Source organism: Cyprinus carpio, chromosome A3 (genome assembly GCF_018340385.1).
Source record: "Cyprinus carpio isolate SPL01 chromosome A3, ASM1834038v1, whole genome shotgun sequence".
NCBI classification, from domain to species: Eukaryota; Metazoa; Chordata; class Actinopteri; order Cypriniformes; family Cyprinidae; genus Cyprinus; species Cyprinus carpio.
In genome coordinates this window covers 656,279-800,457 of record NC_056574.1, presented here as the reverse complement: position 1 = coordinate 800,457, position 144,179 = coordinate 656,279, and the positions used below count along the sequence as shown (strand labels likewise).

The following is a 144,179-nucleotide window of genomic DNA, read 5'->3' as shown; positions in this document are numbered from 1 at the left end:
CTCCAACGTCATCATCAAATTCGCTGACGACACAACGGTGATAGGCCTGATCACCGACAACATCTACACACACTGATGCAGTGCTGAAGAAGGCACATCAACGCCTCTTTTTCCTGAGATGGCTGAGGAAGTTTGGAATGAGCCACAGCATCCTTAGAACATTCTACACCTGCACTATAGAGAGCATCCTGACGGGCTGCATCACTGCCTGGTTTGGAAACAGCACCGCTGGCAACCTCAAAGCTCTGAAAAGGGTCGTGCGAACTGCCAGCAACATTGTTGGAGGTGAGCTTCCCTCCCTCCAGGACATCTACACCAGGCGGTGTATAAGGAAATCCCGGAGGATCATCAGTGACTCCAGCCACCTGTCCCACAGACTGCTCTATCTGCTGCCCTCAGGAAGACGTCTCCGCAGCATCCAATCCCGCACAAGCCGACTGAGGGATAGCTTTTCCCCTCAGGCTATCAGACTAATGAACAGTCAGAACTAATACACCCTACAGCACCCTACAGCATACTCCCACAATATGGTATGCCACACACTGTACTTTACCTTCAACAGTTCAACACTGGACTATACATACACACTGCATTTAATACAATAATCTATCTGCTACCACTGGATACCATCCAATGCACATCCATTTTCTGTATCCAGTTCATGTACAATCTGTTGCACCTTAGCATATTTTTATGCATATATATGTCTACATAATGTAGAATGTGTACATAATGTGTATAGTGTATAATGTGTAGTGCTAACTGTATGTATGTACGTATTGCGTATAATGTGTAGTGCTAACTGTAAGTATGTCTAATAGTACAATGTGTGTACTTACTGTATGTGCATGTTGCACACATTCATCTATACAAGTCTGTATGTTTATAATTAAATTAATCATTCAACAACTCTAGCATGCTCCCAAGAATTTCACTCACCAAGGCACATGCGCTGTGGTGATGTGACAATAAAAGTGACTTGACTGGACTTGAATTTGTGTTTGGACTTGAATCTACTGATTCACGAGCTCAGGAGCTAGGGAGATGAGACGCACCCTAGGTGTGTTCTACTTCAAGCGGGGCTACGCTGCCGATTAGAGTGACATTAGCGGCATTTTAAATGCACCCGAACTGCTCCTGCACCGCAGATGTTACACTCTCAGATCAGTCTGTGCTGTTGGGGGGGGCATATTTTGAGGGGGGCCGGTGCCACCCCATGCCACCCCTCTAGACATGCCCCTATGGGTATGACAAACCTTCCATTTTAAAACGGAAAACACAGAGTTTCTCTCATTTCACAGTAAACTCAGATTTTTCACTTAAAGGGGTCATATGATGCTATTTTAAAGATCATTATTTTGTGTATTTGGTGTAACAGAATATGTTGACACGCTTTAATGTAAAAAAAATAAAAAAGCATTGTGATTGGCCGAACACCACAAGCACATGTCAAAAATGTAACACCCCTTTCCATAATTGTGAGCTTCAGCTTTCAACATAAATGTAACGACAGTAAATAATGTCTTTAATTTTACCATCAATTCGAGCCTGAAAGGGGAACAGAGTTGCATGACAGACACAGTGATGATGCTTGTATGTATTTGCAGTACACAAGTCGTGATTAAGAAAGCTGAATCCATTGTGATGTGACCCTATCTTTCTCTCACGCGCGCACACACACAAACACACACACAACGCGATAATCTACATGCCGCAAAACTCTGCATTTGAACAGTCAATAGCAAATACTTAAACTATTAAGAAAACATACTTACAGTAGCTGATTCAGAATAAGTGCAAGATTGTCACAGCAAAGTTGGAATTGACCCTTTTTTTTTTTTAAATAGCCTTTGCACGGCCAGCCTTGTAGGATACTCACCTAGGTTCATAAAACTGTCGTCCATAAAATGCCTTGCACAAATTCGAACATCTGGGTTGTGCTGTTCTGTTGCAAATAAATCTTAACCAACGATTCTTCATTGCATCTACTTTCGGAAGGCTAAATAAAGTGCTTTTGCTTTCGCACAGAAACACACAGCATCTCCCTGACATGTCTTTCTTTGCATGAACATTTGGGCGGCATTACGCAAATATTTCCACATCGTGACGTAGATATGTGGGGGCTTGTTTGAATCAGGCGTTTTAGCCAGGTCTGGATCAACAGAGTTCTTTTGGCTTGAGGGTCGCGTTTCTGGAACACCGTACCATACTCGAGACACCGCTATTGAAGCAATGTCTTCCCCTAAATTTAGTTTTGTCTGTGTATATAGACCAATTTATTTCTGCAGGGATTTCATTCTGATTAAAAGCAATATCAAAATCACCATATATCTCCTATAATGTTGTTTCAAATGCAATTCACAACATTCATTACTGATGTTAGTTATGTAAAATGGGGAGACAGACTCTATAGTATGTTGCAGCAGGTGCACCAATTTTCATACATGACATCACTGGTGGGAGGGGCCCCATCTCATTCTTTATGGGGGTCTTTATAGACATCTGGTATGCCACTGTGATAAGACACTGAATTCTTGATGGAATGGTGAGATTCATTTTTCATTCAGTCTTTGAGCTTGTTTTCCACAGAGCTGTAAGCAAGATGACAGCATTCAGTGCTGTGGAAGATGAGAATGAAGGACTAGTGACCTTCAACATGGAGCTTATGAACAGTTAGTGTTAAACTCACATTTACATCACTCCTTCTCTTCAGCACTCATTCCCTGATTTATTTTCTTTGTAGACTTTCAATAAAAGTAACAACTTGCTTCATCTCCGAAACTAATTTACAGATACTTTTCACCACAATCCTCATGGGTTAAATTTACATTATAATCAGTGAATATCCTTTTTCACTCAGATGTCACATTGGGTCATTCTGGTATTCAGTGCCTTTTTGTGTCCCGTGTAAAGTTCATGCTCTTACCTTAAAATGTGCCTCACTTACCTCACTGATCTTACTGCCTTAAAATGATGAGGAATATAAATATTAAAGTTGTCTTGCACACATATCCCCCAATTGAATTTTAAGTGTAGTGAAGGTGATAACATTTTACAGCACTCACCAAATATCACCATTTTTCCTATTCTATGATGTCAAAGGTACAGAAAAATACCAGGAATGAACCCATTATGAAAGTAAATAGGGTACAGATACCATTTCATATGGCGATACATTAAATGTATATAGCACTAAAATCAACAGCAGTGTCAATAGGGTGAGACCTAAGCGGCGAGTGCAGGTGCTGCTGAACTGTCACATATGTACACCTGAGTTTATCATGTTCAGGAAAATGATGTCTCCTCTACTGATGGTCTGCAGGTGATTTCAGTGCCCCGGCTCCGTCTATGAGGTTCCAGCTAGGGTCTATTATCCCCTTTAGAGCCACGGTGGAGTCACAGAGCCACAGACCGCTGAAAATCTACATGGAGCGCTGTGTGGCTGCCACAGATGCCAACATCAGCCGCGCCGCTCAGGTGCATCCCATCATTGCCAACATTGGGTAACCACATGTGGTTTTCTTCATTTGCTAACATCCTTCACCTTATTTGGTGTTCACAGCCTTTATAAAAATATTGCTTTTAAATCTGTCTTCTATACTATCACCAAATCTCAGATTCAGTCTTTGTCATCTTGGTTTATTTCAATTAGCACTGGTTCTAGCTGGGTTTCATTTTGGATCTGACTTGTAGCAGGCCTCATTGATCTGAGCTTAAGCACCTCAGTTTTTGAGTGAAAAGTTCTCGCAAGATTATTCACCTAAAAAAAAAAAAACCTGACGTCCAAAAGCTTTGTTCAATGAGGCCTACCATCAGTCAGTTCCAAGAAGCAACACAAAAACGTGTGATAACTGTGCAGACATGCATTCTTTTGCTTTTCTTTCAATGAAACAAATAAATAGTTCACAGATGTTCCAAAAAATAAGCATTTTAAGCATTGGAATAAATTCTTTTGGAGCCTAAGTTCAGTGTGCAGACATTAGTTATTTTGCTTTAATTCATGTTTTATCCTGCTCATGAGCCTAAACACTGGTTTTGGATGTGCAAAACAACTGTATTTAATTTTGACTAATTAAAAGAAAACAAGTTCATAAATAATATTTGTAGGCCAGTCATTTGAGTAAAAAGGTGTAAAATGCATAAATGTAGTCACATTTATTTGGAGAAGTCCGTCAGAATGACCGAATATAACATGGGCTCATGTTTATGTGTGTGTAATGATGCTTGCTTGTCGTTTGTAGGTGTTTGATAGAAAGTAAATCCGCAAATTCCAGCTTTCTGCCGAGGCGTCGTCCTGCTGAAATACGTCTCTATCTCCAAGCCTTCAAGTTTGATCTTGGACAGAATGTGAGGGCTGTGCTTTCAGTGCTTATATCATGATATTATGTGTTTTGTTTGTCATTCTCAGTTGGTCAGTGTTTGTGTGGCAGATTTTCCTGCACTGTGATCTCTAAGCGTGGGATGTCCAGTGTGTGGACAGGAAGGCGTGTCACTACATGCAGCAGCAGCACAGGTCAAACAGATTTCTGTTTCAAACTAAACATGAACAAGTTCTTGAGGTTCTAGATCTCGCATAGACTTGGCTGCTTGTTGTGGTGTTGAATATGTTGTGATGTGTGGTTTGTGGTAGATGGGAGCTCCTGGATGATCCGTCCCAGAGCAACCTGTGTTCCTGCTGCGAGTTCACGTGCTACAGGAGGATGGAGTCCACGAACGGTATGCCATCGAATGTTCTGCCATCAGGAGTGTCTGATCTGTGAGGCGTTACCATAAACAGTTGGCATGATTTTCTCCACTAGGCATGTCGGCTCGTAAAGTTCTGGGGCCGTTTGTGATGGAAGATGAATCTCAGAGCGACACATCTCTGAACACACAGTCTAGCACTGAAGGCGGTCTGTGCTTTTCAACAGGATGTTTATTAAAGGCTGTGTGACTGAATGAGCTTGATGTGTGTTGGTTCTGGATTGTGTAGGTCTGACTGAAGCTCTGCTGTGGCTGCTGGTGGTTTCGGTGACAGCGGTGCTGGTGACCATCATGGGAGTTTTTGCCGTGAGCTACTACCTGTGTTTCTGGAGAGGAGGACGCTTGGGCTACAGGCCCAGCAGAGATTTGCTCACCAAATACTGATGATTAGCTATATTAAAGATAATATTTAATATTTTGCTAAAATGACTGGTTGTAGTGTTTCTCATTCTCTTGTTAGTGCTACTGTTTTGTCCATCAGGGGGCGCTGGATCACCGATTATCCATCGATCTCCTCTATCCTTTCTCTGAGTGACTGAAATCTGCAAAAGTTTGAGCAGATGGACATGTAAAAGAAAAGCAGGGTGCTTGAAACGCTGGATTTAAGATTTAAATTAATTTTCAAAACTCTTTATATTTATTTTTTATTTTTTTGCTTGGTTCATATACAGCTTTTCCAAGACTCTGGGAACACTGGTTCTTCAAACAATTAAAATAAATACAGTAGGCCTATATTGAGTTTAATGAGGTTTTTTTTCTTTTTTCTTTTAAGCTTGTCTTATTTTGAGTCTTAAATAATTTTGATGTCTCATTGTGATGAGTATGCTGAGAACCCTGGATCAGAACCACTAATCCACTTTTTATGTTTGTTTATTTTTTTTTGTCCACCAATCCACTTTTCAACATGTACTGTGATATGTTAAGGTATTATAAACAAATTCATAAAAGCTGAAAAGTGCCTGTACAAACAAAACTGACTTAATAAACAGACCTGTTATGTAAAATGATGCTGTGCAGGTCATAAGGCACTACAATATGAGAGGAGAGTCTCTATGGCATTTGTCTGCTGTCTTAGCTCTGGATTTGGGTTTGACATCACTGTGTCTCATGCTGCTCTCAAACATGAGTGTTTCTTCTCTCGGTGGGCCCAGGGCTGAATCTCTCACTCATTACAATAATTAGAAATCTGCAATTGGCGGGTTGGAGAAGCACAGAGGTACTGTGAGAGTAATGTTTTAATTTGCCTGAGCAAACGCCGGCCCCTGATCACATCCACAAACACTCATTATGAGGAGCCTCCAGCAATATCAGGTCACATTAGGAGGCCCGAGGAGACAAAGGCCTGATGAATTGAATTAATTTGTAGAAGCTTTGTGATGGAGGTTTTGTTCTGAACGGCCACACTGTTCATCTATCACTTACACGGCTCTTTGATTCAGGCAGAAATCGCCCACATCTCTACACGCTTAGTAAAGCTGAATGATGACTGATCTTCTGTGAATATTCAAAGGAAAAAAAAAAGCATTTGTTGCCCTTCATGTCAACAGATATATGATAGTTGATAGTTTCTTGTAGCACATAAACTTTGACAAAGCCTCAATTTAGGTCTACTGTAAGTTGTTCAATAAAAGATCAAGTAAAAATGATCTTAGCTGGGTATAAGGCTTAAATAAATGGCATAGTATTTTGTGATGGGTCACTTGATGTTCTCTACCACATCTCTGAGGACTTATATGTGAACAGTATCAGTAACACACTGGAAGTCTGGTTCAGTTCTGTGGCCTCATTTATGAAACACATGATCGGACTGATCCTAAATATAATGGAGTTTATATACATCAGAAATAAGGAACTAATCAAGATTTATAAGGTCAGAACCATGCACACGCCAACCGCAATACCATGCAGTAATTCAATTAATTAACCATTGTTTATGAAAATCTAAATGTAATTATATACACAAATGAGCACTATTTTAACTGTTTTAATAACTAAAATGTTCACATTTATTGGGGTCAGTTGTGGGCTAACACTGGATTACAACCTAGAATTTATGATGAATTTAACTGTTATTGATCTGAACTTAACCAACACTGAATTGAATAACAACACTGCTGTCTTTTAGATCTGCTTTACAAGAGAATCCTGAGTCTCTCCATAGTTGAGTTTCCATCATTGATTGTTAGTTTCCCGTTTATCTCTATGAAGCTGCTTTGACACAATTGGTAATGTATAAAGTCCTCCCTGCTTACCATGGTGATGAGATACACAGCAGACTGTCATCACTCAGTGGCTGGATGTCAAAGTGGTGCCCGCAGAATAACATAGGTTTCATAGACTATTGGATGAGTTTTTGGGGTAGACCTGACCTGTTGAAAAGAGATGGTCTTCATCCCTCCTGGGGTGGTGCCACTCTTCTCTCTAGAAATATGGCACATAGTCTTAGAGTTTGTACTTGACTAACTGGGGCCCAGGTCAGGAAGCAGACAGACTGGCTAAACCGACCTTCTGTTAGCCACCTCACGTCACAGAAATCAGTTAATTCTCAGCACATAGAGATTCTTTCATCTAGATATCACACTATATAGACGGTGTGTCTGTTCTCCGAACTAGAAAATACAAAAAAACATCCAAACCAATTTAAGAGTAACAATTTAATTGATGTTCAACAAATAAAAAACAGATGTTATACGGATAAACAAATGATAAAGCTTGGCTTATTGAATATCAGGTCCCTTTCTACGAAAGCACTTTTTGTAAATGATATGATCAACAATGATCATAACCTAGATGTGCTCTGTTTGACAGAAACCTGGCTAAACCCTGATGATTACATTATTTTAAATGAGTCAACCCTCCAAGATTACTGTTATACACATGAGCCATGTTCAAAAGGTAAAGGGGGAGGTGTTGTTTCAGTTTATAACAATATTTTCAATATTTCTTAGAGGGCGGGCTACTAGTATAAGTCATTTGAAGAAATGGTGCTTCATTTAACATTATCAAGAGAAACACATGTTAATGATAAATCCCCTGTGATGTTTGTACTGGCTACTGTATACAGGCCACCAGGGCACCATACAGAGTTTATTAAAGAATGTGCTGATTTTACATCCGAGTTAGTGCTGGCTGCAGATAAAGTTTTAATTGTTGGTGATTTTAATATCCATGTTGATAATAAAAAAGATGCTTTGGGATCAGCATTCATAGACATTCTGAACTCTATTGGGGTTAGACAACACGTCCCAGGACCTACTCATTGTCGAAATCATACTCTAGATTTAATACTGTCAAATGGAATTGATGTTGATGGTGTTGAAAATATGCAGCCAAGTGATGATATCTCATATCATTATTTAGTGTTGTGCAAACTTCATATAGCTGAAACTGTAAATTCTACTCCTTGTTACATGGTATGGTAGGACCATCAATTCTTCCGCAAAAGACTGCTTTGTAAGTAATCTTCCTGAATTATCCCAATTCCTTAGCATATCCAAAACCTAAGAATAACTTGATGATGTAACAGAAATTATGGATTCTCTTATTTAGCATTTTAGATACAGTTGCCCCTTAATGCTTAAGGAAGATTAAGGAAAACAATCTGACACCATGGTATAATGAGCACACTCGCACCCTAAAGAGAGCAGCCTAGAAAATGGAGCACAACTGGAGAAAAACAAAACTAGAGGTATTTTGTATTGCTTGGCAGGAAAAAAACCTATCCTACAGAAAAGCATTAAAAATTGCTTGTTCTGATTACTTTTCGTCTCTTTTAGACGAAAACAAACATAACCCCAGGTATTTATTCAATACAGTGGCTAAATTAACAAACAATAAAGCATCAACAAGTGTTGACATTTCCCAACAGCACAGCAGTAATGACTTTATGAACTACTTTACTTCCAAGACTGATACTATTAGAGATAAAATTGTAACCATGCAGCTGTCAGCTTCAGTATCGCATGAGATAGTGTGCTATAGATCGCCTGAGGAACAATTCCACTCATTCTCTACTATAGGAGAGGAAGAATTGTATAAACTTGTTAAATCATCTAAAACCAACAACATGTATGTTAGACCCTATTCCATCTAAGCTCCTAAAAGAGGTGCTTTCAGAAATCATAGTTCATTTTCTGACTATTATTAAATGTCATTGTCATTAGGATATGTGCCAAAAACCTTCAAACTGGCTGTTATTAAGCCTCTCATGAAAAAAAACACAACTTGACCCCAAAGAACTAGTTAATTACAGACCAATCTCGAATCTCCCTTTTCTGTCCAAGATACTATAAAAAAGGTAGTATACTCACAATTATATTCCTTCTTAGAGAAAAAGAGTGTGTAAAACTCTCGGACATATTTTAAAGATTCTATGCTGCAAACTTTATTTCACATACTTTTGAAAATCCAGCATTTAGTTGATCCTGATAAGCACTCATTGTCACAGTTGTAATCACTAGGCTTTCTTCTTTCGTAAGGGGGTTTGGCACCACGGTATCTTTGTTTCCAGGCGGAACGTTAAAGAACGCGACACACATGTCTCGCGGAAATCCTGTAGAATTCAATCAATCTGATGAGGACTTCGACACTCCTGAAGTGTTTCCACTTTTGTGTGCCATATGCATCAGACGTTCAGCCAACGGTCCGTGGGCATGACGTCTGAGGCTGAGACTAATATCATAGTACTGAGACTGCTCTATTTAGAGTTACAAATGACCTGCTCTTATCATCTGATCGTGGTTGTATCTCTTTATTAGTGCTACTGGATCTTAGCGCTGCGTTCGACACTATTGATCACAGTATTCTTTTGAATAGACCAGAAAACTTTGTTGGCATTAATGGAAATGCATTAACATGGTTAAAATTGTACTTATATGACCGCTATCAATTTGTATCAGTGAATAAAGAGGTATCATATTGATCACAAGTGCATTATGGAGTACCTCAAGGCTCAGTACTAGGGATGTTATTCTTCACACGTTACATGTTACCCTTGGGAGATATTATCAGGAAACACAGTGTTAGCTTTCACTGTTATGCTGATGACACTCAGCTCTATATTTCTTCGCGGCCTGGCGAAACAAACCAATTTGAAAAACTAGCAGAATGCATAGTTGATATAAAAAACTGGATGACGAGTAATTTCTTACCACTAAATTCTGAAAAAAGAAAAAAAAAAACCCAGAGGTGTTAATTATAGTCAAGTCAAGTCACCTTTATTTATATAGCGCTTTATACAAAACAGATTGTGTCAAAGCAACTGAACAACATTAATTAGGAAAACAGTGTGTCAATAATGCAAAATGACAGTTAGAGCAGTTCATCATTGAATTCATCATTCAGCTCAGTTCAGTTTAAATAGTATCTGTGCAATCATTTGCAATCAAGTCAACGATATTGCTGTAAATGAAGTGTCCCCAATTAAGCAAGCCATAGGCAACAGCGGCAAAGAACCAAAACTCCATCGGTGACAGAATGGAGAAAAAACCTTGGGAGAAACCAGGCTCAGTCAGTGGGCCAGATCTCTTCTGGCCAGACGAAACCAGCAGTTCAATTCCAGGCTGCAGCAAAGTCAGATTGTGCAGAAGAATCATCTGTTTCCTGTAGTCTTGTCCCGGTGGTCGTCTGAGACAAGGTCTTTACAGGGGATCTGTATCTGGGGCTCATCTAGGTCTCCTTCAAATACTGAGGTGCTAAACCATTCAGGGCTTTATAAGTAATAAGCAAAATTTTGAAATCTATACGATGTTTGATAGGGAGCCAGTGCAGTGTTGACAGAACCGGGCTAATATGGTCATACTTCCTGGTTCTATTAAGAACTCTAGCTGCTGCATTTTGGACCAGCTGGAGTTTGTTTATTAAGCGTGCAGAACAACCACCCAATAAAGCATTACAATAATCTAACCTTGAGGTCATAAACACATGGATTAACATTTCTCCATTTGACATTGAGAGCATAGGCCATAATTTAGGTAAATTTTTGAGATGGAAAAATGCAGTTTTACAAATGCTAGAAACGTGGCTTTCTAAGGAAAGATTGCTATCAAATAGCACACCTAGGTTCCTAACTGATGACGAAGAATTGACAGAGCAGCCATCAAGTCTTAGACAGCGTTCTAGGTTATTACATGCACAGTTTTTAGGTCCTATAATTAACACCTCTGTTTTTTCAGAATTTAGCTGTAAGAAATTACTTGTCATCCAGTTTTTTATATCGACTATGCATTCTGTTAGTTTTTCAAATTGGTATGTTTCGCCGGGCCGTAAAGAAATGTAGAGCTGAGTATCATCAGCATAACAGTGAAAGCTAACACCATGTTTCCTGATGATATCTCCCAAGGGTAACATGTAAAGCGTGAAGAGTAACGGCCCTAGTACTGAGCCTTGAGGTACTCCATACTGCACTTGTGATCGATATGATACCTCTTCATTTACTGCTACGAATTGATGGCGGTCATTTAAGTACGATTTAAACTAGGGATGCACTGATACCGATACTGGTATCAGTATCAGGCCCGATGCTAAGCTCTTGTACTCATACTCGTTAAAATGCCCCGATACCAAACGCCGATACCACACAGCACGTGATAAGTGCCATATTCAGACAAAAAAACACGGACAACCGAACAACAGACAGCAGAATGAAGTTATTACAGATTAAGGTTGTTTACGTAGGATATTTAAACAATGAATATAATGTTAAACATTCAGTATTAACGCCTGTATAGCTGACGTGCGCGAGCTGATAAAGCACACTGAGGGGATTGAGTGCGTAGCGGCGGAGATGCGCGAGCTTGTCGAGTGAATATACACACAGGCTGGTTGTTGGTTTAGATGATTTAACAAGTTTATACAATTTTTCCTCTCCTATAGTAGAGAATGAGTGGAACTGTTCCTCAGGGGATCTATAGTGCACTGTCTGATGTGATACTGTAGCTGATGGCAGCACGGTTACAATTTTATCTCTAATAGTATCGATTTTAGAAGTAAAGTAGTTCATAAAGTCATTACTGCTGTGATGTTGGGAAAAGTCAACACTTGTTGATGCTTTATTTTTCGTTAATTTAGCCACTGTATTGAAAAAATACCTGGGGTTATGTTTGTTTTCTTCTAAAAGAGACGAAAAGTAATCAGATCTAGCAGTTTTTAATGCTTTTCTGTAGGATATGTTACTTTCCCTCCAAGCAATACGAAATACCTCTAGTTTTGTTTTCCTCCAGCTGCGCTCCATTTTCCGGGCTGCTCTCTTTAGAGTGTGAGTGTGCTCATTATACCACGGTGTCAGACTGTTTTCCTTAACCTTCCTTAAGCGTAAAGGAGCAACTGTATTTAAAATGCTAGAAAAGAGAGAGTCCATAGTTTCTGTTACATCATCAAGTTGTTCTGACGTTTTGGATAAGCTAAGGCATTGGGATACATCAGGAAGATTACTTACAAAGCAGTCTTTTGTGGTAGAAGTGATAGTTCTACCATACTTGTAACAAGAAGTAGAATTTACAGTTTTAGATATATGAAGTTTGCACAAAACTAAATAATGATCTGAGATATCATCGCTTGGCTGCATAATTTCAAACACCATCAACATCAATTCCATGTGACAGTATTAAATCTAGAGTATGATTTCGAAAATGAGTAGGTCCTGAGACGTGTTGACTAACCCCAATAGAGTTCAGAATGTCCATAAATGCTGATCCCAATGCATCTTTTTCATTATCAACATGGATATTAAAATCACCAACAATTAAAACTTTATCTGCAGCCAGCACTAACTCGGATGTAAAATCAGCAAACTCTTTAATAAAGTCTGTATGGTGCCCTGGTGGCCTGTCAATTCTTCATCATCAGTTAGGAACCTACAGTAGGTGTGCTATTTGATAGCAATCTTTCCTTAGGAAGCCAGATTTCTAGCATTTGTAAAACTGCATTTTTCCATCTCAAAATATATATCTAAATTATGACCTATGCTCTTAATGTCAAATGCAGAAATGTTTATCCATGCGTTTATGACCTCAAGGTTAGATTATTGTAATGCTTTATTGGGTGGTTGTTCTGCATGCTTAATAAACAAACTCCAGCTGGTCCAAAATGCAGCAGTTAGAGTTCTTAATAGAACCAGGAAGTATGACCATATTAGCCCGGTTCTGTCAACACTGCACTGGCTACCTATTATACCTCCACGTCCGATGCATTCTCAAAACTCTGAAATAACCTACCTAATATTGTTGGGGAGGCAGACGCACTCTGTCAGTTTAAATCTAGATTAAAGACCAATCTCTTTGTCATCTTTGCTAATATTAGTCTGTTTCTCTCTTATTCCGAGGTCACCTTAGCTACCTGATCCAGTCTGTATCCAGATCAGATGGTCACTGCAGTCACCCGGATCCAGTACGTATCCAGCCCAGATGGTGGATAAGAAAATAGAGAGGACGTCTACAGCCCCGAAAGTCAGCGGAGACTAGGACAACTAGATGAGCCCCAGATTCCCTGTAAAGACCTTGTCTCAGACGACCACCGGGACAACACCACAGGAACCAGTTCAGTCTCTGCACAATCTGACTTTGCTGCAGCCTGGAATTGAACTGCTGGTTCACCTGGCCGGAGGAGAACTGGCCCCCAGTACTGAGCCTGGTTTCTCCCAAGGTTTTTTCACCATTCTGTCACCGATGGGGTTTTGGTTCCTTGCCGCTGTCGCCTCTGGCTTGCTTACTTGGGGACACTTCATTTCCAGCGATATCATTAAACTGAACTGAGTTGGATGATGACATCACTGAATTCAATGATGAATTGCCTTTAACTGAAAAATTAGTATTTACTTTTGTCATTTTGCATTATTGACACACCATTTTCCTAATTAATGCTGTACTGTTGCTTTCACACAATCTATATTGTTAAAAGCACTATATAAATAAAGGTGACTTGACTTGAATTGACTATAAAGTGCTATAGAAATAAAAGTGACTTGATTGATTTACAGCCATTTTCCAGTTCAGTGTTGTCAGGTCTAGAATGTTGGTCTTCTTTAGGATTATCTGTTGTTTTGTGGTTCTTGTTATATGGCTACATTCAAAAATCAGCTGTGAATCTCAAAATGTCCTATTCATTAAAACAGCTTACAGGAGGGGCTTGAGTGTCATATAAACAAATAATGCTCAATTCAGTCCTCAGCATCTTTCATGTATGTGTAACAGGGGGATGTATGAGTTCGGGACTACACTTCCCATAAGTCTGTGGGGTAGCTAAGGATTACTTCTGTACAAAATAGACACACAGTAATATAGCATGCTCTCATCTCAGTCATCCATCTGTGTAGTTTGCAAGCATTAAATGATCAGCTGAGAAGTCAGCATCACCACCCAGTGGACATTTTTCAAATCCTTCTGCCCCCAATAATTTTGGATACAATGTCTCTTAACAGGGTGCTGTATGTTCCTAGAGAGAGTTAGTTGCACACCTTTCTATGGACATTCTGATTCATCAACTTTGAGTTTGGAGGAGTGGATTAAGGAAGCCACTATGTGTAACGAGGAGAGAGGTTGGTCATTAATGTCATTAATGGAAGCAGTTTTGAACAGTAATCCAGGAAGTGTTCCTAATGCTGATCAGGTGTTACAAGACCAGTTTGTAGAGCATGTAAGAGATGTCACTCTGCGATGCAAACTTAAAAAACTTGTGAGACAAAAGCATTCTTGTTCCCTCCTAGATGTAAGGGGTGGAGCAATTAGGTGGGTGGAGGAAGAGGAAGGAGACATGGGGACAGTCACATCGGTGTCACAACCATGGTGTAATAAAACTCAAGGTAGGGTAGTCCAGTTTGATGGGAAAATTAACAGGTTTTGAGAATCAACTGAGCTGAATGAAATTAAAGATATGCTTAAAAGTCATCAAAAGCAGATGCTAACTAAGTGTCTTAATGAACTTAAGCCTAGATCTGAAAATATTACCCCCACTATGTTGCGCTATAATAAGCTTGGTCACATTGCCAGATACCGTCAACAGCCTTGGCCATTTGATGCTAGCTCTAGGTCGCCAACAGTTAATGTTGTTGAAATTTCTGCTGAAGAGCCTTTAAACTAGTACCCTCTGCTGTGATGAGACAGACTACAGAAAAGGGTAGTAATGGCTCAAAGGCATCTATCCCAGTGTGTCCTTCTGTTTTACAACGAATGGTGGATCAGTGTCCAAGGGTAACTGTTCAGATGGGGAGAGTCACTGTTCCATGCCTTTTGGATACTGGTTCAATGGTGACTACAATAACAGAATCGTTCTTTCTTAGCCACTTTAAATCACTAGGTGAAGAGGCCCTTAAAGCATGTAGTTGGCTTCAGCTGAAAGCTGCGAATGGTTTAGAAATCCCTCAGATATTTTGAGACTGACATGTTAGTGTTGGGACAAACTATTCCAAGAAGAGGTGTTCTGGTAGGTAAAGATCCAATTGAGGCTGCTTTACATCAAGGGAGGGCACTTACCCCAGGTTTACTGAGTATGAACGATATTGGCCAATGCTATAGTGAGTTGTTTGAACAGTATGGTCCAGCATTTTCAGCATCTTCAGTTAAACAAGCAGAGCCAGGATGGAAAGATGCCCTATTGAAATGCCAGAGAGTTGAGAATACCTTTACAGCTGGGTTTATTGGTCATGTGCAAGTAGAGCTGGGCAATATGTCAAAAATTTCTGAACGATAATCGCCTTTAAAAATATTGCAATATCTAATAATATATTGTCTACCTAAGCCCCACCTACACCACACCCCACCCCCACTGAGACAACACTGCCAATATGCACTATAAACAAAACACCATGTTCAATTTGGTCTTAATTATTGTCACAAAGTTTGGTTTTTACTTTTCTTAGTTTGTGCTTAAACTAACAGAAAACATTAGCTTTGCTGTTAAATTTGTGCTTGAAATGAATTGCATTTTGTGAGGAGAACTGTTGAAAAAAGAAACCAATTTTAAGTTCATCATGGTGAAGTTGGAAATTCTGGCGGCGATTGTAAGAATGATAAATGCATGTTGATGTCATATAGTAATTTCTTGAATAAAATATGCCTATTTTCCGATGTTTCCCTTTCTTTTTATTTATTTATTATGTGAATAAAATCATGCAGGGATTAAAAACGAATTCTGAGCAAAATAATTTTCTTCCTTTCCGGTATACTAGTTTGGAGTAGGGATATTCATTTTGGTTAATTTTCCCGAACATTAAACGTTAACTGATAAGTTAACTGAATAATATAAATAAAATGAATAAAATAAATAGACCTACACTAGCCTAAATATTTTTCTGTTAAATAAATCTAACGAAAATTGAACAAAAACACTGAATCCTTCTGAAGCTATGAAGAAACAGCATAGATTTTTTTTTTTTTTTTTTTTGTCAAATAAAAATAGCAGGCCTGCCTCAATCCACAAATTGTTTAGTTTTACTTAAAAAAAAAAAAAAAAACATTCTACATGTTGAAAGGATAGTCTGGAGCTCATTCAGCCTGTTGGTAGTCTTTTATTTGTTTTCTGTTTGAATTGGTTCATTATTAAAACATTTTGCATTCTATAGATATATATGGTTAATTTTTGATGTAGCTAGTCAGTTTTAAAGGAACCCAGACGGCAGAAATAGCAACCTGTTTGGTTTCATTATTTTAAAGCACACAAAGTTTTGTTGTTATTGTGAGTGTACACAAACAAATGAAGACCCTTAACAGATTCGTACAATGTAATTATTCTTGAGTATTTTAAGTGCAAGCGATCGCACCGGCGCCTCCATGTTAACTGTCATATAAGCAGCAAACTTAGGCAACTTTAACTGATAGTATTAATCGGTCAAAATTCTTATTTGCGGTTAATGGTTAAACAATTAATATGAACATCCCTATTTTGGAGGTCTCTTTTGGCCCCTTTTTAATTAAATAAAAAGAACTGCTCTATTTATTTAGAAACAGGTGTAATTTAAATTTAATTTTTGTCATTTTTATTTTATTAATAAAAATACAACGCCCACAATATAATATTGAGTGTTGGGCTGCCGAAACTCCAAGGGCGAGTTATATATAGTGCTATATCTCAGCTTAATTAAACATTATTATACTGTATGCACTGTTTAAAGAAATCTGTAAAAATGTGTGCTGAAGGAATTTGAGTATTTTAATTAAAACTGTCATGTTTGTGGTTTTTCATCATTATACAGTCTGTTTAAAAATAATTATTCAGAAACATGCAGTGCTAATATTTGTCTTGTTTTTATTTGTTTAACTTTTATTAAAATAGAATAGGCCTATACGCTAAATAAGGATAGGCTAAATTATGTTGGAAGTCATCTCCAAAATAATGGCATACACAGATGCACGTTGCCATTAGCGCTGTTCAGTCAGCGCTGAACAACAGGCAAATAAAATATAAAGTGAGGTTACAAAAATTATCCAGTCAAGATCAGTGAGGGATTTTCTTTTCTTTTGTTCTTTGATTAACAGTAATGACTGGCAGCAGCAGCTGATGCACAGATCTACTACATCCTTGTTTTCTTTCTCAACTCTTTAGATAGAATGTGTAAGACTGCGAGAAAGTGAGTGCAGTCCAGTGATGACGTATATAAGAGGTGGCATTTCTGCATGTGCTTTGTGTATATGCGCGTGTGCACGCAACGTGGGAGTGCAGAAGTGAGTTATTTCTTCTTCTTGCAGTTTAATCTTTTGAAATCACAATATATGCGCATACAGAAAACGTGAAGCAGAATCGAAAATTCATTTTATAGCGAGTAATTTGATTCCTGATCTTACGCATCTGATCTGATTTCCGAATGTGGAATAGCTTTTAGATTACCAACCTTTCTACTAAATTATTGAATTCTTGCATGCAAAAATATACCATTATGCTGACTATGGGGCTATGTAAAATATTTTTTGCAAGGTAGGTTTATCATTTGTATTTTTTTTCTGATAATGCTGATAATCGTCTGTTACCTGACAGTTTACATCGACATCGCGATACTTACGAGTCATCGTTGATAAGCGATAATATCGTCATATAGCCCAGCTCTATGTGCGAGTGCAGTCTGACTATCCATTACTGATACCAGCAGGCAATTTAATGTTAGTACAAGCCCTTTGTCCAAAATGTTTTGGTTATTATATTATGGTTGCAGTACTGGAACCACAGGAATCAGGAAATAATGGGTTTTGATTTCTCCTGCTTTGCTCCAGTTAGCTCAAGGTCTGGTCCTGGTCCCTGTGGTGAATGTTAGTACTATTTCTGTAAGTTTGCCATCAAGAGCTAGACTGGGAACACTGGTTAGGGCTGAAGTGATTCCATCACAATACTAGGGTCTTTGTTTTGAAAGAGTGGATAACATGCATACTATTGTAGTTCAGTCTCAGGCGTGTACTTTTACATCATAATCTGACAATGAACTGTTTCTGAATCTGAACAGGGATTAGTTAAGGATCTTTTAGCCCAATATGGTGATGTTTTTTGCAAAAAATGATGATGATCTAGGACAGGGGTTTTCCCCCTAGGGGGGTGCCAGCACCTGTCAAGGGGGCGCGAGCATCAGTTAATTCAGAAACATTCCCATGAGGATTTATAAATATGAGTTAGCAAATCTTTAGCCATCTGCTAGGGGGCAATCTGACTCCCACTGCTAGTCAACAGTTAGAGCAGAGTTGGCTGGAGTATCAGTAATACTTATTGACCTGTAAGATGATTTAGGGTTAGCCGTGTCGGAAATCCAACCACGGACTGGCATGTTGTTATCTCAGAAACACGCCATGGTTATATATTTATGTTTCAGTAGAATTACGCACACTATACCAGGGGCGGTTCTAAACACTTTTTAGGTGGGTTTCAGGCCCCATCTGTCACCTTAGACCCCCAAAACCATCTTAACGATCAGGCGAGTGCTGCTTCCTCAAGAAAGTTTTTCATTCTCACATGTTTAAAGTCTTGTCAGTTTGAACACTAAAGTAATTTTAAGCCATTTAAGGCCAAGACATCTCAAAGCGGTACTCACGCGCTGTGATAAATTGTTTCTATGCACACCGCGCACAAGTGCACAAACAGATAGCCTTCTCAGACAGCAGGTCTTGACAAGTATCCTTGTAAGCACAGTCGGTTGTTTTAAGTGAATGGAAACAGTAAAGAAAATATAAAATGTACATCAGTATAACAGATCCGTGCATTTCTTATGTAAATAATGTAAATCAAAAAGAGCAAAAGAAAAATCGTTCGCAGCTTTAATAGCTTTAATGGATATTTGCTTTTATGTGAATGGTAATTCGGCGAGAATATGGGAGGAGGGGGGCGTGAGAGAAATTAGACAAACTCGGGGGTCCGTAAAGGTTAAAAACCCCTGATCTAGGATGTACTTCATTGATTGAACATTATATCCCTCTTCTAGATGATACTCTAGTGTGTCAACGCTACCGTAGACTTCCCCCAAGTCAGTTCGAGGCTGTTAAAGCTCATATTAAGCAGCTATAGGATGGCCAAGTCATTAGGGAGAGTTGCAGTCCTTATGCTTCCCCTATAGTACTGGTTACAAAAAACGGATGGCTCTCTGCAAATGTGACTTGGCCAGCGGCTATAATCAAGTTCCGGTGACAGAAGACAATAAGTATCAAACTGCCTTTTGTTTAACTGTCCATTATTTGGGTCATGCTGTATCTGCTGCAGGTGTGGGAACTGATCTTGATAAGGTGTCAACTGTGACAAATTGGAGGCGACCAGACAATGTTCAAGAGCTTCTGTCATTTTTAGGATTCGCCAGCTATTACAGGTGTTTTATTAAGGGGTTTTCCGGTGTTGCAGGCCCCTTGAATTGGCTGGTAGCAGAAGTCACCTGTAATCAAAAAGGCAAGCCATCAAAGGTGTGTGTTGTCACGGTTGGTAAACCGTGATCTCTGGGTTTTGCACTTTGTGGTGAAGTCGGTGTGTTTCGCGTCTGCACTGATTAGTTTGTGGGCGTCTCCGTTAATTGTCATAAGCAACAGCTGTCACTCATTACTCACTCTCTATATAATGGCTTGTCTTACGTCTTGTGTTTGTGAGATCGTTGTTTAATGTCGTTTCCCCTGTCTGTTGGCTTCAGTGTTGTCTGCGTTTGGATGTTCGTGTTTTACCGGAACCTCATCCACTCTCCGCACTATCACTCTGCCACAAAGACTTACCTTCGGCTCTATTCCCTGCAGTTCCTGTGCCATCCTCTCCTGCTCCCTTCTCAGCGTCATCATCCGGATTCCTCACTACCTCACCACCATCTTGGATTGTCGTCTTCCCAGCATCATTGTCTCATTCCTGTTTGTTTGTTTATTTTCATTAAATTGTATAACTCGCTATTGTTTCCAGTCCTTCATTCACCCCGCCGTCACAGAACGATCTCACCAATATGGAAGCAGCGAGCACCAACACCCTCACGGACTTTATGCACCACAGCGTGAAACGAATGGATCAGCAGCAGGAGAGCATCTCGAACACCGGACGCGCTGTCCAAGCGCTGGTGGCACAGGTGTCCGAGCTCACCCAGCAGATCCATCAGCTCACCTCTCCCACTGCGCCCATCGCACCGCCTGCGCCGCCCGTCCCCCGGGAGACCCCCCAGGATCACTTCCGGCCAGAGCCGCGACTTCCGGCGCCTGAAAGCTACTCCGGTGAGCCAGCCTTTTGCAGAACTTTCCTGAATAAATGTGCTATGCATTTTGCTTTGCAGCCCCGCACTTTCGCCACCGAGGAGTCCAAAGTGGCATTTACGCTCACATTACTGTCGGGCAAGGCCGCCCTATGGGGGACGGCGGTGTGGGAAAATCAACATCCGTGTTGTGCCTCGTTCCATGCCCTCTCGGAGGAGATGAGGAGGGTATTCGATCGAGCTGCGGCTGGCAGGGAGGCCGCTCACCAACTCTCAGACCTTCATCAAGGCACGTCATCTGTCACGGATTACTCCATCAAATTCCGTACCCTGGCAGCCGCGTGGCAGTGGGACGAGGCGGCGCAGTGGGATTGATTCCTGCATGGGTTATCCGACCGTGTTCAAAAGGAGATCTACCTCCTCGAGCTGCCCCCCACACTCAATGGACTAATCGACTTGGCCTTACGAGTTGATGCACGGATTAATCGCCTGGGTCGCCAGTCCAGTCCTACACGTCATACCATCTCTCCTGTTAGGGGGCGCTCGAGTCGAGAGAACGCGGTCGGTCCCATCAATGACCACGAGCCCATGCAGGTGGGTAGAGCTCGGCTGTCCCGGAGGGAGATGGAACGGCGGAGGTCCCAAGGACTATGCTTATACTGTGGAGGCTCGGAACACAACATCTTCTCATGCCCGGTAAAAGAGCCAGCCCGGTAGTAAACCTGAGGCTACTATCGGGTGGGATCTCCACTGGGAAGTCCTCAACACCATCATCGACCCTCCTTCCAGTGAAACTGCGGTGGAAGAATCACTTTCACGAATGTCACGCCCTTCTGGACTCCAGAGCCGAAGGTAATTTCATCGATTCTTCCCTGGCACATCACCTGAACATTCCTGTCCTGCCTGTGTCTCTCCCCATCCACGTCACCGCACTCAACGGCCAGGAACTGCCTCACGTCACACACCACACAGAACCCATCACACTACTCACTTCTGGCAATCATCGCGAGACCATATCCTTTTTTCTCATGGACTCCTCTGTTGCTCCCATTGTGTTAGGTCACCCCTGGTTAACTAAACCTAATCCACGAGTGGAGTGGGGTTCCAACACAGTCACATTGTGGAGTGAAAGTTGTCATGAGTCTTGTCTGGTTTCTGCTTGTCCTGTTGTGCTCACATGCTGTTTTTCAGAAAGAGAACATGGTATTGCCAAACGTGCCCGCAGAGTATCTGGACCTGAAGGAAGTGTTCAGTAAGCCCCGTGCTGCTTCTCTTCCTCTGCATCGTCCCTACGACTGTGCCATAGATTTAGTGCCAGATAAGTCTCCGCCTAAGGGCAAGTTATACTCTCTTTCTATTCCTGAGAAGGAGGCCATGGAGAAATACATTTCTGATTCCTTAGCATCTGGGTTCATCCGTCCTTCCTCTTCTCCAGCGGGGGCGGGATTCTTTTTTGTGGGTAAGAAGGATGGTTCTCTGCGACCTTGCATTGATTACCGAGAGCTGAACAACATCACGATAAAGAACACCTATCCATTACCACTCATGTCTTCAGCTTTCGAGAGGTTGCATGGAGCATCTGTATTCACAAAATTGGATTTACGTAATGCTTATCATTTGGTCCGCATCGGGAAGGGGGATGAATGGAAAACCGCCTTTAATACCCCCAGAGGGCACTTTGAATACTTGGTGATGCCGTTTGGGCTCTCCAACTCGCCCAGGGTTTTCCAAGCACTCGTTAATGATGTGTTGAGAGATATGGTAGATCAGTTTATATATGTTTACCTGGATGACATACTGATTTTTTCTTCATCTCTCCAGGAGCACGTTCAACACGTCAGACGAGTGCTCCAGAGGTTACTTTAGAATGGGTTTTTTTGTCAAGGCGGAGAAATGCGTATTCCATGCACAGTCTGTTCCCTTCCTAGGGTATATCGTCTCGTCCGAGGGAATACGTATGGACCCTGACAAGATTAAGGCTGTGATAGATTGGCCATCTCCAGATTCCCGTAAGGCCCTACAGCGGTTTCTGGGGTTCGCCAATTTCTATCGGCGGTTCATTCGCAATTTCAGCCAACTAGCCTCACCTCTGACAGCCTTGACCTCTCCCAGTACTCCGTTCAGGTGGTCGGACGCAGCTGAGGCTGCGTTCACTAACCTCAAAAGCCGCTTCGTTTCGGCTCCCATTCTTGTGGCCCCTGATCCCACACGACAGTTCGTGGTGGAGGTCAACGCATCAGAGGTGGGGGTAGGAGCAGTGTTGTACCAACGTGCTGTTTCGGACGATAAGGTACATCCTTGCGCGTTCTTTTCTCATCATTTATCTCCTGCCGAACGCAATTATGACATTGGCAATAGAGAGTTGTTGGCTGTCAAATTGGTGTTGGAGGAGTGGCATCACTGGCTGGAAGGCTCAGGGGTACCTTTCATTGTGTGGACCGATCATAAGAATTTAGAGTACATTAGAACTGCCAAGAGACTCAATTCCAGGCAGGCTCGGTGGGCACTTTTTTTTCGGTCGCTTTGAATTTACTTTATCGTACCGCCTGGGTTCCAAGAATGTCAAACCCGATTCTTTGTCACGTCTTTTTGATCCCTCCGCCTGCCCGGTGACTCCCGAGTGTATTTTGCCTGAGAAATTAGTGGTCTCAGCACTCGTATGGGAGGTCGAGTCGAAGGTCAAGATGGCCTTACAAGGGGTAACGCCTCCGTCCCGTTGTCCACCGAACCGTTTATTTGTGCCGGAGGAGTTAAGGTCCGAAGTCGTCCAGTGGGGTCATTGTTCTAATGTAGCTTGTCACCCAGGGATAAGTCGAACTAATGGGTTGGTGAAACAACGATTCTGGTGGCCACGTATGGCTCGTGACGTCTGCGATTTTGTTTTGGCTTGCTCAGTTTGCGCCAGTGGTAAGTCATCTAACCGGCCTCCTGATGGGCTTCTTCAACCGCTGTCTGTCCCTTCGAGACCCTGGTCCCACATCGCTCTAGATTATGTTACCGCCCTCCAGCCCTCTAATGGCACGACGGTCGTTTTGACCGTAGTGGACCGATTCTCGAAGGCGGCACATTTTATTCCCTTGCCCAAATTACCGACAGCCAAGGAGACAGCGGTCACTGTCCTAGATCACGTCTTTCGGCTTCATGGCCTCCCGGTAGACGTGGTTTCTGACAGGGGATCTCAATTTATATACAAATTTTGGAAGGAGTTTTGCAAATTGCTAGGAGCGTCAGTTAGCTTGTCTTCGGGTTATCATCCCCAAAGTAACGGACAATCTGAGCGAGCCAACCAAGATTTAGAGAGGACGTTGTGATGTTTGGTCTCCAAGAATCCTTCTTCCTGGAGTCAACAACTCTCTATGGTGGAGTACGCCCACAATTCATTGCCAGTGTCAGCTACGGGCCTTTCTCCGTTTCAGTGTAGTGTAGGGTACCAGCCACCAGTCTTTCCCAGTCTGGAATCTGAAGTCGCGGTCCCCTCCACTCACGCGTTTGTCCAGAGGTGCCACCGCACCTGGACCAGAGCCCGCGAGACTCTGCTCCGGATGAGGGAGCGCACTAAGGCTAAGGCCGATCGCCACCGGTCAAAGCCTCCCGTTAACGTTGTGGGTCAAAAGCTGTGGCTTTCTACCAGTAACATTCCTCTGCGTTCCGTTTCTAATAAATTACCTCCCAAATTTATTGGCCCGTTTACTATCACCAAGATCATTAGTCCGGTGACAGTCCACCTCAAACTACCTCCTGCGTACAAGAGGATACACCCCGCCTTTCATGTGTCCAAAATTAAACCCGTGTTTTATGCACATATTAATCCACCTACTCCTGTTTCCCCGCCACTGCGTCTCGTAGATGGGGAACCGACTTATTCGGTAAATCGTATTCTGGACTCGAGACGGAGGGGACGAGGATTCCAGTACCTGGTGGACTGGGAAGGTTACGGTCCGGAGGAGAGGAGTTGGGTACCAGCTAGGGACATATTGGATCACTCCCTTATTGATGACTACAATCAGCAGGTAGGCCCTTCTGGGAACTCCAAGAGGAGTTCTTAGAGGGGGGGTACTGTCACGGTTGGTAAACCATGATCTCTGGGTTTTGCACTTTGTGGTGAAGTCGGTGTGTTTCGCGTCTGCACTGATTAGTTTGTGGGCGTCTCCGTTAATTGTCATCAGCAACAGCTGTCACTCATTACTCACTCTCTATATAATGGCTTGTCTTACGTCTTGTGTTTGTGAGATTGTTGTTTAATGTCGTTTCCCCTGTCTGTTGGCTTCAGTGTTGTCTGCGTTTGGATGTTCGTGTTTTCCCGGAACCTCATCCATTCTCCGCACTATCACTCTGCCACAAAGACTTACCTTCGGCTCTATTCCCCGCAGTTCCTGTGCCATCCTCTCTTGCTCCCTTCTCACCGTCATCATCCGGATTCCTCACCACCTCACCACCATCTTGGATTGTCGTCTTCCCAGCATCATTGTCTCATTCCTGTTTGTTTGTTTATTTTCATTAAATTGTATAACTCGCTATTGTTTCCAGTCCTTCATTCACCCCGCCGTCACATGTGTGAAGAAGAGCTGGACCGAAGATTGCGAGCATGCATTCCAAACATTGAAAGAGTTGTTGACAAGTGCCCCCGTCCTGGCTTTTGCAGACTTTAGTAGATCTTTTGTTTTGGAAGTGAATGCAAGCCATCAAGGATTGGAAGCAGTTCTGTTACAAGAACATCAGGGTAAACTTAGGCCTATTGCCTTTGCAAGTCGAGGTCTACGGCCATCGTAGCAAACTACAGTTCAATGAAATTGGAATTTCTGGCCTTAAAATGGGCTGTTGCTGACAAGTTTCGAGACTATTTGTTGGGACATAAGTGCATTGTTTACACTGACAATAATCCTTTAAGTCACTATCAGACGGCTAACTTTGGAGCACTGAAGCAATGCTGGGTAGGACAGCTTGCAGACTTTGATTGGGAAGTAAGGTATAAGCCAGGTCGACCCAATGGTAATGCAGATGCACTGTCCAGACAATATACAGCTTCAATGAACTGTTGAAACTATTTCTGTTCCTCCCCTTCAGACTAAAACCAGCCAGTAATTGGTCGGTTTCTCATGTACTGGGATCATCAGAAATCCACGACACCAAAGGAGAGGAGTCTCGAGTCTCCCACAGTGATTGAGCTAGTTCGTCAGTGGCAAAGGCTAATGAAGATGGACGGCATCTTGTATCGACGGTTTCAAGCCCAAAATGGATTTAAAGAGTTTCGTCAAGTGGTATTACCTCAGTCCTTACAGGAAGAAGTCCTGACTAGTCTGCACAATGATCATGGCCATCAGGGGGTGGACCGGACTGCTAGCATGGTCAGAACACGCTGTTACTGACCTGGGATGTACAAGTTTATTGAAGACTGGTGCAAGCAGTGTGAGCATAGTACTCTATCAAAGGAAGCTCGACCAAAAGTTTGAAGTTTTATGGGTTATCTCAGAGCAGAAAGGCCTTTGGACATTTTGGCCATTGACTTTACATTATTAAAACCATCATCTAACGGAACTGAAAATGTTTTGGTCATGACTGATGTCTTTTCAAAGTTAACCTAAGCAATACCAACAAAAGACCAGACAGCACAGACTGTGGCACGAGTATTAGTTGAGCGTTGGTTTTATTTGTTTGGGCTGCCAAGGCAAATTCATTCTGACCAAGGTCAATGCTTTGAGAGCAGAATTATCAAGGAATTGTGTCAAATATATGGCATTGTTAAAACTCGCACAACACCATATAGGCCCCAAGGAAATGGTCAATGCAAAAGATTTAAAAGGACAATGCACAACTTACTGCGAACGCTTACTGCTGAAAATAAGTATCATTGCCCAGATTTTCTGTCACAAGTCTGTTTGCTTATAACACTACAGAATATAAGTCTACTGGTTACTCTCCATATGTTCTTATGTTTGGAGAGGAACCACAGGGTGATTGTATGATGTATGTTGTAACAGGGTGATGTATGAGCTTGGGACTCTACATCCCATAAGTCCGTAGTCCGTAAATAGGTGCACAGAAGTATAGCATGCTCTCATCTCATTCATCCATTGATGTTACAAACAAGCGTGCACTAAGATGAGGTAATTTGTGCTAAACTGTGTTTTAATAGTGATTTATTTTTAATAATTTATTGTTGTCACAAGAGCTGTTTCTGTTTAAGCAAAGACATTGATGTCAAGTTGTTTTATGCTGCACATGTTTAGAGTAATTTGTGTGTTGTTAGGTCATCTTCATTTAATTAAAGGGTTAGTTCACCAAAAAATGACAATTATGTCATTAATGACTCACCCTCATGTCGTTCCAAACCCGTAAGACCTCCATTCATCTTCGGAACACAGTTTAAGATATTTTAGATTTAGGCCGAGAGCTTTCTGACCCTCCATTGAAAATGTATGTACGGTATACTGTCCATGTCCAGAAAGGTAATAAAAACATCATCAAAGTAGTCCATGTGACATCAGAGGGTCAGTTAGAATTTATTGAAGCATCGAAAATACATTTTGGTCCAAAAATAACAATAAGCTATCACTGCAGTGTTGTGAACGCACTCACAACAGACCTGGAAGAGAAGACAATGCTGAATAAAGTAGTAATTTTTGTTATTTTTGGACCTGTTGGTGTAATTGTCATGTGTTTCAATATACCTTTGTCCATATTGTGTACATTTGACACGTGACAACCAGGTGTAAATGATCCATCTCAGCTGACCACTTGTGATAAAATCAGTTTTAAACAGGAGCTAGGAAAGGCTGATAGATCTTTTTGTTGTATTAGCATAATCTTCTATTCAAAGATAATTTTCCAGGTGCTGGATTTACAGTGGGTTTGTTGAGATGATCATTTATTCCCTTATTCTCCAAGACAGAAACCTGGTCAAAATAATGTGTGCAGTATTGCTCTCTCTACAATGAGAATTCTCCTTGCCAGCCCCAAAGTCAAGTCACCTTTATTTATATAGCACTTTATATAATAGACATTGTTTCAGTGTGATAATTTCATAGTTTTACAATAAACAGTATCTGTGGTGTTGACTCAAGCAAATATAAAATGAATTCAATTCAAGTTTTTAATTAAAGTTTATTTGTATAAAATTTGCTTTTTATGATACAGATTGTTGCAAGTTTCTACAATATTTAGTAGTAGCTTATCAGTGGTGACGGTCAGTTTATGTACATATGGCAGAAATGTAGTGAAAAATCAATTAAAGACGTATTCAAACAGGCGATGAACACTATTAACAGCAATTATTATATGAAGCAAACAAACTTATAGCACAATTTGGTAGTTCTGTATGTTGTTTCAGGGTTGGCATTGTATTGTTCCTCTATAACTTTGTATTCAAGGACACAACTATCAGGATGTAAACAGGTAACTCTTTATTCCTCTTCCTCCTCGTAATCCTCTACCTTCCAACATCTTCAGTGCCCCACTGTGGCCATAACATGCCAATACATCTCCCCTTTTTAGATGAAAGTTTAACTGTTTTAACAGAACCTTTAAATAACGCAATACCTTCAACAGTATAGCTACTTAGTTATTTCACTCACTTAACTTATGATTTTACGAGTTTCTCCAAATCTTCTTTTCCAAACTTAAAAACGTTCAAAGAGAAATGAACAGAAGATATTTTACTTCACAGTAGCCCTTTTTGTAGACTTTATCCTAAATTAACTGGAAAATTCAATAAATCAGAACATGACTTTTCTAATGAACATTTCACTTTTCAAACAGAAAATTACTTTTTTTTTCTGTGGGTGTATGCATGTTTCATGTTCAAAGGTCCAGTCTCTCAGGAGCCTTAGACAGTCTCCCTGACCTAGTCACCGTCATATCACCTGATGCTGGAGGCACTGGAATTTCTCCTATAGAGTGAGCCCAGCCTCTCTGAATTTCTGTAGCACCCTGTGCAGTCTGTCGTCGTGCTCTGCCCGGTCTTTCCCTATGACCAGGACATCATCAGCGTGACATAGGACTCTGTCAACTGCAGCGAGCTCAGAATATCGTCAGCCTTATCCCCCATTGTATAGATGAGAGAATTCACCTGGTATGCGCCGTCTTTTTCTTTCAGTCCAGACGCCATTCTGAAGCAGTCAAACCTTTTGATCCATGCAGGCCACGAGCTTGGCTCAAAGTCGAATGATCCCGGTGGTGTGATAGTGAATACGTGGTCCATCCTGTGTGCGTTTAGCTTGCCGCTGGCTGTTATTGCTCTCGCCGACCCGCTCTTTTTCTTGCTCTACAGGTCCCGCGTTTTCACTCTTCACCCCATTAAACTTCTCCGACTTCTTGTCTGTCGTGGGTTATCCGTCTCTGACACCATGTATTGTTCCTCTATAACTTTGTATTCAAAGACACAACTATCAGGATGTAAACAGGTAACTCTTTTCACTCTACCTTACAACTCTTCAGTGCCCCACTGTGGCCATAACATGCCAATACAGGCATCATCTGAGGTCCTCTGAGGGGTTGGCATCATCTCTTCTCAGGTGTTCTGGATCCAATAAATTCCAAAAGCAGAGGCAGTGTTGGTCCAGACTGACATCAGTCTTCACCAGCGTTGCCAGGTTGAACTCATCATGTTGCTGACAAGGTGGTGTTTCTGAAACACATGCATAGCTGAAGTTCAGACATGGGTTGGATTTGAGATGGACCTTAAAACTGACACTGACCATGTCTGTGATGCAGAGGTGTGTCTGGGCTTTGGCCACAGGACAGAGAGCAGGAATGATGTGTACCCAGTCCTCATACAAAGATCTGCTTCATCTCAGTCCAGTCCATCCTCCCTCCACAAAGCCATGATCTCAGGGACTCACTATGTCCTCATGGAATAACTTTTCTTTTCTTTTCTTTTCTTTTCTTTTCTTTTCTTTTCTTTTCTTTTCTTTTCTTTTCTTTTCTTTTCTTTTCTTTTCTTTTCTTTTCTTTTCTTTTCTACCATGTTTAAAATTGGTATCATCTTTGTTGGTTTATATATTTGCTTTCAACAAATTCAATTCAATTCAAGTTTATTTGTATAACGCTTTTTATGATACAAATCATTGCAAAGCAACTTTCAAATGTGCATTTGGCAGAAATGTTTGGAAAAATCAATAAAAGACATAAACAAACAGACGATTAACACTATTAACAGCAATTATGCAATCAAACTTAGAGCAAAATGCGGTAGTTCTGTATGTTGTCTCTGGGTTAGCATCATCTGAGGTACTCTTAGGGGTTGGCATCATCTCTTTTCAGGTGTTCTGGATCCAGACTGAGGCTTGTGTAAATCCTAGTTACCACGGGATGTAAATCCCATGGCAAAACAGAGAAACAAATAGAGACATAATTAGCGTAGCTGCTGTTCCAGCCAAGTAAAATTAATACGTTTAACCCAAGCTAAAGAATAATAATGCGCATTTGATCAGATATAACTGCAGTCCAAATTATGAGATGCATTATTTGAATGCTTGGCCAAAGAGGTGTGATTTTTTTTAAACAGAAAAAGTGCGTCTGAACCCCGAACATCATCAGGAAGGCTATTCCAGAGTTTGGGAGCCAAATGCGAAAAAGCTCTACCTCCTTCATGGACTTTGCTATCCTAGGTACTACCAAAAGTCTAGCGTTTTGTGACCTTAGGGAGCGTGATGGGTTGTAGTGTGGTAGAAGACTAGTTAGGTACGCAGGAGCTAAACCATTAAGGGCCTTATAAGTACAGTAAGTAATAATATTTTGTAACTGATACGGAACTTAATAGGTAGCCAGTGCAGAGACTGTAAAATTGGGGTAATATGATGATATTTTCTTGACCTGGTAAGGACTCTAGCCGCTGCATTTTGGACTACCTGTAGCTTGTTTATTGGAGGATGCAGGACAACCTAGCAGTGCATTACAATAGTCCAGTCTAGAGGTCATGAATGCCTGAACTAGCTTTTCTGCATCAGAAACAGATAACATGTTTTGTAGCTTAGCAATGTTTCTAAAATGGAAGAATGCTGTTTTTGTAACATGGGAAATATGATTTTCAAAAGACAAGTTACTGTCTAATATAACACCCAGATTTTTGACAGTAGAGGAAGTAACAGTACATCCGTCTAGTTGCAAATTGTAATCTACGAGATTCTGTGTAATGTTTTTTGGTCCAATAAGTAACATCTCTCTCTTATCTGAATTTAATAAGAGAAAATGATTGGTCATCCAATCTTTTACATTTTTAACACACTCTGTTAGCTTAGATAATTTAGAAGTTTCATTTGGTCTCGTTGAGATATATAGTTGAGTATCATCAGCATAACAGTGGAAACTAATCCCGTATTTTCTAATGATATTAATTGAAAAATGTCTCTTTATTTTTTAATAGTTCACTATTTAATTGGAAACGTGAATGAACAGGAAATATTTATACAATTACAGTGTTGCTAAATGTTATGCATGTTATTTCACAATAATGATTCATAATTAAATTAATTTTTTCCCCAAAATGCAAGTTAAAGTTATTACATTTGACTAAAACTTAATGGTATAACAACTTTACAAATAAATGTGATACACTTGTGGTGTTTCTGGTCAGGAATTATTTTTTTGCGGCCTAAAATGACTGATTTTGCTGTGGCTTTTCTCAAAATTTGTGGTGATATTTGCGGCATTTTTTATTGTTTTGCAGTGAAAATATACCACAGACAACATTCTTCTAACAGTGTTATGACTTTTCTGACTTCGAGGAACATTGTAGGGCTCCAGACTAACATTTGAGGACACCAGCACCAGTGCCATTATGTTCTACAGACGGTGACACCAGCACCTGACAGTAAAGCACTCACCCTAATTGCACATGTACATCTCGGAGATGTCTATCTGATGTCTGCATTTACATATGCAAGATGTATTTTTAAGAGTGCTTGCTCATCTGCAATACGTCTCTAAGATGTTTCCTGTCAGATGTCAAATAGACATTTATTAGAATGCATGAAAAACTGCTTCTGAGACGTTTTTCAGAGTACATAGCAGATGTTTCCCAGATCTTTAGCAGACATTTTACAGATGTACTTGTGCTGCCTAGGTAGTTGAGATGCAGATAAAATTAACTTTTATTACTGTACTTCACAATGTCTAAATATAATTGAATAAATACTATATATATATATAATATATATATATATATATATATATATATATATATTAGGGAGTGGAAATGGACTATAAGTACATCTCTGCAGCCATCTACTAGTGGTAATTTAATATCTTTTTTATTTTTAAATAAGTGTTTGCTTTCCTACATAATGGAACTTTTAGTTTTATATATGGGGGAAACCTATGAAAGATGAACAAATATCGTCACATTAAAAATAACTTTCAAATTCGGTAATCCTGGAGGGACTGGATAATATAGCATAATGAGAGATTTACAAGCATTTTTTAAAAGGTGATAATTTTTGACCAGGAAAAAAAAAAAAACATAAAAAATGATGTCTTATCAGAAGTAGCTTCATTCAGGAGAAGGCACGGTTGGACTCCATGTTGTTTGAGCAGTGCTGTGTCTTTGTAAAGTGGTTGTGAGAGGTTCTTGCGCGACCACCATGCTATAATTTTCCCTGGCTGGATGATCGATGAGCTTGTGTCAGACTCTGTTCATTATAATGCGCGCCATCTATTCTTCTGCCAGACAGCCACTTTTCCAGGAAATGCCATTGAGGTGTTTGGAGTCCGTTTGAGTGTGTGTGAGTTTGTGTGTGTGCAATGAATGTTTGGGATTTTCTCTGTTGATTTGTCGCCACACTAAACGGTTCTGATGGATTATACATATATTGAGGACAAACTTTTTGTCTGTAGATAAACTTAGAATGAAACTTGCAAGATTGCAGGCATCTCTAATATCACAAATGCGATGAGATAATTATCCACTAGTGTAAGAGATCTTTTTTTCTTTTGAAGTTTGTATTCAGGCCTCCAGTGTCAAATGCATTATTGAAGTCATAAATGTTATAAAACCGCATTAGACAAAATCATTAGCATGTTATGTCTCCCTCAACTCAGACTCATTCTGTGGCATTAAGTACATGAGAAGACCTTTGATTTACCAGAGAACATATTAGCTCTGAAACTCCCCACAACATGACTGGACTGCTGCTTAGCAGAGACCTTTCAAGACCTGCTGGGCATATTAAACAAGATGAAGAAACTACAAATGAATTCTGCCATGTTCTTGAAGCAGTGAGATCGATATGTGCTGTGCTCAGCTCTAATATGCCTGACACATTGCGCTCTCTCTCTCTCTCTCTCTCTCTCTCTCTCTCTCTCGTTTAGCAATAAGAAGAGGCATGATGCCAGAATCCACTTTTCACCAGCAGAGCAGGTTATCAGATACAGCTGGGCTTTACAATGCATTACGGAAATAACCATAATTTGGCAAATGGGATACGGGCTTTGTTCTTATCACAACACTGATTGCGCCGCTGAAGTTTATAGCATTTGGGTCAGGCCTCGCAGGATTTCAGTGCATTGTTCTTGAACAGCCCTTATATAAAACCAGCCTTATAACTGCATGATCCATTTAGGCATAAGACTGTTGTTAGTGATTTATCAGAAACTGAGTTTAATATACTACAGTATGAGCAAACTGATACCTTACAGTACTTAAATATTCAACACAAAATTATGATACAGATTTCAAGAACTGACCAACTAACAATATGTTAGACTTGAACCAAGATTTTGGTTTGATATACTTATTTGATCTTTTATTCCGGATACTGAAAGAAGATTTCTTTGTTTGCCATGTCCACATGGGTTTGTGTATTACTGTGATCAACAGCTCCATGTAGATCACAGGTTTAATTTGTACTACAGGCAATTATCAAAGACGTGGACGGACTCTTGATATAATGGAACATTATTTTACATTGTGTGGAAAAATTATCATGGTGGATTGAATATGATTATTAATCATCCATGTCAGCAGCACATGAACAAGAAAATTAACCTTAATTTTAAGACATACAGACGCCAACGTCAAGATCTTATTTGCAAACAATACAAAATAATCACATCTTATAACAGTATAACTGAAATTTTTAGTGTCAAAACGTGTAAAAAAAGATTATAAAAGACAAGACGCTGTTGATCAGCAGCGCTTCTAGCGGCCGAACCGCGTCATCACAGCAGATTCTCCAGCGCTGCCGTAATCCCTGATCACATGACCACACACACACACACACACACACACACACACACACACACACACACTCGCACGCGGGCGCGCGCTCAGCGTTGCTGTATGAGCCATGCGTGAACAATACGCGCTCAAACTGGAGTCATTTCAACACCGCTGCGTGTTTGTGTGGATGATTATTGGCGAATGGACGGTCTTTATAATGTGTGACTGGCGTCGTTGTTTCGTCATGGCCTCTCAGAGAAAAGAGGAAGATGTGCTCACTGCTCACTTTAGTCTGTGAGGAGGAAATCTGAAGGATTTTAATGCTCTGTTTCAGTGTGTGTGTGTGATTAAAGTGAAAGCTGCGTGTGATCATGTGCGTGTGTGTGACATCTGACCGATTCTTCATTTCACTGTCAACCGGATGATCCGAAACTTCACGAGCGTCAGTCTGTCGTGTTGTGGATTAACGTTATATGATTTATGGACGCTTCGTCTGTCATGGATTAAAAAAAAACCACTCCAGACTGAAAATGATTCGGTTCGGACCGATTACGGATTTAATCCAGTGAGAAATTATAAAGCAGAAGATTCACATACGCACATGTTTATTGCTTTGGTTCATCTGATCTTCTGATGTTCGGCGTGGATTCTGCGGACAACTGCGATTAATTGTGATGTTCGGCTCTGATCGGCTTTAATCGGGATGTTCGGCTCCGGATGATTATGACTACAGCAGCGAACTGGGTGGCGAACGGGGCGAGTTTAGAAGACTGTCATTCCAACCTCTTCTCTCTGGTACAGACCCCGATCTCATTTATGTCTCATGTGTGTCTATACTGCATTTATCTGCTCCTGAGGTCATGGGTCAGTTGCCCATAGTTTAGAGGTCACGCTCTGTCAATCTTTAGCAGTGTTAAGGCCCCGATATACTTCAAGCAAAATCGAAGAGTGAACTCATATGACATCATTTCGAACAAAACCGGGGCAAAACGAAGTTGGTTTTGTGTTCGTTTTGGCAAAGAGTATAGAAGACCAATAGGCGAAACGCTGATGCTTTTTGGGTAACAGCCACTAGGTGGCAGTTCGGTAGCGCGGGCGCCATTTTGGGGTGAAAATTTCAACTGAATAACAGCACATAAACAAAAATTATGGAGCCCCGCACATGGCATGCAGGAAAAAAAATAGTAGGCTAAATCGTGTGTAAGATAGACTATTTCATTACCTCGTTTTATAGATTGTGTGCACGATTTAATTTGTTCCCTTGATTTATAAATTGTGTGCATGATGTAAATCCTTTTAGGAACTGCAGGTCATAGCCATAGAAACCATAATAATGATTTATATGGATATGACACTAAGAAATGAGCTTATGCAACTTTACACATTTACAATTACTTACTATATTATTATTTACTATTACTCCACTAGGTCTGAAATATATATATTGTATGTTTTAATCCCCTGGAACACACTACAAACTTGATAAAATAGATTAGAACAGGATGCATTGGATGCATGCTGTGTCTGATAATTAAATAATTAAACAGTTTTACATAAACTTTTTTTGTTTGTTTTGTTTACAATCATTAATACAACAGACATTAATATAAGACAATACTGCAAAAACAGTTTACGGTCAAGATGTTATATTCCTGTTATATATTTATTGTTCAACATTCCGAATTTTTCTGTCATTAGTTTAATTTCGTATGTTGGTATTAATTCAGTGTTTATAATGCTAACACTTGAACTTAAAATATTTTCAACCGAAACTGACATGATTTTAGAGAGCAAAAGGTTTTGTGAAAAAAGGGAGGACTTTAAAATAAAGTTTGTAAAATAAACTGTTAAAAGGATTTGATGATCACTAGTCTAGTGATTGTACATTATTGTTGTCACCGTTCAGGCTGTATTTCAGCTTTAATGTACTTTTTTTTTTTAACAAAACAGCTGATATTTGCCATAGCAACAGCTAGAATCTAGTGGACTGCCGAGTTGCTTTCACCCCAAAATGGTGGAAGCATGGAAGCAATGGAACGTTCTACAGAGTTTCACCTCTTGGTCTTCTATACTCTTTGGTTTTGGGAGTTCGAAACGGCTTGCCAGAGCGAACTTCCCGGAAAAGTTTGTTCCAGCTGAAAACACCTTTGCACTACCATTGATCCGTGATGATTACGTCATAAGAGGTGTGCGCTGATGCTCTGCCTTCTTTCACATGAAACTCTTCGGTTAAAGGTGCTATATGTAGGATTGACACTGAGTGGCTGAACTAGGTATTGCAGTCCAAATTCAAAATATTGTATAGGGTTTATTTCACCCGGCCCCTCCTCCTTAGACTTGATGCACAAACAGGTTGCCAGATTGATGGCACAAACAGGAACGAGCGCACTTGACGATGAATGAAATGAAATAGCTGTGTTTTCCGCCAACTGGCAACCTGGGGTGCCGAAATACAATTGGGTAAACTGGTAGTGCGCGGGTTTCACAAACCAAAACAGAGACTAACATTCCAGCCCGGAACGCACATTTTCAAAGGAGAATAACTGACTGTAGCATTGTTTTTCAGATAAACAAATATGTTAACTTAGCATGTTTCTTAAATATCTGCAAACATATTATGGTATTTTTATGCTTTAGAAGAGTCAAAAACTTACAGCAACTTTAAAAGTCTGAAATCAAAAATTGAAAATTCTTATTTTTTAATGGAATACTGTAGTGTTTATTATAAATAATTTATCTGTGGACTTCATTATTTTTAAAAATTCTTGTGCCCTCTTAATCTTTATTCAAAAACATTAACCTCCCTTCCCCCTCAAAACGACTCCTCTTCCGGTCATGAGCTATGGCGCAAGGGCAGAGCTAGTGACGCGAGGGACAAAATGACAGGGGGAAAAGTTGAAGCTGATGCTTCACTTTATAGAAATCAACTACCAGTGCTGACGTGAGCCATGGGGTAGTAAACTACCCTTAAAATCCCCCTGTAGTCAAATATTTTATCCCTTAAAACTTATCTTTGATAATCAAAATTACATATTTAAATGTTTTATCTTGTGATAATAATTTTCTCATGCCTTAAAATAGCTTGAATGTAACTCTACACCCTTGCCTGATTTACTATACACGGATCTGTGAATATGCAAATTAGTCCCGCCTCCACTCAGTCACAACAGCCAGCGCCTCCTGATCCACCGAACTGTAGTAAACGCAAAACAATGGTATACACAGATAATGACTGATAAAACTATGTTTTTACTAGAGGACAACTACAGTGAATACTGTAACATTCATTAAAGTTACTTACTTGACGATGTTGTGTCCTAAAATGCCTTGAAGACTTGAATGCCAGCGGCAACCTCCCGATCTCTCGTGAAGCCAACACGGAAGTGACTAAAACTGCAATTCATTGACTGGCCACTAGAGGCTGGCTGCAAAAGGCAGTCAGTCTTATAGACTCCCCATGTTAAAATGCCCAACTTTACAGCAGAAAAAAAAAAAAATTCAGCCTGGTTCAAAAAATGATTTTGGTCTATGTAGCTAATTTTGCCCTTCATGACAACTGTGAGGGGGATGACGTGCTACCAAGATGGCGAAGGCCCGTTCCGCCCACTTCAAATGCGCTCTTCAGAAATCTGCATGTTTTTATACAGTCTATGCTCAAATGTAGCTGTTTGTGATTCTTTATTTGCGCCCGCGAGCATACACCTGTGAAGTGAAGACGCTGATGCGGCAGAGGTTGGTCTGACTCCAGGATATTTTTACACTTTTGCCATTGCCACGGGTTATAATGCAAGTTAGTGGTTCTAAATTCACATTAAACCATAGCTTCATGGGTTTTTTGCTCTAATTGTATTGGTATATTTAGCATGCTAGGGATAGGAATCGATCCCTTGACATGATTGGTTATTGGATTATGACATAGCAAACCGAGGGCTGTTTCAAACTGCATTTCTGGGACTGCCATTGGGAAACTACAGTTTTAAGGAGAAAATACTCAGATAATAGACTGGCACATGGTTTGTCTAAAAGCATATTAAAAACACCATGTAGCAAGGTTCTTGTGTGGGAAGGAAGAGGACAGGGTCGGCTTGACTGCTGACGGTGGTTTTTATTCTCATATACTCATATACATATACAGATCGCAGTGCCCACAGCACATAAACTAAACACAGTCCTGTAATCACTTTCACTTTGTCGAGGTTTCTATCTCGGTCACGATCCCACCAGTCAGCAGTCCTTCTCTCTCTCACACACTCCTGTTTCTCCTGGCGTTATGTACTCTCTCCACGCCAATAACTGAAACAAGACACAGGTGTTGGTTATTTGCGTTTAACCCCCTCACTCACTGTTCGTCTCTCGACTCTCTCTCCCGCTGCAGACTTCGCTGAACCACGCCCCCCTTGCCACATACCCCCACCGCCCGACTCAGGCCAGGGAGTCCCCTGGCCTGCAGCCCCCCCCCATTTCTGGAGAGGAAATAGGCCACAGCCATCTGAGCAACCGGCCTGTGGACCACCTTGACCTTAAACGGCTGTAAAGCTAGATACCAATGAGTGATTCGCGCGTTGGTATCCTTCATACGGGGGAGCCACTGCAGAGGGGCGTGGTCCGAACAGAGGGTGAATTCCCATCCCAGGAGATAATAGCAGAGGGTGAGGACGGCCCACCCTCTTTTTCAATGGTACTGTACTTAGTCTCTCTCTTAGAGAGCTTACGACTAATGTACAGCACCGGCCGTTCCTCCCCCTCTATCTCCTGGGACAGGACTGCACCCAACCCCCTGTCCGTTGCGTCTGTCTGCAACACAAAAGGGAGAGAAAAATCAGGCGAGTGTAACAACAGCCCGCCACATAGAGCATCCTTCACCTGGGTAAAAGCCTGCTGACATGGCTCCGTCCACTGGACCGTATCTGGCACCTCCTTTTTAGTAAGATCAGTCAAGGGGCTGGTGAGGTCCAAATAATTAGGTACAAACCTTCTGTAATATCCCGCCAGCCCCAGGAACTGTCTCACCTCCTTTTTGGTCTTGGGGCGCGGACAGGTCACAACAGCTGCTGTCTTGTCAATTTGGGGACGCACATGTCCATGCCCCGAGTGGAAGCCCAGATACATTACTTCCACACGCCCAATCGCACACTTCTTCGGGTTGATCGTGAGTCCGACCCCCTCGGCGATCTCAAGTCATTACTAAATATAATGATATCATTTAAATAGGCAGCAGCATATGCAGCATGGGGCCGTAGAATCTTATCCATGAGATGTTGGAAGGTGGCCGGTGCCCCGAACAGCCCGAATGGAAGGGTAACAAATTGGAGTAATCCGAACGGCGTTGTGAAAGCTGTCTTTTCTTTGGACAATGGAGACAAGGGGATCTGCCAATATCCCTTTGTTAAGTCCAGTGTCGAATAAAAACGAGCCGTACTGAGCCGATCAAGCAGTTCGTCAACCCGCGGCATTGGATATGCATTGAACAGCATTCAGCTTGCGATAATCCACACAGAAACTAACTGAGCCGTCCGTTTTCGGAACTAAAACTATTGGGCTCACCCAGTTACTGTTGGATTCTTCTATCACTCCCATTTCAAGCATCGTGCCTAATTCGGCCTGAACTACTTTTTTCTTGTGTTCAGGCAAGCGATACGGCCGACTGCGAACCACCACGCCTGGCTCTGTGTCGATATGGTGCTGAATAAGGTTAGTACGGCCAGGTAGGGGTGAAAACACGTCTGCAAACTCGGCTTGCAACTTAGCTAAATCAGTGAGTTGGGAGGGCGAGAGGTGATCTCCACCTGGGGCCAGAGTGAGAGATTGTGTTTTGACATTCGCCTCTGGCCCAAGATCCTCCTCTCCACTAATCACCATCACCAGCATCACTGATTCTGCCTCATTTCATTTTTTAAGGAGATTGAGGTGGTAAATTTGACGTGCTCCGCTCCTATCAGACCGTACTACCTCATAATCGAGTTCCCCAACTTGCCATGTGACCTCAAACGGTCCCTGCCACTTTGCAAGTAATTTAGAACTTGACGTTGTGGGTAGTACAAGCACTTTATCTCCTAGTGAAAATCTGCGCAACTTAGTCCCCTTGTTATATAGCCGGCTCTGTCTGTTCTGGGCTTGCAACAAATTCTCCATCTCCTTTGGAATCCCCACTCGGGAGATTAAACGAAACAGCACGTCAGCAACACTCTAAGCGCCACTGCTTCAGGATATTGTGTTGCATAATCCACTATGACTAATGCAAAACGATGTCCCCTTGCTGATCGCTCTAATGGCCTGATGAGGTCCATACCAAATCTCTCGAAGGGGACCTGCAATAATGGGAGGACGCGCAAAGGTGCTTTTGGGGCGGCCGGTGGGTTTACCAACTGACATTCAGGACAAGATGCGCACCATCTGCGCACAGTCTCGTGAATGCCAGGCCAAAAGAATCTGGTCATGAGGCGATTTAGTGTCGTTGCCTGTCCTAAGTGCCCCTCCATTGGATTAGAATGAGCCGCTTGGAAAAGCATGTCCCTACGGCTCCTTGGAACTAATAACTGGGTTGTATCTTCTTTTGTCTGAGCGTCTTGGGTCACTCGATACAACCAATCTTTTATAATAGCAAAATACGGAGAGGTAAGCATGTGGGCAGGCTGGAAAGGCTGACCATCAAAGGTATGGACCTGTTCAAAAGCATGTTTTAACGTCTCATCCTGAGACTACTCCAGGGGAAAGTCATTGCGCTCCAAGTGAACGAGTCTCTCGATTTCGCTCTGTTCCCCTGAAGCCGAACTCAGTGGTCCCCGTTCAGTCTCTCCCACCTGCACTTGCGTGCCTCCTTCCGGTGCATTTCCCCCCCAAGAGGCATCCGTGCACAAACAACCCAATAATTCAGTAAACGCTGGCCAATTCGTTCCCAAAATTATCGGATGCTGGAGGTGCGGATTAATTGCCACCTCAACACTATGATTTTGTCCCCGGAATTGGATAATGACAGGCACTATGGGATATTCCACCACATCCCCGTGCACCGCACCCTAACCAAGTGGCTTGTATCCAGTGTCTCAGGTTGAATCAGGCTTTGTTGGATCGAGGTTTGGTTACATCCTGAATCTACCAAGGCCTGATAGGTACCCCCTTGATACTCACAAGTATTTGGTACCAGCCAGCTTGACCGGGGGCGGCCTGTGGTACATCTGGGACCCGGATCATCATCCCCACCTCCATTACTGGACACCTATCCACAAAGTGCTTCGGGTCCCCGCAACGCCAACAGGCCAGCCCAGACCTCCCCGCCGCTCTAGTGGCAGAGAGTGGGGTAAACGATTGGATGGGACCTAGGTAGAGGGATAGGTCAAGAGAGAGAAGGAGTGGGAGAGAGAGAGACAGATGGCAGAGGTTTGCCGACCCCTGGGCACGCCACCATGTGGTCCTCTGCCAGATGGATGGCCGAGTCCAGCGACATTGGACGATGGCACTGGACCAACTCGGCGGTCTTCTTAGGGAGCCGAGTCATAAACTGCTCCGGCACCACGCGGTCACTGACCTGGTCCATGTCGCTTCCCTCAGCCAGTAGCCATTTGTGGCAGGAGTCCCGGAGCTGTTGGGCCATCACGAAGGGCTGACCGGACTCACCCAGCTCCAGGGAGCGGAAGCGCTGGCGATGCTGCTCTGGGCTCCAGCTGACCCGCTAGATTATGGCCCTCTTGAGTTCGTCGAAGACCAGGAGGTTCTGTGCCAGCAGCTGCTGTGCCGCCACCTGAGATTCACCAGAAAGTAAAGGGATTAATCGCATCGGCCATTGGTCCCTGGGGTAACCGCATGCTTCTGCAGACTTTTCGAACAGATCGAGAAACGCTTCAGGGTCATCCTGCAGTCCCATCTTATTTAAGGGCAGGTGGGCGGGCACTACGGGCTGTCCGGTGGCTTCCGTACGAACCTCCCGGTCTTTCCAGCTCCGGAACCTCTCGCGGTCCTCCTGCTGGGCCTCTCTTGATCGTTCCTCAAGTCCAGCAGGGCCTGATTTTGCTCTTGATGCAAGACCGCGAGGGATGAGATGACATCCGCAAATGGTTTGGAGGATGGTGTTTGCTTGGTGTCGGCTCACCTTCTTCCTTCCCAGCTTTTGGCACCAGTGTAGTAAGATTATTGTGTGGGAAGGAAGAGGACAGGGTCGGCTTGACTGCTGACGGTGGTTTTTATTCTCATATACTCAGTTCAAACAGATCGCAGTGCACACAGCACATAAACATAAACACAGTTGTGTAATCACTTTCAATTTCGTCAAGGTTTCTAGCTCAGTCACGATCCCACCAGTCAGCAGTCCTTCTCTCTCTCACAAACTCCTGTTTCTCCTGGCGTTATGTACTCTCTCCACACCAATTACTGAAACAAGACACAGGTGTTGGTTATTTGCGTTTAACCCACTCACTCACCGTCCGTCTCCCGACTCTCTCTCCCGCTGCAGACTTCGCTGAACCACGCCCCCCTTGCCACACACCACAAAGACAAAAAAAACTTGATTTTCACTACAGGGGGACTTTAAAAATTTAAAGGATATTAGGATATTACCACAACATTACTCTTAGGAAATCGCAAACTATTTTTTTAGTGAATATGGCTTAACCTGATGGAGGATGCCCTCAGTCTTTCAGGCAGTCTCTCTCACACGGGCATATTTTGTGCCGTTGACTGCCTTCATCATCCTCAATAAATGAAAAATTTCTTCATGCTAGAGTGTCGGCGGTGAATCCAGTGGAGAGAAATCCCCCTAAAACTAACTGCAAACTGGCATTCAGATCTGCCTCCATTTTGTTAGCAACGCCCTAACTTCCAATGATAGACCTCACAGAAGAGATAAAAAAGACAATCGTAAACTTTAAAGGGTTAGTTCACCCAAAAATGACAATTAGCCTGTTGTTTTACTTACCCTCAATGCATCCTAGGAGTATGTGACTTTCTTCTTTCAGACAAATCCAGTCTGAGTTATTTTAAAGTGCCCCTATTATGCTTTTTCAAATATTACCTTTCATGCAGTGTGTCATGTATCTGTATGTGAACATAAACTATCTGCAAAGTTATGAAGCCAACAGTGCACGATAAATAAAGTTATTGTCTATCAAAAAAAGAGTCGGCTTGCAATCGCCTAAACGAGTCGTCAGGAATTCGAATCTTATTCTGTTACGGCTCTATGTCATAAAGTAACACATTTGCATAATGTCTGCCCAGATTCTACATTGCCAACTTGCCCACCCACAAACAGTAAAATTACCGTGTGGTTAACATCATGTCGAGAAGATACTGTATCCTACGCGGTGATCGTAATTTTTTTTATCACATCTTTCAATTACCACAATCTTGTTAACACTTGACACTTGATCACTGAGAAAAGTCCTGCTCCAGTCGTGCTTGCGAATCAGTCTCTTGTCCATCAGCCAGTTCAACTGTTTCATCATCAGACTCTGACTCGAATTGGTAAGGTACAATCGATACCATCTTTTCTATGTATTGACAAGTTTCCAGGGCTGTCATTCCATCATGGCAATGGGCATTTAGTTCTGACATGCGCTGTACACGGTAGACTAATCCAGAGCCAATCTCTCTACGGCTCTGGACCAATCACAAAGGACTGCACCATCTGAACAATCACAGCAGTGAGGGCTCACAGAAAGGAGGGGTTTAGAGAGACTGATTCTTTGAACTGCTTTGCATGAGTCGTTTACGAATAATTTAGAAATGAGGTATAATTAAATCTATTTTTTGAGAAAACTAACATGTTTTTGACCTTGCATGCATGTAAACCTGTTTTAGGAGACTCATAAAACAATATAAGCAACCTTAAAAATGGCATAATAGGGGCATAATCTTGGCCCCTCCAAGCCTTTCAATGGGGGTAAGCGGGTGTTGGTTATCAACAGTTCAGAACATGTGAAATTAGGGCTGGGCAATATGGCTAAAAAATTACCACAATTTTTTTTGTCATATCAGTCGATATCGATAATTATCACAATAAATGTAAAAATTTTATTTATTTTAATTTTATAGGCAGATTTTTGCTCCAATGTGAAAGTTGTAAAAACCAGATGGTTAATTGTGGTTTTAAACTACTTTTTTTATGGTCAAAACATGACAAACACTTTGTTTTTGAATTCTTTACACTTTCCCAGTCATTTTTCCTTAACAAAATAAATATCTTAATAGAAAAAAAAAAATTCTTAGTTCTGCATGGTCTAGTAATGAGTAATATTATTTCAAATCAAGAAACAAGTTTGTGTTGCCTGATAATATTAATAATAGGCCTATAACATTTTTGTCTATTAGAAATACACATTTGATAGTAGCTTGAGTTAGGATGCAGATGAAGTTTGTTCATTATCAAAATCAGTAATACCTGTAAATATGGTAGCAATCTAATTTTTATATATTGGAATTTAATTATTGTTACTGTGTGAGAGTTTTTTTTCTTCCATAGTAGCATGCATTTAGAGCATGATAATCACAGTTAAAACCACAAATATAGCACCTCAATACCATGGTAAAAATTTAATATGGCTTATAGGTATTTATGAAAAACAGTAGTCTAAATACATTTATAAATGCATTAACGCTATAGCGTAATCAAAAAACAAAAAAACAAAAACTGTAATTATATTCCATTACTTGTCCTTCAATTCATTTAATATATGTCTACATCAATAATATAATACAATTTGACAGGAATACCCACATTTCTGACACAATACCATGGTGCAGTTAATGCTACTACAGTAAATCCATGTTAAATAATGGCGATTTGTAGATTAAAAAGTCTTCTGACTTTATCGTTGCGCACAGTGTTTCTGCTGTTTGTCAGTGCTGTTTCATCTGGCTGTAAACAAAGTTATTTGTGTTCTTTGCTGAACTCAAGCGCTTCACACTGGATCTCACAGCGCTGTCCAGTGTCACGTGAGCTAGACTCATCAGCAAATATGATGCATTAGCTCTAGTGAAGCTCATGCCACTGTTATGAACTTTGATCTTTGAGTAGCGCACTTCTGATGACTAGCGCTCTTTCCGCCTTTGCCTCATAAACATTATATTGAACATTTATCTAACTCTTGTAATCGTTTATCGAGGACATTTATATCACACAATAATTATTGTTATTGATTTATTGCCCAGCCCTAAGTGAAATTAAGTGTTTATTACATTTGAAATATTGATATTTATCCCACAAAAACACATGGATTCACTACAGGAGGCCTTTATTCACCCCCCGAAGCCATGTGAGGGACATTTTATTACAGATGTGTGCACTTTATTTCATGTCTTTTGGACTAGTGACAACCAACACCCCCTTACTCCCAATGAAAGGCTTGGAGGGCCCAGGACAATTTTTTAATATAACTCTGATTGGATACGTCTGAAAGAAGAAAGTCACATACACCAAGGATGCTTTGAGGGTGAGTAAAACACAGGCTAATTTTCACTTTTGGGTGAACTAACCCTTTAAGGCTAGATGGCATACTGTAGAGCAAAAACTACTGGACATGCACACATCAGTATAGCATAATTTTACTCACTGTACAACAATAATTACTATTGTTGCATTATTGTAAGGGGTAGGTTTAGACGGGTCAAATTGGGATTTGTTATGTGGGTGGCTCTTTGGTATCGAGTTTATATATATATATGTATGTGTGTGTGTGTGTGTTTTGCAAATATGATTTATACTGAAGCAAATATGATTTATAATATTTATAATATTATTCCTATCAGCTGTGACATATACTGTACATCTGCGTGTTTTTTTTTATATTTTATCCAAGGGCTTTTTTTTTACCTTTATAGAGGGTACTTTCCCATATTAATACTTTCATTGCAAATTCTTACATTTGATCTATAAATTCAATTATAATTGTTGAGTTGTGCTACACTCATAGTTTCAGTTAGCGTTGCATTCGGAGGAAAAAGTGGACGATAGAGATGGATCATCTTTAGCCGTTCTTGGCATATTTATTTTTCTAGCTGCCGACACATCAGTCTCACGATCAGACAGCCTTCAGTAAGAGAGAACCGCAAATCAACTGGGACAAACATAATAACGCAAATGCATCTTCTGTAGCTTGCTTTTTGAATTTTTACCTTTAAGTAAAGATTCTTAGTTTCTTAGTGTTGTGCATTTTGATTTCTCCTGGAGAGGTTGCGCGAGCCTAGCCTTATACTGTCAATAGATGCATTATATGCAGTAGCTTTATCCACTTTCGCCACTTACTCTAAATGTAATAAAATCAGAATAATACTTGAGTTTTGGTGTTTGCATTATTTTAATGTTATTTTTGGTTACTGATGTTTTAATCGTGTTACTGTCTGGCGTTAATAAAGTGTTAATGTCGAGCCCTGGAGTCTATGTGCCAACAGAGGCAAACCAAGATGAAGTGGGGGCCCCTGGCAAAATTAATAAAGTAATTAATAGATTTATAAATCTTCTAGAAGATTATTTTGTTAATATATCTTCATTACCTAGATATACCGTATATTTATACAACATACAAAAAGTAGTTAAAACACATAATAGAACATAAATTGCTTATTTTTGAATAAGTGCTTATTCTTTAACAAAAAAAAAATCAATTTTCATTTTTATGGCAGAAGATAAAATACTGTACAATACAGTCTTGAAGATACAGTACAATCTTCATATTTGCAGTAATGGAATGCTGTCACAATGTCACTATGTCCTCCATATCCAAAGACCTTTGTATGTTCCATTGAACTGAAATTAGTGCCAGTGCTGACAGCCTTTCTTGGTTCATTGTTGACCTGAGGAATGTTTTTATCATCTTTACTAGTTTTATTAGTTGACAACTAATTATATTAACTCAACTAATTTAATGTAAAAGAGCTAAATAAATAATGTCAACTAAGTAAATGTAATGATATTTATTTATATTGATTTGTAGGCTGCACACTGGCAGCAAGACACAAGACAACTAATCGTGGGTGACAAGGAGGAGCACCCCTCCAAAATAAAACCCTACGTTTTTTAAAGACTTAGAATAATTTAAAGCCTTTATTATTATTATTTTATTTATTTATTTATTTTTTTTGCCAGAATTTACTTTAAATATTCATTTTCATTCATGAAGACAACGGGGAAAAAATTATCTCCTGGTGGAAGGCAAAGAATCAGTTAACCCCATGTCGTTCCAAACCTCCGTTCGTCTTCAGAACACAATTTAATGTATTTTTAGATGAAAACCTGGAGGCTTGAGACTGTCCCATAGACTGCCAAGTAAATAACATAGTCAAGGTCCATAAAAGGTATGAAAGTCGTCATTAAAATACTCCATCTGCCATCAGACGTGCAATCTAGGTTATATGAAGCGACGGGAACACTTTTTGTAAGCGAAGAAAACGACTTTATTCAATAATTCCTTTGTCAGTGGTCTCCTCTGTGTCTCTCCACAAGGATGCGCTGTTTTATTTCAAATCAAAGCTAAATACTCATAGAAACAGCGCATCCTTGTGGCACAGATGACACAGAAGAGCATACACAGCATACGGTGATAGCGGATAAATTTGGAGGAGTCACTTGCGTAATTTTTTACACTCGCGTTTGTAAACACTGAAACAGTATATATGGTCCTCTTAAACTTTTCTTTAAACTGTGAAGGCCGCTTCTATTATGGTGCAAATGTCCAGACTTACTCACATGAAAAGTCCTGATGTAATCAATAACTAACTACACATCGTGTATGCTTTATTTTTGTCTTGTTATAATAGGAAGATATGTGAGCGTGTAGAACTACATAAACTTCTGAAAAAAAAAATTAGATCAGAGCGGATTCTGACTACTGTAATGTAAACACCTCTGATTGGCCACAACCCCCCCGCCCCCCCCACCCAAACAATTTAAAAAACTCTACTGTACACAAATCACACAAATGACCCATTTTGAATTCAAATGGCAAATTTCACAGAAAGGTGACAAGTTTGCATCCCTGGTACTGAAACTTGTCAAGCAGTGACACTGGTGATGTGCGCGTCTTTCCTGGTACCACCTATTCTATTGCAGCTTATATTAATACCTGCTAAACACTACATAATATGCTGCTGCTAAGTGCAACCCTAGCTAACCTGTTTCCCAGTAACCCTATTAGTAATTAGACTATTACCAGTAATTCATCTAGCAAATATTTAAACGATAATAAGCTTGAAATTAACAATGATAGCAATAACAATTTGTTTGTTACATAATTATCCTTAAGTCAATCTTATCTCCATCATTTACCGCTGTCATGTTTCCTCTTTTCCTCCTCTTCTTGCATTTTTCCGCTTCTGGCTGCCAGACAGATAAGTCCTCTTCATGTTTAAATTAGCAAATGCACGAGTAAGCGCTGTGCCAGTTTGAAAACAGTGGCTGATGCATCAAGAAGAAAAAGCAAGCACATCCAGAGGGGGCACCCTAGGGGGTATGCAAATATATTGCTCCATGTTATATTAATAATGACATTTCTGATTGTTCAAATAGTCAGGTGTCTGGGGGCCCACTCAAATTGCGGGGCTCCAAGCAATTGCCTGCCCTATTGCTACGCCTCTGTGTGCCGGGGCTCAGCCCCGGATGGCCGTGGCCCAATTTAAACCCTGGGTGTAGATGTTAATAAAACACAATCTAATAGGTAGAAAATTCAGTTTATTGTTAGCTTCCGGTTTTTGCTGTATCCCTTCTAGTCACAACCAAACTCTTCTCTGTGTTCATTTTGTCCTTGGAGGTAAGATGTCCGTGAGTAAAAATATGAACACAGTAAAGAGCTGCTTTATAGTAGGAAATTAAGTTTTGCTTTTTTGACACTGGCACTGCTTTTCATGTTTAATACTGCTGCTTGCTTTTAAGGAATATATTGAATAAAGTGCCATGTAAATACATGTGACGTGACTTCATGGGGTGCTAATTTGCAGAGCTCTTGCAAACATACCCATGTTGCTATGAACAGATGCTTTATATAGAAAAAAAAAAAAATGTTGTTCTCTCCATTTTTTGTTGTGTTTATTTTGTTACTGAGAGGAAAGCGGGCAGCACATATTTACATATCAGGGGTGTGCAAGGTGTTCTGAAATGAGGAGGCAAAGTCCTTTTTTAAAAATCAATTCCTTTCCTTTCCCAGTCACGTTTTTGGTTAAATAAACATCACTTACACTACCAGAGAGGAAAAAACTATCTATTTTATATTTTTACATTAACAATTTAATCGATATTCTGTTTATCAAAGCCAAGTATGAATATCAAGTTAGTGTTTTTAAGTACTTTAGATTTATACCAAAATAATAACTCAAGGCAGAAACAATTTAAACAAAATATTTCATTTTTGAACTTATTTTCAGCTATCACTGAGGTATATAAACTGTTCATTCAGACTGATTCACTAACGCGCGAATGCAGCAGAGAGCAAACACAATAGCACCCCGAGCGTGATTTACACAAACCAATCACAATGGTTCCGCCCAGAAGAACGTACCGTAATGTACTGAGGTGGTGGCTGTTTTGTACTCACCCATAACTAAGACACTCAGAGTATACCTCACATAAGCTTGCGGAGAAGTTTTTGTTTCGGGGTAGAGTGAGACTTTATAAGCATCCACCTAAAAGGCGGGGGAATGTTCCGCCCGCGCGACCCCGTCATATTGCACGCAAGCAATCAAATAAATACACTCAGGCATTCACATTTGACGAGCTGTTCATCAGAAGTGGGCATGTGTTCTCGGGGATGTTCGCTAACAGTATATAGACAGAACCACCACACTTCACAACCCTAAAAAAACACCCACAATCTGTGGGAAGCTGCCTCCTTGTCATGAAGCAGCAGCAGAATACTTGCGTGGGAAGCTGCCTTTACTCTGAGAATAAAGCTGCTATGTGACAAGGTGTACAGTAAACAAGCTAAGAAACCCAGAACAATGTTTTCATAAGCTGTCGGACACAAAAGAATTATATCACAAATCTTCATAACACAAAGAGAAGACTGTAGTTTCAGTGCACTGTTTGCCATACTTGTCATATTTAAAGAACTCCAGCACTCCAGAGAACTGCACCCACTGGAGGGGAAAAAGCGTAATTGGGCGACAAGACCATTCATTCATAAGCAGTCACCACATTATTTTAAACCCATGTCAAATAGATGAGGTCCATAAGCAGGAAAGAGCCACAAGTCCCCACCTAGATCATTGTCGTGGTCCCCCAACCCTAACATTACTCTATGTGAATCTGAGAGGAGGAGATATATTAAGAAACTACATTTTATTGGTCTATATCAGTGCCCCTTTTCCTAAGAAATGATCTGAATGGCCCAACATGAAATACCCTGACATCTTCAACTATTTGTGTCCTAAACGTTTGTTTTTTGGGTGGGTATGTTTTGAGTCACTTGAGGGGATGGTGGGTCGACAGCTGTATGTGGGGAAATGTAGAGGAGCATGATTCTGGGCATTGGAAAAGCTGTTTCACCCTGTACACATTTTGTCCCAGAGCATAGCAGCTTTTAGGCATTGTTCTGTTTTTGCAACCAGACCCAGCCATAAGTAAGAAATGACAAGGTAGGAAGCTTCCAACCAGCTGGTAATAGAAAAAGTCAATGGAGATCTCCTGCATTGGATTGGTCTGCTTATTTTTAATTGTCATCTGCTCCAGTTGCTGGCTTGAAACACACTCACAGTTGCGCATCATGCTTCATTTTTGAGGAAACATCACTTTTTTTATGCACCACGATATGGAACCCGATCACAATACCACTGTTGATCGTTTCCGTTGTGATTCATACAAGATTTCTCATGTTCCTGGAAAGAGCTTATGGACTGCCGACACTTTGCTTAAATGGTTATTTTTCAGTCTTTTCTGGGACAGAACACCTCTTCAGTACAGGTGTTTGCTCAAATTTGATGAAAAATCTGTGCAGGATGGATGGCCTGAGTTGGTACAGGGACTGAGAGGCTTTACTGGTCCGAGAATGGTCTTTCCCTCTATTGCGAGATGATTTTCAGAAGGGCATAATCAAGTGTAGTTAAGTGCAGACCACGTGGCTAAAGTGGTGTGGTGGCCGGGACTTAGACTCACAGTTGAATGTTTCCTGGACAACCTGAAAAAAACCTCAAAAGGTAACTGTCACGTCTACCCACGTTGTCTTCCCTCGCAGTGCGACCACGGGCATGAGGTGTAGTTAATTGCAGAGCATCCAAACATCAGCACCCTGCTTGCATCTATTTCTTTTGTCACATCGCACCACTCGCGTCTGGTGTAGACATGTTGTTTTGATATGTGAATGAATGTGAAAACTTATACTTAATCTTATGGTGTAGACATGTTGTTTTGATATGTGAATGAATGTGAAAACTTATACTTAATCTTATAACTTACATGCTTGGAGCAGAACCATATCGCCCATTTATATTTCTACATGGCTCCCTGCAATACAACTCTGATTCTTCAATCGCGCCATCTAGTGGTCTCTTATTGATACATCCACAACTGCTACAACTGATAACGGAGCGCTCAAGCAGGTACTGCGAGTCATGTTGAGGTAATTAAAATGTATATATTTATATATAATATACAGTTATTTACTTACAGTAGTCTTTATCACCCTCAAAAATTTTTTTTTGCAAAATAATCTGCTGACTGTACACTATCCCTCAGTTTTGCCTCATCCCCCCAGTTTAGGAACCACTGCCTAAAACGATGAATGAAAAATAATTTTGTTTTGAGTATATCGGGGCCTTTACTCGTGACACAATTCAAGACTGACAGGTAATCATATATACACTTAATAGGATAATATCATAACAGATAGAGCAGCTTTCATGTTTGCATATAGTAATTTAACTAATGACAGATTATTGTTTGTGTCTTTGTATAAACATTATCAAAATTAATAATTTTCATTCTTATTGATTAATTCAGTAAACTTTAAAATAAATGTAAATGTTTAAAGATAATTATAATTAACACAGCCTTAGTTTCCTTACAGACATTTCATCTTGTGTTAGTTTCTAGTTTGATTATTAATTACTTTCAAATGAAGGCAGGAACTGTTATTTGAACGTCACAAAAAGTTAGATATGTTTTGGATGAAAATACAAGTGTTTTCATTGGCTCATGACCGTGAATGAAGGGTATGTACTGTAATGATGGTGAGACTGTGATTCACAGAGTGACAGCTGTGCATTTGTGTAGTTATCAGTAAGAAACTCTCTCTTCAATCAATATTGAAACTAGTGCACACGTTCCCACAAACACACTTTCACAGAATACTGACATAAAACAGTGCGCATGGAAACTCTTGCCACCAATAGGAAAACAAGACAGCAATGTCTAAAAAAGTGTTTGAGTTCCAAAAACATGTCCAGCTGCAGAGAGAGAGAGAGAGAGGAGTGTGGGAGCAGAGGAATCTGTTTTCGTTTTAGGAAAGTATTGTGTGTGTGCGCATTTCCTGAGTTCAAGCTTCAGCCCAGTTTCTGCCTTGCTCACTGCAGTCACCACTGAAAGTTTAAGTAAGAGGAACAGACACACCTCCTTCAGCTCATACAGACACAGACACAGTGCTTTGTGAGGTCATGACGTGATGATACACAATGAACTAGCGCAACCACCTAGTTATTGCTCTGTTACAGGACATGTGTGAGAGAGATATTACTACTGTTAAACTGTGTAGATGTTGGTTTGCATGAATCATATTTGCAGTGAAGCTGAATGATAACATGCTTTACAGCGCATATAAGCTATTAAACTATACAAATATTAAAAGAATAGTTCATCCAAAAATGAATATTTGCTGTTAATTAACTTATTCTATGATTGCCATCCTTGATGAAGGGGAGTTTTTTTCTCTCTTCAGTAAAACAGTAAAGAAGATTTATAGCTGAAACTGAGGTACATGGTGATTCATACACTTTAAGTCAGTGAGTACTGGCTCTTTGAGAGTCAGAAAAGCAACACAAAATTAATACCCATGGCTCCTGATGATATATTTGTCACACTCTGTGTAGAGCGGAATGAGGAGACGCAGAATACACAAAACAACCTTTAATGGAGTCCAGGATCAGAGTATAGCCAATACAGGAAACACACGTAGCAACAAGTAGACCCTACAAACAATAACTGAATGGACCAGGGCTTTTAAAGACAGGATAATTGGGGAAGAATGAGACACACCTGGGATCAAATTAACACAATCAATAGGAGACAAAAAACTGGGTCACAGGGAGCAAAAACACACACAGACAGGTCCATAACCCTAACAATATTGAGGTCTTATAATGTGAAATGGTCAGTCTGTGCAAGAAACTGAACATTATTTACAACATTTTTACCTGTAATCCAGAGCCTCAGGCAAATGTCCAAAGTAATGAAAAGTTTGCAAACAAATCATTATTTAGAACAACAGATTTTTATTTTTGAGTGAACGGTCCATTTAAATGTGTTTAAAAAGGTCAGTATGTTTCTTTATGAAGTCCTGGCTGGTGGAGATATATTAAACTTTCAGCCAGAGTTCACGTTTGATCAGGTCCACACTAGCTCCTTTGCTCAGTTTATACAGTAATCATCAAGGAGGGATTATTATTGGTGATTATTGGTTATTTTTCCCTCTCCAGCTAGGACAAGATGCACAAATTGATTTTAAACACCAATCATAGTTGTTTTTTAATCATTTTATTGTGGCATTATCATTTCAGGGAAAGAAAAAAGAATACAGGCAAAATTGAATTAGGGGATACTGCTCATGACTTGCAGGACAACAGACAGAGCTCAGGACTGTCCTGCACGGTCGCCCTATAGAGAACAGAAAGATGGAGCTGACAGTGACACCCGTGAGACCAGTGTCTGGCAGTGGGAATGTGGGATACTAGGAGACTTTGCTGCAGTGTTTGAGGAGTGTCTGTAGATGCGTGTTGTGTTCCTTCTTCACAGCGGTGTAGTGGTGCCTGAAGAAGTGGGTATACGCTTAATTTATGCCCCCAATTTTTTTAAAGCAAGCATAGTATTTCAGTCAAAGATTAGTTTATTTTAAACAAACATTAAATTATCATCATCATTCAAATAATGCAACAATATATTCAAAACAATGTTAAACAAATAACAATATTTAGTTAAATAAAATGAACAAAAATGTAAACATTTTTACAACATATCCATTAAAACCACAGTGATATACACTCTCAACTTATTTTTTTTTCTTTACAAAGATCAGTTGCACTTTAAAAAATAGACTGCACATACTACAAGACTATAATTTTTTATTTTTTTTTTATTGTATTGCACTTATGTAGAATGCCAGAGCCTCAACCTAAGCATTTTAATCTGCAGTTGTTACTGACATTGTACACATGATAAATAAACTTGAAACTTGAATTTGCAGAATTTCTTAATAAGTGCTCATATTTTTGACTCAAGGTTAGGTAAGTAATGCAACACTTGAAATAATATGAAATAACAAATAACTGATTTTGAACACAAGATTTATTGTCAGTGCAGGTTTTTAGACCTGTCAGCAGCCTGTCTTCCCCTGTACTACAGAATATTCCAGACAGACTTGCTCTCTGCAGGGGTTTTCACACTGCATTGTCTAGAATGCACAGAAGAGGCAGCATGGTGGCTCTTCAACCAGGTCTTTGTATACTTTCTGGGTTTAAACTTGCAAGTAGGGGGGTCCATTGATGTTAATCATCAAGTTTGATATCTTTGAAGACCAGAAGGCCAGCCCTTTTGTCTGTGCTTACATTGTTCATAAGGCTGAAGTTCCTCTTACACTCTGCTATGCTGATAGGGAATGTTGTCATACAGTTAATGAGTGGTTTTAGGTCACTGGGCTAACTGTTGGGCTCTTCCAGTAGGTCCCACATCCCATTCAGTGCTTGGTCTGTGCACAAGTTAAATTGCTTGCACAGTCGCTTAACTTGTTCTTCACCATGGTAGATGCTGGGGTTTGATGGCCATTTACTCTGATCAAGGATGCTGAGGTCCTTGATGGCCTCTTCTTCTAAATATAAGCAGTGCTCAAGATTCTTCACAAAACTTTGTAAGAACTGGCCTGGATTGATAGACTTGAGCTTTCTATTTCTTTTCAAGGCTATAGATCGATACACCCCACTTTCTTTTGCTTCTAAAGCCTCACCATATTTCTCACCTGGACTCTCTATAAATGTATGTTTCACTATGATTTCTCTGCTCTGAGAAGAGTTAAAGAACGAGGCTAAAGCTCATTTGACAGGACACTTAGTTCATGGAGTGTTTCATACATGAGCCCAAGGTCACAAAGAAATTCAGGACTTTGAACACAGCCAAATAAACCTCTGTACATTTGCTTCTCTTTGTTGGACCTCCTCTCATCTGAACAAGCATTATTAAAGTGCTGCACAAGAGCTCCCAGTGATGTCCAAACTGCATGAACAGTCCGAAAGCTACTGGCCACCCAGCGTACATCCAAGACTTTGCCAATCTGAAGAAGTTGTGATCCTACTGTAGCTGCAGCATCTTTAAGTTTTAAGTTTAAGTTTTGGGAATCTCGTGGTCAACCTGGTTGCTACTCCTGACTTTTTTCCTAACATGACATTGGCACCATCAGTCACAAATGTTACCCAGTTTTCAAGAAGCCATTCTTTTGTAAAGCCAGCATTCGATAAATAAGTGAGTAAACCCTCTACTATGCCATCTGCTCTCTGATTTTTAATTGAGGGCTTTCTCCTTCTTGATCTGATGCTTTAACTGAAATTGTCATGACATATTTGTGACTTAAGGAAGAGGCCTCCTCAATTAGGACTGCTAACTTACTCTATGATGCTATTATGCTATTGATGATTTTTTTTCTGCATTTCACTGGCAACATGTTTGAAAATTTGTGTTGCACTTTAACATGAATGAAGTAATGAGGCCATCTTTATACCATTCAATTCTTGCAGCTCAATGAGGCTCTCATGGTCAGAAAAGGGTCTGTTATTTTTGGCCAAATGGGAAGCTGTTTGAAACACAGCTTCGGTTTCCTTCATGTAGGACTCAGTCAGCCTCCACCACATTCTCAATGACAGCTTCTTTCTGTTGTTCTATCATCTTCACAGATAGAGTATGTGCCTTAGACAAAGCATGTTTCCTCACCTTTGTCAAGGCTGACAAACTTGTCTCTCTATTTCCCTGGCTAGACGCTTGAATTTCAAAGTTCATCCTGTCTCTCTCTGGAGAGATACAACTTGATGCTCCTTGATGATTCCAGTGGCTTTCACACTGCTACAGACCAGACAACCGGTGGAGCATAAACAAAAAATGTAACTACTATATTCATATTTGTATGAGTGTAGTGTCCATTTCTCCCACATACATACAAGCACACAAACACACGCTGTAAATTTCTTCTTGTCCACTTTTTTAGAAGCTGCCAAAACTACCAATCTACCTTAATTTACCAAACTTTTGGATTTTGTATTCTAACAAGGGGTTCTGGGATTTAAAATCTCCTTTTTTTAGCTGTCCACAGGTCTGGCCAGTCATTACTGGTGTCTTTAAAAAAAAAAGAAACACGAGTGATTGAATTATGGACTATAAATGTAACAATGGAAACCAAATCACCATAGCCTGAATATTACTGAATTTATTTAATTGACACAAGAATTTCAAACAGCCACATTATGTAACTGGAACCAACAGGTAGCTGTCGATGGAAGAATTCAGTTCATTGAGATGCATATTATATTTGAAAGCAAGCTCTTTTGTGGTGTGGGATGCATTTTCTTCAGGCACACATAAAAAAAAAAAAAAGAAATAATAATAAAACATAAAAATAAACACTTAACTTAAGTGTTCAGCTTCATCTTTCTCTTTTAATGATTAAATCATTCATTAAAACCAATTTGTTTTTTAAAATAATTCAAACTAAAAAAATAAATAAATAGATTGCTTCTATTTACAATTTTTCAGAACCTCTAGTAAATTATATGCCATTTTGTTTAGTTGTCTGTCCAGAATCGTGGTAGAATCGTGATCTATATTTGAAACAAAGAAATTGTGATTCTCAATAGAGCAAAAAAAAATCCTTCCTTTTTGCACCGTGGTGGTGCATCACCCCATCACCCTAATGAAGAAACTGCCCCTGGTTTGAGTTACTAATAATCACTTTTAAATGCATTATTTGCAGAAAATATGTGGAGAGTTTCTTTTTTATTTTTTTTTATTTTTTTTATATACAGTATGAGGAGAGTTCTATGCATAAAGACCCACTAGTCGCAGATCAACGTGCTACTTCTTTTCTCTCCGAAATGGTAGGAAGTTAAATGAAATGAAACGTGGAGGATATTAACTGTGACAAGATGATTGACAGACCAGTTTACAGTGACAGGGTGCGTGCAACTATGCGACAGAGTGGTCCATTAAAGATGCAATTGTATGACATAATTCTAGTATGTCCCAAAGCTTGCCTCATATACTACACAATCAAAGTGTGTACTTGTTCTTCACTAAATAAGTACATACTTTAAGAGCATAATATGTAGGCACATTGGGACACAGCAGGGCACTTGCTTCTTTGTCCCTGTCCCAAATGGAACACATCATTTGCACTTTCGGTCTTGCGGACTTACAATGGACACCGCGAGACCATAGGGTGTCCCATTCATCCTTTTAGCTCTTAGAAGGGTGCTCATGAGCTCTCCCTTTGTGGCCACTTTGCGCCTTCGATGCACACTTCTGCTGAGCCCGCACTGTGGTGAGCTGTTGTATGCTTTATGCTGTTGTAATTTTTCAGTGGCATTCATGCTACATTTCAGCTTCATTAAACTGTAAGATGTAAATACATGTAAACACCACTTCAGCTGCTTCTGTTTCTTCTGCAGTGGAAAGATACTGATTTCATTTGATTGTTAACAGCCCTATAGTGTCTTTTTATTATATCAAGTGAAATTATTAATGAAGTGTAAGAATTTGATATGAAAGATGACATATTCATTTAATAAGGTTGGGGGAAATGTCCTTTTAAATAGGCAAAAAAAAAAAACCCTTTTTAAATCAATTTATATAATTTTTAGTATACAGTAACTTTAGTCATATAACACGTAATTTCCCAACAACAAAATTGTGGCCCAGTAAAAAATGGTGGAAAAATTTCGGAAAACCACTAGCCACAGTTGCTGGTGAGCAAAAAAGTTAATGTCATGCCCTGTATACAATGAATATTTGTATTATTGCAGTTAAAAATGTGGTGTTTAACTGGAGTAGTGTGGTGGGGGTGCTAGAAACCAGAAAGTTTGGGAACCACTGATTTAGACTAATGCAGAACACTACTGAATGATGCACATCAGAGGGCATAAGCAATGCTGATTGGTAAAGAAGTGGGTACACGCCATATAGAGTACCTGCGTATACCCTGCCTGCACTACACCGCTGCTTCTTCAATGTGAATTTTTTTTATCTGTTTTCTGATCCAGCATGTGAAAATTGACTGATCACTCAGTGAAGTACCGGGACACACTTCTCAGCAACACATGTGATCTGAGGATCATTCATGACTGAAGCATAAACATGCACTCAACCATCTGATAGAGGATTCAGCACATCACTGTCATCACTAGTGAACCATTGACTTCTAACAACACTAATTAAGTGAATGACCTCTAATGTGAGAAGCAGCTCTGGATTTTATGAGTGTTTTAATGGCTGAAGCACTGCAGATGATCAGCTTCATCGAGCTTCATCAGTGCTACGTCTGCAGGCTGATATTCGTGAGCGCTGGTGGTTTGAGTGTGAAATATGTAAGCCCTGCAGTGCCAGCTGTGTGCTATTCTTAGCCTCTGGTGTTCCTGCGTGCGGAGACACACCAGGGAATAGCAAAGAAGAATTGGCAGAAATGCAGGCCGACTGGCAGCCCGTGCTGCCCCCGCTGCCACGCATGCTGGACTTAAAGGATGGTGACGGTCCTACAGCCGTCTGCTCCGCCCCAAGGTTATATTGATGTTTCCAGCAGTGCTGCTGAATGCAGCCGTCTGTTACGTCCGGACTGCAGTACAGTCACAGCATCTAGTGTTTATTTATAGGTGTTACAAAGTTCAAGCAGTTAGGGATGAGGACTTGATATGAAGATAAGCGTTGAAGAAGAAGAAGCCACTGTGTGAGGCTTGTTGCATTAACTGAAACTGCAAATTCAACAGTGCAACTGTTGTCCTGCGTTCTTATTTTGGATGTGCAATTAAATCAGGTTGTACTTTATGAATCAATCCCACACCCATTTGGCAAGCAAATAAGTGCGTGGTAGAATATAAAAGGTTGTGACCTGTTCAGGGTGCAGTGCTCAGTTCCATGATCGCTGCTGTTAGCTTTGACTGAGGAACTTTGTGAGTTTGTTGGTGTCACTATCCAGCAAATTTGTCAAAGTGTTATTAATTAATTACATTAGACACAATTTTATGATACATTTGTATTGAATCATAAAACAAAGAATCCAGGAAAAAATCTAATGGAAAACAGAATTTAGAGAAAAATAAAAAAGATTCCATGAGGACCTAAATTAAAGGGTAATCTGCGGAGTTTAATTGTGAACAAAAACAATTATCTTTACATTCATTCTCAAGGTCTAACAAACTTGTGAAAAGCATTTCCTTCCTCATTCATTGTAAATGCATGTTGTGATAAATATCGGTATCATATGATTTGGAAAAAAAATATTGTGATTACATGTTTGGCCATGTTGAGCAGCCCTGATGTTGACTGCTGATATTTTCTTCAGCTGCTGCTCATTTTGCATGCAGGGATGTTACATGTATGGTGATCCTCACAACAGTGCTGTAATGATATGCATTCTGCTGTGGATTATTACACTACTGTGACCTAAGAATCATGTAACTGGTCTGTTTTCCCAAACTTAGATTTCAGCTCAACAACTCGACAGAGTATGGCTTTATCAACTGCAAGGTCACGGGTTCGTTTCCAAAGGAATGCATGACTGTGGAGCTCTGGATGACTGTGCCGGTGAAGCTCAGTATTTATGTGCAGTTTCTGCCCTTTTCATTGATGTTGTTTGTCATCCAGTGTGAATCTGTGTGAATGACTTACTCATTGACTTACGTCTTGTACTACAATTTAGATTTAAGTCTTGCTCTTAACACTAATGTCATCCTAACTCATTCAGCTTGAATAATCAGCTGCGTCTGTTTGGGCAGACAGATAGTTATGAGTAGATAAACAGGAGTGCTGAAGATCTGAGCGGGTGATCTTTGAACCCTTTGCTCTTGAAGGGCAGGCTGATCCGGCGATATGATCCTGTCTGACAGAACCGTGCCGTCAGCTGTGTGGCGACAAATCAAGACTCTGTTCACGTTTTCCAGTGAAGATATGCTTGTGGAGGATGTGAAACCTTGAGCTGGTGCGAATTACATCCCTTTTGTCATGTGCAGTCAATAGAAAAGCCCCGTGAATGGCTGGCAACAGCATTGCTCTGCTGTAACCCTGGAGACAGAATCCTGAAAATGGAATAAGTTGCTGAAGTCCTACAGATGTTGTATGTTGCCTAGCAACTGTTTCGACTTCCCTCTCTTTCTCGCTCCCGTCTCTCCGTGCCTGTCAGAGTTAATTAAGTCACACAGGAGACGAGCTGGTAAAGGAGGCTTTGGTTTATTTATCTGCCTGTTAATAATTTAGCGTAAACAGGGACAGCGGTTTAGGTTGCGCTGCCGTGTTGAAGTGAATCTGCCTCGTGGCCTTTGTTTGCCAGCGAAGCGGCTTCAGTCAGCTTTGTTCATTGTTCATAACTACAGTCAGGCATGTTTGCCTGCTGCGACGGCCCTTGACAGGAGAGATGTCGCTGCTCGACGCGTCGTTCTGTAGCGAGAGGCTCCTGGCTGATTGGCAGGTCCATCCGTCACTCCGCCCCACGGGACGACGCCTGCTTTAATTAGGTCGCTTTTCTTCTCCGCACTCCTGGGGCTGATGTCTGTGACGGAACGGGTGCAGCGGCACCTTCTGCTGTTGTGTGGCCTGGTAAAGGTGGCAGCAGAATGAAAGCGCCTGTTTAGAGGTCTGAGGCCATCCTGTGCTCCTCTCAAACTCGAGCGAGTCCAAAACAAGAAACGACACAGTGATTGGCTTCATCTAATTCCAGTGGGTTAATTGAAGGGGTCGGACTGTTGGCTCATTATCAGTTCTACGGTTCTCCTACTGGATCTGGTGTCTCTGTGAGTTCTGTTATTGATGTCCTTTGTGGAAGGCATGGAGATGCTTTTATTACTGTGATCATTTAAGAGGAGCAATAAAAACGCCTCAGATGATGCTGTTGAGTCTCCAGTGCCGATCAGAACACGTCTAATGTTTCATGAACACTATATTTTGTGTCGACAGACCCTACAGGCCTCCTTTTGTCATTGATCCCCTCTTTCTGATGTCAGAGAACAAACACTGAATAAGTATGGAGCCCGCATATGACATGGAAGAAAAATAGATTTAAGTAAAACAAGTTTGTATGACTAAATCGTGGGGATCAATTCTGATTCATGGCCATGATATCTTTTTTTTTTTTTTTTTTTTTTTTTTTTTTTTTTTAATGCCTGTACAGGCTTATTAGCATTGTTATATGTACAAAGTCAAGCCAAATCTCCTTTATTTCTATAGCGCTTTATACAATACAGATAGTTTTAAAGCAGTTTCACAGTAATAAACAGGAAAATAACACTGTTAATGTTGTAAAATTCATTATTTAGGAAATTAATTTGGTTTCAGCTGTAAAGCAGCCCTACAGCAGACAGTAGAGTAATTATTAAGATCAGTTCAGTTTATTTCTTATAGTGTCAGTGCTGTCAAACGTTAATATGACTGAATATTAAGTGTCTTTTGAACCCTAACTAATCAAGCCAAAGGCGACAGTGGCAAAGAACCCAAATTCCACCAGGTGACTCTACTTATAATGCTAAGAAAACACTGTAATATCTTGCATATGTTCATCAGTAGCTTCCTTTGTTTCTGTCCCTGAAAAAAATTAATCTGGAGACCTGTCACAGGACGGTGACCCTTGAGGTCCAGACCCTGGTCTACAGTCTCAGATTCAGACTCTCTGTTGGAGTGCTTGTAGAGTTTATGGAAGTGTTTGCTGACCAGATGTGGTAGTAGAAGAAGCTCTGGATGACTGTGCCGGTGAAGCTCAGTGTTTATGTGCAGTTTCTGCCCTTTTCATTGATGTTTCTGCAGTAGGTTTGTCATCCAGTGTGAATCTGTGTGAATGACTTACTCATTGACTTACGTCTTGTACTACAATTTAGATTTAAGTCTTGCTCTTAACACTAATGTCATCCTAACTCATTCAGCTTGAATAATCAGCTGCTTTATAGTATGTTTATAGCATGTTTGTGGATGTTTAAGGAGTTAAGAGCTTCACATGGTACATTAGCAAATACTTGCAGGAACGCTTTTGCAGGAGAATAGACTGACATCAGCATTATTTCCTGATTCTGTGAACACTTCAAACCATGGACATGAGTGGAGATGACAGCAGATCTGCAACTGTGACCCAGGATGGCCTGAGGTCACTGTGTGTGCGCGCGTGTGTGTGTGTGAGAGAGAGAGAGATTGTGTGTGTGTGTGTGTGTGTGTGTGTGTGTGTGTGTGTTTCAGGAGTCCAGTGGATCAGAGCTGCTGTCATCAGGAACTCTTTCTCGTTTCAGATGATGTTTGTTTTGACACTCGTCTAGTTTTTTGCTTAAGGTCTGTCGATGCAACAGCATTTCTGGGTCATTCTCAGGAAACAATTCTACAATTGCAATTCTGCAATCTGTGCAGCAACATCTCAGTAATGTTTAACCTTTGTATCATTTCATGTGGAGAGGTTACAGCTGAACTGTTCAGTTTATTGTGATCAGTATAATTTGAGTAAACACCGGCAGAGTCACCATGTTTTATTGCATAGCCAGAGCTTTGATTAAACAGCCGATGATCACACCGCTGCTTGTTCTGATGACCTGACCAACATCTATAGCAACTAACAAGATTTTTACCTGCTGCTTAGAGGCACTGTTATCTGAAATAGTTATTACCACAACAATAGACCAGAGTGAAAAAGAAATCATTTAAATAATGACACAGCAGGAAATTTGTACAACAACACTGGAAAACAGCACACATGTATTAACAAATAGTGTGATCTGTCCGTTAAAATATGTAAAAAAGTTCGTAAGTGTTGCTTCTCAATATGTTTCAAAATAGATTTTTTAAAAACATGTATTTTTAATTCAAGTTTTAGTAGCAGATTTATTTTGTTGTTTATTTTTATAAGTTATCATTTTTTTAAATGTCTATATAGTTTTTATTTTAACAACACTTTTTATAAGTTATCATTTTTTTAAATGTCTATATAGTTTTTATTTTAGTTTTAGATATTTTAGTACATCGAATTAAACTAAATGAAAGTGATTATTTTGAAGTTGTTGTTTTTTTTGATTTAGTAAACTATAACAACCCTGGTGCACATATCTCAGAAAACAGTGCAGAACAATTCTTCTTGTGGTAATCTACTTTACTTGTTAGTAAACTCAGGCACTAGTTCTCCTCAGAAGCTCTTGCTGTATCAACCCAGTACCTTGTAAATTCATCTTTGTTTCCAGGTGAACTGATAAAATCCTTATATTGCATTTTGGAAGTTACACTTAGAAGTTTCATAAAACCAGCCAAACAGATTAGACTGATTTACATAGAGAAAGTTTTATGTGACGTGAGTGACATACAGCCAAGTATGGAGACCCATACTCAGAATTCGTGTTCTGCATTTAACCCATCCAAAGTGCACACACACACACACCGTGAACACACACCCGGAGCAGTGGGCAGCCATTTATGCTGCGGCGCCCGGGGAGCAGTTGGGGGTTCAGTATCTTGCTCAAGGGCACCTCAGTCGTGGTATTGCCGGCCCGAGACTCAAACCCACAACCTTAGGGTTAGGAGTCAAACTCTCTAACCATTAGGCCTTGACTTCCCCTGTGCAGTTTGTCTCAGATGCTGAGAGAAGGGACTGTGGAGCATCTGAGATGAATAAATCACACATCATCATCTAAAAAATATTAACCCATGGGCCAGTCCCTTTCTAGAGAGGTTTTGAGTCAATCCTGTAACATTGCAGGGCGTTTGAGTGCCAAAAATGACCTCAGCTAGCAGATATCATCAAACTCCACCACATTACTTACAGTCAGTATTCTCATGCTTAATGAGGCCAGTGAAATACTGTAGCATGTGATAAAAAATGTTACTGAATATGTCACCATCATAAATACTGTGAATATCAAACCATTATTTTTAAAGGGTAAATGCCGAAGCATAACAAGATTGTATAGAAAGTGCAGGACAGGACAAATTCTTTTGTGACAGAGTGATACTTTAATTTGAATCTAAGTAAAAAGAGGTGACTGTGCTGGTAATGAATGCACACACGTGTATTTGCTTTCTGGAGAATTTCATGTTCATGTTCTTCAGATATCAGCTGTGAGATCTGCTGAATCAGTGATGCGGATGATTGTTTCGGCTACTCATAAAGCTTCTCACTTCTCTTAATTAAGAAAGAATTCTAGCTCAGTTCCTCTGTGTGCAGATCCATGTGTTTCCAGCCTGTCCGATCAGCTGAAGCTCGTCAGGTCTGATGTGATGCAGGAGCAGTTTCACACGCTTCTCTCAGATCTGATCCTTCACTCAAACCACACGCTGAAGATGTCAAACACTGATTGAGAGGATTTCTCTCACCGCTGTCTCTCTCAACTCAACACGCTGATCATTGTAGTTAAAGTGAACAGAACGACACAGCTGATAGAGTTAACATTTGTCTACAACAATTTAGTGAGAGTGACATGACATACAACCAAGTATGGTGACCCATACTCAGAATTGATGCTTGCATTTAACCCATCCAAAGTGCACACACACACAGCAGTGAACACACACCCGGAGCAGTGGGCTGCCATTTATGCTGCGGCGCCCAGGGAGCATTTGGGGGTTTAGTGCCTTGCTCAAGGGCAACTCAGTCGTGGTATTGCCGCCCCGAGACTCGAACCCACAACCTTAGGGATAGGAGTCAAACTCTCTAACCACAAGGCCACAACTCCCCCAATATTTGAACCCAGGATCTCCTGTTTACGAGACAGGCGCTTTAACCAACTAAGCCACAGCTCCAACCTGCTTTACCTGTTTATTTGAATATTTGTTATCCATTCTCATTAAAATTTGTCTTTGGCCCCCAAAGGTGGAATATCACACACTTTCAGCTTATTCATAACACATAATACGCATAATACACACATCATAAAGAAAAACATTGATCAGCAATTGTTTATTAAACCAGTTGATAGTGTAAGAAAAGGGGGAATATTTTTTTTTTCAATGAATTAACAGATTATAATGCAGCATTCATTATTAAGACTATTTCACTGATGTTCCTCACTAAATGTCTGTACACATGTGCTGTTTCAGACAGTGATGTTTGCAGTGACCCAGTGACTATTAATCTCCAGAGATAATGGCCATATAAACAGGATAATTACACACAGATAATGCAGCATTGTCAGATACATATAGAGCTGCTCTTTATCGTGTATCATTTACTTATCAAACGCTGTTCATTACAGTGATATCACATTATAAATGGCACGTACAGATCCAGGTGTTGTGAATGAAAGATTACATGATAATCATATTTCTAGATGACTCTGGGTTCATTGTTTAATTAGATAAACTGACTACATTCACGTGTCTCAGCGTGTAGGTGATTGGTCATTGTTTGATGTGTTAATTGTTCTCCTGTGCAGGCAGAGCTGACGGGCATTAAATGGCGCTGCTACAGTGCTGGCGGTCTGGGGTACGGGCCAGGCATTTCGGCTCCAGCACAGGACGACCCTGTCCTGCGCAGCTTCATGCAGTGCGTTCGTGCAAACCTGCTGTGTGTGTGGCGACGCAAGATCAAACCGGATGCCAAAGAGCTCTGGATCTTCTGGTGGGGTGAAGAACCAAACCTGACTGACATCATCCACCGTGAGCTGGAGGGTAAGACTGACTAACTGATGCTAAACAGCAACCACAAATAATTTCATAATTACTTTTATTGTCTTTGAAATATGGTTAAAGTACTGCTGAATGTACTAATGGCATTTATAGTAAACTAAAAAAACTTAATTGTTTTTTTTTTTTTTTTTAGTTTTTTACCTTCATTTATATAGCACTTTATACAATACAGATTGTGTCAAAGCAGCTTCACAGTGTTAAACAGGAAAACAGTAATTCAAGGATGCAAATAGAATTCATTTATGCTGTAAAGCCTTTCTAAAAATAGGACAATAGTCAATTTATCAGTTGAAGTCAGTTCATTTTTGATTCATTTCGTTCAATAACTGTGTCTTAGTACATTTAAAATATATTAACTTTACACTACATGTGCTTTATGTAGTACAGTATGTTAGTCAACACATCAAAATAAGTGTGTTTCTTTAAAAAAATGATCAAAACAATGATTTAAAGTTATTATGTGTTAATAACTATTATGTGTACTTTCAAGTAAACTTTTAGTTTGACAGTATTACAAAGTGCATGTTTTAAAAGTGTGAACAGTCATGTAAATGTTGATCTTTAATGACCTTTTATTTTATTAAAGGGGTCATCGGATGCTACATGCACTTTTACAAGTTGTTTGAACTGAAATGTGTGTTGGCAGTGTGTGTACACAACCACACTAAAATGATAAAAATCCACCCGGTGTTTTTTTTTATTTAATCGCTCAGCCGATTTCAAATCGAGCCGGTCTGTGTGATGCCATAAAAACAGGCCCCTCCCATGATAGTTTGATTGACAGTGGCATTACAGCACAGACAGGACTGGCATCTTACCTTAGACCCGTCCTGAGTGAGCTTACATAAATACACAATTGTCTGAACAAGAAAGAAAATACAAACAATAAAAACAACTAAGCGACTGAAGTGTTCTGTTGTTGGATGTAATAATGAACAAAGCAGTCATCATGACATTTACTCCCAGCATCTGAGCCGCTGAAAACACAGTGGATTACGTTTGTTTTTGAAGAGAATGCGCAAATCATTTGTGATCCAGCTTCACCTACAGAAGAATTGTGTAAGGTTTTTTTTTAATGAATCTTTGAAAATCGCCTTTTCTAATAATGTGCTGATTAGCAAGTAATCTCCCTCAGAGAGCGGCTCGGAAGAGAGGGGTGGGGTCAGCAGAGCTCATTAACATTCAAAGGAAAATGCTACAAAACTGCGTTCTCTGAAAAGAGCTTTTTTTTTTACAGGGTAAAAAATGAGAAATTTTAACCAAACTTTGTTAAGAGCAGTCGTGTTGTGAACAGCGTGTTGAGCGCTGAACGCACTGCTGTGTGACAAAGAAACTCCTCTTTGTATATATATATATATATCGTGTATATATATATATATATATATATGTTATAGCGCTGAACGCATACATGCTGTGTGACATAAGATATTATATATATATATATATATATATATCTGTATATATATATATATATATATATATATCTCTATATATATATATATGCCGTATGTATGAATATATATATGTATATATATTTTGTATTATTCTCCTCAGGATATATATATATATATATGATATATATCAGCATATATATATATATATATATATCTCTATTAGTACTTTATTTATTTTGTTTTATAGGTGCAGTTAAATCGTCTCTGTTCCTTTTCGTTGCTCTCTCACAAAGAAACTCCTGTGAACAGCGTGTTAAGCGCTGAACGCACTGCTGTGTGACAAAGAAACTCCTCAAACTCCTCTTTGCTTCTCAGCATCCCTTCCCTTTCCTCTCTCTCTCCTATGCATCCACTAAAAAACCACCCATTTAAACATAACAATAAACCTTCCCCTCCCCCACTAACCACCCACAAAAAATATTTTCAGCAAGCATAATCATAAATGATTGATGGACAAAATATCTATCTATAAAAACACTCTCTTTCATAACAAAATATCCCATATTAAAAGATCCGTGAGCGAATACTGTACAAGAGCTGCTGTGAGAATGAGGCGGTTTGAGAGCCACACATGTCAGAAAATAAGGTTGTCAGTCCCAAACTCAGAGTTTTGAGTTGAATTATTATATTGTGATGTATACTGTTACTGTGATATAATGACTGGAGTGGTGGTGATTTGAGTGACAGTTGATGACGTGTGTTCACCCATAATCAAAAACTAAACAAAATCATCCACAAAAAAAAAACATCCTGTTTATGCCTCAGTGCACCTGAATGGAAGGAATGAATGAATGAGTCGAGAGCAGTGTTAAAGCGTCATCATCTGAGTCATGAACAAGGAAGCAACGCATCACTGTTTGCTGGAGTGGACTTTTTTTTTTTTTTTTGCACAGGAAACCAGGTGACTCACACTACTTCCTTAAACAGCAGAAACACACTCAAGTTCAGTTGATGAAAATAGAGACAGTGAGAGATGACGACGACTGCAGTGAAGATCCTGAATGCTAACTGGCTTCTTTTCCTCTCATACAGTATTATCATAAAGTGGAGCAGTGGCCTCTGATTGGTTCATTGTGTGTTTCAGTCCTGCTTAAACACGACATATTAAAGGAATAGTTCACCCAAAAATGGTTCTTCTGCAGTGAATGGGTGCCGTCAGAATGAGAGTCAAGCACCGTTTACAAGTCAAAACAGTTCTAAACAATTATGTGGAATTATTTACACATAATATACAAAAGTTTAAATACCTTAAAAATGGACAAATTTCTAAGTTGAGTTGATTAAACATAATTATCCTGGAAGCACTTCAACAGAAATAAACATCACACTATGGCATTTTTATTTTTAAATCAGAGTGGATTATTAGTATCATGTAAACGCAACTGGAGTTCGATCTGGAGCTTGAGAGAATACAGGCATCATGAAGGGAACAGATTCTTCTTGCTTGTTTCCCTTTCCATAAATCATAGCAGGTGGCCTGAATGAAGAGCTGCTGATGATTGGCTGATTAGAGTCAGTGCAGTTTGATTCCTGATGTTGTTCCTGATGCATTTGTCTCTGTTCTTCATACACAGTCAGTCAGTGAGTGTTTATGACAGCAGAAACCAGTGATTGGCATGTGAGTGTGTGTGATTGTGGAGTTTTTAAGGGGATGAACATGAGATGATCTGATGCGGATGGATCATGATGTCGAGCAGAGAGAGAGAGTGACAGAGTTTCGGAAAAATGACACACACATGCAAAAGTGAAACAACAGTTTGAGACGTGTGAATGAGTTTCTGGAGTTTTGTGAAAGCTGGAGGATTGTGTGTCGGTTTACTTTTTTTTACCTGGAAACACATGCTCCAGACTTGATTTTATTTTTGAATGTGCTGTCAGACTGAGTTCATGTGGTCATACAGCTCCAAAAGCATTTACATTCCTTTCACTGAAGACTGAATTACACAGACCAGCCTGCATGTGCTGTGGATGGAGAGCAAACATTACATGAATGTTTATTATGACATTTTATTTTACTGCTGTCAATGGCACATTAGAAGAACTCTGGAAACATTCCTGTACTGTGTGATAACAGAGACAGATGGACAAACAGAAAGACACACACACACACACACACACACACACACACATGCACTGACATAAGGACAGACACACACACACACACACACACACACACATGCACTGACATAAGGACAGACAGACACACGCACACACACACACACACACACACACACACATGTGCGAGTCTGTCAGATGTCTCGCTCGTGTTTTCATACTTGATTCATCTAAAAAAAAAAAAAAAAGCCTAAAATAAACCTAAATAAGCCAAAATACTGTATTTTGGAAAGCACTAAAATATCCCAACCCATGACTGCCTATATTAATGAGCCACTTTATAGGGGAAAAAACAAGCCTGAACAAATGAAGATGGCAAGACTAAAAGTGTTTGGCTGCTTTATAAACAAACAAAATCTATCAATGGTGGATTAGTAAAAAAAACAAAATGCTGGCATCAAGGTTCTTGTTCTCAGCAGCAAGAGATCAAAACGTTGTTGTGGTTACCACTGTGTCAGTCATCAATTTCATTAGTTATGTGTGAACCATACACACATTTGTCCCGCATTCAGATGCTTTCAGTGCGTGGCCTCTGCTTCTCGGTATATTGATCAGACGGACTGAAGACATGCTGGCATCGGCTGCATGACTCAATAGCAGCTTTGTGTGCAGCGGCACCACCAGCACGACTCCCACTAGTGGCCAGACTGAGGCACTGCAGCACATGCAGTGGCGACCCAGATAAAGAGAGAGAGAGAGAGAGAGTTGAGCAGCGAGCGAGCGAGCGAGCGAGCGAGAGAGAGCGTCACAGCCTGAAATAAACACGTGTGAACTCACTCAAGATCTGCTGGCCAGTTGCTGAAGCATGTGAGATCATACCAGAGAGGAAGTAATAACAGCTTGAATGAGTGCTGCAGATTCAAGCTTTGTATTTCGGGACTAAAGTCTCTTACCACTTAAAAAAAACAAAAAAAAAAAAACAATCATCTGAGACCTCATGTGCTTACAGTTACATACTGTATTTCATGTCATGTCCATGTAAAGCCACACAGTGATGCCCCCAAATTTTGCCTATTTGACTGAAATATACTATGACAAATTTAATTTATCAGCTGAGAATACAACACCCTGAAAACATGCCGGATTCAGTTACCCCCAAATCTAATAAGTAAAATTACAACCAAAATTGATTTCCAACTGAATAAAACATTAAAATATTGGTTTCATTGTTTCTGTAAAATATTAATTCCAGTGCATCGTGTCTGTGTGTCGCAGACAGCAGAAAGACTGTAAATGCACATCACGTCAAGAACATGTCAGTAGATGTTCAGCACCGCGGCACTCCAATCATTCACACGCTTTACAGATCAAATCATAAATCATAGGATTAATCAAAACATGAGCTGCACATTTCTGCTTTCAAAAGGCTGAGCAAATCAATGACAAGTGCATGTCTTTGAAGAGTAAATACATAGAGAAGAAATCAGAATGATTTTTTACTTGAATTGACAAACACTGTTGATAGAGCTGAGTGTGTATCACATAACGTCACATGAGACACATGTAGTGTGTAGATCTCATCACGTGTGTGTGTGAGAGAGAGAGAGATAGAGCTGCAGGTACAGACGGTCAGATCTTCACTCAGTGCTGCTCATCTGTCTGTCTGTCTCCATTAGCAGTACAGTGTGTGTGTTTGTGAGTGTATGTGTTCTCTAGCTGTGTTGCCATGGTTATGAGGGAATTCTGGCAAGTATGAAATTTCATTCAGTCTGCTGTGAAACATCAACAAAGCAGCAGCTCATGGAGTGGCGCCACACCCAAACACCAGCGTGTGCTCCACTGGTTTGTGTCTGTCATTGAGGGAATGCTGGATAGAGATTCTGGTCTCTCAAAGCCTCAGTTCAGTGTTTTATGCATGTTTTAGCTTCAGACTTTCACTCAAAATGGCTTAGACAAACAAACTTTTTTATTTTTTTTTCTGGTTGAGTTAGTGGCTTTAATTTCCCTTCAATTAAATCAGTTTATCTTCTCAAAAAGCATTTCTCAGAACTTCACCAGCATGTATTAAAACCTTTCTAATATTTCACACTGTGGCTGTATCTTTGCAGTGATATATTGATGTGCATGTCATTGGCAGCATGTGTACTTGTGTTGGTGTCTGACAGCGCCACACAACAGTACACAGTCACTCCAACATTTACATAAACATTTCTAAACAAACACTTCTCTTCATGTCTCGAGCTTTTTTTGTGTTCAACATGTTTCTGTAAGATACTGTAAGGTGCTAATGAAATTCATTTAGACAAAAGTATTTGGACCCTTAAAGCAACAATTTTAAATGTATACATGTCATTGCATTGCATATATCAAGTACCGTATATTTTCACTTTTTAATCAAAACACATCACAAAATGAAGTTTTCAAAATATAAAGCAATAGATATAATGAGACAAAAGTCTTTCTGGTTGCCAAACTTTGTGTAACATATTCATTTGTTAGTGTGAACACAAAGAATTAGCTCAAGACCAGCTGGTTAAAATCATTTCGAGAGCATCCCAGGGTTTAGTGAGGAGAATCATGCCTCTTAATTTGTTTTGTATCTTATGTTTCTGTGTGTTTGGTCTTGTAAAGACTGTTTTGCAGCTGTATGTTTCCTCTTGTTTTGTATGAATATGAGCATCTGATGTGTTTCTGTGTCGTTCAGGGGCCCCAGGGGCCCTTCAGAGCAGACATTGAGTGCTGCTGCTGACGGGGCGTCTGAGCGCTCACAGGATGAGATGACAGATGAGCAACAGACACGATAACCCTCAGATCCACTGCTCTGTGTGTGTGTGTGTGTGTGTGTGTGTGTGTGTGTGTGTGTGTGTGTGTGTGTGTGTGTGTGTGTGTGTGTGTGTGTGTGTGTGTGTGTGCACTTTTGTAACAGTACAGATAGTGGTGATTAACTTCTGTGTTGTGGGATTGTCTTACAGTGGTGGAGGAGGGATTGTGGGAATGTGGCCTGTCATACGAGTGCCGGACACTGCTTTTCAAGGCTATTCACAATCTGTTGGAGAGGTACGTGTTCATACTGTACATGCTCATACTGTACACACATTTATACTGAACAAGCATCCATACTGTACATGCTCATACTGTAAACACACTCTTACTGTACAAGTGTTCATGCTGTACATGCTCATAATGTACACACATTCATACTGTACATATTAATACTGCACACACACACACACACACACACACACACACACACACACACACACACACACACACACACACACACACTCTCATACTCCACACACAAAACTGCCCATTACACACAGTACTAGCTTCACTGATTTGTTCAGTTGATGAACCTGGAATCACTGATGTGTTTGATTTACAGATGTTTGATGGATAAAGATTTTGTTCGCATTGGGAAGTGGTTTGTCAAGCCATACAAGACTGAGGAGAAACCCCTCAGCAGCAGGTGAGCGTCCAACCAGCATCTTCATCTACAAGCCTTTCGTCATGTGTCACTGCAGAAGAGAAACTCTAAACATCTTTAATTATGAAAGTGTGAATAACTCACAACAAACTCCTCAGAGGAGATGCTTTCACAGCAGCAGATGCCACACCAGATGAGTGTTTGAGGGGCTTTTTAGGGAACGCTTAGGGAGGAGAGTTTAAGGAGCATTTGAGGAGTGTTTGGGTTTGTCACCCCCTGCAGGCTCATACAGTGATGAACACACGCACATGTGGTTTCACAAACTGTACTTCAGACTGTTCAGCTCTCTCTCTCTCACTCTCTCTGTCTGTGTGTGTGCAGTGAGCACCTGTCGTGCTGCTTCTCATTCTTCCTGCATGGCGACAGCAGCGTGTGCACCAGCGTGGAGGTTTCACAGCATCAGCCGCTGTATCATGTGACAGAGGAGCACGTGCGTCTGGCTCAGAGCCGCTCACTGCAGGGTTCGTCCCATCATCCTGACTGCATTCACTGCACTGCTGCACGAACCAGCATCATACATGATGATGAGTGTTACGTGTGTGTGTGTTGTAGTGGTGTTGAGTCCGTACGGCCTGTGCGGGGCGCTGACGGGTCGGGCGTTTAAGATGAGCGACCCTGCGGTGCGGAAACTCATGGAGGACTGGAGTCATTTCTACCCCATGGTGCTGAAACACAGAGAGACGGATGGCGCGGATGGCGACCTGACCTTTGACCCTCACAGTTATGTTGCACTCGAGGTCATCGTAGGTCAGCACTTCATAACAACACGTGTAACAGTGTGTGTCGGTGTTGTGAGAGATCTCACATCTGTGTGTGTTTGTGTTTAGGAGGAGTGCGGATGGTTTACCCAGAAGTCTTAGTTCTGGTGGCTCAGAGTGACGCACATGCGCAGGTGTTGCTCAGAGATTCTTCCAGCTGCGGGACGCCCCTCACCCCACCCACCTCACCGGGACGGCCCTGCTCAGGTAACACTCCCAAAACATCTTCTAGTGTTGTACACTCTCACAAATAAAGCTTCTTCATTAGCATCTGTGGTTCCATGTAGAACCTTTTAAAATCCATGAAACATTTGGGATTTAAATACTTAATATACACTTAATATTCAGTAATATAATCAATTTGACAGCACTGACACTGATCAGATGAAAACAAAATGTGAAGCTGAATAATGGCACTATTATCTTCTGTCTTAAAGCTGAATATTAATGTTTTTTTCATAATGCATTTTTGCACCATTGACACTTATTAAACTGAATCAACACTGAAATGAATTGATCTGAATAAGGACACTATTGTCTTCTGTAGAGCTTCTTTAAAGCAGAGTTTGGATTTTGAGATTATTAAATTGTTCATCACACTGAGGAAAAATGGTTCTTCTAAAGATCCTGTTCACTAAAAGGATCTTTGGGAACCAAAAATGTTTCTTCTTTGGCATTGCTGTGTAAACAAACATTTTGAAAGCATCAGTCTCACACGTCTCATAATGCACCTCTCCAGTCACACAGAGGACACACTACTAGTAAGAAAAGTGAGTTTGTTACTAAAGAAGCTACACAGTGAAGTGCAGTTAGTCTGTAGTTAGAGGTTCATCTGGTCGTCCTCTTCAGATGCCTGTTGATCTCTAACATTCAGCAGCATTTCTTCCTGACATAAATGTAAGTGAAGCGTGTGTGTGTTTGAACTGTCATCTGTAGGAGACAGTGGCTATCAGACGACCATCTCCAGTGTGTCTAGTCAAGAGAACGCTCCAAACGTCAGCCCAAAGCATTCTGGGAGGAAGTTGATGAATCAGATGCTCCATGAGGCCTGGAGGGAATGTCACATCAATCCTCTTCAGTGCAAGTGAGCACTGCATGACATGAGCTGCTGATATGTGTTTATTTGTGTTCAGATAGATTGTCTGTTAATACACTAATTTGTCTGGTCTTATATTGTGTGTAATCCAGCAGCAGTGTTTCAAACAGCAGTCTATCTGTGTGGGGATTCTCCAGCCCGAGAGAGCGAGTCCCTTGTGGCTGCTCCAGGTGAGTATCCTCTGTTCTTTCAGTAATCATACAAGCAATTGCTCAACTGAAGCTTAAAAACTTACAGAAAGACCCTACAAATCATCAGCTACTCTTAGACTGATCGTCTGCACTCGCTTTAGTCTCAGGCTGCATCAAATCTCAGTTAATATCGAAGAATTTCTAAGGACACGGACCTCAAAACAATCAATGCAAAATCGCATTTGATAACCTCAAATATCATAGGTTACTCAAAATAATATTCCAGAGTTTGACCTTTCTTTAACTATAAAAGCATGATTCTTGACCGTAAACATTCTTTACCGTGTGTATGCTCATTCTTTGAGGTCTGGATCTCTTTCTGGTGTAGGCTGAAGCAGCAGCAGATGAACAGCACAAGCTCATCCACCGGCTCCATCCCTCCACCCTCCACCCAAAAACACAAGTCAGTCGAAAAGCCTGATAAACCCGAGAAGGGCCCCAGACGTATGTCTCTGACCCCCTTCCACCACCGAGTGTGTGTGGATCAGCAGCTCTCCTCTGGGCCGGAGCTCAGCCTGATCCCTCTGGATGCTCCTCTCCAGCCTCTGTCAGACTGCAAATACTCCAAACCTCAGTCCGTCACTAGAAAAGCCCCTGAGTCTCTCGTTCAATCTCCTGTATCACCACTGCCGCCCACGCTGAGCCCCCATCCACGGACACAGGACCCCGAGCTGACGGAGACCCCTGTGGCTGTCCCAGACTGTCTGGAGGGGCCGTCAGTCCCCATGCATGTTGAGACGAGTGAAAGTGTGCTGTACGGGATGCCTCTAGGAACAAAGAATGCTGCCAATGAATGGTGGAGAAGGTACAAGATTCCCATGGCAGATAATTTGGAGTTTAAACCTCCGGATCTTTGCTGCGACTCAGAGGAGAACCGGCCACAGAAGGAAGGAGCCGCCCTCAAGAGGTACAAACACATGTTAGGACAAAAACACACTCTATGCAAGGACACCAATGCAGACGTGAAGCATGTGCATGTACTGTACATAAGTGATGAAGTGATGATGAAGAAATATATATCATTAATATGAATGTGTTATTCAGACAGATAGTTCTCACTAGGGCTGTTTGATTGTGGAAAAATTATAATTATGATGAACACGATTACTCATGGACTTTATCCATCATGCATTTATTGAACTTTTATCAAAAACTTGTAGCGAGTGAGTTTGGGCTTTCAGTGAAGTGCATTGCTTTAAGGGAAAGGAGTGGAAAATGATTTAAAAAAAAAAAAGCATCACTGCAAAACACAATGCAGCACATTAATAGATTTTGTCTTCTTTGGAGGACACAAGCGTAATTAAAATTATATTTGATTAATTGCCCAGCCCTAGTTTTTACTTAACTAGGCAGATCAGCATGCTTCTCTCAAACCGTTGATCAGTTAAAGCTAATGCTGCTATAGCGGCCCTTGTGATGGCGCTGAGAATACAAACACATACAGGGGTTTTACAAAATAATGTGAACACCTCAAAACTAGGCCCAGGTTTTGTGATCATCACACCATATTTTTCACATTTTGCATTGGTGCCTGTGATTAAAAATTTTAGCAGATGCAGCTTTTTTTATGGATGTTGCTTTGAGAAGTTCTCATGGTCAATTTTTGTGGATCTTCAAGGTTTGCTGTCTCTCTGTAGTAGTTCTGTGTTGTTTAAACACAATCCTTCTTAGTGCTTGATGATGTCTATCATTCACTTTTGGTTTTTGCCAACTATTCTTCTTCACTGATGAAATCTTGCCATGCTTTGCGTCCTCAGTCATAATCATTGTTCTTAAAAAGAAAAAAAAAAGATTATAAATTGGCGCTGTTAAGGTTACAGATGCTCCTGGTAAACAGGCTCCCATAATTTGCACTTTTTGGAAGTCTGTCCATCTCGTATTTCGACTTGTACTAAACACTGCTGGACACAATGTTTGTTTTTTTCACTGTAAGCTACACAAATGATATTAACCCTATAATAATGGGTGTTCAGATTATTTTGTCCAACCCCTGTACTTGCATTCAGAAGTATGTTTCTGGTCAGATCCTCAGACACACACACATACACAAACTCACAATATCAACACATTTAAATGGACTCAGGCTCACACTTCCTCTCAGGCTGTTCACGCAGATGCAGAAGAGGTTAAAGATCTCCGAGGAGCATGTGAGGAGAGACATACTGCCACAGGCTGAAGCGGACGATCCTGCCGATGATCCGTATGACTTCAAAGAGGGAGACATTGAGTACAGCTTCCCTGCCACCAAAAAGCTGAAAGGACTGAGCCAAGACCCAAGCCGCAAATCTAAGGTTTAACTGCAGTTTATTGGTTTGTTAAGAGCAACACATTCTGGTTCATTAAGACAAGGAAGAGGCACATACATTGACGACCCACCGTTTACTGAATTTTGTAGCCATTAAAAATTGATAAATCTGAAAATGATCGCGGAACAGTGCAAGACACAGTAGTGATTTCATTAATGCCAGAGCTAAAGACAAAAACTAAAATGTAAGCAGAATTCACTTCAATCCAGAAGTATTAAGGAGCTTGATGCTTGCTACAACGTGACTCAAACAAACCTTAATATCTTGCACTAAGATTCTGTCAAATGAGCAACTATTTCTTTGTAAACACTGAGATAAACCTGTGCCTCTGACCCACTGAAAGTGTGTGAAGTCAGCCATAAGATAAAACCGGCAGACTTTGGAAACTCTCAGGTTTTTAGTGTCTAACATGCACAAGTTCAGCTGTCTGTAGGGTTGATGCTATTTTGTTTGTTTCATGTGAAAACAGTTCTTTGTAACATCTTTGTCTTATGTCATGCAGCCAGAGGAAGTGAACGGTAACAGCGTGGTTCCTGAGGGGAAAGACGCCATGTCCATCTTTAGTTCAGCCCCAAAGTCAGGTCAGTTCACGCTCAGTCACTGAGATACACGACCAATAACTGACTAAATCTGATGTCACTCACCCTGTCTGTCCTCTTCAGAAGAGTCAAATCCAGATGAATCAGATGCCAAAGTAAACCCTCCCTTGACCAGAGAGAAGGATCTCATTGTGCTCATCTCTGACCTAGAGAATATCTTTGGGGAGGAGGAAGATGAACTAGCGGTGAGATATTGAAACTTCTTGAAAGGGCTGTGAATGCATCCTCTGAATTGTGTGCACATTAATGTGCTGGAATAGACAAACCTGATAAACAAATAGATAAACAACTGGATTGCTTGTGACATCATGACCAATAACACATTACAAGTAATGCGAGTAATGTAGATCAGAGTTCTTTTTCAGTTAACAATTAAAGAAACACATTACTTTTAATTTTACAGTGAAATATCTGAGTAATTTTTTTCAGATAAGTAATGTTACTTTGTTTTGCTATTTATTCACTGAAATCTCTCCTGACCCTGTCTTGAGAGAAATTGGGAGTGAGGTGCACACCAGAGGCACTTCCTTCAGCCTGAGGCTTATTAATTTCACTTTTGCAGTTAAAAAAAATATAACTTTTTATTTTTTGTTAGAAAAAAAAAATGTAACTAAAACAATTAAAATAAAAAATAAGCAAGCCCAGCCAGTTGACAAAAAGTAACACAGAAGTAATGTAATGCATTATATTTTCCATAAAAAGTAATGCAGTTTCATTAAATTACACAATACTGTAATGAATTAGTAACTTTCCTCAACACTGGTCATAACAGTGCTGCCATATTAGGATTCCCACACATTCTGCTGTCTTAATAGTAAATGTTATTTGACCATTCAGTATTTTTATATCTGAAGTCTCGCTGTACTTTATACTCTAAGAGTAGAGGTTTAGTGATAAGAGAATTTTTATTTTAAATTACTAAATATAACACAGTTGTCAGCTATTGACACTATTTGGTGTTTAGAAATAGTAAAATGGCTTCTCAGTCTTTTCCAATAACTTCACCTCCTTCTCCTGGTTTAGAACTCCACTAGCAATTAAGCAAATGTCAGCTGATTTATCACCCTGAGCTGTGTTTCCCAAAAGCCTAAGCAGATGTAGAAACTAACTCTCACAGTGATCTATTTAGACTTGTGATGCTTTTGGTAAACACTGACCTGGCCGTCAGTATTCTAAAATGTCTCAAGTGTGGCAAGATTCAGGAACGTTTCTCCATGTACCCAAACCAGGGCACATATCCGAACCAACAGTCAGCCAAGTCCGGGTCAGTGGCAGCAGAGGAGCGGCCAGTAGCGGTCGAGGGGAGAGCTCCAGTGCCATATCCCTCAAGTAAGTTCAGCAGCACTACAGATCAGCAGATACCAGGAGAACCATCATCCCTTACAGTGTATGGATGTGTCTTCTCAGCAGTAGCAGAGCTCCAGCGTATGTTCCCCACACCTCCGTCTTTAGAGCAGCACGCCGCCTTCTCTCCCATTATGATGTACCGCGACACCCCCAGTCAAGAGCCGGCCGGCGCCGCAGTGGCTCATGATCAGCCCAGCTGCTCTCAGTCCAACAGCCAGATCACGGACTTCAAAATGGACATGGAGGAAGAAATGACAGAGGATGTACTTGTGCGTTTTGCAAACCCTTGTCTGAAAGTTTAAAATGTTGAAGCCTTGTAGTTTGAAAGGAATAAAGTTTTTACAGACAGACATATAGTATAGCGGGCAGCTTGACCAGTAAAACCCTGTTTCATGCTAAGCACAGTTCTACCCATTTATTTTGTTTCCATGATTTTTCATTTGTGTCCCATTTTTCCTCTGTCCAGCCTCTGATTGGTTGCTCCATGTATGCCCCACTGCGTTCCTTACCCAGCCAGTGTTTGACTGCTCTTAAAATCCCTGAGCACTGCTACTACAGACCATCCTGGACAGATATGACCAAGATGGAGCAGTACTGCCAGACCACTCAGAATCCCTTCAGCAGAGACACATACGTGTAAGCCAAACTGTCCAATTTTTCAAAAGTTGCATGAAGAAATGTCTGCGTACTATTTGACCCCACAATGCAATGTGTGAAATCTGAAATAAAAGGTGAAATTATTTTGGCATTTAATTTGAAAGGTTATTATGAAAAAAGTTTGCATTTTTGCACAATACATTTGACATTCATTTTGGCCATTGCAGTGAAAGTCTCTCACATGAATGTTCTTCAGCAGGGGTGCTCTTCTGGAGCAGGACTACACTTCTATGAACATGAGCGCTGCCTTCACTGGCACTGCCACAGGCGTCCTACCCTCCCCATCCGCCTCTCGCTTCTCTGTGCCGACCCCTCGCACCCCCCGTGGCATGGGTGCGGCCAGTGGACAGGGCTCCGTCAGGCAGGACGGCACTGAACTCAGCTCACCAGCATCAACCCCCTCCACCAGCGTGCCGCTCAGCTCAGTCGAGCCATCTGTATCGGGACCGCTGCTGCCCGAGGCGCACAGTCTCTATGTTATACTGCTGCTGTCCGATTCGGTCCTGGATATTTTCAAAGACCGCAACTTTGACAGCTGCTGCATCTGTGCCTGTAACATGAATGTTAAAGGGGCGGATGTTGGTGTCTATATCCCAGACTCCACCTGTGAGGACCAATACCGTTGCATGTGCGGCTTCAGCGCGATTGTAAACCGAAGGCTGGCGCATGGGGCAGGCCTCTTCCTGGAGGATGAGCTGGACATATTTGGCCGTGGCTCTGAGGCGGGCCAGGCGGCAGAGAGGAGACTGGCACTGTGTAGGCGAGACCCTCCCGGCAGAAGAGCTGAGGAGCAACAGACGCCTGCCTCGGTGATCGCTCTATTACAGGAGCAGTGCTCTCAGCCAATCACATCCCTGACCTCCCTGCACAAATCACCCAGCTGTTCCTGTCATGGCCGCCAGGGGGCACTATTGCAGAGCTGGGCAGCGGACAGGCTGTGGGTGGACAGCAGTGATGCGTGTGTGGAGTGTTATAATGCGCTGATGCAGGGACTGCAGTATGTGGACAACGCAGCTGGAGGAAAGGTGGAACAGGCTACAGTGAGGAGCAGCGCACTGCACACCTGGCCACAGACCAATGGTAAGACTCAAAGGCAGGACTCAAGCCATGTCTAGAGACCAGAACATCATGCTTGACTTATAACCCTCATTCAGAAGACCTTGGAAAGCCAAATCAGTTGCACAGTAGTGCAACTAAAAAAAATAAAATACCCAGAAAACATTGCAACCACATAACAACTACCCAGAATACCCTAGCAGCAACACAGCAACATCTTAACATCCACTTAAAAAAAACTTATCACCCACATTTCAATGCTCTGGCAACCACCCAGAACACTCTAACACAGGGATGACCAACTCCAGTCCTGGTGTCCTGTCCTATCCTGCAGAGTTCTATCCCTAATTAGGGATCCAAAAAGGTGGACATTTTCCCGAAATTTTGGAAACTTTCCAGGATTTTTTGGAATATTCCAGGGATTTTTGGAAAGTTTCTGGAAATTTTCTGGAAATTTTACACCCCTTTGCAACCCTATCCCTAATCAAACACAGCTGAGAAATCCAACCAAACTCTCCAGGATTGCTTGAAATTGGGATTGGAGCTGAACTCTGCAAGCCAGTGGCCTTCCAGGATTGGAATGGTCCATCCCTGCTCTAGCAACTCCATAGCAACACACCAAAAAAATCTCACAACACCATGACAACCAGACAATAAATAACCTGGCAACCGCTCAGAATACCCCAGCATTGTGGCGATAAGTTTATCGCAGTGTGTTCTTATAGATGCATCTGCTCTCCTTGCATTTCCTCAGTGTTGGACATCAGCAAGCTGTCCTCTCAGGATGTGGTGCGGATGCTGCTGTCCCTCCAGCCATTCCTGCAGGATGCGATCCAGAAGAAGAGGTCGGGCAGGAGTTGGGAGAATATCCAGCATGTTCAGGGTCCTCTCACATGGCAGCAGTTCCACAAGATGGCTGGACGAGGTTCTTATGGTGAGACTACACTCATCATAACACGACAGATCTTCATTACTAGTATTCTGCATATTTATAAAAAATAATTTTTCACTCTGATCTTGAAATCTTGTTGCAACTAAGCATCTGTTTCCAATGGTCAGGTTCTGAGGAATCCCCAGAGCCTCTGCCGATCCCCAGTGTGCTGCTGGGATACGATCGAGATTTTCTGTCTCTGTCTCCGCTTGCTCTTCCCTTCTGGGAGAAGTTTCTGCTGGAGCCGTATGGAGGTCAGAGGGATGTGGCCTTCCTGGTACTGTGTCCCAATTATGATGCCCTGCTCAGCAGTGCCAAAGCTTTCTTCCAGGAGCTCAGTGCTGTCTATGAGGTATATCATTATCACTCGCATGTCCTGCTAGACACATATCTTCCTTATGTAAATGAGTGATTCTTCAATTAGAGGCACTTTTTGTTTCATCCATGTCAGGGGTGTCCACTCCTGCTCCTGGAGGGCCAGCATCCCTCCCATGCAGAGTTTGACTTAACCAGCATACCTGCCTGGATGTTTTTAATAAGCCTAAAGACCTTGATTAGCTGGTTCAGGTGTGTTTAATTAGGGTTGGAGCTAAACTTTGCGGGACAGTGGTCCTCTAGGAGCAGGATTAGTGTTCCCATATCTATGTTCAGTTATGCAGTTATCTCATGAAGCAGATGCAGAGTAATTTTGTCCTGAGTTTAAAAGAAAAGTTGCTGAGACTGAAAAAAATTGTTCAAATACATAAATCTTTAGGGAACACAAAACATGTATGTTGCAAAAATGTATGCTACTTTTGGCTTTAGCATATAGGTCGTCTCAATGCTAGTGTACTCCTAAAAGTTGACAAACCCTTTCTTTAAATCAAATACCTCCATGCAGTAAAAGCAAACTGTGTAAATCAAAAGATTTAACGAGGTCTGTCAACTCTTTCACACAGACACTCTCTTTTGCTCCTCTTTCACACAGACGTGTCGGCTGGGGAAACACCGTCCACTAGCACGGGTGTCCAGAGATGGGATTGTCCCAGTGGGATCAGTGGAGTGTGAGGAGGAGACAGATGATCAGTGGCTCTCAGGGCTCTGGGCTGGACAACAGGAGGAAAACCTCAACAAACTCAAACTCTACAAACACATCTGCAGACACACACTCGGTAGGAACCCCTCCTGTTATCATGTTATCCTGTTTCATTGCAGTGAATCACCAATCGTTGTGCCAGCGCTCTGTGCCATAAAGGTGACCATGATTAGGCCAAGTAGGATCTGTTCTTGGATTAACTTCTTCTGTTAGTCCTGGAGCAAAATTTTTCTCAAACAAACTTAACACTTACGACCGCCTAAGTCCTCACTATGACATATGGTACATACACACTTGTTCACACGTCTGGATTCCAGCACTGATCTCAGTGATACTACTAGGGTCTGATGCAGTTTGCTCACCTGCAGTTTCATGGTAACTTGGCAAAATCACAAGGTCTAAAATCCAATCCTGCTCCTGGGAAGCCATTGTCCCACAGAGTTCAGTTTTAACCTTAATTAAATACACCTGAACCAGATAGTCAACACCCTCAGGATTACTGGAAACTTCCAGGCAAGTGTTTCAAGGCAGGTTGGAGCTAAAATCTGATGGAAATTGGCCATCTAGGAGCAGGATTATATGCCCCTGTTAAAAAAAAAAACAGTATATACTGGGTAGGTATGTTGTGAATAATGGCAGCTGGTTTAAACTGGTTTAAACTAGTCCTTAGTTGGTCATGAGCTGGTCCTGAGCAGGAGCTACAGTAGTTGCTAACAACAAAAACTAACTCAAACCAGCTGCCATGCTTGACCAGCTAATAACCAACTAAGGACCAGCTTAAGCCAACTCAAACCAGCTGCCATGCTTCAAAACACACCTAACCAGCATATACTGTTTTTTTTTTCAACACGAACAGCACAGGGGGCAGCTGTGGCCTAATGTTTAGAGAGTCTGACTTGTAACCCGAAGGTCACAGGTTCGAGTCTCAGTGCCGGCAGGAGTTTTAGGTGTGGGGAGTGAATGAACAGCGCTCTCTTCCACTCTCAAAATCCATGGCTGACGTGCCCTTGAGCAAGGCACTGAACCCCCAGTTGCTCCCCGGGTGCTGCTCCGGGTGTGTGTATGTTCCCTACTCACTGCTGTGTGTGCACTTGGATGGGTTAAATGCAGAGCACCAGTTCCGAGTATGGGTTACCATACTTGGCAAATGTCACAACTTTCACTTTCAGTTGGTCTACAGGGTGTAGTTTAAAGTGACACTGCACTTTTTCAGGGCCGCAGCTCTCCACCCTGATTCTGGATAGTGGCCTCCTCCTCCCTCCAAAGCCTCCACCTGCTTCTGATCCTCTCACCCCGCCAGCATCCACCCAACAACCTGTATCCGCTGATGGAGACAACAACTCAGGAAACACCCCTAACCCCACCTGCGGTGCCACATGCCAGTCCAGCGGTGCAGAACCGGGACAGGTAGTTACGGGTGACTCAAACACCACACCATCAGCAGAGAGTGCCGAGAGGTGAGACGTCACTCCACAGCACAGAGCACCGACAACTTCAGTCTCTAACAGTAATAAAGAACGTCATGCTGTGAGAACTGGTGTAATTCCTGTGTGTCCCATGACTGACTACTGATATAATTACCAGCATACTGCATTCTCACATTATTTGATAGATTTTACTATTATATTTTGTGGATCCCCCTAACCCCCATATGGTGTGATATTTACTGTAATGTTACTGAGTGATACTACCAGAATTTACTCAATTATCTCTGTTAGATAAATCGTGCCAGGGTTGGAATAATGCAGCACTTTAAGGCCAGTAGCAGTAAATTTGTTGAAAAACCCACATTTGTACATTTTTCGAAATGTTCAGCAGAATCATTTTCAAGTGAACATAGAGTAAAATGTGACAGTTTACACGTGTATATAATGTCCCAACTTATTAAATCATTATCATCCTTATTCATTTCTATTGTTAGTTACTCGGTATTGCAGTTAGAGATTAATGTCATTGTTGTTGTAGCTCAGCAGAGAGGGACCGGATTGGCATTCCTACAGGGGCGGAGTCAGCGGACAGCCACGCACACCCACCAGCCATCGTGCTTTATGTGGTGGATCCCTTCCTGTGCTCGGGGGCGGGGTCAGGAGATGAAGAGGGCGGGGAGGATGTGGATGTGGGCAACGTATGGCTTTTAGCGCTGCTGCGCTGCTACACAGATATGCTGAGTGCGCTGCCAGAGAGCATTCAGCCTGCACTAGTGCTACAGGTCAGGACAGCTTCAGGTCCTAATGACTCGTGTCTTTCACAAATCATCAGTGGTGTTTCAGTGGTTAACTTTGATTTGCAGGTGTTGCCGTGTCAGCATCTGTTGCAGCCGGCCAGCGGAGAGAGTCCTGAATACCTGCAGCACCTGCGATCCCTGGCTTTTTCCACATACTCACAGAGTCGCCGTCTGTTACCCAGACAGACGCACATCAGGTCCCTCACCGGATTTGGCCCCGCGTCCACCGTACAATCAGTGCTCAAGAGCCCAGAGGTCACGCTTCATTATACTGTGTCTGCACTGGATGAGAGTAATGTGTTGTGATGCAAAAGCATGAAATCACTCTCGGGAGCTGTATAGACAGCATGTGCTTGCCATGGTGTGTGCGTGTCTGTGTGTAAGCACATGCTATGATGTGGCTTTGATAGCTCTTTCTTTTATTGTGCTCTGCGTTGACATTTATTCACTAAGTTGATGCTTTAGCCACAAAATCATGAGACACAGGGCAGGGGATGAAATAAAAGTGAGACACTGCTGAAGACTTGTTAAACGCGTCCGTCTAACACAGTGTTTCTCAACCCTGTTCCTGGAGCCCCTGACACTGAATACTTTCAAGGGACGGTTGAGAAACACTTGTCTAGTGCATATTTACATAGACAAACAAACACAATTAGTTCATTTAATTAATCTTGTTGTACAATGATAATAACTTTTCTGTTACATTAAATCCAACTTATGTGTTTGCTGTTTAAATCATCAAACAGATTTTTTTTTTTTTTTCACCAAGGCTGCATTTATTTGATCAAAAATACAGTAAAACTGTAATATTGCTAAATATTTTTACAATTTAAAAGAACTGCTTTCTATTTTAAAATATTTTGAAATGTAATGTATTCCTGTGCTGCTAAGCTGAATTCTTGGCAGCCATCAGTATTCATTGAAAACTGATACACCAGCAGTACATTAATGCTTTTATTCATCAAGGATGCATTAAATAGCTCAAAAGTGACAGTAAAGACATTTATAATGTTACAAATGGTTTCTATTTTTTAAAAATATGCTGTTCTTTTGAACATTCTACTCATCAAAGAATGCTAAAAATATAGAATGTATCACAGTTTCCACAAAAATATGAAGCAGCACAACTGTTTTCAACATTTAGAATAATCAGAAATGTTTCTTAAATAGCAAATCAGCATATACGAATGAAGAGACTTCTTTCAAAAATATTACCCACCCCAAACTTTTGAACTGTAGTGTATTTACACTATATATTAAATTAATTTCATTTGTATACTTGCTACTGTCTTGTGTTTGTTTTCTCTTGAGTGAATGATATTTTCTGTGATACAGAGCCCCAGTGTCATGCGTCTGTATTCTCCGCCCTTCATCCTGGGTCCGACGCGCAGTAAACAGTCTGAGGTGGGTGACGTGTGTTCAGACGCTCCCTCACGCTGTAACGTGCTGTTCGTGGGATACTGTCTGTCACATGACCAGCGCTGGATCCTGGTGTCCTGCACAGATCAGCAGGGGGAGCTGCTGGAGACCTGCGTCATCAACATTGACGTGCCCAACAGGTGACGCCTGTTCATTTGAGTTCATCTACCTGCCATATTTTCAGTTCCAGTATAAAGAAACAGAGCATCCTCTCTTTACTCGCAGAGCCCGGCGGCCCAAGTTTTCTCCTCGTAAAATTGGCCTCCAGAAGTTATGGGAATGGTGCGTGGGCATTATTCAGATGACATCGCTGCCATGGAGGATCGTGATTGGCCGTTTGGGAAGACTGGGCCACGGGGAACTGAAAGGTGTGTCAGTAGGACTGGTACATTTTCAATAAAGACCCTCATTAATATTTATTAGCGCTCTCTCTCTCTCGCTCTCTCTCTCAGACTGGAGTGTGCTGCTGGGCGAGCATTCACTGCATTCTACTGGCCGTCAGCTGCGGGAGGCGTGTCTTATGTGCGGTTTGTCCACTGCTGATTCGCCATCCATTCTCAGCGCCTGCCTGGTTTCCATGGAGCCGCAGGGATCTTTTGTGGTGATGCCAGGTGAAACGTATTTCTGTGCGAGCTGCTTTTGTTCTGTGTGGTTTCAGAGATCAGACATCTGCACAAAGACTTAACAGATAGGGCTGCACTGCTGAATCAGTGATTGAGATGATGATTATGATAAGCTAATCATAAAAAGTGTCGGAAAGTGCAACATGTTGTGTGCCAACAGAACTGTGTTGTGTGTCTGCAGATGCGGTTACGATGGGCTCAGTGTTCGGCCGCAGCACCGCGCTCAACCTGCAGACGTCTCAGCTCAACACTCCTCAGGATGCGTCCTGCACGCACATCCTGGTCTTTCCCACCTCCTCCACCACACAGGTGGCACCCAGCACTTACCCCGCCGAAGACAACCCCGGTACCACAGCACATCACACACACTATAAACACAAGATGCATACACCCACTGCATCTACTGCAGCACAACACACGAGACTGCAAATGTGTTCTCTAACGGTCAAGAGCCATAGAATAAATCACTCCCACATCACAGTAAACAAACAGACCTTGAGCATTCAATCCATGAACTGAAGTCCTGAAATCATTCATACCACCTTAGGCTTGCACTTTATTTTGTAGTGCGTACAGTACACTTACAGTGAACTTCCCCAAAGAAGTACTCAGTAATATGAGGTTTAAGGGTTTGTGTCTAGTTATTACTCAGTTATTGTAATTAATATAACAAGTACAAAGTATGTACATGTGGAATGGGACTGTAAAATAAACAGCTACCAGCTTTACTTAGAAAATCACAGGATCCCCTTTTAAAATAAGAGCTTTTATATTCTGTAGGAATAATTACATATACACATAAAAATAAAAGACAATTATTAAAGTGCAAAACTAATACCATCCTTTATTTATTATTTACACTTGCTGTACATTGAAGGTGCACTGATGTAAACATGGTTTTGATTTGTTTTTAGACTCTGTGAGTGGTCACAGATGATCAATATAAAGCTGGACTTGTATTCATGTGTTTTTCATAATTTCACCAGCAGGCGGCGCTGTTAGCCTTACAACGTAAGAGTAACCTTTATTTAACCAGGTTAAAAAAGTTAAATCTCTTTTTCCAAAAACAACAAATCAGCTAAAGACAATCACAATTAAACTACAAAATTCACAAAAAACCATCACAAATTCAGAACCTTTCACTGGAACTAAAGTCAGTCCTGTGATGAACACGTATTTAGCGTTCCTGTAAAATCAAAGTCAAATGTATTTGTATAGGGGTTTACACACACACACACAAAGCAGCTTTACAGAAAAAGATATCATCTTTATATTCTTCATGCCTTATAATCACATTTAGCAGATTAGAGCTGGACAAAAATATTATAATATGTGTTACATTTTGCAACAAAATAAACAATCAAGCAGATGGTATTTGCTATATAGTATTTATTTTGCTTAACATAAGTAAATAGACTTTAAATAAAGAGTCCAGATGGTAAATGAATGTAAGGACTGTGGCGTTCATGTGATCCACCGAACATGATGTGCGTCTTTCTGTCCGTCCTGTAGATGACATGTTCGGCTTGCCTTTCCCTGATGAGCTGGAGAGTGACATCGGCCATGATGACATGATGCTGCTGACAGGAACGCTGCACCCGTCACCCAACACGTCCCCCGTCCCGTCGCCTGGATCACCATCTGGCCTGGGCTCCGGATCACACTTCCAGCACACACGGGTAGGTCCAAACACATGCTCTGTTCCTGTATGTCACGCTGTCGACGTGCCTGTGTGAAACGGTTCGTTTGGGTGTGTTTGCAGAGTCAGGGTGAGCGCCTTCTGTCCCGGGACGCTCCAGAAGAGCTGAAGCAGCAGCCGCTGGCTCTGGGATACTATGTGTCCACAGCTCCGGCTGACAGCCTACCGCACTGGTTCTGGGCGTCCTGCCCACAAGCACAGCATCAGTGTCCGCTCTTCCTCAAGGTACGAGCCGCTGTGGCCCTTCACTGACTGACAGAGATGAATGTGTATTTTGCATCAGTCAGACATATATCTCCTTGCAGTTTCCAGCTACTAGTTGGACCCGCTTACAGGGAGAGACAAGATCGAAAAATTAAAACAATTTCTTTACAGTTTGTTGCTGACATCCTCACTGCCACAAAATGTTTCCTACAATTATAAGAAACTCTAAATCTCGCCAGAGTCTGATAGCAGATGAAATATGGAAAGAGCTTCAGGACGAGCACTGATTCTGATGTGCATCTGTTGCTTTTTCTAACTACATTAATGCAATTGGAAGACGCTTTTATCCAGAGACCTTTTATCAGTTCATGCCTTTCCTGGAAATCAAACCCATGACCATGGTGTTGCTATAGGAATCTATAGAAGTGCAGATGACGAATGCAAGTAAACTTGTGGCACGTCTCATCCTATGATCATTTAAGATGTGTTTGTGTCTGCAGGCGTCTCTGCATCATCACATATCCATTGCTCAGACGGATGATCTGGTGTCTGGTAAGACGTCTTCAAGGGTTCACCCGCTGGACTCCAAAACCACCTCAGATGTGCTCAGGTCTGTAGTAGTAAACAATTTTATCCTTTTGAATGAATCCTTTCTATGACTCAGGAGTAACGAGTTGTCTCAGAGTGATTTGTTTCGAGTGAAAAGATCATTTTTTGTGTGCTCGATGATGTTCATGAATGAGACAATTTCTGTTTCCTGTATACTCTGGATACTCTGTACACTCTGCATTAATCAATAAGTTCACCTTGGTCCGAGTCATTTGTTCTTTAGTCATGTGACAGCCACATGCTATGTACACAATATAGAAACGATTAGTTCACCCATGTCCTGATTTTGGACGCCATCAGTTTCGCACTAAACTACGGACCATAAACCAGCCTGGACCATCATGAAGGTTTGCTCTGGTCTTCAGAGATTGAGGTTTGTATTGTTTTCTTTCAGGTTTGTTCTGGAGCAGTATAACGCTCTTTCCTGGCTCACCTGCAGTCCTGCTGCTCAAGACCGGCGCTCCTGCCTTCCTATTCATTTCACCGTCCTCACGCAGATGTACAACGGCATCCTCAAGCTCCTGTAGATCTCAGACGGGATGCAGAGCCATTCCTCCAAGTACTTAATGGATTCGGGCAGCTGGTGTTTTCACAGGAGGAGCAGCCCTCAGATGAGCTGCACCTCTGGACAGACTGCTAAAACAGGGATGACAGCCACACACGTGTAATGCTCCCCTGTCACTTCATGCCATAGAAATCGTACAGAGTGTAATGATGAACTGTGTCTATATAAAAACATCTCAGCATCATCACGTTTCTGACGAGTTCTCTTAAAAAGGCACTTTCATGATCCAACATTAAATTGATAAACTTGATAAGTAACGTCTGACACGTGTTCTAAATGTTTATCATGAGAAAGCAACATTTACAGAGAATTATTTTTGTCAAACGTTTGAATCAATTTAATCAAGGCCTTTTTTCCAGAATCAGAATGTAAGCCTTGAGATGAGAAAACAAACTCTAATTTTAAATGATGCTGAAATGCCATATTTACAGATGAACTGTATTTCTGAATGTATAATGGTGTTGTAGTGAGCAGCTGTGCTCCGGTCTACATCTAAAACACTTTCCAGAGAGACGACACATTATAAAACCTATATGAATAACAGTGCATTACTTTTTACTTTCTCTTATGAAATTTCTTCGATCCTTTTCTTATTTAATAACTTAAAATGCAGCACAAATTATATTTATAAAGCATTTTCTGCTAAATAAACTTAAAAAGGCAATAGAGTTCATTCAGCATATCTGAGCATACAATTTTAACTGATATGCATTATTTGCTATTTGCTTTTTAACGATGTCAAATCGGTCCATCGTCAGTGACTTGGTTGCAGAATTTGTCCTGCGATTTGTACTTTCCTGCATGTTTTGTAAATACACTTTTCAGCAGTGTGTTTTCATATTTCTTAAAACTGTACATTTCGTGTCAGTTTGATTCATTTTACTCTACATGACTCCTATGAAGTTCTTTTTACTTTTTGCCTTTTTAAAGTATGAATATATACAGTATATAAAAATGAATATATATAAAACATTATTGAAGAACAGCCAAGGGTGCGTTGCCAAGATATGACACTTACTATACCAATGACAGCATTTGTTACTCAATCATCATTTGAAATATCAAGCTGATGTGACTCAACAGTGATTTGTATCTTTTACACATTTCTAAGTAAATGACTGACAAATGAAGATTGACCTGTTTGTGTTTTGTGTTCACAGAATTCATTTGTTTGATCTTCTGCTCTGTTATCTGTCACGTCTGCAGCATCTTTGAAATGTTCAGGTGTAAATATCACACCAAACATGACTAAAGTCTTCAGAGAAACTTCATATGATTTGTTTTACTTGGGTTTTCTCTGCTGTTATTTCTGCCCTCTTGTAAAAACAGAAATGGGGTTGAACTAAAGAGACAAATATATTTCAGATTAATGTTTCATAAACTGTGTGCCAAATGAAAGCAAAGCTATTCAAGAGTAGATATAACAGATCTCAAAGAAGTGCTAATTCAGAGCAAACTCACAATCTAATGTAGACGTGGAAACGCTTGATTTTTATTCTAGCTAAACCTGCCATGTACTTTTTAGTAGAGGCACAGAAAATTATTCAGAATCAGTTATTTTTAGCTTGATGTTCTAAGCAGCTCTAGATCAAAAACATTACATATTATATATTAATGTGGGATTTCCACTTTGAGCATCACACTTCAGATCATTCTTAAATATGCTGACAAACGCATGACTTTATAGTCATGGAAAATGTTTCAAACATAACATCCCTCGATTCATTTATCCTACATAAGGTTGTGGTAATGTTGGAGCATATCCCAGTGTACCGGTCAAAGACTGGGAAACACCCTGATCAGGTCAGTCATAACGGCTAATACAGTATGAAATTTGAGTTGGTTACACTTTCTTTAAATTGACATTGTTACAATATATTTACACAAATAAATAACATTAATTACATTTACTTACTATAAGGTTAAGGTTTGGTTTAGGGTAAGTTGCTTGTATTTATGCATAACTTAAAGAAATACTCCACCCCAAAATGAAAATTTTGTTCCCAACCCGTAAAAGCTCCGTTCATCTTCGGAACACAATTTAAGATATTTTGGATGAAAACCTGGAGGCTTGAGACTATCCCATAGACTGCCAAGTAAATAGCAGTGTCAAGGTCCATAAAAGGTATGAAAGTCATCGTCAGAATACTCCATCTGCCATCAGACGTGTAATCTGGGTTATTTGAAGTGACATAGTATATATATATATATTATTTAAAAGTGTCAAATGTCTGAAAAACTCTTATCTGCTTGACCACTTCTTGCATTTACAGTTTATTTCTTAATTATTTTCGTTTGTGTTTAATCGGTGCAGCAGTTATTCTAAAATAATAACATCTATTTAATTGATACTGTATATCATTATTTTTGTCAATGTTATTTAAAAAATAAATAAATAAGATCACCATAAGGTATAGAAAAGCACTTCCAAGGTCAAAGTTCAGCATAGGAAAAAGCTGGTCAGATGTGTCAGATTGCTGATTTTTTTTTTTTATTATTATTGTTTTTTATGAGCATGTTTTGAGAATGGCCTGTTCCAGGACTTCAGGAGTCCATTTTCCCATTTGTCTTTGTCAGAGGAGTTACAGCAAATAAAAGAGCTCCTAAGAGGATCAAACTACACAGTGGGCAGAGAAGAGCTCAAACTGATTGATTGTTGAAGTGGTGACGTGGATTATAGAGGATTACTGCTCTTAAACAGTTATTAGGTTTAAGGTCAAGAGATCAACATCTCACTGGAATTGTTTTTATGATAACAGAAATCTTGACTACCATCATTTAACATTCAAACTTGTTTGTAATATCAGTGTGTGTTAAAATAAGCTGTTTTAGAATGGCAGAATGTGTTCAAAGATATCCATCTTTGCGTTTGATGTGAGCGCATCACATGACCTCTACGCTGCTGACAGTGCACGCGACTTGATTTTAGCCATCAGTACAGATCCTTTGTTATCTGTCAAAATGACAGAAATCACTTTGAAATATTATCACTCAATGTTCCAGTTAATGATCAATTTTATTAAGGTTTAATAAGGTATTTAGGATATCTGTAATATTGTGGTGGAGATGATAAAATTTTGGGTGTTCTTCATGATATGTTGTATGTAATGTCAAATGCAGAAATTTTAATTGACCTCTAGGTTAGATTATTGTAATGCTTTATTGGGTGGTTGCTCTGAATGCTTAATAAACTATCTCCAGCTGGTCCATAATGCAGCTGCTAGGGTTCTTAATAGAACCAGGAAGTACGACCATATTAACCCAGTTCTGTCAACTCTGCACTGGCTACCTATTGAACATTAAATACATTTTAAAATCTGGCTAATTAATTATAAAGCCCTGAATGGTTTAGCTCCTCAATACTTGAGAGAGCTCATATTGCATTATAATCCTTCACGTCCACTGCAATCTCAAAAATCTGGCCATTTGAAAATTCCTAGAATTTCAAAATCAACTGTGGGTGGCAGATCCTTTTCCTATTTAGCGCCCAAACTCTGGAACAATCTACTTAATGTTGTTTGGGAGGGATATTAACTAGGCTGCATTAATTAGGTCAACCGGAACTGTTAACACTTCCCATAACACCCGATATACTCTCTACATTGTAAGAAGAATGGCATCTACAGTACACTAATATTAGTCTCTTTCATTCTTATTTTGAGGTCACCATAGCCACCAGATCCAGTCCATATTTAGACCAGATGGTGGATCAGCACCTAGAGGCGACCTCTACAGACCTAAAAGTCTTCTGCACTGACAGACCTGTGTTGCAGCATGGAATTACACCACACCACGCTGTTTTCGTCTGGCCAGAGGAGAACTGGCCCCCCAACTGAGCCTGGTTTCTCCCTAAGTTTTTTCTCCATTTCTGTCACCGATGGAGTTTTGGTTCCTTGCCACTGTCGGCTTTGGCTTGCTTAGTTGTGGATGCTTGACTGATTGCACAGACACTATTTGAAGAGAGCTTAACTGGATGATAACATCACTGAATCATTAATGAACTGACTTTAGCATGAAAAAAAAAATACTCTTTGCTATTGTCCTCTTGCATTATTGATACACTGTTTTCCTGTTTGACTCTATAAAGCTGCTTTGACACAATATGTATTGTATAAGACGCTATATAAATAAAGGTGACTTGACTTGACTCTGTTGTAGTAAATTGTTAATGCTTTTACAAAGGTCTTTTTCTGTAGTTTTAATTGTGGATGGTTGAAGGGTGAGTAGAATAATGTCACCTCATTGTATTTATTTTTTAAATGCTTATTACATTTCAGAGCAAATATTTGGTTAATTACAGTTAAAAAGAAGTTACTCCGATTAATCATACAAAGCATGGATAGAACGTGCAAACTGTGTACATGCAGCCTGATTTTTGTGCATGCTATCAAATGGATTATACATTGAAAAGTTGTACATTCGACTGTATGCACACACTAAGCATTCATGTCAAAACTGAAATATACTTTGGACTTAACTCTTGAAAAAAAGGTGCACTAGAAAGTGAGCAGCTACAATCACGTCCATATGCATTTTCAGTGCTCTAGATGGAACTGAATGTGGAAACAACAGTCAGTTTAAAACTCCCAAATTGTGCTGATGAAACCTTTGTATTTACTAGATTCCTTGTTCTGATCAGTAGTGTGTTGACCTCATTGGTTTTCATCAAGACACAAGTGACCTCTTTTAAAGTCTGACAGAACAGCTGTTCTGGTGAAAGCACAGACAGACACGGTGCTCAGGAACATGAACAGATGATTCGTACAGCAGAGAGACCCCTGAGTGCCCAATTGAAGATCAGGGTCGCTGAAAAGGGAACACACTTAAGAGCAACCCTGGAATTTTAATGAAGTGGGACCTTGGTGCTACTACAGACAAATAATGAAGGGAACTAAGGGCTAAATAAGGAGGCTGGCTTTGGATGCACTGGTCATTGAATAGAGGCTGAAGAGTCACTTTAAGAGTTGGGTGGACGTCTAATGGCAGTAATGTATGAGAGAAGGTCTGTGCTAATTGTGTCGCACATACAGATGACCCACATTCACCCCATAAACCCTCTTCACCAAATGCCCTCTACAAAATATATGGTGTGTGTGTGTGTGTGTGTGTGTGTGTGTGTGTGTGTGTGTGTGTGTGTGTGTGTGTGTGTGTGTGTGTGTGTGTGTATGTGTGATCACATGCACTTAATGTCAATTATGCACAGGTCTGTCTAATAAAATAGCAGACATATTGTGCTGTTAAAACAAACACTGTAACTATTTCCCTACTTTAGATATAACAAGAATATATTTGAGGGCAGTGACATCACCCTCCAATCCAATTTCGTCCAAATCGCACAAATCCACTGCCAGTTCGTGGCATTAAAATGAACATTGTAGCCTATATATTTCCCTTCCTTAGAAATAACAAATAGAATTCGGGGCAGTGACGTCACTTTCCACCCCATGCCGTGCAAATCTCTCCAAACCGGTGCCGTTCATTTGTGCTATTTTGTGGCGTAGACAGAAACACCATAACTTACTCCCTTCTTTAGAATTTATCAAATCTCTGGAGGAGAAGTGACATCACGCAAGCCGTTCTCCATCCATCTCGTCTATTTACACGCTCTTTTGTGCTTGCAGTGCTGGTATATTTACTGTTGCTGTCAATGTGTTTTTTTTCCCCCTTTAAATATGGGATTAAGTATTTTAGATCTGTGCTTGATATTGTCAGAAAACGTAATGTTGTCTTTCTTTCTTTCTTTCTTTCTTTCTTTCTTTCTTTCTTTCTTTCTTTCTTTCTTTCTTTCTTTCTAAAATAATCGCCAATGCACTGTGATCTTACATCTTACCTGTGATGTACTGTAATTTCTCTGGCTGTACTAACACTTTACTGGGAATGATGCTGGATTTTGTCCAATAAAAATGAGGGAAAACATATAATTGTGTATTGTCTTAAGTTTTGTGAATACTTTTAACAGTCAATAGACATTTAAAGTGTTTCTGCCACCTTAAAAAAAATTAAATACCTTCAGCACTGTAGTGGGAAAACAAAACAGGCTGAGGAACAAGGTAAAATGCTGTTAGAATTAATTTTTTATTTTTTTTTTATTTTTTTTTTTTATGTAGCACGCGTGCAGGGCAATACAATTTACAGGATACATGTCAAGAAAAAGTTTTTTTTTATTATTATTATTTATTTTTTATTATTATTAATTTTCGAAATCAAGAAAATATTTTGTGCATATCCAAATTATCCTCCACCGGTCACATTATTAATGGCGTAATATTTTATGCCAAGACATAAAAGATGCAGAGCAATGCACAATTTTTGGCAATAAAATCATGTCATCAATTCTTATTTTAATGAACTGTTTGATTTAGTTCACAAAATGAAATGATCCATATTATTTGATGGATAGATTAACAGAAAATAATTGTTATAATTTTTACTTAAATATTTAAAATTAAGTCTGTTCTTCAAAGCTATCAAATTGCATCCGCTAGTCATAAGAAAAGTAGCAATATCTAAATATGGCCAATATAGAATGGATGACATGGATGAAACTTGCATGATTATAACTTTCTTACACATAAAATAAGGTTAATTAAAATGCCCTAACTCATTTGGAATTACATTAAAAATAATTCCTGTTTTAATCATATGCCAAGGAAACCGGCCAGTGAAAGTGATGACATCAAAGTCATCAATGCTGCAAAGGAACAGATAATTACAGGATAGAATATAGCAGTTCCCTCAGAGAAGGTGTGGGCAAATTTAAGCCAACAACTAAACAAAAAAGTTCAGCAAATAATCTTTATACTTTTGTCAAGACATACAGGCACAATATCTGGCAAATCCTTGAGCTATGCACAAACAACACAAATGTCCAAGATCAAGGTCCAAACACTGATAGTTCACAAGAAAGCTCAGTAGATTTTTATTCACCAGAGTCAAAAGCAGACACAAATCAGCAAAGTGAATGCTATGATATTAAGTTTGAGATAAGTCTCTCTCATCAGAGAGACAGAAATCTGGCCTGAAAAAGTCGCTTACAAATGAAAAATCACTCAACATATGTAAAAGGGAATATATCATCCTGAAACGTGGAGGATGGACTCATGTCCTTTATGAGTGGATATGGAAAAATATCAAAATCTCATGCACTCTTAGATTCAGGAAAGCAAATTTTTTTCCAAATGTTGCATCTCACTACAACAACATAATTAGGCAGTGCACAGAATGTGATGATCTGAGATGCCAGCAGCCAATGAACCAGTTGTGCTTAAAGTTGCACTAAGCAATATTTGAAAAACGCTTTTGACCACAATGTCAGACCGAGTCTACACACACACAACACACTTGCTGCCAATCAGCAGAAAGGGGCGTGTCTAGTGATGATAGGGAGAAGAGAGCACTCAGTGAATGAACCTACGTCAATCAGTGGTTTGGAGTGCGGACAAGGAAGCCTGAAGAAGACTCACAGCTGTCACCTTTTTATCATCAGGATAAAAGTTGCACACTGCATCAAGCTCATCAGATGGTGGGAATGCATAAGACAAAGAGGAAACACAGTTAGAGAATTCTATCTATGAGCTATGGCATAACCTTTACATTATGATTCACTGGAAGAAGCAATGGAGCTCATTCAGTTACAGTTGTTGCTGTAAGCGAATCAGAAGGAAGTGATGACAAAGGTTTACCTGTTGTCTCAGAAACTTGCAACGCTCAACTGAAGAGATGATTTGTAGAGGGAGTCCTGCCATGTGTCACTGAAGATGACCATTTAACAGACATAACTGGAATTGAGGAGACACTGCACACAGATCTGTAAACATGGGTCACAAAAATCTGTGAAGATTGCAGCACATCATGATGACAGAGACAATCTTCATTTCCTTCCAGAACTTGTCCCAAATATCATAAGGATGGCATGCCACCACAAAAGTGTATACAACACAGCAAGCGCTGTAAAATAAAAAAATAAAAATAAAAAAATGAAACATGGCCTCATGGACTAAAATTTATATCTTGAAAAATGGCAACTACCAAGCTAAAACACCCATTGCAGTTGACAAAATGTTTGTAAGTGTAAATAATACCTGTGCCTTTGACTTCTTTTGCCAGTGCCTTTGCTCTGCTTTCTGTGACAGTGGATCATTCTGCTATTATCTTGACAAAGGGTGCAAAAAAAAAAAAAAAAAAAAAAAAATCCTCACATGTTGGATTGGGAGAAGACCATTGTCACTAAAGGAGTTGGAAAAGATTCATTGTGTCAACGCAGATATTTTGCAGACTGGTAGACTGAAGAGTCTCCAAGCAGCACTGAAAGATGCACTACACCTTCACAAGGCCAAGTGTCTGAAGCCACTAAAATCCCCCCAAGAGTGTCCAGATAGCTGGAAATCAAAAGATATTTCATAAATTAAATTCCTCTGCAATGGCTCAGTCCCACAGCTGCATTACTGGACCACTACTGTGCATTGAAACGAGTGCAGATACAAACCATCCAGTGTCCGAAATCCCTGTGAGCGAGGAGATGGACAATCATTTGGTCACTTATAGTCACATTCATTCCAGGACCTACAATGGAATCTCTTGGACAGTACGTGGCTTACTGCAGAAGAACCTCTCTAGACTGGGAGAAATATGATGATATGATGATGTGTCACAGCAGTATTGGCAGGAACCAAAATACTAACCCATGTCATACTGTTCACAAAGGAATACTAAAATGTTTGGATAATGAATATCTTGGACTGGTCTCTGAAGAAATTAGTTCATATTCTGAGAATAGTCCATAACAAAACATTTGTTTCTTTTGACCTTATACCTTTTAACAGTTCCATGATTTACTGAACACAAGTTTATTTTTCTTTAGTATTGTTGTTATATGTATTGTACATAGTTCTTTTCATTTTTACAGTTTTTTTTTTTTAAATGAAGTCAGCAGGTTTTTTTTTTCTAGCTGATCTTTTCTTTTATTGACATATCATTTTAAAAACTTTCATTGTTCTTTGAAATTAATAAATTTGAATTTGTAATTAGTTTGTACATTCTCCACCCAGTTGTTCTGTTATTCAAGTTACACAGTTTTTATCTTTGGATTTAAAAAGAAACAAATTTTGGGAGATGTTATCTTTCCTTTGTTCCATGTATAAATGATAGAGCAGTATGCTACATTCTGCTTGATACCTCCAATACTGTTAATGAACTGTTGGAATTTTCAAATACATAGCAACATTATTTGACCTTAACAATATTTCAGATTGTTACCCTGCTGAAAAAAAAAGAAAAAAAAAGAAGGTCTGCTGGTGCTAATGGTGCTAGATTTACCCAACAATGAGAATTCTGTCATTACTTGCCCTCATGTCATCCTAAAATGTCTGTGACTTTCTTTGTTCCCAGAAACACAAAAGGGGTTATTTTGAAGAATGAATTTGTCCACATAATTAAAGTAAATGGAGACCAAAACATAGCTTGATTTTGGACCCTTTTTAATTTCTACTGGATCGGCATTCTTCAAAATAACTGCTTTTGTGTTTCTGGGAACAAAGAAAGTCACAAGTGTTTTAGTATGACATGAGGAAAAAAGTATATAATGACAGAATTCTCATTATTGAGTAAAACTTTTCTTTTAACTGGTCTGCCAGCATGATCTATTGTTGGCAAGGTAATCATGCTAACAAACCAGCACACTATCAAGTCTTCACGTAATTAAAACAATTCCTCAAGGTATGTGCTTTAAAACTGTTTTGAACAAAAAGAAACACACATCACCTGTCCTTGCTTGCTTCACTGGTTATGCACCTTCTTCCGAGAAAAATATAATGCTGTAGCTGTCTTGATATGTTGCAGAATGTTTTTGCTCCGATTATTTTATCATCTGCATTCACATCTGCAATAGCTATACATTTAAAACAACTGGCAATACTTTAATCATGCTTCATAGGCTATCAATCGAGCAAACGGATGTTAATGCAACGCAGTATCCTAAACTAGGCTAATCCCTCAGTTAAAGTTATAGACTAAGAATACTACTTGGTTTGAAGAAGAAGAAAAAGAAAGAAAGAAACAATCTTTAAATACATTTTTGTTAGTATTTTTATTAGCTGGGACATAAAATAATGCAGAAATTACTTAAACTGTGTGTGAGACGAACTCATGATGAACTATAGTGTTGAGGACCTGTGACATCTCCACCATCAGCTCTGAGCTGTCATAGTGTGTGTGTGTGTGTGTGTGTGTGTGTGTGTGTGTGTGTGTGTGTGTGTGTGTGTGTGTGTGTGTGTGTGTGTGTGTGTGTGTGTGTTGCAGGCCTGCAGTCACAGATGGGTCAAACTGTGCAGGTCAACAATGTTCTTGGTGATGTTGTAGTTTATTAGGTGAGATGGCAAACACACTCATATGAACATACCGATGTATCTACACCCATGCTCTTGTGTTTCTGTAGGTTCGGCTGCTTCTGTGTGTATGTGTGTGTGTGTGTGTGTGTGTGTGTGCACAGAGAGACTCACCACAGTTGAGTGTTCATACATTCTGAACAGCTTTCCTGGTTTTACTCATAGGTTTTACTACATGTGTTGAATTTAAATAAGTTGCATAAAGTTTAATCATGTCATTGCTGCAGCATTGGGTTTATTTACCTTGTAATATTGCTCACATATTTCTTAACAGATATAAAAAAAACCCACAGCAAATGAGTCATTCTACGAAACGGGTGCCCTTTGGGTCCGCAACATTTGATGAGATGCATAAGGCACAAACATGTCCCAAAATGTGTTTACAAAGCTTAAATGTATTCATCAAGTGTTTTTTGTTAACATGATATATGATAAAAACATATATTTTTTTAAAGAAAGTAACTCTACTATTTTAATCATTTTGGTTTTAGTTCATAGCCAAGTTCACATGTCCCGTGTTGACCAACATGACATTTTCATCTAAATATCACCAAATAAGTTATGTATTTTTTTTAAACATTTATTATTTTCAGGATTTTGTGCATGTCCCTTTTCACATAAGATATATTTTATTCAAAATAAATCTTATTTTTTGTAAATATTTTGTTATTTGTGTGCGTCCCTCAGTTTGACTTACCACCCCCGTCACACTAACTTGTTTTATCTATAGATAATGTACTGTTGCTTTAAATGACATCAGAGGCGGAAGTGACATCATTGTAGCCTTCTTTGCCGCCAAGAACAAAAGCAGGCAAGTACTGACATTCCTCTGCAATCTTTATTTTGTTGATTTTTCATGTTTAGGGGCAGGTTCCGTCAAGCTTAACCAACCACCACCCGGCACGCAAAATAGAAAGGGAAAACTGATTTTTATTTTTTATTTTACATTTTTAATGGCAAAAATATATATATTTCAGTAGAATGCATGTATTCTAGTGAGGAACTTGACCACATGGGAGATCTGCGGCCATTTTGGGCTGCTGAAATTTACACCCCGTCACATGTTTTTATGTGACCGTGGGTGGTAGGGGATGTGACGGGGTGGTTTGCTTCCCATTTGAAATGTGTGGAAAATCAAGGATTCTAATATAGGCTAATCATTTTTTTTTTCTGTTAACTTAACCCTGTTTTGTTCATTCACTTCACTCACTATAACTCAAACACTTATTACTCACTATGTCTTACACTCACTCAATCTCTTTAACTCACTCACTGTCACTCAACTATCGCTATCACTCACTCAATCACTGTCAATCAATCACCATCTCACTCACTCTCTGACGGTGTTGGGGGAACCTGAAAAGAACAGCGGACAGCTGGTCAACTGGTGACCAACGTGCGCAACATACCCATGCCCATGAAGCTATATATGGCACTCACTGAAACCTCTACAAACTGTTAAGTTGTTTTATGTAGCATCTGAAGCAGTGGAGCAGGCAATGGAAAAGATGCCAGGCCAGATTCCACCAGGGCCATCCACAATGAAAACCCACCAAGTGGTCACATTTACTCCAGGAGAAATCCTTTACCGGGAAGTTAGTTTGCATGTGTAAGTTGTCAGTGCTTCACCACACAGCATGTTTCTCTTTTAACAAAACACTCCAAAAGTTTCCAACAGAAGCAATTGCTTGGGATAGTGAAGATCTCATTGGGGAAGTGGTGCGTGCTTAAAATATGATAATGACCTTTATCCTGGGATCATCATGGAAACAGACGAACCACATGCCCTTGTAAAGTGTATGCACCGTGTTGGTGCCAATAGTTCTACTGGCCTCCAAGAGATGACTTCCTCTGGTATCTCTTCGATGATGTGCTTGAAATCATTTCAAGCACCACAGCCTGTGACAATCCCGCCACATGGAAAATACAGAGGGATGTGTGGATGCTACTCTCCCTGTCACTGATATGATGCTCTTTTTTTTCAGAGCATCACCAATGTTTTCCATTAAATCTCTAAGTTTAATGTTTCCCCTCCCCAGTTGTATAAAGTTTAAAACAAGCATATCATATAGATAAACGCATTGTTCATACCACCCTTGTCACAGTGAACCACTCCGTGACATCAGTTACCACCCCGTCACAGGGTCATTTTGTTACAATTGTATGTAAAATAAGTTAAATTTTAAAAAAATAATGTTGATGATGTTGTTGTTGTTTGAACTAATCAAATAAAATGTAACTTTATTTGTATTTTTTAAGTGTATTCGTTTTTTTTAGTACAAACAATGAGGCCATTGAAATGTCAAATTCATATTTCAAGATAAAAAAACTAAGAATAAATTTTTTTTATTAACTTACAGACTTTCTATTGATGGCTTCCAAAAAAGGGACATTTTACTATTAGGAAAACATTAGATTTAAAAAATAAATTTCTTGTTTTATACTCTACTGGCATACATTATTGCCGTGATGGGGGTGGTACAAGAAAGACTCACTTGCCTGAATAAAAAAGGGATAATATTATTAAGGATTTTGTGCCTGAGGTGGGAAAATATGTTTTTTTTGGAGGATTAACATATCTGTAAAGTTGTAAGAAAAAGAAAAAAAGTTTGTTCTTCATGAAATTTGGAAAAACTGCAGCAAATAACATCAAAAAGACTATGAAAATATCCAAAATAACATCAAAAAGACTATGAAAATATCCAAATCTGCACACAGTGAAGCGTCTCTGGTTGATTTTATTGTTTATGTGGTGTGAAAGTGAATCGGATCTGGTTTGTGTTGAGTGTGTGTTTATCGTCATCTGCAGTGGAATCAATGTCATTTGACAGCCTGAAATTTTTTTTTGAAAACAGTTTATTTTCCTGTAAATGCCTCATTTAACAAATGGAGGAAAAAAATCGCCAAAAGGAATAGGAATGAAGATTTAATCTAAGGTAAACAGAAAGAGAGCAGCTCAGACCACTTCAAAGACGCGTTAAGTTCACTGATCCACTTCAATAATCAGCCATGACGCCATTAATTGACTCTCGACAGGTCTGGGCGGATGCAACTTCGCATAAACAGATGCTCGCAGTCGCAGAGCATATAACGTTGAAGCCTTCTAAGCTGATCACGTGAGCTCAGAGTGTTGCAGCCATAGTGCAGCTCTCTGTTCTGATTCCCACGCAGCGTTTGTCCACAAGAGGGCGCTGTTGCTCAACATATGAAACCCAGAGCAGCCTTCAGTCTGATGATCGGATGGGACTGAAAGACTGAACAACACTCACGCGCGCGCGTTTACTTTAAATGCGGTTTGCTATTTAAATGGAGACATTCCATAGACTTCTATTGTTTTTCTGTACAGCTCGTTATAAATACTATCTGACACTAAACCCACAACACTAACAGAAAACGTTTTTGTCAGATTTGGCTCACATTTGGGTACAAGTTTGTCTGAAAATAATAATAATAATAATAATGTTATAGGTACACACGTTATAAATATTATTAGATTTTTACTTTTATATTGAACTCATTTCTGTTTTCTTCGTTTGAACATTTTTACATTTTCACGAAGACATTAATGTGTTTATCAATGAGCTGTGTTTGTTGTTGTTTGTTTTTTCTGATGGGGAGTGTTTACTGCTCCTTACAATGTAACTGATTTCAGCTTTTAGTGTCACAATGTAGGCAAAACCAAACCACAGAAATGCAACATGAAAGAAAGAAAGAAAGAAAGAAAGAAAGAAAGAAAGAAAGAAAGAAAGAAAGAAAGAAAGAAAGAAAGAAAGAAAGAAAAATCTGCTCATCTGCTCTGCTCAAAAATCTGTTCAAAATCTTTTTTTTTTTTTTTTTTTTTTTTTTTTTTTTAAACCCACATTAAACTATCAACACATCAAAACAAATTAACATTTATGACAAAAAGAAGGTTCAATTGAAAACACAGGTCAGAAGAACTTGCCAGTTCATTGAAAAAGACAGATTTTCAAACAATCTGAGCAAGGTTATTCCGCTGAACTAGTGAAAGCGTATGGGCTGAACTGACAGATGATTCACATTCTCATGAAGGTATTAGAACAAACTCCTGCTTTCATTTCAGCATCAAAGTGTCTATTTACATAAATCAAGTATCTGATCACAGCACACTCTCTCCACATATACACCCCCCCCCACCCACACACACATTTAGCTAACTTCAAGACTACAAGCTTCTATTGTTTTTATATACTACAGCTAGTTATAAATACTATAACCTAACTTTAACGAAAATAACCCTAACAGAAAGCTCTCTGAATTTGTAAAATAAGATAAAATAAAATAAAATAAAAACTTTATTTACTTTATTTGAAAACAATTTTCACAAATAAGGACACGGCCAAAAAGAGGAGAGAGAGAGAGAGAGAGAGAGAGAGAGAGAGAGAGAGGACGAGTGAGAGAACGAGGAAGAGAGATCATGTCATAAATGATTAATGCAAGGTTATATTCAGTTGAAATATAGCGAGGAATTTATAACTACAATTCTGCCACGGCAGGGCGCTAAATACCATTATTATTATTATTATTATTATTATTATTATTATTATTATTTAGTTGAATATGGCATTTAAAAAAATTGTTTTAGGCCTATTTATAACGCTTAGAAAAATGTGTACATTGTGTATTTGTAAATAAAAGTGTAAATTAAAGACGACACATACTTTTTTGTTGTTAATTTAGTTAGCATACTAAAATCACAATATCAAAAAAAAGAACCTGTAATTCCGTTAATAACACATGAAAATAAAAACCAAATTGCCCTCACACTTAGAAACAATATAAAAAATACAAATATGAAGTACGGAAAAGTCAAGCATTGAGGAAAAGATATTTAAATCGATAGCCTGTAGCCTATATAGATGGAAAAACTCGTGTCAAATTTGGCATTTGGAACTTAATGTCAGAACTGTTTCTCTTTAATATTAACAATGACTGAATGAAGCGAGAGTAAACAACATGTATCACACATTTACGATGTTTATAAACAGGGACAGTTTTTATACAGCTAGTTATAGTACAGACGAACCACAACCGAATTCGTTTGGCATTTTAGAATAAAACAGCATGGTTAACTCATTCATAAATTTGTTACAAAAGTACAGTATAGCTAAACGTAAACACACACACACACACACACACACACACACACACACACACACACACACACACACACACACACACACACACACACACACACACACACACACACACACAGAGATACAGAACAGAGCCTTCTGACATAAACATCACTTTATTTTTCCCCCAATATTAATTGTTTACTGTATTCCTTTTAATTAGCCTAAGTAAATTGCCCCCTGACCATAATCAAGCTGTGAGTGAAATTTGCAGATGTCACAGTAATCATATCCCAGCATGCCTTTGGCTTTCTGTTGAATGTTACTCTTATGTCAGCCCTTCCAAATATTAACCATGGTTTTAACAACAACAGCAACAACTACAACGAAAAAAACCTTGGTTACTATAGTTAAACCATGGTAACCACAAATCAATCATAGTTTTATGTTTAGTGTTACACTAGCCATAATTTAACCATGGTATTTGTGGTAAAACTGTGGTTGTACAAATGGTTATCAATTTGCCAAAAAAAAAAGACATGGTTATTATACTTTTACAATAATAAAACCATGGTTAATTTTCGTAAGGGAGGGGACTCAAGATTTTGGATTTCTGCTATAACATAATTTATACTTATTAGTTCACTTATAAGCAAATGGTAAATAATGGCATTCTTGTAATTAATCAATTAATATGTCCAAATAAAGTGTCCAGTCAATGGAAAGGCGGATGTAGAAAAGATGAGAGAAATCCCTTCCGTATGACGTGAAAGTGTGACTGATAAACTGAAACTCCACCATTCACATTATCACATACTTCAAGACCTGTATCTTCTGTTCATGGACTCAAATATTCTTTTATGTTTCATAATCTATATGATTCCCTGCTTCTGAGAAACCTATCATTCCCCCTGCCTTCCCGTCTCTCTCTCAGAGATCAAAGGCCACATGAAGTTGTTGGGAAATTTATAACAAACACACAGGCACCACTAAAGGCCCGAGAGCGGCTTTTATTCCAGCAGAAGAATGAAGCTGACGGAGAGCTGAGCTGCGGGAACGGCGGCGCTGAGTGTCTGCATGTTCTGAGCAGGAAATATTGAAATCAATTAGTGCAGAATAGAGAACAGAAAAAACATATAACACATACTCCACACACACACACACACACACACAACAGCAACAACACAAACACAAACTTAAAACACACACACGCACACACACGCACGCACACACACACACACACACACACACACACACACACACACACCACACACACACACACACACACACACACACAAACAATGACATCTACAGGGACCATCAGTGTGCGCCCCACTGAAGTTGTGTTTCTATACGCGACTGGACCATGCACTGATTCAAAAGTGTTTTTTAACCATCAGGAAAATATATCATCATTTTACTCCATCATCGCAAACCCTCAAAGACTTGTGAGCAGCACGAGCTAGCTAGCTAACCTTGCACAGAAAAGCTGCCAGCTAGTATTGCAGAGCATTTCTCCAATAATGAAGAACTACATGCAAACAAAAATCAGTTCAACCTAGTTCAACAAAATCAACTTCAGTCGTGCAGCACACTTATCTCTCAGTACAGCTGTACTCTCTCACACACACAAGCAGATTTAAGACAGTCAAAACTACATTCACACAAATTGGCTGCTACCTTTAAGCAATCTGCTCCAGCCCTCTATCAACCTTTCAGACAGAAAGGCGTTCTGTTCTTAAGATGCTAAAAGACTTTGATACTGAAAATAAAGCAGAACCTTTCTTTTAATATGGTTTCATTTGTTTGATCCTCTTTGAAAGGAAATGAATGTCTGCAGGTTTAAAATGACACAACTGTAACTGAATCTGTTGTATTTGACCAGATGAATTAACAGGTTATTTAATGTTAGTTAAAGCAATAGCTAAAGAAAATTAACAATGAGCAGTACTTTTTACATGGTTAATTTCTACAGATATTAATACATTTTCACTTAAGTTCATGTATAATATTAGTTCATCAATAATGAACAATCTTGAATTAAAAATTAACAATAATGGATTTAATAGTGAACTTTATGCTTAATGCTTTAAAACGTTTTTTTTTTTTTTTTTTTGCTTTAATGATTTATTTGAATTAAAATGCAATTATTAAATGTTAACACTCTAAACCTTATTGTACAGTGTTAAACATTTACACTTATAATTATACTTAAATTGTAAAGTCAACAGAACAGCGTTCACACCACATTTAACAAGATCTCAGAGAAACAGTTTTCTGTAGAACATGTAGCTCAAGCTATGATATTATTGTTGTTGTTGTTTTTAAACAAATCTGTTTTTTCCCCTTTCTTACAGTAACACATGCAAAATTTAATATGAGTAAATAGCACAAACTGGAATTCATTTTGTTTAGACTTCATAAAGCTTCATTATGAGCACAGCAGCTCTTCTATAACCTTCGACCACTACACTGAAATCGTTTGTTTGAGACCCAGAACCATTGTGCTTCAGACCATCACAAAAAACAACAGAAGCATCTCGACCCTGGAGAGCAACGTTCCCTGAAATTATCTTCAGTTCTTTTAATTGGAAACTCTTCTATAACTGATAGTGTTTCAGCATTGAGATCGGCTTGCTCAGCAGCTGCCAAATGCAGCTGTTCTTCATGCAGTTGTTGTTTCTGAGCCGCCGTTAGCAGACGCTGATTAAAGCCGCCGAGAATTGCCTGAACCACAGACTGCAGAACTACAGCGGCGCACAGACCTACTGACAGGAAGATATGCAAGTAAACATGCTGTTTGTGCGAAAGTGAACAAAACTAAATGCAACACAGTGGTAGGAAGTCATTTATTACTGATTTTACAAACTCAGCACTGCTACTGTCTACAGTCTTTTTAAAAAAATATTTTCACATTTGATTTCAGAATAAAAAGAATAATTCTGTGACATCCATGGCTGATCATAGTGAGGAAGTAGCTGTTGTTTGGCAAATGAGCACGAACAGATCGCTACCAGCAACATTTATTAAATGGATGCCACTCACTAAATTAAACATGCAATGCAGTGAGGCCATGTGAAAATAATGTACTTCTGTTTGAGACATTTGTTGTTGCATAAGACAGTTTACATTGAGAGTATATTTACAAAAGACAGTGTACAGTGTGCAGCACGAAATGAGAAGTCACTATTGTTACATGACCACTTTCACCAGAAACCTTGAGAGGAGGAGGAGGAGGGTTAAAGCAGAACTTTTTAAAGTAAAAAGAGTAAAGTAGCATCTACTGACTGTATGAATGTTTTTTCATCGGTGCTAGGAAACTGCCTCTCAAGAGAAAGAACAGGAGAGGATTCATGCTGATACTTGAAGTACTCAACGAGATCAGTGATCAATGGCTAGGTTTCACAGAGGATGATGACTGCCCTCCCTCCATCACTAATCAAATATGTCAGAGGAAAATGATCACCTGTCCAGACAGTGTGAAAAAGTGTGTTAGTGTACAGTATATGCACAGTAGATTCAGCAGTTTCATATCTACTAAACAAAGATATGGTGCCATTTCGCATGAAATGAAATGTTTTGTCACTGTTTATGTTCCAAACCTGTATGACTTTCTGTCTTCTTAAGACAGATGTGTCCGATCCTGCTCCTGAAGGGCTACTGTCCAACCTTAATTTAACTCCAACCCTAATTAAACACAACTGAACCAGCTAATCAAGGTTTTACTAGGCATACTAGAAACTTAGAGGCAGTTGTGTTAAGGCAAGTTAGAGCTAAAATCTGCAGGACAGTGGCCCTCCTGGACCGAGTTTGGACATCCCGTCTTAGGACATGTGAGGTGCTGCAAGATCCTCCAGCTCCACATGTCTAGATCTGTTTCGGGATTAAAGTATGTCTATTTACGCAGCGGCAGCATATCTTACATACTCACAGCAGTGTGTCTCTGTATGTATAAGCAGTAGCAAGTCCATACTCACTCTGCAGCAGTGTGTATAGCAGATCTAGTCCAAAAAAAAACAAATGCATTAAAGTTGTCATATTCAATAACCTGCCAAAACTATTGTGAAAGATGCCATGATCGGAATATATAGTATGTGTAAAGCAGTGTATTATGTATCAACAGCAAACACTTCCTTCAAAGTACTACATTGCTACACCACTGTCACATGACCTCATTTTGTTGAATGTTTAATTCAGCTAGTGTACAGCTAGTCATCATCAAAAGTATGAAATTATTTAGTTTTTTTTTTTTTTTAATATATATACAATTTTGTGTACACAATGATGTTACTTCTGCCAGTCTGAATAAATAATGAGTCAGGAAAGAGATGTTAAAAATTCAAATGTCTGATGACCAAACATTAATTTTAGGGTGACCTGTCCCTTTAAGGACAGTATAATGCATTTATCTAGAGTGGTGATGTTGTTATTAACCAGCACCGGGACCCCGATAACAACAAAAACCACAGCAACTCCCACACATACCTGATGTGAGCAGATGAAGATGAGGACGAGATGGACAGAGGGACAAAGTGGCTTTCTGATGGCAGCTCACAGTGAAGTAATGAGGGCCACAGCCTCTGCAGGCAGGATAAACATTATTTCTAGCATATTGTGGCTGCCAGTCGCTTATTTATGGCCTGGCCTTTGTGCTCTCAGAGCTAATAACGCTTCAAAAAAACAGCAGAGTGGAAGCCGTCTCCCTCACCGCGCCACAGCCACTCCAGAGCCACATCAAACGCTCGGCTCCAGGCCCTGCTCCTGATAATTGCACACCTATTGTTCCCAACGTTGAACCAAAGCAGCGGACGAAAAAGAAAATGGAGGTACAGAGAGGGGAAAATAGGCTTCCATAATGAGTCCACTACAGCTGAGTAAATATACTCTAAAACAATATGAATTGTTTTGGTACCTCCCCCTGCTTGAGCACACGGCCCAGTTCCTCACCTTGATGACCAGCAAAACCCTGCCGCATGTTTGGGGAGACACACACTTGTGTGTGACATGGAAGGGCCAAAAGGTGCATTATGTTATGACCATAACTTGATTTCTGAGGGAAAATTGAGCAGTGTGCAAAACTCACCACCACAATGTTACTTGCTGATACATTGCTGAGGTGTTCTGAATGCTTGCCAATGAGCATATCCCCAAGAGCTTGATACAGGGCTGTTTAGTCCATTAAAGCTGTAAATGGTCTTCATACACAAGACATTTGAGAGAATGCATTTAGGGAATAGCTAAATATTAACATTCCCTTGTCATTTAAGGTGTAACATAAGGCTTACAGTATATCATAAAATGTTGGAAACGAGTATTTAAAATTTTATTTCTGTGTTAGTTATGTAGGGATTCAGGTGAGCACATCCACAGTAGCTTTGGTGTCTGTGCTATATTGCTAGGACTCGTCATTATTGTTGTGCATTCTCAGGTTTGTTGTCATGTGGGTGATTTCATGCACAAGGCTTTCCATGAAATGCTCAGCCAAGCAGAAAAATGTGCTTATGATGCCAGATCTCAATTACCGAAAATCACATTTAATTTAATGCAAAACTAACTTGACAAAATCAAAGAAAAAAACAAACAGCTTTTTCTATTTTTTTTCCCTTCTTTTTTTTGTGTCATACTGTAAGTATAACATACCACCAAAATTCAAGCATTCTGTTTCAAGACTTTTGTTCCTGTCCACCTTCCACAAGTCACTGCCTCCTAAGGGCTATTTCTTGCAACAGCACCACATTTAAATGGACGCTTGCCATAGTGTTTCTTACAGTAAGTGATAAATTAAACAGTTTAGCCAGTTAAAGAAGTCACCACTCACCGCTACTATGATACTTGGGATCGTCCTTCAGTGCAAGGTCTGTTTCACACCGCAAACATCAGCAGTGCATTTTTTCCCCAGCAAAAAAACATACACATTGGAAGCACAACCAAAAAAAAAAAAAATTCATTCACATATGAATCATTATCAACAAAAAAAAGCATCACATTACAAACAATGTGATTTGATAATAAATAAAAATGACTAGTATAGTATGTTTTGCTATGAAGGAACACACCCATTGTTGGAATAAGTTCTTTTGTCTGGCCTGGAACAGGAAACACAGGGAGCACATGACGTGGAGAAAAAAGCCACGTTCCACCATTTATTCATATCATTTTAGTTAAATCATAACTGAATTAAAATGAGGGAACAAGTTAGTACAACATGGTCATGATAAGTCATGGAAACAAATTCCAAATCTCTACCTATGTTTTCTGTCCATGTCATGTGCGGGGCTCATACATAGCACATGCTAACTCTACACAGCCTGTTTTACCACTCAAGGGTTTGGGTCTTATGTAAATTGTTTGCAATCTAGATGCAAATGTGTTCTTCCTCCTCATCTAAACAAGACAAAGTGTTACGAAGAAAGCCTTACTTTGATAATCAGCATGCAAATTGGTACCCAACTGCTGCAAAGTGTTCTGTGATTACAGCAAGGTGTAAATTGGAAAGGGCCGATGGAAAGCAGCGAGGCCACACGCGCAGAGGTCAGTGAGAGCGCAGAGGCCAGAACAGTTTTTATGAGCTATTATATTTATGGCAATGAAAGTAAAAGCAGGTTCAAGTGGGCCACTCTAACCTTGATGTGACTGACTCTGACCTGAATGAGAGCATGAGAAAAACATCTCCGGGCTGTAATTAGTGGCCACACTGAGTCACGCATACATCAGCGCGGCGACGGGACGCTGCGCAGGTGAGGCGTGCCACTCTCCTCCAGACCTGTACGTGAGGGGACTGTGCGATCGCGGAAACACATGACCCTCGCATTCGGATTCGCTGCAGGACATGTGGATGTCTCTGGACAGCGCAACAAACCAAACTGACAAAGAAAAGGCTTTTTCTCATGAAACAGCTGTGCGGTGACCAACAGCATCCTCTCGTCCTCTTGCAGACAGTCTCAACGGCGAGGTGGCTGTAATTGAGTTGTAAATGCGATGTGGCTCTTTTTGCCCCATGTCAGTGTCCAGCGCGGTCCGCCTTGAGCCCAGAGCAATGGCACTGCTCCCCTTATTCCCCCAAAGTCGGGTAGCACGCGGCTCGCTGACAGATGCACCAATCGTCTTGGACAGAGTGAATATGTAGCAGGATCTCACTGGCTCTCTGCACAGAGGCTGCCACATTCACTCAGCGTCAACCTCCAAACTAGCAATTAACTCTGCAGCCCCACTCGGCCCTCCTGTGCCCGGCAAAGCGCATGGCCCGGGGCAGACTGACCCACCCCCACAACACGCCGTGGCCCCTGAACATGGATACAAGGATCAAACACCTCCGAAGGAAGGCAGTTTGCCCATGTTTCCTGAAAGAGAGTGCTGTAGACTCAGACCTGAGGAAAACAGCCCGTTGTGAGTGAATGAGGAAGATCTGCAGCATGAGCGGCCATATCTGAACAACCACAGCTGATTCCAAATCACAATACAAGAAATAGGTTTATCTGACATCAGCCTTCCCACAACTGATTATATTCACTTATTTACAACAACAGATTGTATTTGACTGCTTACTCTTGCTTGGAACAGAACTAAAAATAACTAATATTTATATCTTGTAATTACAGTGAACGGCATCCCAGCCAACACAAAATGTTCTCAGAACTTTGGCTAACATTCTGACAAGGTTCTCTCAGAGCTATAAACAAATGTACAGTGTGACATGACTGTAAATTTTGACTTCAGTGTCTTCAAATGTGTTTCAGTCATTTGCAAACTTCAAGGCACATTATTGGAACCTATATTAAATGAAGATGGATAGAGAAAACACTATTGCGACAAGAAGATTCTTCTTCTTACAGTCTATTTGGTGAATTTTACTGCGTGTTTGGTGTCTTTCAAACCTTCTAATGTTTGTATTTTCATGTATATTTAGCAGATAATTGTGATTATGTCATTTGAGGAGTATCTTGTCTGCATCAGGATAGTTGAGTTGCTTTCATGAAGATGCTAAAGAAGATCAGCAGTGAAGGAATATTTTCCACCAAGGGCTGTTAGCAATGCAGTTGCTCTTAGTATCACTAGCGCTGGAGGATGTTAGTAGCCGACAGCAGTAATTACACTAGCATGAGTGCTGAGTGTCCACCTGAGGCAAGATGATACATGCTTACAGCTCATGCTGCTCTAATGAAAAACTCAACCTACAGTCCCTTTCACCTTCACCATGCGCTAATTACTGAATTGCAGCTGCCAGACTGAGAACCGTACGCACATTCCCATACCATGTCTCCATTTATGAAGCCACTCTTGTGAATGTGCATATGGTTGTGTGTGTGCATGAGAAATGGGCTGTTTTGTATATGTCTGGTAAACAAATGCGCCACATTAGGCTTTTGTGACATCACTCATTAAGGAGGTTTATATTCCTGTGTTTATGCTCAGTCGTTGCCAAACAAAAGCCTAAATGAGGGTGAGCTGAAGAACTTGAAAGGGCGACCCTAAGCAGATCATGATGTTTGTCCTGCTATTACACTACTTTGCTTGTTAGACCAATAAATCTGAGGCATAGCAGTCTCATTTAGCCTTATTAAATATGCAGAAAAGCTCAAGTTCAGGGACAAGATAAAAGAACGATTGACATTCTTTTTTAAAACATCATGAGGCAATATGAGGAAGTGATTTGAAAGATTTGGAACTTTTGAACCAGTTTTAACTTATATCTGTAAACAAGCTCTCAGTGAAGCCTCGGGGGAGTGATGTCATTGACCATAAGCTGAAGAGCACAATGAAGAGGCTTTCAGCTCCTGGAGGGGTGTTTCATTAGCTCTTCTGTGCCAGCGGCAGACAGAGGTTCATTGGTTTGTTGTAAACCGCTGCCTTTTAGTGAGAAGAAATATTAAATGCTTCAAAATTTGAAACAATGAGGCCAGAGTGAAAGTCTAACAGAAATAATCAACAGAGTCCATTGTCCTGCTTCAGAAAAACTCACACTATGTTCAAATGATTAAGGATGGATAACAGATGGAAGGAAAAGAGGAATCAATTATATCTCAGAAAGCACAGAAAACCACATGATCATAAATTGCAAACAACTGAAACTCTGTTTTGACACTGGGCATGTGCTCTTACAATCATATCACCAAACATACATTTTTATTTCCTCAGGAGGAAACCAACAGGATTTGAAGAATGGAATTCTATTAGTGTCAGTGTAATCAGTGTAAATGTATGCAACAGAATCTCACACGCTGAGGGAGTTCAGACTGACACAGTGGAGATCATAATTAGAGAACAATCTATACATACTTGATTTTTACTGAAATATTGTTAATCTTCATAGTTCAAAATTTTTTCAGGAATATTAGCCATAGGTATACAACATGTTTGACAAAATAACCAAGGCATTTCAATAAAAACCTTTATTTTGTGGAAAACATAGTGATCAAAATTAGAGAACAGTAACCACTAAAGCACAAAAAAAGATTACAACCATGCCCGTAGCCAGCTATGAGGTCACTGAGGTCTCAGTATTTTTCAGAGGTGTACTTTGTGAAATAATTGCCTAATGGTAGTATTAACTCTTCCTCCATGCTGCAAAGATATTGCACAGCACCATTATTAAACTTAAAGGGACAGTTCAACCAAAAATGACAATTTGTTGTTTATCTGGTTACCCCCAGGGCATCCAAGATGTAGATGACTTTGTTTCTTCAGTAGAACACAAACGGAGATTTTTAACTCAAACCTTTTCAGTCTGTTAGTCATATAATGGAAGTGAATGGAAATCATGGCTTTGAGAGTCAAAAAAAAAAAAAAACATACACAAACTAAACCAAATTAAACCCTGCAGCTCGTGATGATACATTGATGTGTAAAAACTGAACAGTGTTCTTATTTCTGATTCACCGTAATATCCGAACTGTCCTGAGCGTGTTTGCATCTTCTTCTTCTTCTTGCTTTATGGCAGATTGCAGACTTATAAGTGCATTACCGCCACCTATCTCTCAAATGGACTGTTTACACTCTTAATTGAGATTGTAGGTAGAGTGTCAATGGTCCATTTGTAAACTGTAAGGGCCCTTTCACATTAGAAGTGCAATGAAAAAGCCTCCAGGCTAAAGGAAGTGCCTTTCCTTTCCCAAATTCTCTCAACACGGGGACAGGAGAGATTTCAGAGAATAGATGGGAAAACAAGGTAACTTGCGTTACTTATTTGAAAAAATAACGTATCAATATTTCATTGTAAATGTAATGCATTAATTTACTAATAACTTGAAAAAAAGAAATCCGATTTTACGTAACTCACTTTACTTGTAATGCATTACCCCCAACACTGACTAGAAGTAACTCTCATTTAACATTTATTAGTAGTTAGGGTTAGTAGAATAAGTTGACATGATTGCAAAATTACTTATATGCAGTAAAATGTTTGTTGGGGGACCATCAAATAAACTGTAACCTATGTAATCTCTAGAGTTTTTGTTCCATTTGCCATTTGTCTTCAAACTATTTTTGATGTTAAAGTTTCACACATTGTTGCTTCATGTTGCTTTACAGCAAATAATGTATTTTTTTATTTATTTGTATTTATTATATTTTATTTCTGAACAGAGTTTTAAGTCATTATGCCTGGACCAATCTAAGAGAGAAATGAAAATAACTCTTCACAATTCTGTAAGCATTACTAATGCTGTGGTGCCAGATGCTGATGTGTGTCTTAAATATGAAATGATGTCGGTGTCTGGCTCCTAATTGCTGAGCAGAGGTGAAAGGTCATCTTCTCACGCCGGGCTGTCACCTCATCCAGCCAAGGGAGAGTGGAGCACACGGGGCGAGAAATAACAACAAAGCTCAGCAGCTAAAAAAGGAAAAGGGGAAGTGACTTACAATAGACGGGACCTTTGATCCATTGCTAAAGGAAGACTTCTCTTTGGGGCGTAAAGTATTAATGTGAAAGTGACTCTACCCACTGCACATATGTTACAGCAAATAATGGACCCTAAAATTAGTACACAATAGAAGGCAGACGGGCGACACTCGCACCCTGTCTTGCGCAGGAAGGGGAGAGGGACTGATTGTATGAAAATGAGTGATTTCCCGATGCATAGACGTGTCAGAAGTGGCGGCCGGTCTTTCACGGCGCGGTAAATGGGAGGCGACGGGTAATGGTGGGCAAAGGTTTGTCCCCAAGGTCACATTCTCCACAGGTCTATTGTGAGGAGAAGGCCTTGACGCCTGACGCTTGAAGCAGCTCATGCCAAATGGAGCAGATGCAGCACCTCAGGTGTGCAGTTGGCCATTTTTACACTTATGTCATGATTTCAACATAGCCGTACTGTATATATGATGTTCATCCATCCATACTCCAAATTGTCAGTCATATGTGGGGTTGTGGGGATGCTGGAGACTGTAACCCTCGTGATGGCCAGTTTACCACAGGGATTATTTATATAATTTGTTCAAGAATGTGTTCAGGTTTGCATCCTTAAAATGGAAAGTCACAGTTATTGTCTGTGATAAATGTGTCCTTGTGTCCTTGTGTCCCGTGGTCCAGTGCTCCCGTGTCAACAAGCTTGGCCCCCCTAAATTTGGAATTGTATCACACCAAACTATTTTGAGTTCAATACGCAGTCCTGTGGGTGGCAGTAATGGAAAATAGTAAAACATCACTAGCTGATAAATTTAAATCTGCATTCGCTCTTTGCCTGGCATTGATCCAGAGACAGACGCGCTTTTACAGGGCCGCGCATTATAACCAATCACACACGATTCTGTTGAGCTTGTGAATGCAATGGCCAGTCAGAAGTGTTTAGGAGAGCCATCACTGAAATGCTGGTGTTTTGTTCAGTGCGTGCACTTGCTGACTGAATTCTGCTCTCCGGCAAATATTTTGAATAAAAATATTCGGTTGATTATCCTTAACTTGGCTTACTTGGGGTTATGCTGGTTCCAAAATCGTGTTTTTGGAGTAAGTTCAGTCAACTCAAGGGCTTTTCACACTGCGCTTAACCCCGGGTTATCGTCATTCTAAACACCGCTTTTAACCCCAGGTAAAGAAACGTTTCACACCTGTAATTTGAAAGCGGTGTTAGCACCGCCTTTTACCCGGGGTTATGAAATTCTGCTCTGAAGCAGGGATAGCACCACATTTGCAGTGTAAACCCCGCATTGCGGTGTTAAGTTTGTTCAGTGTGAAACGGAGCAGTGTTTGTTGTTGCTGCTAAATGCTTGTCAACAGACAGCCAATCAGAAATTGAGCAGTGAGGCTCATGTCACATCAGTAACAGGAAACGTGCATCATGTAAACAGCTGCCGGTGAGAGAAAACTAAGAAATGTCAAAAGACGGAAAGCATGTGAACTGGAGTGTTGAGGAGACAGTATTATTCTTACAGTTATGATCAGAAAAGTCTGTTCAAGACATTTTTTTAATAACTGGAAAGATGCGAGAAAAGCTGTGTTAACTTGTCCAATCCAACAGCCGTGTGCTGTTCGTCCAATCAGTGACAATGCAAATATGCAAATAAGAACATTAACCCGGGATTAGGAATGTACAGTGTGAAACGTCTGTGAATGAATACCTAGGATTAATAGTTAACCCCAGGTATAGTATGAGCAGTGTGAAATGTGATTACAGATAACCCAGGATTCCATTTATCCGGGGTTTTGGATGACCCAGGGTTAACAATTTCAAGTGTGAAAAACCCTTTAGAGTATGTACATGGTAAACACACAAGATATTCTTAACAGAGCGACGAATCGACGAGTCACCATGGGAAATGACGCTAAGAAAAAGCACCATGCTGCTTCTTTCTTCTTCTTTTGTTCAATGGTCATTTACATACTTACTGCACATCACCACTTAATTGAAGGATATTATTTTGTTTAATCTTTTAATATTTTTGTCTGCTTAATCTTTTAATCACTGAGAAAAAGAATTATATTGTTTGTTTGATGCTAATTAATCTAATAAGAATATCACATATGTATTTTTATTATAGAAATATATTATAGAAAATGCAGCTTCAAGTCAAGTCGTCAAGTCTGCTTTATTGTCAATTGTTCCACATGTACAGTACATACATACCGAGAATCGAAATTGCGTTACTCTCAGACCCCCGGTGCATACAGATAACACTAACAGTAGAGCCTAAAAGTCTAGATCAAATATAAAATATAAGATACAACTATACAATAACATATAATAACAAATAAAAATAAAGTTAAATAAAGCAGCGCAAGGCACATGGCAGATAGAGTGCAAACCAGTGAACAAGCAGTGCAGATAAAAAGATTTTTAGTGCGAAAAAAAGCTTATTCAGCCTGATTAAAGTGACAAAAGGGCTCAAGAGCAGTTATTATATTTAAACTGACTGATGAGGTGGTAGAATGACGTCAGTTCCATGGTGAATGAGGTAGTGAGCAGACCAATGCTGCACAAAGTGACTGGTGCATGCCATTGTATGTTAGTGGGAGGGGGGGTCCAAATACATGAAGATGTCCTACATTCTGCTGGTCTCATAGTTCAGTGGTGCCTGACGCAGAATGGGGACGGGGGGGCAAGCTCGGGAGCGAGTTCAGCTTCCTGACACCCTGATGGATGAAGCTGTCCTTCAGTCTGCTGGTCCTGGCCTGGAGACTCCTCAGTCTCCTCCCTGATAGCAGCAGACTGAAGAAGCTGTGTGACGGATGGGTGGGGTCACCTGCGATGCAGAGGGCTTTGCGAGTGAGACGGATTCCGTAAATTTCCTGGAGGGAGGGGAGAGAGACAATGATGATCTCAGCTGCTCTAACTATGCGTTGCAGAGTCTTCCGGCAGGACGCGTTGCAGGCGCCATACCACACAGTGATGCAGCTAGTCAGAATGCTCTCGATTTTGCCTCTGTAGAAGGTGTACATGATGGGGGGTGGGGCTCTGGCTCTCCTCAGTTTGCGGAGGAAGTAGAGACGCTGTTGAGATTTCTTGGCCAGTGCTGCGGTGTTGTTGGTCCAGAAGAGGTCCTCTGTGATGTGCACACCCAGGAACTTGGTGCTACTCACTCTCTCCACAGACGCACCGTTGATGGTCAGAGGAACATGCTGAGTGTGCGCTCTCCTGAAGTCAACAACAATCTCCTTCGTCTTCTCCTCGTTCAGAGAGAGATTGTTGTCACTGCACCACCCGGCCAGGAGGCTCACCTCGCTCCTGTAGTTTGTCTCATCTCTGTTGCTAATGAGACCCACCACAGTCGTGTCATCCACAAACTTAATGAAGAGGGTGGAGTTGTGAGGTGGACGGTGTGCAGAGTGAAGAGGAGGGGGCTCAGCACACATTCTTGGGGGGCCCCAGTGTTCAGTGTGATGGTGCTGGATGTGTTGCTGCTGACCCGTATTGCCTGAGGTCAGAAAGTCAGAAAGTCCAACAGCCAGTTGCACAGCGAAGTGTTGAGCCCCAGCTCGACCAGTTTGTGAATGAGCTGTTGAGGGATGATTGTGTTGAATGCTGAACTGAAGTCTATGAACAGCATTCTGACGTATGAGTCCTCTTTGTCTAGATGTGTGAGTGCTGAGTGGATGGCTGTAGTGATGGCATCACCGGTCGAGCGGTTGGACTGATATGCAAACTGGAATGGGTCCGGGGGAGGGGAGGGCAGACTTGACGTAGTGCATGACTTTAAAGCACTTCATGAGGATGGGAGTAAGTGCAACAGGACGGTAGTCATTGAAGCAGGATGGAGATGGCTTCTTCGGTACTGGAATGATGGTGGTAGTTTTGAAACGTGGGAACAACAGCCTGACTAAGTGAGATGTTGAAAATGTCTGTGAAGACATCAGTGAGTTCTGCTGCACAGTCTCTCAGTACACGCCCAGAAATGTTGTCAGGTCCCAGAGCTTTGCGTGCATTGATCCTGCTGAAGGATCTCAACACGCTGTCCGGGGTCAGCGTCATTACCTGGTCACCGGGAGGAGGTGGAGTCTTCTGTGCAGTGGTGCAGTTTTGTTTCTCAAAGCGAGCGAAGAAGGTGTTCAGCTTGTTCAGCAAAGAGATCCTGTCACAGGTCCTGCCACAGGCTCCGAGTGTCTCTGCTGTCACTGAATTGATGGGTTATCCTCCTGGAGTACTGTCTCTTAGTCTCTGATGCCGCGGGATAGGTTGGCCCTGGCTGTTCTGAGGCCCACCTCATCTCCAGCTCTGAATACAGCGTTCCGCATCTCCAGGAGTCTGTAGACCTCCCCTGTCATCCACGGCTTCTGGATGGCCCAGACAGTGATAGTTTTTGTGACTGTTACATCCTCAGTACACTTGTTGATGTAGGCAGTGACAGTCTCTGAGTACTCCTGGAGGTCAATGGTGTTATTGTAAGTGGCAGCCTGCTTAAACATATTCCAGTCAGTTGTATCAAAGCAGTCTTGAAGAGCGTCTGACGACCCTTCCGGCCACACTTGAATCTGTTTTTTGTCACGAAACGCACACAGACAGGTAGATCCAAATGCAGTATGTTTTATTAGGGCAATCCAAAATCATAAACAGTCCAGGCAGGGGTCAAAACCAAACATAAACAGTCCAAAACATGAAAACACGAACATCCACCAGGGAGACCAGGACAACGCATGGTGACATTCAACAAGGACTCCGTAACCAATGACAGAAACAACCAGGGTATTGTATAGACAGGTGCAAACAAGGTAAGTGGTGACAGCTGAATAAAATGAACAGTGATGAACAGATAAGGCTAGTGGGAAATGTAGTTCTGAAGCGGGGTGACGATAAGGGGAAGTGAGACCTCTAGTGGACACCCAGGGATACACAGACCAGACACTGTGACATTAGCCCCCCTCTAAGGAGCAGCTTCCAGATGCTCCTCAGACACACAAAAAAAAAAAAAAACAAACCAAAAAGACCAGGAGGGAGGTGGACTGGTGGAGGTAGAACAGGGGGAGGGATGGCGGGCCAGGCCCGTGTAGGAGAACGGGGACCGGCATAATGGCTCCACCGGCAGCCAAGGTGGATCAGACAGTTCAGGGGGCCAGGGTTGACCCAAAAGTTCAGGGGACCACGAGGGACCAGGCAGTTCAGGTGGCCCCGAAAGTTCAGGGGACCACGAGGGACCAGGCAGTTCAGGTGGCCAGGGTGGACCCGAAAGTTCAGGGGACCACGAGGGACCAGGCAGTTCAGGTGGCCAGGGTGGACCCGAAAGTTCAGGGGACCACGAGGGACCAGGCAGTTCAGGTGGCCAGGGTGGATCAGTCCATCTCAGTTGTGCAGACAGCCAGGGAGGAACTCGCCACTTGAGCGACCAGAGCGGAACCTGCCCTTCCGGGGTCCCTGTGGAGACGTGACGGTGCTCTGGACGGTCTGTGGAGACGTGAAGGTGCTCTGGACGTCCTGTGGAGACGTGAAGGTGCTCTGGACGGCCTGTGGAGACGTGAAGTGCCTCGACCTCGGGAACCATCTCGGGCACCACATCGGACAGCGCCTCGGGCACCCGCATCGGGAATGGCCTCGGGTCCCACAACGGCATCGGGAACCGATTCGGCCTCGGGAACCATCTCTGGCACCAAGCATCGAACACTGCCTCGGGCACCGCCTCGGGAATGGCCTCGGACCCTGCCTCGGGCACCGCATCGGGAACGGCCTCCGCATCGGGCACCGCCTCGGCCTCGGGCACCGCCTCAGCCTCGGGCATTACATCGGGAACCGTCTCTGGCACCGTCTCTGGCACTGCATCGGGCAACGCCTCGGCATCGGGCACCGCCTCGGCCTCGGGCATTGCATCGGGAACTGCCTCGACCACCGCCTCGGGCACCGCCTCGGCCTCGGGCATTACATCGGGAACCGTCTCTGGTACGGCATCGGGCACCGCCTCGGCCTCGGGCATTACATCGGGAACCGTCTCTGGTACGGCATCGGGCACCACCTCGGCATCGGGGACCGCCTCGGGCACCGCCTCGGCATCGGGGACCGCCTCGGCATCGGGCACCGCCTCGGCATCGGGCACCGCCTCGGCATCGGGCACCGCCTCGGGCACCGCCTCGGCCTCGTGCATTGCATCGGGAACCGCCTCTGCCTCGGCCACCGCCTCGGCCTCGGGCATTGCATCGGGAACCGCCTCTGCCTCGACCACCCCCTCGGCCTCGGGCATCGCATCGGGAACCGCCTCTGCCTCGACCACCCCCTCGGCCTCGGGCATTGCATCGGGAACCGCCTCTGCCTCGGCCACCGCCTCGGCCTCGGGCATTGCATCGGGAACCGCCTCTGCCTCGGCCACCGCCTCGGCCTCGGGCATTGCATCGACCACCGCCTCGGCCATCGCATCGGGAACCACCTCGGCCACCGCATCGGGCACCGCCTCGGGCACTGCCTCGGCATCGGGCACCGCCTCAGCATCGGGCACCGCCTCGGCCACCGCATCGGGCACCGCCTCGGGCACCGCCTCGGCATCGGGCACAACATCGGGCACCGCTTCGGCATCAGGCACCGCCTTGGGAACCTTGGGCACGTCCACCTGGACGACAGCGGCCTGCTCGGGAACATCCTCCTGGACGACAGCGGCCTGCTCGGGAACGTCCTCCTGGACGGCAGCGGCCTGCTCGGGAACGTCCTCCTGGACGGCAGCGGCCTGCTCGGGAACGTCCTCCTGGACGGCAGCGGCCTGCTCGGGAACGTCCTCCTGGACGGCAGCGGCCTGCTCGGGACCCCCCTCCGGGCTTTGAGGAACGGCTGACGCCTGTCCCTCCTCCTGCGGCCTCTATGATGGCGAGCCGGTGGCTCCTTGACGGAAGACTCAGGCGTTGAGTCAACCATCTTGTGCTGTGGTGCTGGGCTGACGGCCATCTTGTGCTGTGGCGCTGGGCACGCTGAGCTGGCGGCCATCCTGTGCAATGGCGCTGGGCTGGCGGCCATCTTGTGCTGAGGTGCTGAACTGGTGGCCATCTTGGGCATTGGCGCTGGCTCAGCGGCCGTGATGTGAATACTCCTGGGAAACTCTGGGATCTGGCACATCCTGGAAAAGTAGCTTAATAATGTCTCCGCGGCCATCTTGGGCGTTGGCGCTGAGCTGGCGACCGTCTGGCCTCGTGGCGTGGAGCTGGTGACCACCCTGTGCTGTGGCGCTGGGCCGGCGTCCATCCTGCCTCGTGGCACTGGCTCTGCGTCCATCGTGGGCAGTGGCGCCACCATGGCGGACTGGCGCTTCCTCTCCCCTCTCCGTCCGCCATGGTGAGACAGTGGCACTGATCCGTCCCCACGAGCCCAGGGTCGAAGGGGAGCCACGTTTGAGAGCGATGTTGCACCTCCTCTCGACCATTCCCTCCTTGGCGACCTCCCCTGGTTCCCCGGAAGACCACCAGGCGAGTTCCCTCAAACCTGCTCCTCTCCCGCTCTGTGGCTGGGGGAGAATCCTCGAAAAACATATCGCTGGATCTAGGTTAGACGGAGTCCTTCTGTCACGAAACGCACACAGACAGGTAGATCCAAATGCAGTATGTTTTATTAGGGCAATCCAAAATCATAAACAGTCCAGGCAGGGGTCAAAACCAAACATAAACAGTCCAAAACATGAAACACGACACATCCACCAGGGAACCAGGAAAACGCAGGGTGACATTCAACAAGACTCCGTAACAATGACAGAAACAACCAGGGTATTTATAGACAGTTGCAAACAAGGTAAGTGGTGACAGCTGAATACAATGAACAGTGATGAACAGATAAGGCTAGTGGGAAATGTAGTTCTGAAGCGGGGTGACGATAAGGGGAAGTGAGACCTCTAGTGGACACCCAGGGATACACAGACCAGACACTGTGACATTTTTGAACTGGTTTGGCGACTTTAATGAATGGTCTGTATGCAGGCATTAGCATGACAGTGATGTGGTCAGAGGCACCAAGGTGGGGGAGGGGAAGGACTTTGTAAGCTCCTCTCTGTGTGGTGTAAACACAATCCAAAATGTTTTTACCTCATGTTGGAAAGTTGTGTTGGTGTATTTTTGGAAACACACTCTTTAAGTCAGCATGGTTGAAATCCCCAGCTGTGATGAGAAAAGCATCAGGGTGTGCTGTCTGCTGCTCACTGATGTGCTGGTGCAGTTCATTTAGTGCATCGTTCCTGTTGCTGTTGTTGTTATTCGGGGGAATGTAAACTGAAACGAGCAGTATGGCAGTATATTCCCTCGGCAGATAGAACGGCTGGCACTTAATAATCATAAACTCCACCAGGGGTGAGCAGTGTTTGCAGATCACAACAGCATCGCGGCACCACGCATCATTGATGTAAACACAAAGCCCGCCACCGCGGGTTTTATCTCCCACGATGAGAGCTCTGTCCGCTCGATAGCACGTCAGCTGGTCGAGCTGGATAGCGCAGTCTGGGACACTGTCGTTGAGCCATGTTTCCGTGAACACAAAAACACAACAGTCTCTTACAGTGCTCTGAACGTAGTAATCGGATGAAGTCCAGTTTATTGTCCAAAGAGCGTACGTTAGCCAGTATGATGGTGGGGATAGATGGCTTGTGTGGGTTAGCCGTTAGCCTAGCCCGGATACCTCCGCGCTTCCCCCTCTTCTGCTTCCTCTCACGCCGCTCGTGGCGCCTCCGCTGTGGGCGAGATGCAGCAGTGGGTGTCGGTGATGATGTAGGTCTCTGGAGCAGACCGAGGGCCCGCAGCTGTTCCGCGTGTGCGGAGTTTAACTCTAAAAATGCGGTTCTGCCGACATCCAGCAGAAACTCATGACTGTATGCGCGCTTAAAGACAGGTAGACGCGATGACGACGTCCAAAAACATTGCGACTCACAAGACAAAAAAACACGAAAACACCGTTCTGTCAGGACAGAGAGAATCCGCTGCATGTGGACACGCCACCATCTTGGATAGGCAATGGACTTCAAAGGACTCTACATGATCTCAGTCAAGGAATAAAGGTCTTATCTAGCAAAACGATTGGCCTTTTTTTTAATAAAATAAAATAAATGTATAAACTTTTTTAACCACAAATGCACATCATGCACTAGCTCTGTAATGCGTGTCTGCAAATTCACGCATTACGTAATCTCGTTGGAAAGGTCATGCAGCTCTTCGTCTGTGTACTCCGGGTGAGTAGGGTAGGGTGAAAAACTTTAGCACATTTTTTCCTCCAACTTCAAAATTGTCCGACATATTGTTTTACGCTTTTTTTGTAAAGGGCATTTGACTTTCTTGCATGTTCATTTTGTAAACAAAGGGTCAATACACACGTGTGACCTTTCCAATGTGACTATATAATGTGAGAAGTCGAGCTATTGCAAGATGAGCATTTGTGGTTGAAAAAGTATATACATTTTATTTTTAAGAAAATGATGTTTTCGCTAGATAAGATCCTTATTCCTCAGCCGGGATCGTCTAGAGCCATTTGAAGCTGCTTTGAAACTGCAATTTGGACCATTTGGCCACCAGTGAAGTGCATTATATGGAGGAAAATCTTGGAATGTTTTTCTCAAAAACCTTAATTTCTTTGCAACTGAAAACTGATCTTGAATGACATGGGGGTGAGTAAATTATTAGAATTTTTATTGTTGTCATAAAATAAGAATATGTGAATAACTCGATTTTGACAAAAATGACAGCTAGAACCTTATAATTCCATGATGACGATATGTCTTGGTGATAGAGCTGCTTGTTTGGGGGTGTTTCGTTCAGTTCTGTCCTGTTTTGATTCTATAAATGTGCTGATATATGCATGTCTGCTGATGCAGCAGTTTATATTCTTACATTCAACGGTATGCATATATTGGCTTGTAGTATGTCCATTTCTTGTGTCTCCTGGGAGGTTCAACCAACTCTGAGTTGAAACTTGAACTCTGAGTTGACTTACCCTGAGATGGGAAACTCGGAGAAGGTTGACTCTGAGTTTAGCGTATGCACCATGACTATGAAAAGCCATGATCAATGGAGCTCCAAAATGATGATTCACCATGGCAACGACACCCAACAAAAAGACGTCCGCATACTTCCGAGTAAATACATAAGTTTAATTTTTAATCACTGTTATAATATCAGAGGTGAAAACTGAAAGAACAGTAAGTAATTGAACTAATATTAATTTTCAACATTAATTTATCCCACAGGCAAAAAAAAAAGGAGCTAAACATGAAATATAAAGGCATAATTTAATCAAGTAAAGCTTTAAGCATAAAAGGTTCATGGGTGTAAGCTAAATGACTAAACAAACATTTGACATTAAATAAATATCATTCCGTGTCTTTTTCGATGTGCAGCAGCACTTTCACATAGTCTAATGCTCTGTTGTCTAATCCAAACTGTTGCATTTCTTAATTAGAGTAATGGAATTAACATTTGACTTCTACTCAGCCAACATCACGAAGGCTCGCAAAACAATGAAAAACAGATGAAAAGCATGGCCACAATACCAAGTATTGTTTTTCAACAGGAAAAAGAATAACTGTTCCTTTTATATTTGTAGGAAATAAAGATGACCAAATAAATTTAACAGCTGTGGTGGTGGTGGTGGTTACGGCATATACAGTATCTCAAACTACCCTTTCATCTGGCATCCTTCCATTCCATGTGGTAATCAGCCTCATTTTTGATGGGTTTGTGCCAAAGAAACTACACAAAAATTCTCAAAAAGAGTGTGAGAGCAAGGTACACTTTCCTTACCGCTCTGCGGCCTTATCACAGCAGCATGTCTTTGGACATACTGTATTGGCAGTAGCAAATCTCGGTACTTGCTCTGCTGTAGCAAGTACCAGATCTGTTCAAGACCAAACACATTAACATTGCCATGTCTTGGGGGAAAAAGATTAATATTTTTATTATTATTTTTATTATTATTTAACACTTCTATGCCTTCATTTGATTACCAACTTTTTTTTATAATAAAACTTCTCGGAATAAATAAATAAATAAATAAATAAAACATTTCAATGGGCCTATTAAAGTAAAAATTTATACATTTTTAAATTATTAAGTTTATTGAAAATATTAAGTTTTATGAACTCAGTCGATTAGACATTCTTTTAAATTATTAAAATGTAATTAGACCATTAAATTGGAATCCAGAAAAATTAAATTAGAAAACACAAAATTAGGGAACAACAGAACAGAATTTGGGTAAAAAAAAAATTAAAAAATTAAATAAAAAATATTATTATTATTATTATTATTATTATTATTATTATTATTAAACTATTTTATATTATTATTATTAAACTATTGATAAACTTAACTGTAAAAATTGTATACATTTTATGATTTTGATCAAATTGAACTTTTTGCTTACTAAAATTTAATTTAACTGTAAAAATGTAATGCAGTTCAACAGTTAAAAAAAAAAGAAAAAAAAGAAAAAAAACTATTGTGAATCACAACACACGTTCGATGGGAGATGATACGGTAGCGAGTGTAGACATGTTATTGTTTGTATTTGTGCAAAGCCAGTGACCCTAGCAAATATGAAATAAGTTTTCAAGTTGTTGGAATAGTAAGTGGTATGTAAATAAATTAAATGATAATTTTAAACTTGCTGAACCCAGCAATCCAGTAATAAAAACACATTAGCATGTTTAGAGCATATGGTTTATTATGCTAACTTCACTTCATTGCGCTTTGTTCCTTTAAAGCAGTCTGACAATTACACCATTCTGATGGAAAGGATGTATTGCTGTGCAGGGGTTTTACAAGGCCAAGCTTTAAAAAATGTGCTCTGTTGCACATTACCGTTTTCTTTTGTGGATTGCAAGGAATCTTTCCCAGGTGCCGAGGTCCTCCAGCGATCCAGTGGGAGCAGGGTTTGGGAACAGTAGGGGCCCAGCATGCATGCTTTTGTCTATTTTCCCATCAGGCAGACTCAGGGAACTGAGCGAGGCACCGTGTGTGTCACCCAAACCCGCTGTTGCCACCGCTGCAGCAGTAAAACGCATTACCCCCACTTGTCCCTCTTTGCGCTTTTGAGAGAGCACAAATAGCAGGGATTACAAGATCTAATTTCCACAGAGCTGTTGCTTTCTGAAAGCGCCTTTACGCAAAAAAGGGCCCCGGCTCACAAGTAGCTTGTTTATGTTGGTCGACTGAGAGCTGTTAAACGTTTCAGTCGCGGTAACTGAAGCCAAAGGCTCCGGCTGCAAATAAGCTAACATGAGATCAGACTGCCAAGCCTGAGAAAGAACAAGAGGAAACTCCCGTCATGAGGACGGATTTCATTCTGTGGACTCAAATAAAAAGATCACACAATTTGCTTTTCGTAATTTACTTGGGAATTTAATATTTCACTAGCATTACTGACAGTTTGATAATTCTGAGGATGTCAAATACAGTTATTTGAGTTCTCTCACCCCTCTATTATATAACTATTAACATTACTGCAGACATGCCTTATACAGAAAAGATGGCAACCTGCAACTGGTTCTTTAAAGAGACATTTCTACTTGATTTAACTCATATAAAGTAGTTTTAGTGGTATAAATTAATTATTTTTTTGTGGCTTGAACAAATTCAGTTAATCTAGATGTTACCATTTTTTTTTTCAGCCTAATCTATATTAATTGTATTGTTAGCTAAAGAACATGAAAACCCCAAACTCTTCAAATTTCTCTCATTTATAATACGAAGTAATGCAGTATCATTACATGTTAAATTGATAGATTGGCTTATTTTGCTAATGGCTTACATAGTCATGTAAACACATACGTGGTGTTCACATAGGTTTCTGAAGCGCATGCAAATGTCTGAAATGACTGGACAACTAAGGAAACAGAAAGGTTTATGATTCTCGCTTTCAGCTACTCTGCTTTCTTCACAATAACCAGCTTTCTCAAGTGCAATGTGAAGACACTGAGTGATAATTAGCATTAGCTTCAGTTTGCCTCTTACCTGTCATCTGAGATTGACTCGAATGCCTGGTAATAAGTTGCCGGCATTTAGAAATGAAACAAACAAAAATTTCAAAGGCATATTGAGCATTACAGGTAAATTCTCCAGAGGTCTGAAAGACTCTGACAGACAGCTCTGATGACAAACGCCCGCCATCTGAACCGGTCGCAGCTGGTTCTGGGTATTTAATAAACATGTAAACAATCCAGTTCACCTCATTAGGTGATTGCAAAGAGCCACGCTGTCCATAAATCAAGAGTCAGGTTATCATGGCCTCTGATCTAAACTGTACCGGGGCGCCCAGCTGTCTGCGCTGTGCAAACTGTGAACAGCGGGCTGTAAAGAATTAAATTCCTCCTGACTAGTTTACCTTTCCTCCTCTGAGACGCATGAGCGTACATACAGAAGATGTGAGGTTAAAAAGCCCAGCAGTCGCTTGTTACACTTACATAAAAGCACATGAGCAGATGCACACAGAATGCTGTGTAAATGAATAACGTGTGAATGTAGCTTTCTCCTGCAGGTCATTTATAGGCCTGACTTGATAATGTGTTTCTGTAGTTTAACACTATAATTCAATATCTTGTCCAGGCAAGTCTTCTGTCTCTAGGGAACACAGTAAAGATAATGTAAAAGTGACATAAGTTCATCTGATGGTACAGTGTAGATTTTTTATGGATGCACTGATATCTGTGTTCGTCACGTGTCATCAGGAAGAAACACATGTATTCTTTATTGTTGCAGTTTTGAGCTACACTCTTAATGGTATAGAGTGCAACAGTCGTGTTCCAGAAGTAAAAACATTCATTTCAATCAATCATTTTTATTTATTTATTTATATTATTTTTTTTACAGTAACTGATAAACCTTTAAAGACAGACATGTCGTCAGCAAAATGATGGTTAATTGTTTGTATATGTTTTTGTTGAACCCATCACATTAATTTAACTTATTTATTTATTTTTTAAAAAAAGGGTTTAATAGCAGAATTTATTGTGGAAAAACTACATTACCATGATGCTATACAGAAATTCCACAAATCAGAGAGTCACATCTAGCAAATTGTGTTAAAAGAGCTCTTTAGCTCTGCCCAGTCTCTCTATCCTCTTAAAATATATATGCATATTTTTCAATAAACTTCTACTTTAAAAGAATAGTTTTCTTTCTCCATTTTACTTGCTTCATGGGATTGTAGTTCTTTCCTTAACGGCACTGAAAAAAAAATGGTAACCTAAAAATGTGGTAACATCTAAACTAATTGATTTTATTTAAATAAAGAAATGCTATTTAAATCAACCTAAGTATATCAAGTTACATCAACAAAATTTAATTTAAGGGTAAGATCAGGTAAAATGAATGGGAAAAATACTTTCAAAACCAGTGCTGCAAAATGAATGGGAAAAATACTTTCAAAACAAGTGCTGCTGAAAAAAATGGATGGACCACTAATGCACTCTTATTACAAAAAAAAACAATGATATTAGTCAAAATATTTAATAGACATGCAAGAGGTTGGCGATGTGGTTCCAGTTTTGTTGTCAGTGTGATCCTGCGTTATGTCATTGTCTCCACAGTTTTACCCAGTTCTTTGATCAGAAACATTATCCTGACAAGTACTGAGAATTAGACATTCAAACAGTTGTCATCAAGATATTTCACATTTTACAATGGCAACATCTTACCATGAGTCTACGTCAACTAATTGCGTTTCAGTTTGTGGCGAGTCTCCAACAGTGACAATGTAGACTTGACTTCAGTGATGGGGATTTGCAAGAGATTAAAGTTCAGGCTTGATTTTAGTGAATCTAAGTGCTACTGACAGAAGCAGAAGATCACGTGGAGTCATCGACTATAATCAGAACAAGTCTGTAATCACTCAATCAAGCAGGCTTTCAATTTACCCGGCCGTATCGAATTACCTCACATCCGAATCACAGCATATGGCGGCTCACTGGAAATCGCTGACGCTCACCTATATGCAGAAGCATGTCTGAAAATAAGCTATTCACAGTGACTCCATGAAATGAATCGAGTATTGTTGCCGTTGTCATTATTATTCTCCACGGCGGATGTGCAGTGTAGATTATCTGAGGGGGTCGTGGAGTATTGTGTCTAATTTGGGAGGCCTGGCTGAATGAGGAAGCGAGGAATATCCTGACTACATCTTTAACCTATTCAGGCAGAATGATGTCATGATTAGAAGAGGAAACTGGCCAAAAAGCAAACACCCCCCACGCACTAAGAACGGAGAAAGAGAAGAGAGCGAGACAGACAGAGAGAGAGATCAAAGATCAGCAGCACGTCTCACGCTCGTCTCCACACCAAACACACAGTGTGAATGTGTTGGATCAGCGCAGTGGCCTGCTGTTCCATTCGATCGCTGCTCCTCTGTCCCTCCCAATGCAGGACGCGATGAGGTGATGCTAGACAGAGAGCAGGAGCATCAGGCAGACACTGGTGCTACAGAAACAAGCCCAGCTCACATTTTAGCCCAAATTCCAAAGAAAATCAGGCCTTTTCTGCATTACTTTTGTGATTATTTCCAGTACCTACCTTTCCTGCAAAATTCTCCATACTGTAAAAATGTAAAATATTGTAAATAAAATAAAAAATGAAAAAAAAAAAAAAGATAGAAAATAATATGAAAAACAAATTTTGGCACACTGATTCATGCTCCCATAAAACTTTAATAAACTTCAATATTTCGATGCATATATATATATATATATATATATATATATATATATATATATATATATATATATATATATGTGTGTGTCTGTGTGTGTGTGTGTGTGTGTGTGTGTATGTGTTTACATTTGCCTCAACAATTATGTTTGAATGCAAATAGTCGTAACATTCCTACAACAGCTTGCATTGTCTTAACGCAAAATATTTCCATTTTGATTTTGCGTATCACATGACCAAGACATTTTCTTGACAGAGAGTTTCATGAGATGTAGGTTTTGGAATGTGAGAAGCGTGTTGCAATATAGTTCTTGGCTGTGTATCACAGAGAGGGCGCGCAAAGTCACTTACTGTTGAACCCTCCATAAGATTCTCAAGCTGTTCTCATGAGACTGACGACTGAACTGATTGTGTTTCTCACTTGAGCAGTTTAACAATACTGGGCTGATGTTGCACGAGAGCACAGTGTTCCAAATCCACAGATAAACACTTCCTTCACAGGAAGGACACCTGATCTGCTCTCTTCATTAGAGGAAGGGAAACATGCAATATAGAGATCAGGTCCCAAAAGTCCCACAGGCTTTGCATGTAACCACTGATTCATGTCTATATTGTGATCTATACCAGTAACAGCAAAGCCAGAATGTTTTCTGGTAATACACAGCTCTCTGGTATAATGGTAGTTAACACTTAATTTTGCTGGTTCTTTTGACTATAAGTAACTTTGCAACCAGTCTTTACAGCTAGCAGTCTTTAGAGTATTAATAGTTTGTCTGCTTAATATCTGTTAACACTATACTTTTATGGATATACTATTGACTACAAGTCTCTTTGCAAGTACATGTTAACTTATTCTACTAACCCTACCCTAACAGTCTACTAATACTCTAATGAAAGTTTAGTTGACATGTAGTTGCAAAGTTACTTATAGTCAACAGAATTTATAAAGTGGTCATCAAAATGAAGTGGAACCCAATTGAGATGGGTCTATTGCTTCTTTTTGTCTTTGATGTTTATGTATAATGACACTTAACTCTATAACTATTGAGTTAGGTAAGTGGTCTCTTGCATAACTGTGCTAGTTTCATATCTCATGATTTTCTTAGATCACGTTCAAAGGTGGAGAATATCTGAAGAGCACTTTACAGAACGACACAGTGATCTGACTGGAACTTGCCCTGGGACATTGTAGGCCTTGTGCGTATGTTGCAGCAAGTCCAGTCCTGCTGAGGGTAAGACAGTGAGGAGATCACTTCAAACGCTCTCGCTTTAGCTCTCCTCTTAAGACATAACTCACATGGCCCTGTCACCTCGTCGGTGTAAAATATGTTCTTGCCCCAAACTAAAACAAACATCACATCCATCTCCATTTACTTGACTTCCAGAATATGTGGGGGAGAAGAAAGGGCTGCATTTAAAGGGCTTTGATTGGTTCTCGGCTATGCCCCTGCTTTGACCACCTTCAGGTTTTTGACATTCAATTAGAAGCTGGTTTACACCTAAAAACCAAGTTCAGTGACTTTTCACTCACTGAAACACTCAGGGCTTCTTCAAGTCAGCCTGACATTTCACATTTATATTGATCTTCTTAAGCTCTTTGTTTTTACAGCAATTAACAAGACACTGAGCCATTTCTTCCCAACCTAACATAAAAAGTGTGCTAGAAAAAATTATTGGAAAAACATACGGCAGGGTTTTGAGATTTTTATTCAACTGAAGAAACAATTTGCAACTGTCAAAAAAGGAAAACCATTTACTTGACCCTTCAAACTGCTGCCTTCCTCTCTAACAGTGCATTTTGCTTAGTTTCCCTTGATCCTAACACCGGGCTCCCTCATGGTTTAGAACATATCCACGAGTTATCCGATTCCAAGTCTAAACACATCTCAGTTGCCACACGTGTCCAGGCGCCTGTGTTTGTTTAGGCCAGACCTTCAACCCCTCATCATCTCTGCTGAAGCCCGATCTTTCCAATTTCACCTGACCCCTTGAATGTGCTCAAGATGTGACGGATTCCTCTGTCACGGCTCTGGAAGCCATTTTCTCCCTGTACCTGATGATTGGGATACTTGCTGCTCTGGAGAGGACTGTTCTCTCTGACGGGAGCACGGCCTTCATGTCAGACCTGATTAAACAAGCCCATCAGCAGCGCTTGTGCCAGGAGCCTCATGGGAAAGCAATCTGTGCCGAGTGTGAGCTCATCAAGCAGCCTGAGTGCTCGTCGGTGACATGACAATTATCAGGGGTTTCCTTAATCTTGACGAAAGCTCTTCCTGAATTCCAGTGCTGCTGAAGAAAGATTTTAGCAAATGTCTTCTGTTGGCCTGGAACAGCTTTTTTTGTAGGGATATTCTGGAATGGCTCCACGCTAATCATCACTTTTTAAATTTGCTGATGAAGAATGTAAAGACAACACTGTCCGGAGCCCAACAAGGAGAATGATTTGGAGCTCCTGGCCTGTTGAGGCAGGAAGTCCCCTATAATTAAAATAAAAGCAGCATTGTCAGAACCTGAGAGCTTCTGTATTAATGCAGAATACAAATTACATTACAGCGATCACACTCTGAAGAAAGAATTCACTCTTCTCAGCATTTATCAGGCCTGAAACGGTGGCTGTGAGTGTGTGAACACTGGAAAACATCCGATGAGAGCCATTGAAGAGCTTTTAAAGATCGATATACCAAAGTTCTAGATGAGGAAAGTAAAACTGGATGGAGAGAATTTGATACACATGCATGTATGTGTTCATAGCAGTATATCGCTGTGTGATGAGGTGGTGTCTTAGCTATGTGAGTGGCTGAAGGCTGTCCTCCAGGCTGTAAAGTAGGCGCCACAGCTCTGGACCCTAAGGAGCTGTCAATCAAAGGCATGAATCATTCAGAGAGCCTTTATCTTCCCCAGCAGTGGTGCGATCCAGAGTGATGGTGCCAAACAAGCCTTTCTGTGTCTAGCGCTCACTTATAATATCTTTCACCTCCACTTCTTCTCTTATCATCACATTTCCTCAGCTTTGCAACAATTTTCTGTTCATCCTGTCACCACTGCAGGGACTGAAACCTGCCTGCCAGACACAGCTGTCAACACAAACAGAAAGCCGCAACCCCAGGGTGTAAAGATCAAGAGAAAGCACTGCATTATGCCCAATGGCTGCATGACTGTGTTCTGCTGGCTCTGATACATATCACTCTGTGACAGTAATCTGGACTGAACCCTTGCCGGGAATCCAGGATTTAGGTGGACTTGCAATCAGGCACTTACATGTAGGGGTTATGAGATCTCCTCATTTGGTTGCAACTGATCAGATGATCTGCTGGTGATCTAGCTCTCTCTAGGGCTATGGCTTATTATGTGGCTATGCTATGCCATGCATATCCATGCCCCTGAAGTTTTGACCTGGGTTTTAATTTAAAATGTTATATTTTATGAATGTTCTGTTGTTTGCCAGACGTGTGCTCAGTAGCATTTTTCAATTCTGCTCAAAATTAGCTAAACAGAACACCAGTGAGATGGTCAGTACTGAAACAAATAAAGTTACTGTACTGGTGTGATCATTTCGGTAGTGACTATTTATCATCTGTATGGAAGGCAAGCTGTATGATGAAACATTAGCTCAATGACAATTCAAAAACAGTGTTTGCCCTTCCAAATACAGATGATAGGAACAGCTGATACATTTTCAATATTTCACGCTTGATCAGTTCCTCCCATCACTGCCTGGGGCCTTGCCAAGATCAGGCCATCTATGGCAATGGTCCCCAACTACATTCCTGGAGCACCAACACATCACACTTTGCATGTCTTCTTTCATTTCTTGGAGTCTCTAATAATGAGCCGATGAGCTGAATCGATTAAGAAAACATGCAAAATGAGAGTGTGCACACATAAGAGTGTGCACCTGTTTGAGATGAGGATGATGATGATGATGATCAGAACCACCTAGTATCAGCACTCTGATCAGCGATGCCTCTATGAAACCCTGTGATGAGATGTGATCAGGAACTAGAGAATAGAGACAGCACACCTCTAGAACTGTCTTTCTTCATTGATCTTTTCCATCCAAAGTCAACAAATTCAATCTCTATGTTAATGGATGAACAAACAGTGAATGTTACAGCAGGTGCACTTTAGGCAGGTGAAATCTCGCTGTCTTCGTAAAAGGCTGCAAAGCTCTGGTAATCCCTGCATGTGAGCAGAATGGCCTCTCAGTCCATTACTGTGGCGTTAGTGGCTATAAGGTTGCCTTGTTGTTAGTGGCAGCGTTAATGTAATGCAATCCACTGGTCTCCCGCTCGGCCTGAATGTTGCAGACAGTGAGTCTGACCGGAGCGTGGCATCAATTCTAATGGGCTTTTTAGAGCTGTAATGATGGGAATCTGTTCACGCCTCAACTGTCATGCCTAATTATGACCAACCAAACAATGACTCCATTCACACTGGATCGAGTTACCTCCTCTCTTCCACTGGCTTATCACCATTAAGAGGATTCTAGTCTGCTGGTCCAGCTGTGTGAAATGTATATCCCAGAATGAATATATACTGCTAGACAAATTTTTAATTGTCTTGAGAAGATGAAACCAAAATTTGAGAATTGGAAAGCGACACAATTATTCCCTCACTCCCTGATGTCCAATAAGGACTGACATGGCTTAATGGCAAATTTGATGAAACATTATCACTCCTAATCTTTCTTAGCTGATACTTGTAATCTACTGTTATCCTGTTCAATTTATAAAACATCTTCGCTGTGCTTTGAAGGCAATTCCTGCTTTCACATGAACAAGAAAAACAATGAAGTGGTTACAAAGAATGAGATGGGTTTTCTTCATTTTTTGTCATTACAGGAGTGTCTTTATAAGAGCGTCTGCGTCTGTCAAACCCATGACTCAGTATCAGATAAATGTTTCCCAGTCAAAGATGTTTATGTACATATGCTTTTAGCAGGGCACTTACCTTTAGAGGTTAGATCTATAAAGAGATAATTGCTGTGTGAGTGAAGTCAATGGTCCCCTCGTCTAGATACCTTTGTCAAGTTTCACCATAAGAGTGTGTGTATGGGGAACTCTGTTTGTGAGGTGCATTTGCTTATGGGAAAACTTGCCTCTAACAAGGTAGAGTGTCAATATTTATGTTGCTGCTCAGGGTTGATATACGCACATTAATCGTCTTCTGTGGTTGCATAGTACAGAACACAGGCAGTGACTGATCGTCCTGAGGGCAAATGCTGGAATATTCCAAGTGGGTGAATGAAAGTACGAAGTGCAATCATATTTTTTATAAATATTTTAAACGTATCCTGAAGAGATGGCAGGCTAAAGCTTGTCAGCAGACAGTCACGGGTCAGCCATTCTTATAAAAATACTAAATGAGTAATGGTGTGCATTATCATTTTTTACAATCAGTTCTCCACGGCAGTTCTTGCACATGAAGGAGTTTATTGGTGGGGCACTGGTAACATTGACGCTCTGACATTTTAACAGCCAGATGTAGTAAGAGGTGAAGTGATATCAAGGTAGGGAAGCTCAATATAACTATGGAGGGGCGGAGCTGTAAGTTGAAGGAGGTGTGGTATTTGGGAATGGGATGTTTTCAGAGTGGGTGGAGCAGTATTTGAGAACGAGTGGAGGGCATTGACCGCATCTTCAACCCTACTTTGTGTTGGAAGTTTGTGTTTGGAGAGGAATTTCTATAATGTCTCCATGTGACATAAATGAATGCATCAACCCGATGGCTACCATTAAACTTTTCATTCAGCAAAAACACACAGTAATTAAAGCAGGGATGAAGACTTACATAAATGCTCATTTGAAATGGACTGTGTGGGAAAGCAGGGTTGTGCAGGGACATGATCACCACTAAAAACCCTATTTCACTACAGACAAACATCATATGTTCCTCAAACTCTGAGAGCTTGATTGCCTTATTTTAAATCCAGTCTCCATCCAGAGTATTAAGGGGCTTAACGACAATAAAAACCTGCTTCTTCTGTGGGTGAAATTGGTTGTCTTTCATCACCTTCACTTCTCTTTGAATAAAAGTGTTTGCTAAATAATTAAATATAATTATAAATATTTGATACTTGCGCAAAGTTATTGTAACTTGTAATACAGTGCAGGTCTTAAGGCCACATACTGTAAAAAAACGAAATGTTGAGAAACTAAAAAAAAAAAAAAAAAATCAATGCAACTTCAGATTTTCAGGTTCTGCTTTGTATCGTCAGAGTTGAATTTGTTCAATAAATGCCTCATTCAGTCAATTAATGAATTAATTTCATTTCAGTGAATAATTCATGTCTCTTGACTGCTTGCATTTCAGCAGTTGTTTAGCCACTTCAGCCTGTGAGATTTTCCAGCACTGCACTCCAGATGCCCCGCACATTATAAAAGCGATATAATGTCAGAGCAGAATAGAATAACAGTAATTTGTTGTCCCGCCTAGTCCAATGAAAGACAAAAAGTGATTTGAACCATGCTAGAGTTTCAGTAAGCCAAAGCCCCCTGGGTTTCTAAACAGCAGGATTTCAATGCTCTCTTTGATAGCCGAAAATATATAACAAAGGGAGCTTTAGGAACGACTCTTATAAGAAACCTGCTTCATAGCACAAACAAAACATACTGCAACAAAAACACAATCACAACCTTGTGCACACAAGGCCTGTTAATTACTGGACCCCTTTCATAAACTATTAACCATTATAATAGTTTATCTAACTCTAATCAGACTATTAGTAGCCTGTTTGCTTAATATCTTCTAACTCTTTATTGTCATGGTCTCCCAACAGTCATTCTACTGACTATAAGTAATATTTTGAATACTGTAAACTCTTTATTGTCATGGTCTCCCAACAGTCATTCTACTGACTGTGTAACTTTGCAAGTACTTGTCAACTTATTCTAACCCTAACCCTACCAGTCTACTAATACTGTAAATATAGTTAGTAGACATGTAGATGCAACATTACTTATAGTCAACAGAATGTGTTAAATGGACCATCAAAATAAAGTGAAACCCAGTAATCTGCTGCAGTTTAACTGCAGTTCATTGCAGTACACTTGCAATTTAGGGGATCACAATTAAAGTTCAGTGCGATACAAGTTAAACTCACTGCAATACAACTGCAGTTCAGTCTAACAGAACAACTGTTTTTTGTAATATCTGCACAGGTGCATTAGAAGCTATGGGGACAATTTATTTTGGTAGTCCCCTTTAGACATTGTGTTAAATAAAAGTATGTAGATAACAGTATTTGCGTGGCAGTGTTATTGCAGTTTTTTGGACACATGAAACTGAAAAAAACCAAACATACTTTTGAGTGAGTTTTTAATTAATTTATATCGACTTGTTTTATTGGAAAAAAAAAACTTAAAACAAGAACAATTTACTCAAAGAGCAACACAGCAGGAGTGTGTAAAGTGAGCTCAGTCTCGCATATATAAAGGCTTGTGCTTGTCGTCGTATTGGTGTTTTCTTAAGAACATTCAGATGTTTTTGTGTTTGTAAGTAGTCTTATCTTATCTGAGCCCTTGCTAACAGGTTTGACTCTGATCTTGTGCTCTTGGTCTTTCTCATTCTCAGCACACTGCGCTTCACTTGTCTCTGTAACGTTACGTGTGTCAACAGCTGCATTCCACCAATGTCATGTGACACATTCCAGTCTGTGCTAACCGCGTTCGTTAGCGAGGATTCCTTCTGCATGTGAGAAGTAATCTACTGAAAATTATAAGATGGGAAAGTTGGAAAGTGCTAGTCTTTGTTGTATGGCTGGTGGGATAGGTGAGCTCAAGGCCACAGTAAAAGACAGTGCAGAGGTCATCCAGTCACTTGACAACTGCTAAAAGAACAAATATGTGTGTTTAGAGCAACTTCAGACAGAAGAAAGAGTTCTGAAGAAAGACTGATCAGTGCTGCTTCTTATTGGAGACCCAACAGAACAGCAAACCCACAGCTCATGTCATCTGGGTTGTGTTTTCTGTATGTTGTGTGGGTTTGCTAATAGTTTTTGAGAATGAGAGCATCACACAACCTGTTTATCATGCTTACATCTGTATATCATTGCCATCAAAGTACTGACTTTTATAAGGCAGTAAAGGGTGAATGCTTCATGTCAGTCTGTGTGAATGCTATCATGAGTAGAGATATCAATAGAAGATGAGCACTGTAATGCTCATCCTCAGGCATATTTAGAGTTCACTACACTTCATTTGTGGTCATGCCTTCGGTTTTGCTCTCACATGATTTCCTGAATTGAATGGTGATCTTTGTGATGATGGACTAGCAGAAGATTGAGTAAACTTTATGAATTCAGAAGAGGTGAGCGCATAGATTTGAAGGGACCTCGAGCATCCAGCATACAAATGCAGCTCTTATGCATTCAGATACATGAAACATTAAAACACATTAATGAATGTGTTGCAAAAATGAAATAGAATGCTACGCTCCCTTTAAAGAAATACAGTAAAACAAAAAAAAGTGGAAAAGTTTGACATTTTACAGACTGAGATTGAATTTACAATAAACGTACTGTATATTTCATTAAGTGAAATACTGTTAATAAAAGTAGCATAAATAGTGATAGTCCATTTTAGACATTCTACTATCACTAAATTTGCAACTTTGTCAACTAAGTCTCATTACATTATTAGTAGTCTGTCTGGTTTATATCTGCTAACACTTTATTTTTATACACATTCTATTCTCTATAAGTTTTACTTTGTTGTCTCGCTGCGCCATGATAGCTAGAGTCTGTTTACATGCGACTGTTGCAAATCATTTGAACTTTCTGTCAGTATGTCAAAAAAAGAATGAGGCAGCAGTTTGCTGTCAGTGATTTGTCTCGCCACATCCAGTGTAGACAGCATCATTTATTATAATAAGTTCTATTGTATTTGTCGCGTTGTGCTGCTCACATCAGGTGTAGACACGGTGTAACTTTGCAACTGCATGTTAACTTATTCTACCTAACCTGACAATATACTAATACTCTAAGTGTTATATGACATGTAGTTGCAATGTTATGGCCAACAGAATTTCTAAAAATGTTAAGCTAATACAAATGAATAAATACATAAACGTGAAAAATCATTCCATCATATTAAAGCAGTACATCTGGCACTATTTCTACAGAGTTTTCTTAGAATGTATGCATGGAACTATTTAACCAGTTCACCCCCTATTTTAGGTTCAAAGCTGACTTTGAACAGTCAAGGGAATACTGAGTGCTGGGTTTATAATATAAAGCTGTGAGTGAACTGGACACAAGAGATTTGCTTGGGATCTTCTTCTTGGAATGTTCTAAGGTCTAAGTTGAACATTGTTCGTCAGATATGAATGATTCCTCAAATCGTGTGTTCTTGAGGAGAGGTGTGTTTTTTTATAGAAGTCAATTTCCACCTGGGAGTAAAAGGTAAATTGTGACTTTTTATCTCAAAACTATGACTTTCTTTCACATAATTAAGAAATAAGTATGAACTGTGAGATATAAACTCAGATTCTGAATTTACAATTCTCTTTTTATTATTTCCATCATGTAATAAAATTAAAAGATAATTGCAACTTTTTATCCTGCAGTTCTTACTTCTCAAAATTGCATGATTATATTTTATAATTCTGACTTTTTTTTTTCTCATAATTTCCAGAAAAAAAGTAAGAATTGTGAGATATAAAGATAGAATTGATAAAGAATTGATCTGTCAGACGTTAGTGTGTAGAGATTCTCCATCATCCAAATGCTGCAGTTACTGGAATAAATCAGGCCTTTATTGAGTGCACTGCCAGTCTGAGCAGTTTCACTTTGTCTGTATTTTGTCTCTGTCATGTAAGCATCATAGACTCTGTTCTGAAAGCATCAAAAGCAGTGTATTAGTCACCGGCCACTGTCGTACGCCTTCTCAGGGTCGACTCTGAATCGCAGTTCTTATCCAGTCACTCTCATTCAATGAGCCACACAACTCTTAACTATGTCTCGGTCGAAACAATGAGCTACACTGTTTACAGTATTCAAGACAAACCAGCGAAACAGTCCTTCATAAAGGGGACATAAAATACTGCAAAATACAGTTTCAGACCCAATAGGAAATATTTATGTCAGGTACATTTCTCTCAATTCAGTCGTCATTAGCAGATTAGAGAAAAGTTTTGGCACTCTGGGGATAAGACCTCAACAAGATTGTATTGCACTATAAACAAAAGAATCAGATTGATGAATGTTTCCACTGGTCTCCAGCCCCCACAAATCTCGGAGCATGCCAGAGATTAAAAATGCAATTTAGAGGATTGTAACAGCGTTGTGAGATTACACTCAAATCCATCACGCATATTGTAATCCCACATAGGCTATATGAGCAGGTAATGAAGGTAGCAGAGGCCAAAACAACCCACAAACATTGAAAGAAAGACACGAAAAAACATCGCTGACCATAGGCCAGTTTCAGAAAGGAGGTTAAGTGAAATCTCTGAGTATGTTAACCCTGAAATAAGGAAAACTCCTCATTTTATTTTATTTTTTTAGATTTCAGAAGGGGAGGTATATGAAACTCGAGAAAGCATGGTAGGTCAAGCCCATTTCTGAAAGAGGGGTAACTTATACTCAGAGTCAACTACCATGGTAACATACTCTGTGAACCCACCCTGGTGTGCGTTTCCGAAAAGCATTGTTAGCTAACTATGGTCGCAAGTTTCGTTGAACTCTATTGGTAATGACAGAACTTGCGACCATATTTGCTTTTGGGAAACGCACGTCTGGTCAGGAACAAGCTTTCTTCGGTAAACCCGGGGTTTGTTTCGGTGTCCTTTATACAGGTTCCTATAGATAAAGAGGCTGCATTAATTCATAGGGAGTTACATTTATGTATTAATACCATAACCTTTATTTTTGCCATATCAACATTAAAATTTATAAAAGCTATACAACTAAAAAACATAAATTATCCAAACAACATAAATAATGCAAACACCAAATAGTAAAACAACTAAAGAGCGGTAAAGAACTAACGCTCTTATTTTAATAAACACAAATTATTGACAGTTTATTTGATCATCTTTATTTCCTACAAATACAAAAGCAACAGTTATTCTTTTTCCTGTTGGATTTTAATATTCTTCAAATACTTGGTATTGTGCCCATTTCTTCTTCATCTGTTCATTATTTTGCAAGCCCCTGCCTTCGTGCTGTTGGCAGAGTAGAAGTAAAATGTTAATTTCATTACACTAATTAAGAAATGTAACAGTTTGGATTAAAGCACATTTAATTGTGTAAAAACAGCATTAGACTGTGGAAAAAGCTGCTGCACACTGAAATAGAAACTGAATTATATTGATTTAATATGTCAAATGTTTGTAAAGTCATGTAACCTACACCCATGAACCTTTTATGTTTAAAGCTTGACTTGATTTAATTATTTAGGTATGTTTTCACACTTAATTTTTAGCTACTGACATTTTTTTTTTTTTTTGCCTGTGGGATACCATGAAAATTAATATTAGTTCAATAACTTACCGTTCTGCCAGTTTTCACCTCTGATATCATAAAAGCGATTAAAGGGGTCATTTGATGCGAATTAAATTTTTACTTTCTTTTTGGAGTGTTACAAGCTCTTGGTGCATAAAGAAGATCTGTAAAGTTGCAAAGACTAAAATCTCAAACCCAAAGAAATATTCTTTATAAAAGTTATAAAAGTTAAGGCTCGTCCACACCCTCCTAAAATGGCTCGTTCTAACAAGCCCCCACATCTCTATCAGTATGTGTGAAGATTTGCATAATGCTGCCCAGATGTTCACGCAAAGAAGGCGTACCTTTTATTCTCATTGTATTATTGTTGTTGCCGCCGCTTGTCGTATAGCTGTGTGTTTCACTGTGAAAGAGAAACTACTTTGTTTGGCCTTCCAAAAGAGGACGATATCGCTTTGTCATGCCTGGAGCTGATCTGTGCTGGTCGCTGAGGAAATACATCAACTTTGCACTGTGGATCGCCGGATCGGCTTTCACCATGGACAAAGCGGAGTCCAGACGTCTCATCACTCTGGCCAGACAGGGCATCACAATATGTAAAGGGGCGTAACATTTCTGTCACACGCTTGAGGTATTCGGCCAATCACAACGCACTTGATAGCTGGCCAATCAGAGCACACTGCGCTTTTCAGATGAGCCTTGTAAAAATCAATGCGTTTTAGAAAGACAGGGCATAGAAGAGAAACAATAATGTACAGTACGTGGAAAATAATGTGTTATTTTAACCTTAAACCGCATAAACACATTTCATTACACCAAATACACAAAATAATATTCTTTTTAGTAACGTCATTTGACCCCTTTAAGTATTAAAGTGCCGTTT

At 40.6% G+C, this 144,179-nt stretch overlaps 1 protein-coding gene across 4 annotated transcripts; it reads left to right on the top strand.

The window, feature by feature from the left end:
• Positions 1–33,585: 33,585 nt before the first annotated feature.
• LOC109091118 (mediator of RNA polymerase II transcription subunit 13-like) lies at positions 33,586–91,005 on the top strand. 4 transcript variants are annotated; one of them, XM_042715881.1, is made up of 31 exons: positions 33,586–34,307; positions 65,268–65,502; positions 72,002–72,086; positions 72,415–72,498; positions 72,838–72,977; positions 73,069–73,263; positions 73,344–73,481; positions 74,211–74,358; positions 74,466–74,540; positions 74,890–75,468; positions 76,663–76,852; positions 77,370–77,448; positions 77,530–77,651; positions 78,696–78,795; positions 78,874–79,082; positions 79,280–79,449; positions 79,667–80,550; positions 81,281–81,460; positions 81,586–81,809; positions 82,425–82,608; positions 83,746–83,989; positions 84,498–84,741; positions 84,823–85,011; positions 86,092–86,315; positions 86,401–86,543; positions 86,628–86,786; positions 86,980–87,144; positions 88,311–88,477; positions 88,561–88,722; positions 89,202–89,311; positions 89,705–91,005. In XM_042715881.1, exons 1-31 carry the CDS (start codon positions 34,230–34,232, stop codon positions 89,835–89,837), a joined length of 6,039 nt encoding a protein of 2,012 aa, XP_042571815.1. In that variant the 5' UTR covers positions 33,586–34,229; the 3' UTR covers positions 89,838–91,005. The 4 variants fall into 4 exon arrangements, with proteins under 4 accessions (XP_042571815.1, XP_042571821.1, XP_042571813.1 ...); XM_042715887.1 differs by having other exon boundaries at positions 74,463–74,540; positions 78,877–79,082; XM_042715879.1 differs by having other exon boundaries at positions 74,463–74,540; positions 79,670–80,550.
• The last annotated feature ends 53,174 nt before the right edge of the window (positions 91,006–144,179 follow it).

What these genes read in the sequence shown, in the direction of transcription:
- LOC109091118 (XM_042715874.1), top strand. Translation starts at nt 34,230, where the DNA reads ATGATTATGACTACAGCAGCGAACTGGGTGGCGAACGGGGCGAGTTTA. An exon ending in GTCCCTTGTGGCTGCTCCAG is followed by an intron (nt 74,541 to 74,889) that starts GTGAGTATCCTC and finishes TTTCTGGTGTAG; the next exon opens with GCTGAAGCAGCAGCAGATGA. An exon ending in TTCAGCAGAGACACATACGT is followed by an intron (nt 79,450 to 79,666) that starts GTAAGCCAAACT and finishes AATGTTCTTCAG; the next exon opens with CAGGGGTGCTCTTCTGGAGC.